The sequence below is a fragment of the Pseudorasbora parva genome, chromosome 15, assembly GCF_024679245.1.
Source record: "Pseudorasbora parva isolate DD20220531a chromosome 15, ASM2467924v1, whole genome shotgun sequence".
In the NCBI taxonomy this organism is placed as follows: domain Eukaryota; kingdom Metazoa; phylum Chordata; class Actinopteri; order Cypriniformes; family Gobionidae; genus Pseudorasbora; species Pseudorasbora parva.
Window position 1 is genome coordinate 23,869,233 of NC_090186.1, and position 113,841 is coordinate 23,983,073.

The window sequence follows — 113,841 nt, forward strand, 5'->3', positions numbered from 1 at the left end:
TAGTTCACCCACAAATAAAAATCTGTTTAGCGCCAATACATTTGTTTCTTCAGTAGAACACAAATTAAGATCTTTTTACTTTTTTGCTCATAGAAAATGAAAACTGTAGAAAACCATTGCTCAAGTCAATGGGGTGTATTTCTATGAGAGTAAAAAACACAGACATATGAATCCATATTAAACCCTGCACATTGGTGTCACGAAACGATTGGTTTCTGTGAGAAAACGCACAGTATTTGTTATTTTTTTTACCTTATATCAGACGAATTTCATCCCACAGCGCCATTACTTCCGTCGAAGAAGACCAAAATACTGGTGCGATCATAGACATATTTACGTAGATGCCTCATTCAATATATACTGTATGTCTATGACCGCAATGTTTTATTTTATTTTATGGAAGTAATGGTGCTAGGGAATACTAGATGAGATTCACCTGATAAGAGGTAAAAAATTAACACTGATCGGTTTCTCACAGAAACAAATCATTTCCTGACATCAATGTGTCGCCACAAGCCACAGGGTTTAATATGGATTCGTATGTCTGTAGAAATACACCCCATTGACGTGCATTATAAGTGCAACGGTTGGAGTTAAAAATCTTCATTTGAAACAAACACAGCTACATAGCCCATCACATTTTAATTTTTGGGTAAACAGGATTGGGGCATCTTCCCCCATTTTAGTTTGAGACTGGCCAGTATAGAAATATTGCGACAACCAGTATCTTCTGTTGACAACAATGTGAATGTGCAGTAAACCATACTACTGTATACAGTGCAACACATCTTTCTGTCTACCAATGTCCCATACATTACATTGCATTATTTAGTAAATTACGCCGAATTGCATTTGCTTTATGCCTGTAATTGTGATCTTCCATTACAGCACCTTTTCTATTTATTTATTTATTTATTTATTTACCATTCAACGTTAAAAAGGCTCTGCAATCCTGATGTTAATCAAGTCAATCTTGGGAAAAAAGGTTTATGCACTAAGAAATGATTGTATACAGTAGATTTGTTTAGAATGTTTTCATCATCAAACAGTTTTGTTTTTAACCTAGGTGTTATGAATGGTTTGTTGTATAAAATGCAAATAAAATAATACTTTTGGTATTATTGCATGTGTGCCATATGTAATCTGGCTTTGCCCTTGATTCTAGTAGAACTTTCAAACTCATAACTAACAGCAACAGCAATTATCTTGTGACAACGCAGGCTCCAAATCAATTTTTAATTTCATACTATTTAAAACAACTTAAATCAAACATCCTGGTATCAGCTCAAATCCAAATCCAGTTTTTTTCCCCCTAACACTTTTTATTAGATTTTTTAAATATATTTTCTTTTATTATAAACAGAGTAGGCCTAATGTAAATTTTAAGTTTTAACAGATGTCACTGATATAATTTTATGAACCTTCCAAAGCTTATTACAATTTTCATCTAATTTGTAATAAACTCATTTAAGCAATTAACACCCATTTTGCTCTTAAAGGGTTAGTTCACCCATAAATGAAAATTCTGTCATTAATTATTTACCCTCATGTCGTTTGACACCCGTAAGACCTTTGTTCATCTTCTGAACACAAATGAAGATATTTTTGTTGAATCCTAAGATTCAAATGTAGGACGGATTCTATGCAACATTTTATAAGGCCCCTGGAGCAGTGTTTTCCAACCACTGCTGTCTGCTGAACACTAGTGAATGGCTGAGAGATTATGCTTCATCCTAGAATACTGCATTTGAAGCATTAACAACATAATATGCAAAGATAGAAACATACATTTATTTTAATTAGTTTCAAACAAATCCTCTTAGATAATATTTAAAGGCTTAACACATGTCTAGGAGGACAGACTGAAAAAAAAAATCTGGTAGATTTTTTGGCATAATTTGTATTAACCCTGCATTTACCAGATATACCCTGCATTCACCATCGAGTGGAGTAGTCATTGACTTTTAAAATTAAACATACTCATTTCTTGTACGGTTATTTAGTGAGAGTTCACTTACAGTTCAAGTCAAACAACTCAACTTGATACATTTTTTTATATTTGTTTCACAACAATATATATGATGTCACACAAGATAAGTGTTACTTTACTTATATGAACATAATATAATGGACATTTCCATAGAAGTCACAAAATTATGGAAGAATAAATTGAACTGGAAAATATTAGTTCAAAAACTTGCTTAGAATAGTGCTACATTTGTAAATCCAAAGCATGTTGTATGATTTTGGCTTGGTGAGGGATTCAAGCTGTAAATATGAAGTGCTGTTACATCTTTTGATATATTTACATACTACAATTCTGCTACAGTGGCTCATGGCCAATGTTGTGATAAGTCATTCAAGAGCTGCATGTAGAACTTAGAAAATGTTTCAAATAATGTATTGATATCAAACCATGAACTGACACTGGGGTTTGTATATTTGACTCTATAAGATTTGCACTTGAGGCCTACAAACCAGAGTCATTAAAAATGACACATAAAAAAAAGATCTGTGCAATTCTTTGCCAAGTTTCATTTTCTTAGATTTTATTATGCAATGAATTTTCCAGACTTCCCACTTTATAAACTGTATTTCTTGGTGCATTTGTATTAAGTCAGACAAATATATAGAATTTTAATAAATAACAGAGAGACAAACACAATGATCAATAAGAGAGCTGTTATGTATTATGTAGAAAATTACAGATTTTGCAAAGACTAGTCTATCAGAATTAATCACAGGCAGCTAAACCAACAGTGTGTACCAAGTCTGATGTTATCGGCAAATACATCATGCACCACAATGACACATGGTAAGCTTAAAATATTAGACAAAATTGTCACATTGTACTTGTCATTAAACATTAGGATCTACTTTCCTAGACAAAATGGGAGCTATCCACTAGTAGCTTATATAGGTACAAAGGTACATGCAGTGAGGAATATATATATATGTATATATATATATATATATATATATATATATATATACATACACATATACATATATATATACATAAATATATATATATATATATATATATATATATATATATATACATACACATATACATATATATATACATAAATATATATATATATATATATATATATATATATATATATATATATATATATATATATATATATATATATATATATATATATATATTTTTTTTTTTTTTTTTTTTTTAAACTATTTTTCTGTATGATACAGCTGCAAATAAGTATTTAAACACCTGTCTATCAGCTAGAATTCTGACCCTGAAAGACCTCCACTCCATTTATTATCCTAAATTAGATGCACCTGTTTGAGGTCATTAGCTGCATAAAGACACCTGTCCACCCCATACAATCAGTAAGAATGGGGAAATTCTCACAGAAATAGGGGAAATTGCCAAGCAGCTTGGTAAAAAAAAGGTCCACTGTTGGAGCAATCATTAGAAAATGGAAGAAGCTAAACATGACTGTCAATCTCCCTCAGACTGGGGCTCCATGCAAGATCTCACCTCGTGGGGTCTCAATGATCCTAAGAAAGGTAAGAAATCAGCCCAGAACTACACGAGAAGAGCTGGTCAATGACCTGAAAAGAGCTGGGACCACCATTTCCAAGATTACTGTTGGTAATACACTAAGACATCATGGTTTGAAATCATGCATGGCACGGAAATTTCCCCTGCTTAAACCAGCACATGTTTAGGCCCATCTTAAGTTTGCCAGTGACAATTTGGATGATCCAGAGGAGTCATGGGAAAAAGTAATGTGGTCAGATGAGACCAAAATATAACTTTTTGGTCAAAATTCCACTAAACGTGTTTGGAGGAAGAAGAATGATGAGTACCATCCCAAGAACACCATCGCTAATGTGAAGCATGGGGTGGTAGCATCATGCTTTGGGGGTGTTTTTCTGCACATGGGACAGGGCGACTGCACTGTATTAAGGAGAGGATGTAAAAGGCCATGCATTGCAAGATTTTGGGGAACAACCTCCTTCCCTCAGTTAGAGCACTGAAGATGGGTCGAGGCTGGGTCTTCCAACATGACAATGGCCCGAAGCTCTAAGCCAGGATAACCAAGGAGTGGCTCTGTAAGAAGCATATCAAGGTATGGGGAGTGGGCCAAAATCCCTCCTGCAGTGTGTGCAAACCTGGTGAAAAACTACAGGAAACGTTTGACCTCTGTAATTGCAAACAAAGGCTGCTGTACTAAATATTAACGTTAATTTTCCCATGTGTTCAAATACTTATTTGCATCTGTATCATACAAATAAATATTAAAAAAAAAAATCATACATTTTGATTACTTGATTTTTGTGTGTGATTATGTCTCTCACAGTGGACATGCACATACAATGACAATCCTCACTGAATATACACTCAGCCCATGCATGCTATCAACTTAAAAAGATTTAACATGTGTTTTAACATGTGTCAATGTAATTAAAAGTTCAGTAAAAGCCCATATTCAAGTGGTCTGTTCACTTTGAGTTTAGACTAGAATTACACAATTCTGCGAGTATAGACTTCACTGTATTACATTAATTGAAATATTTTTGCCAAAATTTAAACAATCATGAAGAAGAATGTCATTACCTTTACATTTATGTAAAATAACTACCAAATACACATACAATCAAAGATGTAAATGGTTCAACAGAATGAATGCATGTACAAGATTGTACAATATTTACACTTTCTGTCTGACATTCAGACCATAAAAAAGAGTAGGCAACATAGATTAAACAGTGTCAAAAATACCAATAAAGTAGCATGCACAATGTAAAGACGCAAATAATTTTGAGGTTTAAATTTGCCAAATTATTTATTTGGCTACAGCATAATATGTGCTTCAGTGGTCAATACATAAAAAAGAAATTAATGAAGCACAGCCAACAACTTTCTAGTATTTCTGAAACATAAAATACATGTACCTTAAAACAAGTGATTTTATCTTATGTTTTGGAATTTTTCTCTGAGGTTCTTGACAACGCTGTGTTGACTAGCATCAGCCTTTTTCCCAGAATCCAATACATTTTTAACTGCATCATCAAAGTGTTCACTAGGGGATGGAGCGTTTTCAAGTTTTTTGCACGGATCAATTTTAGGCACCTGGTCAGTCTTAGATCCTCCCTCTTCCCTCAGACGGTATTCCTCTGACTCCTGATATGCCCGACAACGGTCAATGACAGCCATGATTGAGATCTTCTCACGAGAAGTTGGCGAACGAATTTGGACGTAACTGTCATCTGTTGTTATTTCTTTTTTCTTGCACTCTTTGGTAGGTAGGTCCATCTCTGCTGGTGGTGTAACCTCTGCCGGTGGTACTTTCTCAACCACAATTATATTCTTCTCATTTGGAAGGGTAGCTTGAGCAGAGACATAGTAGCCACTGCTGTCATTTTTACTTTGAAAACTATGCAGATCTCTCATGTACAAACTACCCATTTTTTGGTCGAGAGAACCAGCACGATTTGCCCGAGGCAACAATTCTCCTGTATCCCTTCCCGGATAAAACATTTTAATTGAAGTGTCTGTGGAGCCATTAGAAGTGACTAAGCGGCTAGAAGAGCAGCTTGAACGTCTTCTAGAGCTGCCGTCAAACATCCTCTCTGCCACAGAACAACTTTGGCCTACTAGTGGCTGAGAAGATGAGCTACCATGGTGTGCATATTTTGAGCGAAGCTCACGGACGTCTGGCCAGTTGAAGTTCTCAGGTGGAGGACTAAGAGGACTCCTGGAATTTGACAGATGTGGGGACAATACCTTTGGGCTACTGATAGAATTAGGAGTGTGGACTAGGGTGGGAGTCATAACCTGGCACTTCTGGTCTCTATCATAATCATTTGCAGTCATGGACATCATCAAGTTGGGTTTACCTGTTATTTAAATGCCAAATGTAAGTGGAGCAGAAAAACATAAGATTATTTTATGTTTGGATATACAATACAAATGAAAACAGTGGCAAAAGAAAAGAAAAGCCAAAGCCGGATTAAAGAATGTCTTTGAGCAACACATGGTAGTGGTATTTCGTTCTCTTCAGTGTTTTTAAGTGATTTGACTGAAAGATCTAAAAATAAACATTCATTATAGTCATATAGACAAGTCTGTTCCATCTTACCTTTGGTCTCCTTTTCTGGCTTTTCTTCCACCACCGACAGAAGGTTCCTCATGGCCAACCATGTATCTCCAGACTCCTGACTTTTCTGTCTCTGCATTGGTTGTGTGCACTTAATGCGTTGACTGTACTTCCTTGCAAGATGGAAAACTTTGTTGTGGGATGAATCAGCATTTTCTGCTGACTGAGCTCCTGTCTCTCTCTCATCTTCAGTTTCTGCTTTCAACCTGATAACCCGGGGGACTAGAGATCTAAGGGCTCTCCCTTCATCCTCCCATTGTCTGGGTCTGATAACATCATTCTCACTGGCTGCATGGTTTTCCTTTTCTTTAGGTGAAGGTGTGAATGACTCCTCTCTGATAGTGCTCAGATTTGAATCTTCAGATATAACCGGTCCATCAACACCCTTGGCTTCTGTCTTTTTACCCAGATTCAGATTCTTCCTGGGGACATTGGAATTGGCTTCACTAAAATAAGGACTTTCTAAGGGTTTCAGTGCTTTGAGGTCCCCTTGACATCTAGTGACCTCTCTTTCCATATCTTGCCAGACTTTGATCATCTCAGAGGAGGGAAGGAAAATCTCTTCCGGATGATTCTCAGTTTGGTAATAGACAGATGTAGATGGTTTAATGAAACCATCTACATCAAGGTCATACCTAGTGAAATCTGTAGGAGCACTGATGACAGGTTGTTCCAGAGAGGCTGAATTTGCAGTCAAATTGGTCTCTGATAGAGTCGAGGTAACAAAAAGAGATTCAATAGCTTTATCAGATCCAAATGTACTGGAGGTCTTCTCTAGGGCAAGGCCTTTATCATTAGGAATGCTGTTGAAACGACTAACTGAATTTCTAACAAGCCCACTTGGAATGTAAGTGAGGCTCTCTCTACGCTTTAGGCTAAAAGTAGCATCCTGGTGTTCTGCATTCTCATAGTAGCTCCTTATCTTGTCAATGAGTAGTTGATCTTGCCGGGATAGCACTGAATCCCTTCTTCTGTTGAGGCTTCCATCAGCATCAAAAAGTCTGTTTTCCCCTGATGACCCGATTGTGAAGTCTACTGATGCAAGTGCTTCTTGGGTCAATGGAATGCAATGTGACTCAGGTGAGCAGGTGCTAGCAAGGCGGTGTTGACGCCCATGGGCATCTCCCAGACTTAGAGTGCTTCCAGTCCTGCTGGGGAGAAGTGGAGATGGACAACCGAGGGAGTGTATTTCATCTGTACTTACACTACTACGCCGTGTGGTACAGACAAAGTGTTCAGCAATAGCGCTGGCCTTGTCAAGTACAGATGATGGTAGGATGCTAGTGGATTCTGATTTCTCTTCTACATCCTCCTCTTCTTCTGAAGAATCACCAGGGGTTTCGGTTTGGTGTGACAGAGACGAGGCCTCTTCTGTCTCTTCTTTGAGACCTTTCTGATCAACTTTTTCCGGTGCTGACTCCAGATCGTGAATATTTGGGACCTGTTGGTCTATCTCTATCGAGTCTGAATCACAAATGGTTTCTGGTTTTACTTTCTCAGTGGATCCCCAGTAAGAGGATATTTTCAGGTTTTGGGATGTGTCCTTGAGGGGGTAAGCAGAGAATGTCAAAATACAGTTACAAGCTGAATTTCTTGATCTCTGTGTTTGTTAAAGGGGTGGTAAAACATGATTTCACTTTTCTAACTTAAGCTAATGTGTAATGTTCCTGTTTGAGCATAAACAACATCTGCAGAGTTACAGTCCAGTTACACTCCAACTAAAATATTTCAGGTCTTTTATTGTTTTAAAACTGATGATTTTGGCATACAGCTCATGAAAACCCAAAATCTCAAAAAATTAGCATATCATGAAAAGGTTCTCTAAACAAGCTATTAACCTAATCATCTGAATCAACTAATTAACTCTTAACACCTGCAAAAGATTCCTGAGGCTTTTAAAAACTCCCAGCCTGGTTCATTACTCAAAATCTCAATCATGGGTAAGACTGCCGACCCGACCCTGTCCAGAAGGCCATCATTGACACCCTCAAGCGAGAGGGTAAGACACAGAAAGAAATTTCTGAATGAATAGGCTGTTCCCAGAGTGCTGTATCAAGGCACCTCAGTGGGAAGTCTGTGGGAAGGAAAAAGTGTGGCAAAAAACGCTGCACAACGAGAAGAAGTGACCGGATCCTGAGGAAGATTGTGGAGAAGGACCGATTCCAGGCCTTGGGGGACCTGCGGAAGCAGTGGACTGAGTCTGGAGTAGAAACATCCAGAGCCACGATGCACAGGCATGTGCAGGAAATGGGCTACAGGTGCCGCATTCCCCAGGTCAAGCCACTTTTAGGCTACAGAGAAGCAGCCCTGGACTGTTGCTCAGTGGTCCAAAGTACTTTTTTCGGATGAAAGCAAATTTTGCATATCATACAGAAATCAAGGTGCCAGAGTCTGGAGGAAGACTGGGGAGAAGGAAATGCCAAAATGCCTGAAGTCCAGTGTCAAGTACCCACAGTCAGTGATGGTCTGGGGTGCCATGTCAGCTGCTGGTGTTGGTCCACTGTGTTTTATCAAGGGCAGGGTCAGCTAGCTATCAGCAGATTTTGGAGCACTTCATGCTTCCATCTGCTGAAAAGCTTTATGGAGATGAAGATTTGGTTTTTCAGCACGACCTGGCACCTGCTCACAGTGCCAAAACCACTGGTAAATGGTTTACTGACCATGGTATTACTTTGCTCAATTGGCCTGCCAAGTCTCCTGACCTGAACCCCATAGAGAATCTGTGGGATATTGTGAAGAGAAAGTTGAGAGACGCAAGACCCAACACTCTCGAAGCATCCTGGGCCTCCATAACACCTCAGCAGTGCCACAGGCTGATTGCCTCCATGCCACGCCGCATTGAAGCAGTCATTTCTGCAAAAAGATTCCCGACCAAGTATTGAGTGCATAACTTGTTTTATTGGTCGGATGAAATCGGATGAAATATTCTATTTTTTTGAGATTTTAATGAGCTGTATGCCAAAATCATCAGTATTAAAACAATACAAAACCTGAAATATTTCAGTTGGTGTGCAATGAATCTAAAATATATGAAAGTTTAATTTTTATCATTACATTATGGAAAATAATGAACTTTATCACAATATGCTAATTTTTGGAGAAGGACCTGTACAATCATTGATGAACATCTTTGATTTTACTGAAAAAAAAAAAAAAAAACTATATGAGAACTCAGAACCTTTGAGAAGGTTTACTAAAATTCTACCATACCATTGGGGATTTTTTTTTTGAGATTTGACAACCATTATTAAAATATTATAAAAATATTTTGTAAGCATATTGGGTAATTGTGTGTTTTATTTCTGATGATGCAGTGAAATATGCCAAATAGTTCTATTTTCATGATTTATCAAATTTTTATATTTTGAGTTTCTATTTATTAAACAAATTTCCTTCATTGTATCAACTAAAATTTTTAATTTCAATAAACTCAAAATTAAGGCAACCAGGTTACTTACTTTTTCAAGTTAAACCAACAAAAACCAACAGTGTAGCGGAATTATTAACGACGGGCCGTTGAATTATTAGAAAAAAAAATGCACACCCGATGTGGTGATGCGGTCATGACGTGAAGTGGAGTTCAACAAAGCTGTTGATAGCTTTCTACTGCAGTTATTAATAAAGTTATTAAAAAGAGAGCGAGAGCGACAGAGACACACACAGAGAGAGAGAGCTAGAGAGGTGCTAGTTCTAGTTCAGAGCCAGAGCCTAGTTTCAAAAATCGGTTCTGTCTTTGCACACCCACAACACCAGCTCCGAAACAGAAAAAAAGGTTCTCATCTAGCACCAAAACATTGCTGAGCTAGAAGTAAGAACCGTTTGCGTCAGGGGCTGGGGGCGGGACTGGGTGGTTCCGAGACCAACAAGAAGAACACAAAAATGTGACCGCCATTTTTTAACAGCTGTTCGTTGCACTCAATCAATCAATCAATCAATCAATCAATCAATCAATCAATCAATCAATCAATCAATCAATCAATCAATCAATCAATCAATCAATCAATCAACTTTATTTATATAGCGCTTTTACAATGGCGATTGTTTCAAAGCAGCTTCATAGTGTTAAACAGGACAATTTTGCAACAAAATTTTATTTGGCTGTACAGTCTTTCTGGAGAAAACAGTGATGCAATCAACTTATTTTAATTTATCACAGAGTGACATTGTTGGCAGATCATTATTATAGTTTATAGAATTAAATAAGACCTAACTAATTAATATATGTATATATGGGTTTTATATATTTGGTTATTGTATTATTTGATAAATTGGGTTTTTCTCAACAGCCCAGCCAGCCTGTTGGGTTAAAATGCCACTGGGTTAATTTAACCCAGAATGTGTTCTGTCCAATATGTACTCTAAATAATGCTGGGTTGTTTTTTAACCCAAAATGCTGGGTTGAGACTTTTGGGTAATTTTTGTTGGTTTATTTGATCACATTTGAAACACTATTGGGTAGTTTAAAATTTCCAGTTGTTGGGTTAAACCTGCTGGGTCGCAATGGTTGATTCTACCCAGCTTGGTTGTTTCACATGCTTCTCGCCTTGATGTTTAAATTCACTCCCAAACTGTCATTTTGAAAGGACAAAAAAAGAGGCAAAGCCACTGGTTGCAGATGCTTTAAAATGGGTTTTATATAATGTTTTCATTAATAATCATTTTAATTTCCATAATTAGTTTTTTTCTTCTTTACAGCAACAATTCTTAAGCTTACATGACGTGAACTATAGATGACAAAGATTTACCTCAGAATCCATTGCAATGTAACGTAACTGACTCACATAGTCATGTTAGTCAAGGTATGTGTGACGATAGATTAATACAGTTTGTGATTATTTACACGGAACCATGATCCCTTTAAGAAAATTAACTATGGTTTTATGTAAGGATGTCACAAGTACAGGTACTTCGGTACCAAGTAACTTACATACTGAGATTTAAAAAATGTGACGATAGCCTACCAGCATTTCTGTAGTTGCCTATCGACTCCCAAGTATATTTGGTCCTCACAGCTGCTTTCAGTCACGTCACATCAGTGTTCATCTAAGTGTTTATCGCAGGGCTCCAGACTGTAGCTGAATATATACAAGTCTCTGTGAATATTAAATACTACTTAAATATCACTCTTGCATGTTCTGCATCTCTGCGAAACTCTTTCGTTTTCTTTATTAGCAGTGTCACTATTTGAGGACATGAACGGATAAACCGTCACTTCGTGAGAATTTACAGTTTCATTTGAGAAAACTGTCATATCATGAACACAGGCACTCAAAGATCACAGCATCCCGTCCGATTTAACGTGAAGAAATTGACAGAATATATTAGGTTTATAGTTGTTATTGTTGCCAATTTTAACATATTTGTGTGTTGTACCATTTGACAAGCATTAAAAAAATATTATTTTAACAGTCTAAACATATATTCTTCATTTGTTCTAGTTTTACAGTAGGATAATACACAGGATTAATTATAAGAACAATCCAGAAAGAAAAATTCAGAATAGCAAATCCATTAATGGTAAAAATTGACTACATTTTGGGTTTTCTCTAGCCTGATGTGGTCATACTCAATTCTAGTCAGAATATGAGTCTGAAACTGCTCCATTGGGCTGTGATTATGGGGCGTGTTTCAACTGAACCAGAAAAGACATCAATTGGATAGACCTACGACCAATCAGAGCAACGAAGCGAAGCATTGTCAAATGTCAACTTAGTTCAACTGAACTGTGTTGCCAAGTCCGCGTTTTTTCCCCTGCGGGTTGTTTTCTATGTCCGCGGGTTGGAGCGACTATTATGTGATATATAGACCCATGAGTGCGAATTTTAGCAGGCAACCATGTCAAAATAACACACATTTTACCCCCCAAATGCCATTTTTCCCCCGGAGAACCCCCCGAGAAGCTATTGTTTAGGGCTAGTAGGTTTTGTTGCTAGTAGGGAAGGTTTTGTTGTAAAAACTTGGCAACCCTGTCTGCACGCAAGCTGAAATCAGGCTGGAATACACGATCTTTGCCGGAGTTGTAAAAAAATAAAATAATTTAATGATACACCGAGTACTTACCCAACATGATCATCATTTTTGAGAGAAATTGTGAAGGTGAATGCATACACAAGCAAGCACTCCGTTTAGGATTCGGAAAAATATAATTCAAGCCCCTTTGATGACGTGCATGATTACGTTACTGTTGATCATCTATCCGTCATCGTCTAAAGCCCACCCTGATGATTTCATTGGTCCGAACAGTTTCTGTTCTAGGATAATTACTCCTCTATGGAGCAAGGCCAGACCGAACTGCTCGACCTAAAAAAATTGTGGGCGGGGCTAAGTTCGGCTGGCATCCAGGCTAGCTTTTCTCAACAGCCCAGCCCAGTTGGGTTAAAATGCCACTGGGTTATTTTAACCCAGCATGTGTTCTGTCCAATATTTACCCAGCACTGAGTTGCCAATTGGGTTGTTTTTAACCCAGCCAAAGAGTGTACCCAGTCTAGTTGTTAGTGTGTGTAATTTCTGTCTATACAAATCATGGTGATCTGCATGAATGCGCTTCGATGCCGATGTATGATCATATAGCCATGAGCCATTGTTGATGGAAGGCTTGTTTGAGCTGTATGACATAAAAGTAATGTTACAGTGAGATGCAAATGAGTCTTTATGCTTTTAAATTTGCTAACGTGGTATTTAGATATCATATGCAGATCAGCGCCGATGCATCTCAAACAAGCCTGGAGTGTTTGTATTTCCCGCTACCTCGTTGCTGAGAAAAATGAGATGTATACAGTGATATAAGACCTGGCTCTGTGGTGGCTCTCTAGCCTGTGGAAAGCCAAACAGTTTCTTAAAGGCTCATCAGTCGAACCAACTTAGAACTGACACTAGAACGGGCTCTAAATTAACACCCGGTTCATTCTGGTGGAAAAGGGGTAAGAGAGCTTTGTGTGAGTCAGGCTACCTCTGTGCATCTCTGAACAGCGCTATTACTACCTTGCTAGTAGAAAAATGTCACATGTAGCCTTTAAGTTGCTTTATGTTTTTTTTTTTTTTTAGTCCTGTAATTTTCATTATTACAGTTAACTATGCGAAGTGGGAACTGTAATGCGGTCAAGAGAGCTGCCTGGAACTACGATCATACTTCCTAGAACCAGGAAGTATGATCATATTAGCCCAGTTCTGTCAACACCGCACTGGCTCCCAATTAAAACATCCCATACATTTTAAAATCCTGCTTATTATTTACGAAGCACTAAATGGTTCAGCTCCCCAGTACTCAAGCGAGCTCTTAACACATTATACTCCATCACATCTATTGCGGTCTCAAAACTCTGGCCAGTTGATAATACCTAGAATATCAAAAACAACTGCAGGCGATCAATCCTTTTCCTATTTAGCACCTAAACTCTGGAACAGTATTCCTAGCATTGTTTGAGAAGCAGACACACTTTGTCAGTTTAAATCTAGACTAAAAATGCATCTCTTTACTATGGCATACACATAGCATTTTTAATTATTCATTTTTAATTTTTTTATTATTCAGATCAATTGACTGGCTGCATTAACTAGGTCAGCTGGAACTCTTCTGAATAACATCAATGTTTTCTCCAGAACGACTGTACAGCCAAATAAAATGTTGCTGCAATATTGTCCTGTTTAACACTGTGAAGCTGCTTTGAAACAATTGTCATTGTAAAAGTGCTATATAAATAAAATTGATTGATTGATTAAATTATATTACATATTTAATCACTCATGTGAAAAATTTCAGGAATAATAATATATTTGACGCAAATATATGTTCAGAAGAAACATTCATGTTGAAGAACTGTTAATAATAAAGAATGAGAAGATTGGATCAGTTGTGCTCTTTTTTTGTGGAATACTTACCCCAGCCTGACCCAGAGTCTACCTTCACCAGCACCCGGGTAAATTGAGTTTGAGACCCCTGCTCTACGGTATGCACAAAAGGTCAATATTCACCACTAACCTTAAAGATATTTCACTGTTCTACAGCTGTGTTTGATGTACGAAAGCAACATAATATCATGTCCTTATTTCACTTATTTGCATCCTGACCATGTATTTTAATCTACTCATTTGTCTGTAATGGAACGTGCATCCCGTCACCAGTAAGTAAGCATCGACACGCCAGCCTTGAGATCTCTCACTGTTTTACAGCTGCTTAAACCTAGATAGATGCAGGAGAGCAATAGACAGAACAATCGTGGACTTATTTACCACTTAACTTATATTTTATTCCGTTATGTTTGTTTGTAATTAGAGCACGCGCCGTGTCATCGAAGCGTTGTGCCTGCCACGGTCTTTACAGACTACTGGTAAAGGTAGGGGGGGTTCAGGGAAACATGCATAGGCGGTTAGTGAATCACAACACTGAGTCAGCTAACCAATCCAAGCCCATTGCGTATTTTTGAGGGACCGGCTTCATATGACCGTTTTTACTAGGAGGGACCACTGGGATTCTACCAGTGTAGCATAAAGTATGAAAAATAATGCAATTTTTAAAAAACGAAGCATGAACAAATGTTAGAGTGCACCCCACAAACACAATCAAGTCTTTGAAAGAATGTGTTTTACCACCCCTTTAAATAAATACCATACATATACCATACATATTACAAATTAACTTACAAACAATCAGTACAATTCTAATTATATGTGTCAAATAGTAAGACTAATACAATTATATAATAAATAACTTGAAAACTTAAGTAACAACTCACCTGTTTTGAGATATATTTTTCATCTGTAAGACATGCCTCCACCGGTTCAACTGATGGGTTGTTTTCTTTTTTCAAATTATTCTCAGTGATCTCAAACCCCTCTTCTTCCTAACATAAAAACACGTTTTAGCATTTATGTGTGACATAAAACAAATAACTTTAAATAAATGCATAATAAAATGTGCACTGTTATATAAGCAATGCCATTAAGAACAAACATAAAACAATTACTAGGTAAGATAATTATTCTCAGTCCAGATTAAGTAGAATTTCCCCACATTTATCTGTGCTGATTTTGGGAGGAAAATCTGTCAAATGTTTTTTAACAGGGCAAAATCTAATTAAGTACAATATTTAATAAATAAACACACAAAGGAGGAAAGGAGAACAATGCGAATGGTGGTTGATGCAGTTCTGTGGACTTTTCTGCATGATTTTCTGCATGCAAATCCTTTTTTGGCCTGGGTAGGGTTTCAACAGCTATTCTTAATTTCTTAAAATGGAACCCAAACTCCATACTAGAGACTTAGTAACAACTAGCTAATTTGTAACTATTCAGTTGCACTAATTGTTCTAAAGGCAGAACATAGCTAGTAGGTTGTACGTTCTCTGTAAAGTAATGTGCAGGTGCATAATGACATTTATTCTTAGTGATCCATTAGCAGCCTTGAAAAAGGTGAGCAAAGGTTATGTTGAAAAACGCAAATTTCAGTGTATCCTTCATTCTCACTTTGACAAGCATGAACTTCCTTGAAGGCAGGTAACCTACTGAAGTTTAAAACTATTGGATCTGCCCAGAGCCACTCTGGATCTGCCATAACCATAATCATTAACGTTTGGTCGTGATGTATGCCATCTCAAACCATAGACTGTAGCGCACGACATCACAACGTAATTGTTCTCAGCCACTCCCTCTGTGGAGTTTAAATTTCTAAGAATGTAGGTTCTACAATGATTAAGGTTAGATATAGGTATGTTCAGTGTTAGTTCCTAGTTATTACCCAGTTATACTATGTAATTATCATAATAAGTGCATAGAATGTACATGTGGAACAGGACTGTAAAATAAAGTGCTTCCGAAATCTCATCAGACCTGAAGTACCGCTCCTCATGCATATAAGCCACAGGCATGTGGACTTATTGTGAAAATGTAAAATTACAAATAGATATCATATGAAATATTCTTCAAATTTCATATGTAAAACCATAAAGAAAAACTCAGAGGGACAGTCCTAGGGTAGCACAGTAAAACACTGAAAAAATCTATATAAAAAAAGGATAACCTGAAAATGTATTTGATATTTATCTGCACACCCCCAGGGTATCCAAGATGTAGGTGTGTTTGTTTCTTCAGTAGAACACAAATGAAGATTTTTAACTCTAACCGTTACTCGTATAATGCATGTCAATGGGGCGTATTTTTTTATGTGAGCCACTATGAGAGTAAAAAACACAGATATACGAATCCATATTAAACCCTGTGGCTCGTGGCGACACATTAATGTCTTAAGACACGAAACGATCTGTTTGTGTGAGAAACCGAACAGTATTTATATAATTTTTTACATCAAATACAACAGTTTATTATTATATACAGTATACAATTTTTTACCAACAAATGCCACGAGTGCGCCATCACTTCCGGCAAGTGAGGTCAAATGTACGACATATCTCAATGGGATAAAAGCAGCGGAAGTGATTTCTTGCGCGTATCTCTATGCCATTATTGTGTAATTTGACCTCACTTTGAGGCAGAGATGGGGCGGGGACAGCTGATGTACACAGTGTTGTATTTGAGGTAAAAAATAATATAAATACTGTTCAGTTTCTCACACAAGCAGTCCGTGTTGTGTCTTAAGACATCAATGTGTCGCCACGAGCCACAGGGTTTAATATGGATTCATATGTCTGTGTGTTTTTTACTTTCATACTGGCTCTTATAGAAATACACCCCATTGGCATGCATTATACGAGCAACGGTAGGAGTTAAAAATCTTAATTTGTGTTCTACTAAAGAAACAAAGACACCTACATCTTGGATACCCTGGGGGTAAGTAGAAAAACATCAAATATTCATTTTTTTTGTGAACTATCCCTTTAAAAATCTATTATTGATTGATTATTGACTTTACAAGGTAAATAAAACATGGTTGAATACACTGTAAAATGCTTGTGAGATTCAAAGCGACCCTCTCATTAACATGCAATATGATTAAAGTCGCATATGCAGGTAAAAAGGGGCAGAGCATGAGAAGAAAAGTCAAACAGATGCTTTTTACTGTTGAATCTTTGATTCATGCTAAATGTAAATGGTGAACAAAATTAATCATAAGTACTGTACAGTATATGCATTATTTGATTAATTGTAATAGGGTAACTCCTTGTTACAATTTTGTTTAGTTCCTCTAGCAGTGCTGGTGATCTACAGAGTTAGCTTCAGCTTGTATGTGCTTGTTAGTGGATTGAGGCATTCTGTGAGAGCAGATGCAACATGGTAGGAAGGTCTGGCAGACATGCAGGTCAATTGCAGGTCAGGTTGGGGTATGACAGAAACCCCTTGGTGGCAGAGAACCTCACCGTTGTGAAGTCCATGGAAAGCAAAGCTCTGGCTCTATAGTGCCAGCAGGAAATGGCAGCCAACATGGAACTGGCAAAGTCAGCTACCTGGTTGTCCTCCATTTGAATATCATCAGAGTCACTTTCCTCCCCTTCTGCTTCATCCCGATTGTCTTGCATCAATCTGCCCTTCAGAGGTGGTGAGCTATGGACCAGCTCCTCATTATCACTGGGAATCAGGCCTTGAAGAGAGTATTCTTCTTTTGCAACAGGATTCTCAGCTGAAGACTTGCACAAGCCAAGAGTGCTAACACTTGAAGTGGCTTGTAAAGGCCACTTGTCAGCATCCAATGCCCCCTCACTGTCAGAATGCTGGAGTCACAATGAAGTCACAAAGATTTCTTCTTATGAGGTACAAGGACATGACCCAAGCTAACAGAGAAAGAATGTCCCTTGGGGAATAAATATGCTCTACTTTTCAGTACTTTTTTTTTTTTAGGTTTAATGATGTTATTTTCTCAAATTTGTTATTTTTCCCCACCCCTGTTTAACACTTCAACAAGCACATACAAAACACATCAAAAGGAACAAATTGTACACCTGTCATCTGATGTCTGTCACAAATACAATCTGTCTTTAAACATGTCCTTATGGTTTCCTATTAATATTAACTACATCTGACTGTTGGCAAAAATTCCTTTGGGGGATTTATTAGCTTCTTACCTTCAGTATTGCTGAAGAATTTACCCAGACATCAGATCAGCCAGATAAAAGAACAGAATATAATAGTAAAACAAACAAACAAACAAACAAAAAACGTATTAGTGACATTAGCCATCCTTTGTAGAATGAAGCATGATGCGTTTCATACATTTGCAAATCATGCTGTGTAACATGGATTTTCAGGTTTTGCATTTTGGGAGTTTATTTACACAGTAAGGACATATTGCAAACACTAAGGAAATCAGTTTTTATTTTCTTCAATTAAACATGTACTAGACAAATGCAAAATAAAAGCAAGTGGTGTCAGAAAGCACTGCATTGAAAACATCAAACATTAAACATAAAAAAATTATATCTTTTTATATCCTGGACACATGGAGATTTACCTTTAGTGTTTTTCAAGATCTCTTTAGATGGTTCTGTTGGAAGATAAAGTAGCAGTCCATTGGAAAAACATAATAACAAAAATAAGTTAAAGAATTTTGTTTATAAGTTATATAATTGCAGGACATACTGTATAGCCTGGCACCTACCTGACTGTCTCCGGCCTTGTCTAGAGTTAGAAAACTCCTCTGACTTTTTGAGTCTCTCAGGGCTGTACCTATACTTTTTGTCTTAAAAAAATGTTTTCTGTTAAATCAGGCCCATGATGATTTATAATGATGATGAACGGTATGAAACATATTTATGAGTGGTTTTAAATACTTACAAATTGAATCCATCTCCAAGATCGCTTCCTTTGCCTAAAAGAGAAACATCCAAAATGTCCAAATTAATTTTAAATACATAACTTAATAACTTAAAAACTTAAGGCAGTTTAATCATTACATACCTTTTGTGGTATCACAGCCTGATGATTCTCTAAAATGAGCCGTTTAATATGATGAGCCCATAATTTTTTCTCCTCCACCGTTCTAGCCTAATGAGAATCAACTATTAAATGAGTTCAACAAACAATTTGATTCTTTCATTATTCACTCAACACCATGCCATTCCCTGTTATTTGCCTATAGAGAAATCAAATATGGCGTCAATGTCAAATGTATTCTTATTTTTCGAACTGTTTTTATTTAACTTTTCTTATAAACAGAACACTGTTACATTACATATACATAGAATATTAATCATTCGAAGTAAAAATTTACAAAACTTAAAACTACACTATGTAACTTTTTTAGTTTATTCTTAGCCAAAAACACTTATTTCTTTCAAAAATATATGTGCTCATTAATGTATATTTACTTCTTTCAAGGAATAAAGTATTCTATTAAGTTTATAATATGCCATTGAAAATACATATGGGTGAGGGGTTCGAATGCCGATCGCCATGTTGCCCCTCCATCTTGAAAGTACATTAGCCAAAGAGGGACATACCCATAAATTTAAGCTTCGCTTTTCGCGTTTTAACACTCGATGGACCAGGTCGAACAGGAAACCATGTTAGTCTTGGACTAAATCGGCCACCGTAGGAGTTAAAACGAAATCAGAATTGAGAGGAACAGAAGCTAATATTCACTGGATGGTCATATACCTTTTCACCGCTAGATGGGGGAAAATATCACTATGTAATTTTTAATATTGTAAGTTTTTTTACAATATCAGTGTAGCTTTTAAGAAAATAGCCTGTGACAGTACTTCAGAGAACATATCATATACCAGTACATTATCTGTGTAGTTCAAACATTAATCTATATTAACTCTAAAACTATATTTTTCAATTAGTGCCCACTTCTGTCGAAAAATATCAGATTTTAACTGCAAGTCTGCAGTCATTTTCTCAAATATATACAGGTCCTTCTCAAAAAATTAGCATATTGTGATAAAGTTCATTATTTTCCATAATGTAACGATAAAAATTAAACTTTCATCTATTTTAGATTCATTGCACACCAACTGAAATATTTCAGGTCTTTTATTGTTTTAATACTGATGATTTTGGTATACGGCTCAAGAAAACCCAAAATTCTCAAAAAATTTGCATATCATGAAAAGGTTCTATAAACGAGCTATTAACCTAATCATCTGAATCAACTAATTAACTCTAAACACCTGCAAAAGATTCCTTAGGCTTTTAAAAACTCCCAGCCTGGTTCATTACTCAAAACCGCAATTATGGGTAAGACTGCCGACCTGACTGCTGTCCAGAAGACCATCATTGACACCCTCAAGCGAAAAGGTAAGACACAGAAAGACATTTCTGAATGAATAGGCTGTTCTCAGAGTGCTGTATCAAGGCACCTCAGTGGGAAGTCTGTGGGAAGGAAAAAGTGTGGCAAAAAATGCTGCACAACGAGAAGAGGTGACCGGACCCTGAGGAAGATTGTGGAGAAGGACCGATTCCAGACCTTGGGGGACTTGCGGAAGCAGTGGACTGAGTCTGGAGTAGAAACATCCAGAGCCACCGTGCACAGGCGTGTGCAGGAAATGGGCTACAGGTGCCGCATTCCCCAGGTCAAGCCACTTTTGGGCTACAGAGAAGCAGCACTGGACTGTTGCTCAGTGGTCCAAGCAAATTTGAAAGCAAATTTTGCATGTCATTTGGAAATCAAGGTGCCAGAGTCTGGAGGAAGACTGGGGAGAAGGAAATACCAAAATGCCTGAAGTCCAGTGTCAAGTACCCACAGTCAGTGATGGTCTCGGGTGCCATGTCAGCTGCTGGTGTTGGTCCACTGTGTTTTATCAAGGGCAGAGTCAAGCAGCTAGCTATCAGGAGATTTTGAAGCACTTCATGCATCCATCTGCTGAAAAGCTTTATGGAGATGAAGATTAGGTTTTTCAGCACAACCTGGCACCTGCTCACAGTGCCAAAACCACTGGTAAATGGTTTACTGACCATGGTATTACTGTGCTCAATTGGCCTGCCAACTCTCCTGACCTGAACCCCATAGATAATCTGTGGGATATTGTGAAGAAAAAGTTGAGAGACGCAAGACCCAACACTCTGGATGAGCTTAAGGCCGCTATCGAAGCATCCTGGGCCTCCATAACACCTCAGCAGTGCCACAGGCTGATTGCCTCCATGCCACGCCGCATTGAAACAGTCATTTCTGCAAAAGGATTCCCGACCAAGTATTGAGTGCATAACTGAACATAATTATTTAAAGGTTGACTTTTTTTGTATTATAAAAACTTTTATTTTATTGGTCGGATGAAATTTGCCAATTTTTTGAGATAGGAATTTTGGGTTTTCATGAGCTGTATGCCAAAATCATCAGTATTAAAACAATAAAAGACATGTTATTTCAGTTGGTGTGCAATGAATCTAAAATATATGAAAGTTTAATTTTTATCATTACATTATGGAAAATAATGAACTTCATCACAATATGCTAATTTTTTTAGAAGGACCTGTATATCTGTTTCAGTCTGTGTCCATTCTGTCACAGTGATTATTTTCCTAGCTGGCATTAACAATATATGCTATACAAATAAGTGGGATTTACTAAACAGATCTGATGGGAAACCCTCAAGTAGAAAAAAATTCAGGGTGCATTGGAATATCTCTTTCTAAAACTATTAATTTCCCGCCAAATGTATTTTAACCAAACATTATAATGTTAAACTATATATGAAGCTACCATATAACTTTAGATTACCAAAGCACAGAGAAATGGACTGCAAATGCTGTAAACCATTCAAGTGCGACAAGACGAAAGAGAACACGTAGAGAACAGTATCGTGCCCACAGAGGTCTGATCAGAATAAAGTTCTTTTTCGCACTTTAATGAACAATAACACACATAATGATGCCAAAATGTGTTGAGCATCCTCATAAGAGCAGTCTTACATGAGTTTTGAATATATTTTGAATATTCCAATCTAATATGATTTCTGACCTGTAAGGTCGCAAGAATAATAATCTTACACGGTGTTTTAATAGGCCAGAGGAGAACTGGCACCCCGACTGAGTCTGGTTTCTCCCAAGGTTTATTTTTTCTCCATCATGCCCTGATGGAGTTTTGGTTCCTTGCCACTGTCGCCTTTGGCTTGGCTTGCTCAGTTGGGGACACTAAAATTATGATTAAAGTTATTCAACTAATTATACAAAAAATTTATGAATTAGGTTTTATTTAATTCTATAAACTATAATACTGATATGCCAACATTGTTGCTATATGATAAATTAAAATAAGCTGATAACATCACTGTTTTCTCCAGTACGACTGTACAGCCAAATCTAATTTTGTCGCAATATTATCCTGTTTGACACTGTGAAGCTGCTTTGACACAATCGTGATTGTAAAAGCGCTATATAAATAAAGTTGATTGATTGATTGAGTTAAATAAAGTCTTAAATGAACATAACGTGAGATTCGCTTCACATGCACCAGCAGCCACTAATGTTATCTGTCATTAATGTTAATCAAAGAACAAAGATAACAGAGAAAATTACTCACTGCTCTAGACTAAAGAATGGTGTAGCTTTAATAAGGATTAATCTATATTTAATTGATAAATGATGCAGTACAGACTGTTTGATAGCTTTATTTCTTAGCTTCTATAGCTTATTATTTATACATTTCTTCATATTTCCTATGGGCTTGTTTAGGTGGCGGCTTATCAGGGGAGGCAAGGGAGGCACAGCCAGATATAGTGCTCACAACCAGACTCTGTCTTAATCCCAATCAATATCGAGTGCTTTACAGTCAACGCTTAAGAGGGTTGAGAAAAGATACATCGCAGGGGAGGCTACCTCCTTATATACATCAACCAATCATCGTAGAGATGGAAATTACATGATATTAGTTTGAATTGCTACCGCTGCGTTGATAATGTACCAAGTATCTTAATTATGGAGAGTAACGATATTGAATATTTGATCGACGACAAATTTACCAAGCTAACAGTATCTACAAATTAAAAATTAAGGAAGACTAAGTTGGATATATAGGCTAAAGCAGTCAGCTTCACTAAACAGCCAAAGTGAGTAGAGCTTTTAACACAGAGATATAAAGAGGGATGGATAGCTAGTAATGGGCTAGGTGAGTGAAATTATATTTTTATCCGAGACCACAAATCCTCTATTTTTAAAACCACAAGCCACCACTGAGAAAGGGCACAGGAAAATATGACATTTATTATTTTTATGTGAGGATTGTTTTAGTGATTTGTTTTACTTTGTTCACTTAAATTAAAGTTGTTATATTTTCTCAACATGGCAGTAGCAGAACTATCCCTTTATGAATACAATATTTGTATTAATGTAAAGACTAAAATCATTAAATTACACACCTGGACAGTATGAGGTTGTTTGGGATGCTTGTAATGAGTGACACTGAAGCATAGCGAGTCCTTGGCACTTTCAATTAACATGAGTGTTGAGCACTGCAAGAGAAAAGAGAAACAAGAATACAACATAACTTTACATTAGTGCTGCTGACTGTTCAGACTAGACATGAATGTGGTAAATTAAGTACTTCTCAACGAATGTGGATGCTGTCATACCGAGATGTGGGTCTTATAGACAAAATGTTCTCCTCTTCGTTTGGTGATGAGCAGCATGCGGTCAAAGAGAAAGAGTGTGCGTTCGTTCTTCGCACGATGGACGCGAAAGGTGCCCTCGAGAACCAGTTCTCCATATGTAGTCAGATCAGGTCCCTTCCAGTTTATAAGCAGAGACTGGACTTCCTGAGATAGACAAGGGAGTTACAGAGATTGTAAATTGGTTCATATCTTTATTAAATATGCTGAAAACATAAACGAGAGCTGCAGGGCCAGAACATTCCTATAGACGAACTAGGCAGCAAGAAAGAGAGATTTATTTCCCTTATAAGTCCCCAAATCAAAATGTTTTTCTGTCTTTTGGTATGAATATGCTAGCCTAACTGTTATCTATAAGCCAGTGTGCTTTAAAACAATGACAGAATTCACATTTAAGCATTCAAAACTTACAGTCTCTCAGTTCTGCCAATATGGATCAATGATGGATAGCTCTGCACTTCAGTTTCTCATCAGATTTTGAGTCCAATGAAATGCTCTCTAGAATCTGAAGCTTCCCAGCCCCCTACATAATGTCTTTAGCGTCTATAATAGATGCTAAAATTGAGAGGTGGTTTTTGATCTGCCCTGCCCATCGTCTGCCCTCTTCTTGTTTAATTTTGTCAACATAATAAATTAAGGGTGTGCAATATGAAATCAAAATCAAATGTAATTTTATTTCACAACATCACAATTTAGTTATTTTTGCTTTAAATAAGGTTATGACATCAAAATGTTTGATACCACTGAAATGTCATACTGTAAATTAAGTCAAGTCAACTTTATTTATATAGCGCTTTTTACAATGCCAACTGTTTCAAAGCAGCTTCACAGTGTTAACAGGAAAAATACGGGTTTATTGAGGATGACGTGTCGATTAAACAATTATTAAATAGGAATATTCGAAGGAACAGAATCATCACGCCGGAGACGGGTTTATTGAGGATGCCGTGTTGATGAGACAATTTCTGCAGACACTTCAGGGATGCGTTGGTCATGTCCAGACGCAGGTCCACCAAATTAAATTAAATGAATAATTAATTAATTGAATTGAATATACATTTACTCTTATTAAAGTTACAAAAGTGATTCAGTAAAGAACAGTGAGATTTTCTCTTTTTGTCATACATGTCACTTTGACACATAGGTATGTGAGCCCAAGGTGGCAAAAACCACTCGGTTCAGTTCTCATGCGTTCAATGAGCAGCGGATTAATTACTGCAGCAGACAGCGCTGAGAAACTTTTAGAAAAACTTTTAGAAAGCACATGCATACATACTGAAATTAATTGGATTTTGCTGCTTATTGCACTTCAATGGTTTAAAATGACCTGTTTTTAAAGCACAGTGGTTAAAACACATGCAAAACAATAAGCTTTCGTGACTGCGTAGCATAGCAACGTCACATGAGCGTAACTGCGATAGACGATAGTCCAAAATCTCAACTGGTAAAATTCTACCAGTTAATTCTGTCTACCAGTATGTCACCCATTCTACATTGAGTAATGCTGCACATTTCTTGGGGAGACTTTTTGGGAATTATTGCACTGGAATTATCAACGAGTTATCACCCCATTCTTTATTTTAAATCTAAATTAACTTTCAATCATTCTACCTAGAAGTGCACCCCACCCCAGTATTTGAGCAGTTGATGCTCATAACACAAACTCTTTGATGTGTGTATGTGAGCTCACCTGAAGACGGACTGCATGTTCATGTTTTCTCTTCATGTCGTTTATATACCACGCAACACCAGTCATGGTGTATATGGCCTCTTCCACCACCTCATAACCCTCCTCTTTGGGATCAAAGTGCTTGGCAATCTCCTAAAATATGACATCCAAATAGATTGTGATTAAAGGCAATAACCACTAACAGCTTATTTGCAATAATAAACTTTACTTCAAAGGCCACATTTTTCAAACGGCCAACATTACCAAAATTGGTTATTGCAATCAAGTGAAGGACATAAAAATGTCCTTAAAAATTATCATGTATGACAATGAAAGCATTGCATACAGCAGATGATTTGAAGCCTTTACCATTCTATACAATATTATTCAATACAATATTATTCTGGTAATGGTTAGTTAACCTGAAGTAACAGATGATATTTGAGGATCCTCTGGACAGGTTTGAGAAGATAAGATCCCAGAGGTAGAGATCGCTTTAAGGTAGCTTGCCTCTCCCTGAAGAACTTGGCAAGAGTTTTGTTTCTCATGCAGTCTGTTAGAGCAGACACAGAGCTAAGGAGAGAGTATGAACAGTGAAAAAACAACATAGACTAAACAAATATGTAACTATATAAAATGATAAGAGTAGTTTGAAAACAACATTAAATAATAACGCTCTTACTATTCATAAATGAGTCAAAGTTTACAAAGTTCACAAACTGTAAAGACAACCTAAATTATCACACATTCAAATGATAAAATGCATTTTTAAATATGCATTTTAAATCAGAATGACAGCTTCACATTACTGTACATAGTATTACAAAGACACCAAATTAGTTTTTCTTTGATGCAAAAAACAAAACAAAAAAAACAATCTGCCAATTTACCCAAAGCATCTTTAACATGATGCATTATGCATTACTTAAATGGTTTACATATTAAATAAATTGGTAATTTAGTGCAACTTACTTTGGGTAGTTGGTGCAATATTGTGTGTAGATGTCAAAATATTCACGCTAAATATAGGGAGGAAAAACAAAATCAGTTAAGTCTTTTCTCAACAACACACAATGTAATCACATCACCACATCACACAATGTAAACATTCAGCTGCAATGAGCCCCATCTACATAATTTGTTATAAAATGCTGTAATTAGCTAATTGTTCTTCTGGAGTTTGAGTATGGCAAGTTTGTTTTCAGGTAAAGATATTAAAGAATTTAATGATTAAAGGTAGTATATGTAACTTTTGGTGCTATAGCAGTTAATAAACAAAACTGTATGCATCTTGCCGGAGCTGGAGCTACTGTGAAGCTCTGTTTATGTACATGAGGAGTCACAGAGGTACTGGGCTACTCCACAGCGGCTGCCGTCACACCAAGTTTAAAATTGAATGAATACAAACACTTATTATAGGTGTACTGTAGTGATTAAGAATAAGATAAAAACGTGGTTTTGAAGATGTATTCATAATGAAATATTAAATTTTTAAATTATGAACAAAAACTTACACATTGTACCACATATATTTCCTGTTTAGTTACATAAACATATAATTGAAACATGATTAGATTTTAGACTTCACCTTGATCACAAAGCATCTGGCAATGGCCACAGGGTCATTGTCACACATGTCCAGTGATTGAAGCAGCTCACTTAAAAAAAAACAACGAGAAAACGTGTTTACAAATCCTAAAACATAAAACTACAGTAATGTTCATTAAAACACCACATGCCCTTCATACTGTAAATAGACACATAAGGGCATTCTAGTGTTAAGCTGGCAAAAGGCCTTGTGATACAGAAAAGAAGCGAACTCATAAGTTTGTTCAACAGCACATGCAATCTGCAAGTCAGTCATCCTCTTATGAGAAAAGAACATACCATATATCTTACCAATATCTGTGTTGGATTGGAATTGGAACATATCAATTGGAACATACCAACCAGAATTGGAACATACCAATATCTTACCAATATGAGTGCATGACATTCTTCTTTCAGATGAATGAATCAGGGTTATATTAAAATATGTCCTGGCTCTTCCAAGCATTATAATGGCAGTAAATGGCAGCCCAGAATTTAAATCGCCTACTCAACTTGTGGAAAAAGTGTAACTGCCGCAACGATGACTTCAGATGTAGCATAAAAAAGTGTAACTGGCACAGAGATGACATCAGATGTGTGTAAAAAAGTGTAGCTTGCATACATAGATGGCATAGGACATAGTGTAAGCATTTTGAACTGCAAGAAGCATTTCATATCAAGTTGAATACAAAAGCTAAATATTTTACTTTATTAGATACTAGAAGCTAGATATTTTTTACTTTAACTTTTTTTGACATAGTTAATGCAGCCTAAAACAATAATTTAACTGATTTGAACAATACAAATGTATAATGTTCTTTGGCATTCACATAGAACGTTAGCATTTTTTATGATTCAAATCAGTTAAAGGTCCCATGGCATGAAATTTTCATTTTATGAGGTTTTTCAAAATAAAGACGAGTTCCCCAAGCCTGAATATTGTCCCCAAGTGGCTAAAAATGTTGATCGGTGTAAACCGAGTTCTGGCTGTCTTTCTCTGCCTTTGAGAAAATCACAGCCCAGACAGGCTGATCTTGAATTATCCTTTTATGATGCCATAACAGGAAATATTACCTCCACTTCCTCTGCTTTGCCAGCCCAGAGAATTAATAGAGAATGGATTCAGTTTATCAGTCGCGATGTCAGCAGCACAGGGTTTACCATATGGATTCAACAGCACCATCACAAACAGTGAGTAACAGTGTTTATTAATGCCTGATCTGGGATCAGGGATTTCTGATGTGTAGCCAATCATTCAAGTTCACACAGACTTTATTTCTAAATCTGTTTGTCCCGCGGATGGACGTCTTGATGGATCAGTGAAACAAGCCAGTGACTAAAACGATCAGATTCAAACAAAATAAACTTGCGCTCTCAACAACATTGTACAATAACAATTTCTTAGCAATCTTTCCCCAGCTTTCCAACTTTCTCTGGACTGGCAGTGCTGCAGCTGCTGCTGCTTGCACCTGAAGAATAAACCATGCCCTCTCAGCAACATAATCTAATACTCATTTCAAATGCAAAGATGTCAGCCAATCACAATAATGGGTGTTTTCACTGAAGTCTTACAGCAGACACACCCCTTGAAACTGAGCATTCAAGTCAGAGGCCTAATATCAGTATATAAAAATGCATTTTATTTCTAAACTATAAAAAAAATTGAGGTAAAAAAACATACTAACAATATGGTGTAAATAAGGTGTAAAATTACACCTCAGGAAACATTATAAAAAAAAAATAAAAATCCATGCCAAGGGACCTTAAAATTCTTGTTTTAGGCTCCAATAACTAGGTCAGCCAGAACTAGGAACACTTCCCATAACTCCAGATTTACTCATTACATCATAAGAAAAATGGCAGAATCTCTCTGTTTATCCCAAGGTTTATTGCAGCCAGCCGGATCCGGGCCATATCGAGATCAGATGGTGTACCTGTGTCTGAACATGACCAACGCATCCCTGAAATGTCCCTGAATCAGCATCCCTGAAATGAAAGTCAATTAAACTCCCCCCTGAATGCCGCATCAACATATTATATATATATATATATATATATATATATATATATATATATATATATATATATATATATATATATAAAAATAACAGGTAGCATACCAACGTTCAACCACCCAATGTTCAAACCAAATCTACGCCCTTGACGTGACTAACACAAAGGTAGCAGGACTCAGGTCAGGAAGGACCGAGCTAGCCCTTAACTATGTGTGGAAATATCTGCTACCTCATCTGTTATTCAGTTTGCATATTAGAGCCACAAAGAGTTTATGTAGTAAAGCTCTGCGATGTGTAAACTTTCTGCGATGTGTAAATTCTGCGGTACATCAATTACTGAAGCAAAGGAGTTTTGGACAGACATTTTTGAACTCGGTCTCGACTCTGACTCTACCCTCTCTGAACTTGGACTCGACTCGGACTCTACCCTCTCTGAACTCAGACTCAACTCGGACTCGAATGAGTTGGTCTCGACTACAACACGGAGACGAGAATGGTATGTATGGACTTATCTAACTCTGAGGGATAATAAGCTAAATTCCCAAATCGGCATCTCCCTTTAAATATGGATATTTTTCTTACAACCCATCGATTCACTTGAAAAAGCCTTTATATATTAACCCTCTGGAGCTGTGTGAATTACATTTATAATGGATGGATGCACTTTTTTGCCATTCAACCGTCAGCCAGGACATTTTTTTAATTACTCTAATTTTATTTGTCTGAAAGAAGAATGTCATATACACCTACGATGGCTTGAGGGTGAGTAAATTATGGGATTATTTTAATTTTTGGGTGAAAATCCCTTTATTAGTAAAATAACTGGTATGATCACCGTCAAGTGTCTTATTTCTTTTAAACAATTAACAGAAAAAAGACACTATTTTTTCTTTTTCTTTGCCACTCTGAAGAAATCGTAATCTCCTGTCTATGTCAGGCTTAATCCATGTTTAAAATTCAGGGGTTAGCTAACAAACACCACAGCAAACAAAGGAAATTATACCCACCACACTCTCTGTCATGCATTTGTGACAAAGCACAAATCTAAACATGTCAACCATTCACTCACTTACTGTAGTATTGTGAAGAAAAGTACACCTGGGAGTAGACCAACACCTGACAACAGGTGAGGAGACAATTACGTTCAAAAACAAAGGACTGATGACTGGTTAAATGAAGAAAGGTGTGTGTTTAAGTCTCTATCAAGCTTTTGTACTATAGAGAGAAATTATATACACGTCATTCTCAAAAAATTAGCATATTGTGATAAAGTTCATTATTTTCCATAATGTAATGATACAAATTAAACTTTCATATATTTTAGATTCATTGCACACCAACTGAAATATTTCAGGTCTTTTATTGTTTTAATACTGATTATTTTGGCATACAGCTCATGAAAACCCAAAATTCCTATCTCAAAAAATTAGCATATTTCATCCGACCAATAAAAGAAAAGTGTTTTTAATACAAAAAAGTCAACCTCCAAATAATTATGTTCAGTTATGCACTCAATAGCTGGTCTGGAATCCTTTTGCAGAAATGACTGTTTCAATGCGGCGTGGCATGGAGGCAATCAGCCTGTGGCACTGCTGAGGTGTTATGGAGGCCCAGGATGCTTGGATAGTGGCTTTAAGCTCATCCAGAGTGTTGGGTCTTGCATCTCTCAACTTTCTCTTCACAATATCCCACAGATTCTCTATGGGGTTCAGGTCAGGAGAGTTGGCAGGCCAATTGAGCACAGTAATACCATGGTCAGTAAACCATTTACCAGTGGTTTTGCTACTGTGAGCAGGTGCCAGGTCGTGCTGAAAAACCAAATTTTCATCTCCATAAAGCTTTTCAGCAGATGGATGCATGAAGTGGTCCAAAATCTCCTGATAGCTAGCTGCATTGACCCTGCTCTTGATAAAACACAGTGGACCAACACCAGCAGCTGACATGGCACCCGAGACCATCACTGACTGTGGGTACTAGACACTGGACTTCAGGCATTTTGGCATTTCCTTCTCCCCAGTCTTCCTCCAGACTCTGGCACCTTGATTTCCGAATGACATGCAAAATTTGCTTTCATCCGAAAAAAGTACTTTGGACAACTGAGCAACAGTCTAGTGCTGCTTCTCTGTAGCCCAAAAGTGGCTTGACCTGGGGAATGCGGCACCTGTAGCCCATTTCCTGCACACGCCTGTGCACGTTGGCTCTGGATGTTTCTACTCCAGACTCAGTCCACTGCTTCCGCAGGTCCACCAAGGTCTGGAATCGGTCCTTCTCCACAATCTTCCTCAGGGTCCGCTCACCTCTTCTCGTTGTGTAGCGTTTTTTGCCACACTTTTTCCTTCCCACAGACTTCCAACTGAGGTGCCTTGATACAGCACTCTGAGAACAGCCTTTTCGTTCAGAAATTTCTTTCTGTGTCTTAAACTCTCGCTTGAGGGTGTCAATGATGGCCTTCTGGACAGCAGTCAGGTCGGCAGTCTTACCCATGATTGCGGTTTTAAGTAATGAACCAGGCTGGGAGTTTTTAAAAGCCTAACGAATCTTTTGCAGGTGTTTAGAGTTAATTCGTTGATTCAGATGATTAGGTTAATAGCTTGTTTAGAGAACCTTTTCATGATATGCAAATTTTTTGAGAATTTTGGGTTTTCTTGAGCCGTATACCAAAATCATCAGTATTAAAACAATAAAAGACCTGAAATGGTTCAGTTGATGTGCAATGAATCTAAAATATATGAAAGTTTAATTTTTATCATTACATTATGGAAAATAATGAACTTTATCACAATATGCTAATTTTTTGAGAAGGACCTGTATATCTCAGTGAAATCTCTAATCTTGGGTCACAGCACCTTCCCGGAAAATAAACCAAAAATACTGATGATCATATTGAAAGATTTTTGTCCAAACAACTCCTAATCCTATTGGCTACTTGAAAAGTCCTTCAATGTCCAAAATTCTTTTTTGTGCCACATACAAAATAGAAAATGTAAACAGAAAAAAAAGTGCACTGGTAAAGTGATTTCTTGGGGTCTTTAAGGAAAAGCAACATGCCATCAACAGAAATGTAACAGGTTTTGATTCGCAGTAAACACACATACTGGCTAAATTCACTTCAAGTCACTTAAGTTTTAAATAAACCATCTAACAAATGCATAGAAATGCATATTAAATTAATGTTATCACAGCCAGCCCCCCTTCGAGGATCACTATGACTGGCATCTGCATATACTTTTGAAATTGCTGGAGGTCATGACTTGAGCCATTGCTAGACTTAATGTAAACTGTTTTTTGGAGAGATGGGAATCTGCTCCAGGCAGACTGGACAAGCATTTCTTGGTGAGAAGTGGGCAGGCATTTGTTCAGTACACAGTGATGACGTCTTCGCTAGGGACCTTTTTTATACTCGGCTGGCACACCTATGATGTCACTTGACTGGTCAAGATTGGCGTGCATTCACACGTGCTTCAGACACAGGCTCATATGACCCATTGGGCAGATTTGGATGCAGGGAACCGACTCAGGGAACCGGGTTAAACATTTTAGGGTGCTTTCACACTAGCACTTTTGGTGTGCACCCAGGTTTGATTGACGTCACTGCTACCCGTAAACCGTACCCTAGTCCGCTTAAAAAGGTGGTCTGGGGTTTGGTTCATGTGAACTCTGGTACAGTTCGTTGCTGATGTGAATGTAATCTTACTAAATCGTGGCTGCAGTGAAGGGAGGAGTGAAAAAGGACAAACAGTTCTCTCTTCTTGTAGTGGATCAGACACCTCTGAGATCTGTTGCTGATATCGCAGGATTCACACTTTGTGCACTGTGTTGCTGATAAACTAGATGTGATTTAAGTTCTATTGCTTTTATAAGAAAATAAATATTATGAACAAGACACCCAAAGATATTTGTTTTTTATTTCCATTGGAAAGACGTGTTTATCAATCATTTTTACTTTAATTACATAAATGTTTTTTAGTATACATTACAACAACAGCGATAATAAAAGAAAAACGTGGGCAAACGGTCTCTCTTAGTAAACTTTGTTCAATGCATGTGAGTGCTGCCGTATCTTCGAATATAAATAGGGGTGTAGAGCCAGAAGACGAGATTGAGAACTCCCGTGCGATCGCGATGTGAGAAGATTTGTCTCTGTGCGGTCATCCGAAAGCACGCACATGCACGTCTCAGCGCGCAACTATTGAGTTCTCTTTCAAGTCTTGCGCTTGAACGGACAAACTCACACAAGTAGCCGATGTCAACATGTCCATCTTGATGAGTATCCAAGCAGACATAGTCTGAATATGCCTTAAGTTAACATACAGTCGAGAAAGCGATACCTCTGGGTCTTAAAGGGGCAGTAGCCTTTACTGCTGTCTGTTTAATGTCAAAGAAGATAAGGAATCACTCACTGCTCTTGATTGAATAGCTTTTGTAAGTTTAATAAGGATTAATATTTAATTTAAACAGTTAAATATGCAGTAATTTTTCATTTGATTACTTTATTCAATTTATTTACCTAAAACTAATGTTAGACCTACCTGAAAAGAAAAGAAAAAAGCATTATTTCATTATCTTTGCTCAATAGTAATTATTTGTGCTGCTGCTTGTATTTAAGTTATTTGTTATTTTCTTTATTTTTATTTGACAGTAGTCCTTTTTTATATGAACATAGCAAATACCAAACCATACAGAAACCGTGAAACTGAAACTGTGAACCTAAAACCTAAAACCGAATCGTAAGTAATCTGTACCGTTACACCCCTACCGTAACATATGCGAGGGGGTGCCACAAAATTTGTACAACAACATTTTCAAAGTGCGCCATGACTGAAAAAAGTTTGGGAAACACTGGATTAATGAATTAAGTTATCTAGGGTATTTGACATGGCAGCACTTAAACGCGAGCAGGAACAGAAAATAGATGATTGCTTAAACAGCTTTTCCAATATTAATCTCGGTGGAATTACCCCGAATAATTATATAACCTTTTTTTTTTTTTTTTTTACTTCAGTATTGTACTTAATGTTACATAGCAGCCCAGCAAAAAAATTAAGTTAGAGATTTTCTACTGAAATGTAATATATTAATTAATTTATATATTAATGACTTTTTCCATGGATATTTAATTTTATTAATAAAGTTATACGAATAATTTCAATTAATTGACTTGGTAATTGTTGCTACAATCAAGCTCTTGTACCCCAATTTGTTTGAATGTTTTTGTGCTTTTTGGACATACTCATCATAATAAATAAGCCTGTTTTACAAACCTTTAAGAATTTTCCCATAAATGTGTCATATATCACTGAAAATGGGAGAATCTCAGCTTTAATGTGTTATATGGCTCATATGCAGGATAATTATGCATCAAATGTGTTGCAGTTTTAAAAATAAGTTTGTGTTTACATTGGAATTTCTCAAAAACATGATTTTCTGAGCCTGAAATTCAGCAAATCTTTAACATAGCAATACCCAGTTAATATTAGAGATATCAAGGTAAAATTTAACAGAATGTTATTTACATTATGTAGAATGATTTTATGTAGAAAACAGTGAATCACAAAAAAATTACTTTAGGAGGGTTTTCTCAGACAGGGTCACATATGATGTCTATGGTCTCAGTAATGCCTGCAATATGTTGTGCAGCTGCAACAACAACCAAATCTTAACCCCGATCTGGTATTTTATTATTTTATGAAGAACAAACTGTTAAATAATAAATTTTATTATTTATTACTTCCTGTACTATCATAAAGGAAGAGACAATGTAGATCAGTGGTTCAGACCCAAATAATATAATATTAACACAGTAGGGGTGACCCCGATTAGTCGAAAATTTGATGCATCGATATGCGAAGCCGGATTCGACTACAGATCGCACCGTCGAATCTTCGTGGGTGTTATGAAACAAAGACTATACCATTTTGGCAATATGGGGGTGCTCAATATTTTAAAGACGTGGCATGGCGCTGAGCTTTGTTTCTGAAGCTGAGCATCTCGCCACGCCTTTAAACTTTGTGTCCGGTGTGAGACCACATTTAGGCATTATCAACCATTATAACCATAACAACATAACCTAAATAATAAAGCCATTGTCAATTCAAGACAAGCGGCAAGAAAGTAGGTCAAGTGCATGATAATAAACACCTGTGTTTAATTGCACTTATTGGTGTGGAGAGACTGGATAAAGCCTCTCTCTAAACAGGACTCGAGGAGAGAGATGGACTGAGGACCAGCTGGGAGAGTGAACCCAGAGAGATACGCTGACTGCAGAGACAAGTTGACAGCTCTGAGTGATGATACTGAATGAGAGCATGTGGTGTCAGTTTGTATGATTCTTAAATTAAATAAAAGACCCACGAGTCCCAGTCCACAGCTGACCCTGCCTTCTTCCTTTCACCCACAAACAAACTCTGTTACAGTCGCCATGAAATTAAAATGGACAAATCTAATGTTTTTAGGGATTACTGCACAGTGACTATTAAAGATTTATCCAAGCATATCCTATTTTTTTTTTTAAATTCATGTGCCCTCATAATATTTAATCAAAATAACTTCCCTCTTCCTTTTCTTCTGTGATGACGTTTTTACTGGTGTAAGGACGCAACCTGTCACTCACATGAGGTCACAGCAATGAGCATGAGCTTCAGCTTGGCAAATGACACAACTGTCACAGCTCAGCACATTTACAATACAAATATTCTGATGGTGAAGACGAAATAAACTTAATCTCTATAGTTGTCATTCTTGGTATGAACAGGTCTTTAGTCACCAGTTATCAAACAACAAATTGGAATAATGCCATAAACTTAATTTATGTGAAATGAAAAATGTATGTAATTAAGAATTCACCCTAATGTTGTTCCACACCCATAAGTTCATCTTCGGAACACAGTTTAAGATATTTTATATTTAGTCTGAGAGCATATCCAAGTGTAGGCACACTATACTGTCCATGTCCAGAAAGGGAATAAAAACATAATCAAAGTAGTCCATATGTGACATCAGATAGTTAATTAGAATCTCTTGAAGCATCGAAAATACATTTTGGTCCAATATTCACAAAAACTACGATTTTATTCAGCAGTGTCTTCTCTTCCGCATTTGTTTTCTAACCTCAAATAAAGATTAAAACGGTCACGAATCAACTTATTGATTCATGATTTGGATCGCTTGTCAAACTGCCAAACTGGTGAAATCACGTGACACTGCCGATCCGAATCATGAATCTATGCGCTGATTCATGACCATTTGAATTTTTTTTAAGGTTTGAAAACAAACGCGGAAGAGAAGACAATGTTGAATAAAGTTGTAGTTTTTTTTATTTTTGGACCAAAATGTATTTTCGATGCTTCAAGAGATTCTAACTAACTAACCGATGTCACATGGATACTTTGATTATGTTTTTATTCCCTTTCTGGACATGGACAGTTAAGTGTGCTTACACTTGGATACGCTCTCGGACTAAATATAAAATATCTTAAAATGTGTTCCGAAGATGAATGGAGGTCTTACGGGTGTTGAACGACCTTAGGATGAGTTATTAATGACATCAATTTCATTTTTCGGTGAACTAAACCGTTAAGATTCTTCTTTGTAAACAAAATCTATGCAAAGGTGTGGCATTAATATCTAAATGACTGTTTGGTGCTGGTGTTGGTTTGGTTATTTGGGTTGCAAAAAACAAGCCAAAAATTAATTAGTTCTTACCTGTTAAACTCATAGATGTCCTCTATGTTTCCAAATAGAGCACACACCTGTTCTGGCTTTATGTGAAGATCTCCTGTGTCTATGATGTGAGCAAGGTAGTCCTGCAAGAGAACATCAGTCTTGAATATTTAAGAATACTTATGACTCGCATGAAAGCACAATGACCAGTGGTGCATCACTAGGGCAGGGCTTGCCATGGCTATAGAACCAGCACTGGCACACCCCATCATTATGGAGTGCTATTAAATATCAAACAAAAAATTGCAGATTTCAGATACATCCCGGAATAACTCAGAAGATTACACATTATTGTCCTCCTGTAATCTGCCATTGGTGAATAGCTAGCCTGTAATGTTTTTAAAGATTCATATAATGTCAAATAATATAAATTGTACTATACATTTTTGCACATTGTTTGCTGTCTTAGATTGTTGCGTCTTTTTCGCTTTTTCAGATTCTTGCGCCCAGGGCTGGATTAACGCATAGGCTAGGCCAGGCTTCCATAATTTTGCCCAGGTTGCAGCCTAGGGGCTAACATGATCAGGGGGCCTCTGTTCAGTGTTTTTTGTACATATTTACTCCAATAAATTGCAAATGTTACTGGATGGTAGGAGTGTCTAAATGAATAATTTCTTCAATGCATCGCGATGCAGACGTAGACGATTCGGTATCAGTTCAGTCATAGACCTTTTTCAGCATTTTAGACATAGTGTCTAGTGCAAGTTATAATGTACTGATTATTTTCTGACGTCATTTGCATGCATATGTATCGTCGTGGTAGCATACAATGGCAGAGGGAAGGTGAGATGCGAGTGAGAGTAATTAAAAATGCTCCAACTACTCTAAAAGTCAACATCTGAGTACATTTCAGCTTGTATGAACAACCTACATGACCTGGAGAACACATATTGTAACACCTGATTTATCAAACGATTTCATTTACACTTGGGCACATAAATGTATCTCCGCAAAAGGGATATAAATATGTTAAATTCCCCCACTATATGCAGATTTAATGGAGTTCACATCACCGAAAAAAACAGATATGAGCTGCATTTTATTGATTATCAGATAATTTCAAAATCAGAGACCGTAATATGAGTGAGTGGCCACAGCACTGGTAAGATCATTCAGTTTCTTTAATTTTAATGAAGATGACTGCATGTTGAGCACCTACGCCTTTACTTTTGGTTTAATTTGCAGTAGTTGGTATTGGCTTAATGAAGAGATACTCATCTCTGGCAATGCTTGCTGAATAGCGTTGTCATATCTGACTATAACGTCATATAGCCTATAACACGTGTATGCGCTTAAACTCCGGGACCATTTTTGGGGATTTCTGCCTAAATTTGGCCTACCCAAATTGAAAAGCCTCCCAAAAAGACATACAGTGGTTCAAATTCAAAATTGTGTTGTCATTTTACAGGAAACCCTTTGAAGTTACATAAAACACTGCTAACAGTGATACAGAATATGTTGTGTAAAGTGTAAATATATGTTGTCTAAGCTGTAATAACCCCCCCCCCCCCCCCCAAAAAAAAAGTAGGCGCTTTTTGATTAAAAAAAAATATATAAAATCATTTTTGAAACGGTGTAACTCAGGCCCTGTGTGCTCTAGGACCCGGCAGACAGTTTGGGCTGTTTCCACTGAATTCCAGAAAATACTGGAAAAAAGAAGTCTGTCTGTGTCATGTTGTATGCAAGATTTACCCAAATGGGTCTGAAGGGATGACCCCCCTTTTTTCCCCTTTTCCCCCCTCCCCTTACTCTGCTACCCTGTACAGGGTCCATGAAGTTTAAGTGGTTATTTATTTAATTATTTATTTTTACATATATGTTGTTTTAATAACCAGATGCATTTAGACTTTAGTTTTGACTGTAATATCGGCCCGAACCACCTCTTAAAGTGGCTTTTAGTATTTTTTTTAATTGTAATTGTTACAATTAGTTTGCCCCGTTATTATTTCATAGCACCACCAATGTGCTGTGAAGATAACAAAAGATTAGCTTACTGAAAATGTTTAAAAACATTCATGTCTTTACAATAAATTTCAGGCAGTTAATTAAAATTATTAATACACTATACAGGTCCTTCTCAAAAAATGTACATATTGTGATAAAGTTCATTATTTTCCATAATGTAATGATAAAAATTTAACTTTTATATATTTTAGATATATTGCACACTAACTGAAATATTTCAGGTCTTTTATTGTTTTAATACTAATGATTTTGGCATACAGCTCATGAAAACCCCAAATTCCTATTTCAAAAAATTTGCATATTTCATCCGACCAATAAAAGAAAAGTGTTTTTAATACAAAAAAAGTCAACCTTTAAATAATTGTGTTCAGTTATGCACTCAATAGCTGGTCGGGAATCCTTTTGCAGAAATGACTGTTTCAATGCGGCGTGGCATGGAGGCAATCAGCATGTGGCACTGCTGAGGTGTTATGGAGGCCCAGAATGCTTCGATAGCGGCCTTAAGCTCATCCAGAGTGTTGGTTCTTGGAGCTCTCAACTTTCTCTTCACAATATCCCACAGATTCTCTATGGGGTTCAGGTCAGGAGAGTTGGCAGGCTGATTTGGCACAGTAATACCATGGTCAGTAAACCATTTACCAGTGGTTTTGGCACTGTGAGCAGGTGCCAGGTCGTGCTGAAAAACTAAATCTTCATCTCCATAAAGCTTTACAGCAGATGGAAGCATGAAGTGCTCCAAAATCTCCTGATAGCTAGCTGCATTGACCCTGCCCTTGATAAAACACAGTGGACCAACACCAGCAGCTGACATGGCACCCCAGACCATCACTGACTGTGGGTACTTGACACTGGACTTCAGGCATTTTGGCATTTCCTTCTCCCCAGTCTTCCTCCAGACTCTGGCAACTTGATTTCCGAATGACATGCAAAATTTGCTTTCATCCGAAAAAAGTACTTTGGACCACTGAGCAACAGTCCAGTGCTGCTTCTCTGTAGCCCAAAAGTGGCTTGACCTGGGGAATGCGGCACCTGTAGCCCATTTCCTGCACACGCCTGTGCACGGTGGCTCTGGATGTTTCTACACCAGACTCAGTCTACTGCTTCCGCAGGTCCCCCAAGGTCTGGAATCGGTCCTTCTTCACAATCTTCCTCAGGGTCCGGTCACCTCTTCTCGTTGTGCAGCGTTTTTTTGCCACACTTTTTCCTTCCCACAGACTTCCCACTGAGGTGCCTTGATACTCTGGGAACAGCCTATTCGTTCAGAAATTTCTCTCTGTGTCTTACCCTCTCGCTTGAGGGTGTCAATGATGGCCTTCTGGACAGCAGTCAGGTCGGCAGTCTTACCCATGATTGCGGTTTTGAGTAATGAACCAGGCTGGGAGTTTTTAAAAGCCTCAGGAATCTTTTGCGGGTGTTTAGAGTTAATTCGTTGATTCAGATGATTAGGTTAATAACTCGTTTAGAGAACCTTTTCATGATATGCAAATGTTTGAGATTTTTAATTTTTTGGGAATTTTGGGTTTTCATGAGATGTATGCCAAAATCATCAGTATTAAAACAATAAAAGACCTGAAATATGTCAGTTGGTGTGCAATGAATCTAAAATATATGAAAGTTTAAGTTTTATCAATACATTATGGAAAATAATGAACTTTATCACAATATGCTAATTTTTTGAGAAGGACCTGTAATATATCCGAAGACTGAAATAGACTAATCAGTCATCAATTAAAATTAATAACAGCTTTTTTTTTTACTTGTTTAACAAAAAATACTTCTCTTCTCATTTCACTAATTAATTAAATTAAATTAATTTAGTTACCCCAATTGCTTGCAAAATGAGGGACGATTCACATTTTGTGCTTCATTTGAGCCAAGTGCTGTGAGTGTTATCCCACCCCCCATGTGCAGGTTGAAAGCATGCGGAAATAGCACCTTCTACTGGCTGTAGTCTTTAGCCTCTGGCCAAAAAAAATCCTCAGATGATGCAAAATTATTATATTTGCTAAGGATTTTTTTCCAGAAATAAAATGCATAAATGTATAAGTAGATTCAGTTACAAGTCATTTACTATTAATTAGTTAATGATGAACTAAAAACTTACAAAACATCACTATGCATTTCATAAATGTTAATAAATTGTTACTTTTTTGTATATTTTGTAGATTCAATGATAAATTATTTACAAGTTATTAAATAATGATAAACTAATAATTTACAAATCATGACTATACATTCATAAATAATATGTTTATGTAAATAAGTTATTTAAAAAAATTGCATATCATAAAATACTCAAACAGATCCTTTGTAAATGGGTATTAAGTTACTAGTTAATATATTATTAATCACTGAAACGTCAGTGTACCATTATCTCAATAAACAATTGTTAAACATGAACAAATGATGATCAAACCATTATTAAAAAATTAATATATAAGTTATTGCTGCATCATTCAATTTGTAAACTGGTCTGTTAAAACCCACAAAAATGCATTTATGCTAAAGCTATTTTTTAAAAGAATGATAAATTACTAGTTGTCAAATAAATAAACATTTTAAAATGATTAAAGTAAGGGGGTTGCCGTGCGTTAAGTTAAATAATTTCACTCAATGGTGCAGACTTGTGTTCTTTGTGGAATCTAGTGATAATGTGAATTGGTTTTACCCTCCAGTGAAGCTTAAATCAGATGCATGGTAAAAACTGCTAGTCAGCATTTACATTAAAGTATACACTACAAAATGCTCAACAGCTGTTTTAGATAATGTTGTAAAATCATGAATAAATAATTTACAAAGATTTATCACCCATTACAAATGATCTGTACAAGGCATTTACAATGCTTTCTGCGTCCCCTAATCTAAAGTACAATTAAAGTAATTTATTCAAAAAGTACAAATATTCCAACTGTTGAGGCCAAACGATTGGTTTGTGTGAAGTAAATCCCCAAAAGCGATCAGCAGCATCGAGTCCATCCACCGGCCGATGATCAACACATTTCAAAATTTGCCGCCGAAAGAAACGTCATGTCAGCTTTGACAGCATTGGCTGTCGTGTGTGTCGTGACCAATGGCGTCATTACGTCAGCTTTGATTGTAAAATGCCATTGGCTCTCGTGTGTCATGTAACGGATTGCATCATGCTAAAGAGTCGGGTGTATCATTTGAATGAGAAAAATGCGTTCATAAAGGGATCATCATTTCAACAATTAAAATATTAAGATCAACTCTGTTCTTTACATAAAGATATTGTATGACTTAGTGTTGTCACGATACCAAAATTATGACTTCGATACGGTACCAGACTAAAATATCGATATATCGATACTAAATCGATACCACAGTAAAAAAAAAAAAAAAAAAGATAAGATACGATACGATGCTTAATATGACAACAGAACTTATTATTATTCATGTTATTTTTTACTAAAAATTAATGTGGCCAGCAAGTTCCTTAGGGTTGGGCATCATTTTGATTTGAACAATTATTGATCAATTGATCAATTACTATTAAAATTATCTCACAAGTTTTTGCTATCTCAATGTATTTTTTACAGTGGGGTAATATAATTGTGTTGCAATAGCTTACACACAGCACAAGAAAGCTTGATTTCGAATGGTAAATTGAATTTAAAAAGACGAGTAAACAGTAAAAAAATAAGAACAAAAACAGATAACAAACAATAGCACAAATAAATACAATAGATTAGAAGATACAAATTAAATAGACTGCTTTATTTTTTCAGGTAGGTCTAACATTCAGATAAGAAACTGAATAAAAAAATGCATAGTAATTACATTTAAAACAACATTGGATAATGTTCTTTGTAAAAAATTCAATAGCGTACAGATGAAACTATTAAAGTTACACAAGTTGATCAGTCAAGAGCAGTTGATCGTATGTCTGTTTGTAGTTTGAATAATAAATGACTGCGGTCCCTTTAAGACTAACGGACGCATGGATCCTAAACACTGTTCTTACTCATTCTTCATTTCTTCCTGAACTGTTTGCGACTGTGTTTACGTTAATACTCTTCCATTTGTGCACTAATAGTTCTTTGAGTGTATTTGACCAATAATAAGCTGGAAAAAGAAGCAAATGTTTGCACTTGTGTCATGTCAGAGGCGGCTTTATTACGGTAGGCTATGTGTGTGTGCTCTAGATGTGAGCACGAAATCTGCGGGGATTAGTAGAATTAATTTATGTGCAATTCCGCGCGAAATTCAGACCGATCACACACTAACACTAACACACTGTCATGAGGAAAAAGTCCAGCAGAATAAGCGTTCGCCGTGCTCAGAGGTTAACCGGGCGAATATGCCGGGTGAGAATATGCCGGTGTGTGTCAGCTCGCTTTCGGTTGGAGAGGAGAGCGCATCTGGTATCGATACTGTAAAAACTGAGAATCGTATCGTTTCAGATATTCCAGTATCGATATATATCGAAATATCGATATTTTTGACAACACTAGTATGACTTCAGAAAACTTGGAATGCAACATGAGCTAATACTTGTATACTGTTTTTGTTCAGTTTTTGCAATAAAGCAAAAAGTAGCCTATTTATATTTGTAAAATCATGTCTACTTTTACAAATGCAAAGAATTAAATGTGTCTTTATCTGATGCATTGGGACATCCATCAGTACATTATATACTCATAATTTACTAATGGTTTGATCATCATTTGTTCATGTTCAACAATTTATTGAGATAATGGTATATTGACATTTCAGTGTCATTTTCATTAAGTTTGCACAGGCATGAACTGAAACGTGCCAGACTGAACTCACGTCGTGAATGTATGCCGCGAGTGTAGTCGCTATTACCTCAGCTCTCATCACGAGAGCTCATTCAGCTCATTATCTGACTCCTGCAGTTAGTGTTGTGATACTTTCACATTTCTACTACATTGATGACCCAGTTTAAATACAGATTCATCTTCCCAGCACTGAAGTACCCCTTTAACTAACCACTTATAAATGACTTACAACTGAACGTTATTATAAAGTGTTACCAAAAAAACGTATCCATATACATACCCAAATGCAAAACAAAACCAAATGCACGTAACTAATTATGTCTGAATCCAATGTTCCCAGCAACTAGGGAATACACAACTGTTTATATATTTATATATAGAGCTATATTTAGTGAAGTAGAAATCCCTGCGCTTAGGGGCCTGTGTAGACCTTAATCCACCCCTAATCGCACCACATTTTTATAATACTGTATCAAGTTAAAAGGAGTTCACTTTTAAAAACACTTCAAGACCTTGCACTTTTTTCCATTTTGATAAAATTTTAAAAGCACAATATAATTCTGTGTAAACGGCATTAAACTTGTTGCCGTTTAAAAACCTTCATTACCAGTTCATTCCTGTCACCAGGTTTCAATAAACATCATTATAAATAAAGCTGACTTGACAAATGTTGACAGATTATTCAGGACTGCATGATCTCAGGGCTGTATCATGTATCTATCCACTCATTTTCTCAAATAAATTACAGCAATCTGTTAAATTATCTCAAAGTGTAAACTTTAAATTAATAATAAGATTGTGATGCATGTTTGTGCATTTTAAACTCAACTTTATAAATGTGATAAAGCTTTTTATGTTTACACTTAACATGACTATTTGGAATCTCAATTCATGCTGTGTGACATTGTGTTGTGTACTTGGAAGACTCAATTGGCACAATCCAATTGTCAAACCTGTTGTTATATAACATGATAATCCCAGTGCACTGGGTGACTAACCGCTAACGAGTCATAAGCAATTCCTAAACTTCAAATAATGCATTGGCAACATCTAAAGAAAAAAAAATGCATTCATGCGTAAATACAGTAGGATGGGAATTAAACATTATGTATAAAACGTGATATGAACTGATGGGCTTAACCACACATGTCTTGACTGCAGTGCACTGAACTGACCTCTGAATGGAATAATCAGCTTAAAGCTGCAATGTAACAGATGTATCAGCAGATATTTTCTTCTGTGTTGTGTAGAGTGGACACATGGTTCTATCCATCCGTTGTTGAAGGGATGGATGAATATGAATATAAGCTTGTAGTGTATTGTAAGAAAGGGATGGGGATTATGATAAAGATTGGAGAAGTCCCTAATAGACCTTTATCGCACTTCCTTTTTCCAGTAAGTGAAGCAGTGTACGTTTCTTCGGGTCCGATTGCAAAGCAATCAAAACTAATGGCTGAATCCTCTCGCTGGTGTTACTACAGCGATCCGGCTGATCTAATTCTAAACAACGACACCCTTACCTCAGATATAATGATTTAGTGACATTAAAAGAATAGAAGAAAGCATGGGTGAGACCAGTATGGTGGGATAAAGGTCCTTCTTTTAAAATAATATGTTGGATTATGTTCGTGTGTATTACACATTTCGAAACAGAGGATGTTTACATCCCATATCTCATAGCCTGCTGAAATGTTCCCTTCCAAATGTGCATTCTGAATAATTAATAAATGCATTTCCCAACTAACCTGCTGTAGTCCAGTGCGCGTCTTCTCATTAACTGTGTTTTTCTCTTACTGATCATATTTCATACCTATTGAATTTATATTTTTAAATGAATTTTTGACTGATTAACATCCTTTCCAAAATTTACTATGTTTTTATTATAGTAAAAATGGTTTTATTATAGTAAAAATGTAGTATTAAAAATATGTAGTATTAAAATAGATGAATGAGTGGTAAGAATTGTAATGACGTTAAACATTTGATTAATCTTAAACAGTAATGCTTTGACAGCGCGACTGGTTTAAATATTAAGAATTGTGGCCTAAATGTGTCAGGGTTCTCCTCTGACAGCTCTGTCTATTTTGTCTCTGTTTAGTGTGTCTTTGTTTGTGTTGTGCTTGAACACATGTCTCTGTCTTAGTTTGTGTTTGCCCTGTGCTCCTTGTGTCCCACCTCCTTGTTTCCTGTTACCACACCCCCTTGTTTAGGTCCTTGTTTCACTAATTGTGTGCTCACCTGTTCCTTATCTGAGTGTGCTCACCCTTCCCTGCTCCTTGGTTGTCTGAGTGTGTTCACCTGTTCCTCATGTCCTCTGCTCCCTTTATAATGAGTGCTTTTTCCCTCATGTGTTGCTGGTTCGTTATTTGTTGTGCCTACGTGTGCTGTTAGGCTATATGTGAGTACTGCTGTTTGGTCCTGCCTTGTTTCCTGTGTCTCTAATTTCTGTCCTGCAAGCAGAGCTTCCCTGGCAGCCTGTTCTATTGGTCTAGCAGCAGTTTGGTGTGTTTCCTGAGATACCTGATTGCATTGCCCTAGGATTCCTGCCTAGCCATCGCTGGTTTCCTCTGGTCTTGCTGTGCTCTGACAGTTCTGCTCTCCAGTCTACAATCTACTGGAGCTGGTTATAGTGGTTGCTCTTTCTGCCTGCTATTGTGTTCCTTATCTGCCACTGTTTGGACTGTGTGCTCCTCCTCACTATTCCCTGTCTTCATCATCTGTTATGTCAATAAACCCCTGATCACTCATTCCTGCATTTGAGTCCTCTTTCAGAGAATCGTGACAGAACGAACCAGCCAGCATTGGACTCAGCAGAATGAGTATCAGAATCCTGCCACCTGCTAACCTCCGGGAGAGAGTGGCCCGCCATCGATACCTGTCTGCTCTTCGCCAGGAGGGCTTGGGTATAGGGGGTTTTGCCCAGTTTTTCTGGACCATGGCTGTGGGGCTAGATTATAATGATGCTGCGCTCAAGGACATATTTAACACCTGCTTGGATGACCCCCTGCCTGCATGGGAGATGGATTCTCTCAGGAGTCTAGATTTCTGGGGTTTCTCCCGGTACCTTTGTCTTCGCTGTCATGGAGGTATGCCAATTCCATCTGAATCTACTTGCAGGAAACTCTCCACTCTTCCCCGGCTGTCACGTCATGTTCATGATCCTCTCCTGGCCTCTACCAAGAGACTAAGGTCCAGAGAGAGAAAGGTGGTCCAGTCCATCACCCCTACCACGGAGTCATCTGAGACTGCTCTGGCTACCCCAGAGCCAATCAAGCCAACTGCTATCTTCTCCCAGGCAACCAGGTTAGTTGCAGTCACTAAGTCCAAGTCACGTTCTGCCATTCTTGAACCAGACCTGTCTACCTCTGTTATTCAAGAACCAATCAAGTCAACCGCACTTGCGCCTCAGACAATTATGGCCGTTCCAGCCACTTCAGAGTCTCCCAAATCAACCTCTGGTTTTCCGGTGTCTGCCAAGATTATTCCTGAGTCAGGCAAGTCAAGTGTTGTCCCTGAGTCAATTAGATCTGTTCCTTTTACTTCAGAGTCTGCCAGGCCTGTTTCAGTTACTGAGTCGATGAAGGTCACCGCTATCCTGCCTGGGTTGGCCGAGTTGGCTGCAGATACTACAGAGACAGTCAAGCACACAGGGTCAACCCGACGAAAGCGTAAGAAGAAAAAGGCCTGTGCAAAGCAGCCTACTATTCTCCATTCTCTAGCTCCAGCGGTATCAAGTCCTGTGAAAGCTTTTAAGCCAGTTACCAGTCAGGTCATGCCCTCAGAGACCATTTCTGCCATTCCTGTAATATTCACAGAGGCCGTCCCCAAGCTGCCCATTGACAGTGCTGCTGAGGCTTTCTCTAAATGTCTTGCAGGTCTTATCAAGGCCACACAAGTTTTGGTCAAGCCTGTCCTGGCTACAGAGTTAAATTTTCCCGAGAGCGCAGCCCCCGAGCCCGCTGCCGAGAGCGCAGCCCCCGAGCCCGCTGCCGAGAGCGCAGCCCCCGAGCCCGCTGCCGAGAGCGCAGCCCCCGAGCCCGCTGCCGAGAGCGCAGCCCCCGAGCCCGCTGCCGAGAGCGCAGCCCCCGAGCCCGCTGCCGAGAGCGCAGCCCCCGAGCCCGCTGCCGAGAGCGCAGCCCCCGAGCCCGCTGCCGAGAGCGAAGTCGAGTACAGATTGTCATGCCCTCGCAGGTGGAGGAAGAGGAGGGCCTATATTGGCAGGTCAGATGCCCTTCTAGGGGTCCCTAGCCCATTTTTCCAGGAGGGCCTGAATCAAGAGGCTCCAGCCCCTAAGCGTAGTCCAGTGTCGGCTCCATCTCCTGTTCCAAATCCAGTGAGGGCTTCGCCTTCTGTGCCAGAGCCCTGCTTCAGAGGTGGCCGTCCCAGAGCCCGCTTCAGAGGTGGCCGTCCCAGAGCCCGCTTCAGAGGTGGCCGTCCCAGAGCCCGCTTCAGAGGTGGCCGTCCCAGAGCCCGCTTCAGAGGTGGCCGTCCCAGAGCCCGCTTCAGAGGTGGCCGTCCCAGAGCCCGCTTCAGAGGTGGCCGTCCCAGAGCCCGCTTCAGAGGTGGCCGTCCCAGAGTCCGCTTCAGAGGTGGCCGTCCCAAAGCCCGCTTCAGAGGAGGCCTTCTAGAGCCCGCGTCAGAGGAGGCCGCCCCAGTGCCTGCCAGTCAAGCCCAGGAGACCGCTACAGAGTCAGTCCCCGAGCCGGCCAGTGCGGCCCAGGAGGGCGCTCCCAAGTCTGTCCCAGAGAACGCCAGTGCAGCCCAGACTGACCTTTCCGAGTCAAGCCCAAGATCTGTTCCTGAGGCCATTGAGGGCATCTCTGCAGTCCCCAAGGGCACCCCAGAGTTAAGTCCAGTAGCTATCCCTGCAGCCACAGGGCACGGTTCTGTGTCAGTGCCTGAGGCCGTCTATGTCTCTCCTGAACTCATTCCCCCGACACACACCCTTCCTGCCAGTCTGGCCATGGCCCCTGAGTTCACTCCCAAGTCCTTCCCCAATCAAGGTTTAATCCCTAAGACTGTGTCGGTCCCTGAAGTCCTAGAGTCTGTTTCAGGAGCCTTTACATATTCTGTCATTTCCCCTGAATCTACCAAGCCCAGTTGGAAACCCAGACCCGTTAGGCCATTCCCTGTATCGAAGGGTCTCCCCAGTCAAGTTCCCACCCCTCCCTTCCCACCCTCTGTGTTTTCTGGTTATGGTTTCCCTAAGCCAGCACCTCCCAATCCAGCCAGTAAAATTTTGCCCGGTTCTATTCCCACCCGCCCCTCCTTTCCTTCTGTGTTCCCTGGCCAGTTTGGGACTTCAATGTTTATGCCCCACCTGCCCCCCCAGTTGGTGTCATCGGGGATTTCGATGCCTGGTTTGGACGCCTGGAGGCGTCCATTGGATGGGGGGTACTGTCAGGGTTCTCCTCTGACAGCTCTGTCTATTTTGTCTCTGTTTAGTGTGTCTTTGTTTGTGTTGTGCTTGAACACATGTCTCTGTCTTAGTTTGTGTTTGCCCTGTGCTCCTTGTGTCCCACCTCCTTGTTTCCTGTTACCACACCCCCTTGTTTAGGTCCTTGTTTCACTAATTGTGTGCTCACCTGTTCCTTATCTGAGTGTGCTCACCCTTCCCTGCTCCTTGGTTGTCTGAGTGTGTTCACCTGTTCCTCATGTCCTCTGCTCCCTTTATAATGAGTGCTTTTTCCCTCATGTGTTGCTGGTTCGTTATTTGTTGTGCCTACGTGTGCTGTTAGGCTATATGTGAGTACTGCTGTTTGGTCCTGCCTTGTTTCCTGTGTCTCTAATTTCTGTCCTGCAAGCAGAGCTTCCCTGGCAGCCTGTTCTATTGGTCTAGCAGCAGTTTGGTGTGTTTCCTGAGATACCTGATTGCATTGCCCTAGGATTCCTGCCTAGCCATCGCTGGTTTCCTCTGGTCTTGCTGTGCTCTGACAGTTCTGCTCTCCAGTCTAAAATCTACTGGAGCTGGTTATAGTGGTTGCTCTTTCTGCCTGCTATTGTGTTCCTTATCTGCCACTGTTTGGACTGTGTGCTCCTCCTCACTATTCCCTGTCTTCATCATCTGTTATGTCAATAAACCCCTGATCACTCATTCCTGCATTTGAGTCCTCTTTCAGAGAATCGTGACAAAATGTGTGAATTACATACAGATTGTCAATGAAAAATTACACAGATTAATGACTAAATATTTTATACAAATAAATATGTTCATTCAAATGAAAACATGGTGGATCTCCGGGACTTGTATGTGTGGAAGAAGTGAATTAAATAAGCTATTTGAGAGTATTTTGGTTGGTAAATGATTCAGCTGTTTGAAGTGGGTATCCTTTATGCATAGGGCTGGGTGATAAAACGATAATGATAATTATCACGATATAATTTTCCTCGATAAAACGATAAGAACAGTTCGATAAATTCTCGATATAATGCTTACGCACTATGCGTACTGCTGCGCATGTGTATTGCAGACCGGGCTTCTGGGTGCTGCACGCGCTGCTGTTTACAGTCAGTGACTGACAGGCTTGGAGGATCAGAGTAAAGTGGAGTGAGAAAAATGAGTGATAGAGAAGAGCTCACGACCAGCTTGGAGGACACAGATATCGTTGACAAGTTAGTTCGCTCAACTTCAGTGGTTTGGAGATTTTTTGGTGATCCCATCCGACATAAAACAGCGACGAAGGCTATGTGGACTGCTTATCATAGGTTCACATTCACCACACAGAATTTATTTATTAAATGATCTTTTCTAAGTACTTTCACATAAAATTGAGCCCAACACAGCGGTAAATCTACATTAACTACATTCACACACAGGCTTATTACCTTGTTAGTTGCGGTGGGTGACTTACAACAAGCTAACGCTACCAAACTATAATCACTAAAACATCGGACTTGTACATGATCACTATCATAATTGTTTGTCTTTGGTGATGTATTAATGACTCAGCATTGCCTGTATCAAAAGAGAAAGAATGTCATCTGATGTTTAAAATGAATAAAATAGACTAGACAGCCCTGTAGATCCACAATCCTACTGGAGATCCACAAATACTGAACTTTGCTCCCCCCCTCCTCTCGCGACCAGCCAGCCCACTGTCGGTGAGGTGTGTGTCGCGCGCACGTGTGTGTGTGAGAGAGAGATGCCTTTTTTTCCCTCTTTTTTTTTTGGCCCGTTTGCGTTTTTAGTGTTGTACTACTTACACGATTAAGTAATTATATTATTGATATACAATGTAGAGTAAAAAAATGCTGATCACAATTAATATTTTTATAAATAAATCTACCTCAGTTTTAATAAATTGTTCACCTTTTTGGGAAGTGTTTGTCATGTTTTGACAATAAAGGATAGTTTAAAACCACAGTTAACTGTCTGTTTTCTACATCTTTCACTTAGCAGCAAAAATATGTCTTTAAACTGTAAAGAAATTAAGATTTTACATTTATCGTTATATTAATCAATATCGACTGATATGGAAAATTATATTGTGATAATTTTTTTGGGCCATATCGCCCAGCCCTACATTAAACCAGTGTTTCCCAACCTTTATTCAGTCATGGCACCCTTTGAAAATTTTCTAAATTTTGTGGCACCCCCTCGCATATGTCATATACCGTTACTCCTCATAGAGGTGTAACGGTACAGATTGCTCAGGGTTTGGTTTGTATCACGGTTAAGATTACAGTACAGTTCAGTATTTGCTATGTTCAGGGAAAAAAGTACTACTGTCAAATAAAAATAAAGAAAATCAAGAACAAATAACTTAAAAACAAGCAGCACCACAAATGAATACTATTGAGCAAAGATACTCATAACATGCTTTTCAGGATTTTCAGGTAGGTCTAACATTAGTTTTAAAGTATAGAGAAATTGAATAAAGTAATCAAACGTAAAATAACTTCATAGTTAACTTTTTAAATAATAAATGAATCCTTATTAAACTTACAAAAGCTATTCAATCAAGAGCTGTGAGTGATGTCCTTATCTTTTGTTTGACATTAAACAGACAACAGTAGGCTACTGCCCCTTTAAGACCTAATGCAATGGTAGTCGTCCGTCGTCATCTTTCTCGACTGTATAAAGTTCACTTAAGCCATATACAGACTACGTCTGCATGGATAATCATACCGAGTCGATCTCCATACCGAGAAAAGAGATCCTCTGCACTGGGCAGAGTTTGCTCTTCTCCCAGTTGACCCGAAGGCCCAAACGAGCTAAGTGGTGGAGAACCAGGTCTCTGTGTTCGCACACCCGGTCCCGAGAGTGGCCCAATATGAGCCAGTCGTCGAGATAGTTCAGGATGCGAAGCCCTTGTTGCCTGAGTGGCGCAAGGGCTGCCTCGACAATCTTCGTGAAGACGTGAGGGGACAGAGCTAGCCCAAATGGTAGTACGGCATACTGATGTGCCCGCCCTTCGAACGCAAACCGTAGGAACGGTCTGTGTCGCGGAAGGATGGACACATGGAAGTACGCGTCCTTCAGGTCGATCGCTGCAAACCAATCGCATGGACGAACGCATTCGAAAAGGTGTTTCGCAGTCAACATCCTGAACGGAAGCCTGTACAGGGATCGGTTCAGGACGCGAAGGTCCAGGATCGGTCGTAACCCACCGGATTTCTTCGGTACAATGAAGTAAGGGCTGTAAAAGCCGGACTTCATCTCGGCTGGAGGGACGAGCTCGACCGCGCCCTTCACCAGTAGGGTCGCGATCTCCGCACGCATGACTGGGGCATTGGACCCCACCATGGTGTACCGGACACCCCGGAAGCGTGGAGGAGCTCGCGCAAACTGAATCGCGTAGCCGAGCCAGATGGTCCGTGTGACCCAGCGGGACAGTCCCGGCAGCTGTAGCCATGCTCCCAGGGAGTGTACCAACGGGGTCATGTGGAGCACCGGCGTACCCTCGGTGGGGCAGCGAGGCAGCGTTACCGGCCCGGACTCGGGTGGCAGAGGAGACCAGGGAAGGACTCGTGTTCCACTGGGGTCTGCTCTGAGAGGGGGCTGGCGACAGAGAGGGACGAGAGCAGCGTGGCCCGGGGGCGGCGCACACTGCCGTCACCGGTCTCTGGGTGCTCAGAGATGGGTTTGTCAGTTCTTTCTTTAACCACATTAACCACATTAGGGTGCAGCGGAACGAAAGATTCTCCCCCGGACCTCCACCGGGGGAAGGAGCGGCCCTGCTGCCGTCTCCTGGAAAGAACTGCCCATCTCTGAGCTGTCCGCGTCAGGAGCGCCGCTTAGCCTGGCGTTTAGCGGGCTGCGGGGCTGGCGCGGACTGGGGCGGCTTTTTGCGGCGCGCTCCGCGGCGCGGCCCGGGTGAAGGCTGCTGCTGTGGTCGCGCGGGAGCGGGGGGGACCGCAGGAGGCCGCCCTTGGCGGCGAGGCAGCTGAGGCGACTGTGCCGGCGGCACTTTGGGTGCAGCAGCGGGCCGCCGGGGCAGTATATGTTTGATAGCCTCAGTCTGCTTCTGGGCGGCCGAGAACTGTTGGGCGAAGCTCTCGACCGCACCGTCGAATAGCCCAGCCTGGGATATGGGGGCGTCGAGGAAACGAGTCCGCTCGGTGTCCCGCATATCGGCCAGGTTGAGCCATAGGTGTCTCTCCTGGACCACACATGTGGACATCACCCGGCCCAGGGAGCGTGCGGTAACCTTCGTCGCTCGGAGAGCGAGGTCGGTCGCGGCACGCAGCTCATCTCTGAGCCCTGGGTCGGCTCCACCCTCGTGCATGTCGCATAGCAACTTGGCCTGGTAGGCCTGAAGAGTTGCCATGGCATGCAAAGAAGCGGCGGCCTGCCCCGCAGCTCTGTAGGTCTTCGACACCATGGAAGATGTGAATCTACAGGCCTTGGAGGGGTGCTTAGGATCGCCTCGCCAGGAGGAGGCGCTCTGGGGACACAGTTGCATCGCCACAGAACGCTCCACCGGGGGGACCCCAGTGTACCCTCTAGCCGGCTCCGAAGCATTAAAACATAATGCGATGATGCCAGCTACTTCCTTATATACCCACGTGGGTAGGCGGAGTTACGCATGCAAATCTCGCATGCCCATGGCATTGGCACTGCCATTGGGCACTTTCTAGTCTCGGAGATGATAGGCTTCTAAGCGAAACCCCCATTCGCCAGTCACTGACGTTACGTCGGAGTGACTGAACGAAAGGGAACTCTTTTACCATGTTCACCGGGAACTTTACCTGCATGTTTATTTCCGCCTTTGGTTTGTTTTTACATTTACATTTACATTTACATTTATGCATTTAGCAGACGCTTTTATCCAAAGCGACTTACAACTCAGGAGAACAGGAAGCGATCCGTCAAGAAGAGGCAACGAAACACAAAAAGTGCCCTAAATACTAAGATTTGTACACTGCTTAGCGTAGCAAAGACCAGAAAAGGAAAGAAGAAAGGAGAAATAGAGGGGGATTTTTTTTTTTTTTTTTTAATGTAAGATTAAGTGCTCATGGAAGAGATGAGTTTTTACCTGTCTTTTGAACGAAGTGAGTGATTCTGTTGTGCGTATGGAGGACGGAAGATCGTTCCACCAACCCGGAACAATGAAAGAAAAAGTTCGAGTGAGGGATTTCATGCCTCTCTGTGATGGTACCACAAGCCTTCGCTCATTAGCTGAGCGAAGGCTTCTGGTGGGTGTGTAGACGCGTAGGAGTGAGTCGAAGTATGCGGGTGCTGCGCTTGTGGAAGATCCATAAGCAAGAGTCAGGGCTTTGAATTTGATCCGGGCAGCGAGTGGTAGCCAATGCAGAGAGATGAATAGAGGTGTGACATGAGCCCTTTTGGGCTCATTGAATACAAGACGTGCTGCAGCGTTCTGGATCATTTGCAACGGTTTGATTGCACAAGATGGAAGTCCAGCCAGAAGCGCGTTGCAATAGTCAAGTCTAGAAATGACCAGGGCTTGGACAAGAAGCTGTGTTGCATGCTCCGTAAGGAACGGTCTGATTTTCCTGATATTGTGCAATGCAAACCTGCATGACCGAGCCGTCTTCGAGATGTGGTCTTTGAAGGACAGCTGGTCATCAAAGATTACTCCAAGATTTCTGACCGACCCCGAAGGAGTAATCAGAGATGAACCTAGCTGGATGGTAAAATCGTGTTGTATGGTGGGGTTAGCAGGGAAAACAAGCAGCTCAGTCTTTGCTAGATTGAGCTGCAGGTGATGTTTTTTCATCCATGCCGAGATGTCCGCCAGACAGTTTGAGATTCGTGCAGCTACTGTGGGATATTTATTTTTATATTTATCATGGAAACTCTTACATGCAAAACACTGTATGTGCTATGAATCTTACATCTTCATCAAAGTTTAACTGATGTCATTGGATAAACATGCATCAATGCAACCCGTGTTTAGCTTTGCCTTATAAAAATAACTAGCTCGTTACCGAATCAAACTAAAATTTTAAACTTTACCAGTATCGGTATTCTAGCTTGATAGTGAGATCTTATTTGTTTATATTCACACTAATAAAGTTAGATTTTCTATTACATGTAATTCCGCCCATATTTGTCCATACCCATGTTGATTAGAGTATTAAAAACTTGAAACATATTCATTTTAGATAAATTTAAAACTGATAAAAATGTCTGATTAATTTGTGATTAATCGCAAAATTAACTCATGACAATCATGTGATTAATCGCGATTGACAGCCCTAATAATAACTAATCTATTTACTTGATCGCAATGTGTTGCTTTGAATTATTTTAATTTGGTTTTTTTTTCAGTAACTCTTGATATGACATTACAGCTTGATATAGCTGTATATATAATTGAATAAAAGCCCCAGCTGACCTTCAATGACCACATTAAACACATCAAAACACAGCAAAACCTCCCTCCATCACCTTCGAAACATTTAACTTTTAACGTTTCCAGATGCAGAGAAACTTGTACATGCCTTTGTCTCCACCAGGCTAGACTACTGCAATGGCCTCTTCATTGGGATTTCTTGCAGAAACATCCAGATGCTTCAATACATCCAGAACAGTGCTGCCAGAGTCCGTAAATATGATCACATTACTCCCAACCTACACTCACTGCACTGGCTTTCTGTTCCTTCCCGAATCGACTACAAAATCCTCCTGCTCACACATAAATGCATTACCGGGCATGCACCACCATATCTACAAGAACTCATCACTCTGAAATCCTCCACCTGCACCCTCAGATCATCAGGCCACCTGCTTCTTTAAGTCCCCACCACCAGGCTTCATACAATGGGAGACCGATTTTTCTGCTCGGCTGCACCGCGAGAGCAGTACAGAGCCTGGACCAGGTTAAAGCAGAAATGAAGACTTTTCTGTTCAGAAAGGCTTTTATGCGTTGATTGTTTTTATTATTATATATTTTTACTTTTTATTCGTTTTTATTATTTTCCCTTTTAATATTATTATTCATAATTGACACTTGATTATAAGCAATTTGTAAATGTTTGAAAATGTTTAAATGGGCCCTAGATTATGATTTCCCTTGATTTTCCAATGTTTGAGCATAAACAACAGCTGTAAAGTTATGACGCTCAACATTCAATACAAAGGGAGATATTTACTTTTGCAGAAATCACTTTTTAAGGACTATAACAAACAGCCAGTAGGGACTACAACAAGCTTCTTCCTGCCCTAAAATGAACATAAACCCTGCCTCGGTAACACACCATGGGGGTGAGGCCATGTTGGGCTACTTTAAAAAAAGAGTTGTTAAAATAGAGCACATTCTGATCAAGCTGTCGCATCCCATTATTTTCACATTTATTGCAATACAGTACGTAACATAAATGCAATAGCATGTCATAAAAGCAAGATGACAGCACAAGCTATAACTATAATAAAACTTAACTAAATAAAAGGTAGAACCATTTCTTATATTTTTGGTGCATGTCTGTGTGAGGTTATTAGAGTGGATAACACAAGGGGTGAGTCTCAATCAGCTCCCTAGTTCAGTAGTCAGGACACTGATCAGGAAGTCAGACCATTGACTTGTGTCCTGATCAGTGCCCTGACTACAGAACTAGGGAGCTGATTGAGACACCCTAAAGCTCTTGAAGCTCCTTCCTCTTCTAGAAAGGGGGCCGGCAGCAGCAGTTCATTAGGATTTAAAAGGACACCAACAAAAATGGTGTGTTTTTGCTCACCCTTTTATGCTTAACTAATTAATTAGGTCTTCTTTAATTGTATAAACTATAATACTGATCTGCCAACATTGTCACTATATGATAAATTAAAATAAGATGATACAATCAGTTTTCTCCAGAACGACTGTACAGCCAAATCAAATTTTGTTGCAATATTGTCCTGTTTAACTCCGTGAAGCTTCTTTGAAACAATCGTCATTGTAAAAGCGCTATATAAATAAAGTTGACTGATTGATTGATTTTAACATGCTATAAAAAAATTATCTGTAGGGTAAAACTTCACATACACACTCTGGGGACATCACAGACTTATTTTACATATTGTAAAAAGGGGCATAACTTATACTGACCTCTACGATACTTCGCAGATCTCTCACATACATCCGCTCCGTCTCAATGATCTCCATGACAACACGGTCCAAGTAGGTGAGCTTGGGGTTGGGTGCCATGGTGTTGGCAGCAAATGGAGAGAAACTGTTGGAAACAGAGGAGCTGTTGTTGTTGTTAACAGTGTTGCTGCAGTTTTGCTGGAAAAAGTGACTGGATGCTTGGGCAAGATTAGTGCCCTGAGTCTCATTTGAATCAGCAGCAGGTGTTAACTCCAGATCCACATTGTCTTCGATGGCCACACCAGTGGATGGGATACCTAACAAGAGAACGCCGTCCCGAGAGGAACCAGACCCGGATGAAATGGTGGAGACCCCGCTTACAGGTCTCTGGGCGTCTGTGAAGTCAGAACAATCAGACAGTGTAGCAGTGGAGGCCCGATCATTACTGCCGACAGAGGCGGTGGACAACCGAGGTGATTCTAAAGAAGAAAAGGCAAAAAATAGACAACGTGATTTATCTGCACATCATAAACAATCACAATGCATTGCTCACAAATGTACATTTAATAAGCAGATGCATTTAACCAAATCCCCTCACAAATAAGGAGAACAATAGAAGCAATCAAACCAACAATAATGCAACAATATGTGAACTGAAATAACTAATTCCTATCCTTCCTATCCATCACACTCACACAAGTAGCCAAGTCATCATGCTGCTATCTTAAACATCATCTCATTTACATTTAATCATTTAGCAGACGCCTTTATCCAAAGCGACTTACAAAAAAGTGGAGAGCAATAGAAGCAACGAAACAAACAAGGCCAACAACCTGTAAGAGCTGTAAGAAGTCTCAGTTAATTACATTTGATTTTAAAACTATTTTTCCCATCAAAACAAGTCTTAAATTACAAATGGCAATTAAGTAACAAATTGAGCTGACTAATTCCAGTCCCTCGACTAGGATCTAGGATGGTCACGGGAGGAATTTTTCCAGAAATAAAATGCATAAATCTCTCGTTGATAGAAGCACAATCATTTTATTATACTCCAGGGTTTCTACTGATACAAAGCCATATGCTAATCGCTGAAGTAACCCTTTAATTGAGCTGTTCTCCTTGCCAGACATTAGACAAAATACTGCAAACGTGTCTTCAGGCCAACAAACAAAAAAATGTTTCATAAAATTCCTAGTTTTGGACATAAAAGTCTCAGATTTTAAATAAAGCATGACCACACTTGTGCCTTCAATTTAGTTGTAGTTATAAGTCGTTATACTACATTCATATAATATTTTTATACATGAAGAAAAATATTTAAAATATTTACATTTTTTTTTATGTTTTAGCCTATATATTTCTATATTAATAACTGTCTGAGTAATTCTGAGTATTCAGCTGTAAACTCTATCAAGTGTTGGCTTTCTAAATATATATTGGTTATGTGTATATTCAGAATAACATATGAGCAGCTGTCTTTTTACTATGAGTATGTCTAAATTCTCTATTTGCCAAAAATTGGGGGTAACATGCTTCCTCAGAGTCAGTGTCTCCCAGCCAATAAAGTGAACTGCAGGTCAACAGCAGGATAGAGGGAAGAAACAAATTTCCCTTCATTTCCATACGAGCATTTTGAAAGTAAACACTTCCCAACAGCACTGGCATCTCCTGTCAGCCCATCCCATTTACGCCTTGCACTGGACTTTCACCTCTTTATCTCTGAACTGTTGGAGGGTGGTCAATAATATTGTGTGTGTAAAAAAACATTATCCTATGGAAATGGGGGAGCATTTATAAATAAACTGCTTTAATAAAACTTTCAAATATTATAGCTTAATTTTTAAACAACATTTATTGAGCCAAATGCTTTGTGTGAATAGTTTTGTACAAAGTCTTAACTAGATGTTCATTTGTTCTTTTATCAAGCATGATCATTTGTCTAGAGGCCAAACCTGCAGAGCCTGCTTGCCTAGCCACTATTTTAAGGCTAACAAAAACAATTCCATGATGGTGGTCACTTTGAGATAAATCTATAAAATAATTAAAAATAAATTCATATATGACAGAAAAATATTGATAAGAAATAATTAAATTAAGTATTGATAATAAACAATTTCATCTTATTTTACTTTTTTATATTATAATAATTTACACTAGACATGTTATGCTTAGAGTGTTTGCCAGTGAACACCAATAGAATTAATTGCTAGTCAAATCTTCTGTTAAGGGGCACGTGTGGCACAGAGAGTTGCTGCCTATGCCTGAAAGCAGCTCACTGGGATTTGGAACAGACTTTATCTCTGCCAGAAATACTTAAAGAGCTTGAATCAACTCATTGCTACACCTAAAACATTTGGAGTAAGACCATAAAATTGTGAAATCACTTGGTTCACACACAGGCTTCTCATATTAACCAGTTGCTTGCCACCATATTGGTTTGGTTTTCAGAATGACTGGTCTCAGGTTACGACATCCCTGGCTGATGATGCAGGTCAAAGGACTCTACGTTTGAAGCTAGAAGTTTTGAGTTAGGCAAGAAAAAAATGATAAGATGACTGACAACATCATGACTGATCTGTCCTTAAATCAGTGGTCTCAAACTCAATTCCTGGAGGGCCACAGCTCGGCACAGTTTAGCTCCAACCAGCTTCAGCTCACACCTGCTTGTATGTTTCTAGTTATCCTGAAGACCTTGATTAGCTGGATCAGGTGTGTTTGATTAGGGTTGAGCAAAAGTGTGCAGAGCAGTAGCCCTCCAGGAATTGAGTTTGAGACCACTGCCTTAAATGAAGGAGTGCCATTTCCAGCTCAACGTTGCAAATGCAAGTTAAGTCAAGTCAACTTTATAAACTTGAAAGTAAAGGGGCCGAATAATTTTGCACGCCCAATTTTTCAGTTTTTGATTTGTTAAAAAAGTATGAAATATCCAATAAATTTCGTTCCACTCTACTTATAGGAATACAATGTCTATCAGTGTACACATAATACATTATCATACATAATCTCCTTCAGTACTATCAGCAGTTATCATGTTTCTCCAGAGATAATTATCCTCCTCCATCCCCTGCTCCTCATCCCATCCAGTCAGGATTCGACATTCTGATTCCCTCTCGAATCAGACTAAGTTTTGTAATTATGTTGTACATTAAATGTGCACTATGCAATTTTTCTGTCCGCTAGAGGACGCCTATTTAAAACAAAGGCATACTTTGATGACGGCACGTTTGAGCGCAGCATCTTGGGACAGCAATTGACAGATGACTGCCTCAGATGCTATGCTCAGACGTCCCGGGTCCTTGGTTAAAATAGCAATTTTCTCACAATTTACAAATATTAAATTGTTGTGATAAACATTTGTGATATTGTAAGTACTCAACTGAACAAAATATATAACACTGGCCTAGTTGTTTTTGGATATTTTACTCCAACAATACTACATAGCTCACCTTTAAATATTGAGATTAATTATATCTTCAATACATTATGTTGATTCTGTTCTGATTGATTCGCAGAGTTGTAGACAGTCACCAAGTACAACAAAGGAACGGCAGCAGTCTTTTACAGTTCCTACCAAAACAACCAAAACATAATGCATTCATGCCAGGTCATAACCATAATTACAATGGCAATGACAACTTGTGACATTCTACTCTGAGCAGTTTACATCCTCAGACACAGATTTATGCGTTACTCTGGCAACACCTTCAATGCTGAAATTAATCTGTAGCAGTCCGGTAGTACAAGTCAGAGCACTCTAAGTTGTTTAAGTTCATTATTATTGTAATGTTATGTGCTTTGAGACAGGTAATTTAATGCCATCACTCGTGACAATTTGTAGACTTTTGGATGAGACATGGCTTTGGAGACTCTGAAGAGAGGGTGGGATCTTTTGGTTTTATGATCTTATGAGATTTTTTTGTCTCTCTGAAATTGCCTACCTTACTTTTAACCTACTGTGTAGTTATTCATTAATAATGGAAGAAAGAATGATGAAGAAAATAAAATAATTATTTGGTTGATGACTCAAGGTTGCATTAACCTTTTTTTCATTTTTTTTCCAGTGACAGATTACGCTTTGGGTGATCTGATTGTAACTTTTACCCTTGTCCATTCAATGGTGAGTGCCCTCTTGCTGACTATCAAGTTAATGCTCAATAGTGGTTGCATGACTACCAATTTCTGCTAGTCAACTTCTTATCACACCAATACTCGAGTTACTCGACTATTCGTGGTCCATGCTACTATAAATTAAAAGACGTGAAATAGGTCTTATCAATAAATGTTTATTAATTAATAGCTTAAATGCAACAATTCCATAAGTAAAATCTCCAAACATTATATTAATATCATTATATTTACATTTTTATGTAACATAGTGAAGCCAAATAAATAGCTGCACCGTCGAATGCAAACTATAGGCTACGTGCATGGCTTTCTAGAGTGTAGCATTCGATGGAACATTGTAACTGGGTTCAAAGAAAGTTGACCTGAATTCCTCTCCTGAAACAGCAGAGAGTGGTATTACATCCTTCACTATAAAATAGAGTCCTGCATTTTCACAACCGGGCTTCAGGACAATTTTCAGGTCATACCTATGCAGACTGGGCTTTGGACCGTAGGCTTCTCTTTAACATTTTAAACATCCATTAATGAAAATAAACTATGAGATGTGGCGTGCTGGTGAAAACAACACGAGACCATGCTCCCGCGACTCTCAAGACTGGCTTGCACTGTGTTTAGAGTCCGCGCCAGCTGCAGCATTATGAGCTTTCTTCAGCAGTATCAGTCTCTTTAGTGCAGCTCCAAGAGTTATGGCTTTTTTTTTTTTACAACTGGTCACTTAATTAGTTGTCTCTAATCAAATATCTTTCCAATTGTGAAAAAAAAGAAGTAGGCCTAAATGCAGATTTAAATCCAATCAACAATTAAGAAATTGGTCTGGGACGCATTTCAGATGAAGATCTAGTGTATAAATGACATATGTAAATTTTACTCCTGGCAAATTGTAAAAAATGAACAACAAAAAACATGTGAGCCTGTTATATGTTGTAGTCAGATATGACACAATGAGCCAACACACAAACGGCCTGAAGTGAAACTGAAAATAGTCTAGTGAAAAAATCTTGGTAACACTTCAGTATGGGGAACACATTCACTATTAACTACTACTTTTGCCTCAATAAACTCCTAATTTACTGCTTATTAATAGTTAGTAAGGTAGTTTTTGTAGCATTTAAGTTTAGGTACTGGGTAGGATTAAAGGGGGGGTGAAATGCTGTTTCATGCATACTGATCTTTTTACACTGTTAAAGACTTGGAATCCCATACTAAACATAGACAAAGTTTCAAAAGTTAAGGTGGACGTTTGATGGGAGTATTTCTTTGTCAAAAATACTACTTCCGGTTAGTCATAAGTTTCGGCAAGTTTTTTGAGATCATGCGTCCCCTTTGACGTTAATGGGGGTGGAATTTCCTTGTATGGGCCTTACGGACAATTCTACCGGAAGCGCGTGAGAGAGAGAGAGAGGGAGAGAGCGAAAGTAACAGGCTACGCCCATCAAAGCGCTGGCTCGTAGGCTGCGCTGCACAGGTAATGTGCACATAACAATGTCACCAAAAAAGTGCGTTTTTGGTTGCCAGACCAAGACAGTCCTGCACAGATTCCCCCAAAACCCCGCGTTAAGGCAACAGTGGATGTAATTTGCTTTTCTGGATCAGCAACTGAGTTGCGCGAATGTTTATATCTGTTCGCTGCATTTCGGTGCCGACTGTTTCATAAACAAGGCCCAGCTCGACGCCGGATTTTCCCAATCGCCTAATGCTGAAGGATGGAGCAGTCCCAACGTTAGAAGGGTGAGTGAGACTGCTTCAAATGTCTGTGTTTTTTTTAGTCCGCTTACTGTCTACACAAACCACGCGTAAACACACAAACACACGTGCACAACTGCACTTCCCACATGTACACCTTCAAAGACAAAAATACGACGATATAATTCAAGTATAAATATGTAAATAACACAAGTCGCTAAGCATATTATATAGTTAGTGTATAACTTGTACCACATAGAGACGTCCTGCTCTAGTCGTTTTTGCTGCTGCTCCTGTTCAACTGCAGCCTCTGGGTCTGATTCCGGATCATAGATGTATGGCTGTATCTGATTAAAAGCCATATTTTTATTTTGAATAAAGTTTTTTTCCCGCTGTTGACACAGCTTTACGACGCACTCGACTCAACATAGCAGCAGCGAGCACACGTCATTATTTAGCTCCGCTCACACGACACGCCCCCACCCGCTCGGCTTTTTTCGGAAAGACTCGGAACAGCGCATCTTTCTTATATAATTATTAAAAAAATAAAGACTTTTCGGAGATATGCAGGATGCAATGCTACTCTATAGGTACTCAAGATTGACATGACACTGACTGAAACTGAGTGTTTCACCCCCCCTTTAAGGGATGTAGAATAAGGTCATGCAGAATAATATGAGCTTTATAAGTACTAATAAACAGCCAATATCCTAGTTATATGCATGCTAATAAGCAAGTAGTTAATAGTTAATAAATTAACCTAAAACAAAGTGTTACCATAATCTTCACTAATACTAATGAGACTAAAAATTACCTTACTAGTGCTTAGGTCGCACTCTCATATTGCGATCTTTGATCTTGAAATGAACCGATTAATAAAATGCAGCTCATATCTTTTGCTTTCATTGACGTGAACTCTGTTAAATGTGCATATAGCACAGAAATTGAAGATCTGATTTATATTCATTTTGCAGAGAGGTGTAAGGTAAGACAACCTTTTTTTATTAGTTTAGATTGTGTAGCCCATTTTGTTTGCGAGCTGCATCAGCCGACCTCAGCTTGACAAAAACGCCTTACTGTGGTGGTGATAGTAAACGTTTAAACTAGCATTGTTATGCTTAAAGTGTTTTATATCTATGGATTTTATTATATGCAAGATAAGTCAAGTGTTGATTTGAGAGGCTAAATTGATCGAACATTAGGGCTGTAACGATACACCAAACCCACGATTCGGTTCGTATCACGATTTTTGACCCACAGTACGATACAAACCTCGATATGGGGGGGACAAAACAGTTTTATTCTGTACAGTATTCTGTAGCCTATTTTGCCATCAGTACCATATATCTGTATGGTCAATAGGCTACTGCCGACGTTTTCTTTGCGGTACCAATAGGCAATATATATTTAACATGAAGTATAGGGCCTCCTGTACATCAATACCAACAGAAGCGCCGCGTCAGACACGCTTCTGGTGTGCAAAGGAAGAGAAAACGCCACGCAGCCGCCCCGCGGATGACACGCAACAGAAGCCCCACGCTCACACCACGTTGCCAGCCGGTTGGGGAAGCTTCTTGAAACACTTACGGCAAATTGTGTGGGTCTTGTCAACTAAACGATTGCCATCCTTGTTCTCCACCGGGTAGCTGAAATGTTGCCATACTGCTAACTTAAAAGTTGGACCTGGACAGGAAGGATAATTCTGGGATTTGGAAGGGGTGTGTCGCGATTCTGCCTCCTCACATCGCGATACAGGTTCGTGGACCTGCGTATTGCGATTTCGATTTCATATCGCATATCGTTACAGCCCTATCGAACATGGTTCACTCAGTCAGCCGCTGGACGCTTGCACATCACTTTAATAAACCTGTTAATAAACCGGTCTCCGGCGCAATAACGCCGATCTTTCAAGTATTCATATTGTTGTGTAATCGATGCGCCATCCTAAATAAACTCGTCTCTTGCGTGATACCCAGAAATTTTGAATATTCCTATCTAAAATGAATTATGACCTGTAAGGTTGCCAGAACAATAATTATACACTGTTTGATAATAGGCCAGAGGAGAACTGGTACCCCGACTGAGACTTGTTTCTCCCAAGGTTTATTTTTCTCCATTATGCCCTGATGGAGTTTTGGTTCCTTGCCACTGTTGCCTTTGACTTGGCTTGCTCATTTGGGGACACTAAAATTATGATCCAAGTTATTCAACTAAATATACAAATAAAATTAATTAATTAGGTCATATTTAATTCTATAAACTATAATACTGATCTGCCAACATTGTCGCTATATGATAAATTAAAATAAGCTGAAAACATCACTGTTTTCTCCAGAACGACTGTACAGCCAAATCAAATTTTGTTGCAATATTTTCCTGTTTAACACTGTGAAGCTGCTTTGAAACAATCGTCATTGTAAAAACGCTATATAAATAAAGTTGATTGATTTAAAAAACAAAAACTTTAACAAAAAAAATTGCTCCGAACATTTTTCTAATAAAGAACTTAATAAAGAAACAAAATATAACTACTTTGACATTAAAAACAAAGCTGCACTATTTTTATGGCTGCAGCAGACAGTGTGTATAGTGAGTATAAAACTGGGACTCCGGTCAGACTTGGGCCGAGAATTTTGATAAGCTGTCAGACACTGGCCAGGCTAGGGCCTGAGTATCTCGGGTCCAAGCAGGGTTTACCATAAAATCCACAAGTAAATCTGTTATTACCGGTCTTCTCTTCTCTGTAATCCAGCATTTACAGAATTCACCAATGCTCATTTGCTTCGTGGTGGAGGTCTCACTAACATTTGCCTTTGTTGTTGGATGTTTTAGTCGTAGGTGGTTGTGCGGAGCTGTTGTACTGCTGTTGTATTTTAAAGTATTACAGAGTAGGCAAATTAAGATATTTTTGTCATTTGTATTAATTACTTTGTGTCCATTGGTGAAGTTTGTTATTTTGAATTAATTTATGGTTAAGACATGCTTGAGTAGTTAATTGTTTCCGACAGCACCGACTAGTTGGTTGAAGCAGTCGATCTCTCAACTACTCGACTAGTCTATGCATGCCCTAATGCTCAATAAATGGCTTTTTTGTTTACAAGCTTTTTTTGATGTCTTTCTTTGGTTAAAACACTGATTGAAAAATAACATGAGAGACATGAAACTGTACAGAAGTTGGACTGTATCTTTCAACATATTTTCACAGATATGATATTGACATGAGACACAATGACATGGTCCGTTATACTGGTTAAAATAGCTGATTTCTCTGGATTTAAACTAGAGATGTACCGATGTATTGGCAGCCGATATTTAAGAAGGAATGAAAAAGGCGGCTATAACAAACGGATGGTTTATTAATTAACTGTCTGAATTTAATGAACTACGAAATTTGTCAAAGTTTTGCAATATATACTAGTCTTTAATGTACACAGTGAAGTATATGCAGTTACTTAACTTTTTTTTTTTATTACTGTACCAGGAAACTGTTAAACCTATTTAAAAAGCACTGTTTAATTTCGTATCTTTGTTCTGTTTGCTCAATATTTATGTATTCATATTTGCCTGCCGAATGTTAAATGGATCCAGTTCTTTAGAAATGAATTGATAATGCAGCAATAAACTAGCTAGTAGACTATTGTCACAGGGTGTTTTGGTGTTGGTTCATGTTTAATGTTTTTGATTTATCATGTTCACAGTCATGTTTTGTCATGTGATCCTGCGATGTGCTCCCTTGTCTTGTGTTCTGTTGTGTCATTGGTTTATTGGTTGATCATTGTTCACATTTGTGTCTTGTCTAGTACTTAGTCTTTGTGTATTTTAGCCCTCATGTTTGCCATGTGTCTTTGTCTGTTATTGTGATTGTGTAATCTGCTATCGGTGGGTTTATGTTAAGACAAGTATTTTGTTTGTTTTGCCAAGCCAAGTCTGTTTTATGTTTTGATTTAAGTGAATAAAACTGCATTTTGGTTCACTACAACTTGCCTTCAGTGGAGACTGTTACAGCTATAAGTTAATTATGTATTTTTATTTATTTTTTACTTTGCTGATTTAAAAGATGATCAAAACACTATCTATTTTAAAGAAAAAAAAATCAAATAAGAGGACGTGACAAATATTGTTATCGGCCGGTGCATCCCGAATTTAAACATTATTATGGAAACATTTGGAATAATGTAGGAACACAAGTCAACAAAATATTTAACATTGTTCTAGTGTTTTTGGGGTATTTTAATTAAAACAATCTTACATATTATGCCTTCAAAATAAATATCCTCTTTAATACAAAAATAACATTTAATAAAGTTTAAAAATGTCTCATTTGGATTTGTGACATCACACATGCTATGCAGTAACTAACCTAAAAGTAAAGTTTGAAACAATTTGATTTTGCAGCCAGCTTGACTGGTTAGTTGCTGCAAAGAAAAAAAAAATATATTCAGAAATTGGACATCACTAGTGTCAAGCTGGTTAGGATGCTCAAACAAACAGACCAATGTTTTGATAGCACCAATGTGTTTACTCTTTATGGAGAATTCAACCTGTGAATGGTTTACAGTAAATTACCTCTGCATAATAGGCTGTATATTAATATAAAAGAAAAAACATTTTGTCAAACTTTAATTCACCTTTTATCAAGTCAAGTCAACTTTACTTACATAGTGCTTTTTACATTGCTGATTGTTTTAAAGCGGTTTCACAGTGTTAACAGGAAAATAATGCAACAGAATTTTATTTGGCTGTACAGCCGCTCTAAAGAAAACGGTTATGTCATCCAGCTAATTTCAATTGTCATTTGGCGACAATGTAGATCAGTAATTTAGTTGATAAAGTTAATTTAGTTTAGTAATTCATTTTGAATTTTCAATTCAATTTGACCTTTTATGCATTGCATAGTCAAATTTGAACTACTAAAATGTAACCATATGCCCTGGAATTCACATTAAGAACACAAGTTCACCTGTTCTGAGTTAAAAGCCAGCTTTCCATTTACTAACCTTTCTCTGAAGCCAATGGGGTAAAAGATAAATGTCACTGGTGACCTATTGCTAGCTTTGAACTGGCTAGCAGTTCCTAGAGGGATAAAAGACATGAGGATATTGTGTGTGCAGGGTACATACAGCAATCCTTAAAAAAAAATTACTACTTTTTAATACCTTTTTTACTACCTTCAGAATATTTTTTTAAAACCATCAAGACACTGAATTGCAAGTGTTAATCATCAACTAAACCTTTCTATTATTTACAGATTTTGACATATATAACATACAAAAAAGAATAGATTTAGAATCGACACCAGGAGGAAATCTGTTATAAGTTGTCATTCAGACACAGTAAAATAGATCTCAACATTCACAAAGGTTGGTTAAGGAGAAGCATTACTGCATACACATTTGATTTCAATTAATAATTGGTAATTCAGCAATAAAATTATTTAGTGTTTTTTTTCCCAACAACAAAGCCTGAGCCAAATATTACATTTCTATAACTGTGATAAGTTGTTGAATTTAACAAAATACAAAAAACTATTGCTGTCAATCGATTAAAAACTTTAACTAGATTAATCACACATTTTTCTGTGACGAATCGCAATTAATCGCAATAAAAAAGAAATGTTTGTGTACGTTTTTAATATTTTTTTTAATATAATAATTTCACAGTTAATCAAATTAATGTAGAAAAAACATAAAGACAGTATATTTTAAATACTTGTGTAAATGGCATCTTTTTATGAATGAAGGCCAGTAGCCTATTACTGATATTTATACAGCTACTGATTTATTATTTTTTTTTTTTTTTTACATTTATTATTAGGCTCCAAAAATATAACAGTTTTTAATTTAAGTAAACTTAAAACAATGCTAACATAAACCCATAATAAATGTCATGTTTACTCCTGCCCTTCCTGTCTGAACAGTTTGAATATACAGAAATGTAATAAAGTTATCAGTTATATGCAGTCTGCACTGCATAAACTGTAAATTAAATAGTTAATCCTTATTAAAGCTACAAAAGTTATGTAGTCAAGAGCAGCGAGTCATTTTCTCTGTTCCCTGACAGGAAGCTTTATTGGCTGCTGTCCCTTTAAGAGCAGACAGACACGCGGATCTCACTGTTTATATGGATCGCGCCTCATTCTCTCACAACTCTTTTTGTTCATTTTAGACTTTATATAAATCATTCTAGATTGCTCTTATGAGGATAGTGGTTGAAGATATGCCTTGAAGCAAGTCTAAAATAAAAACGTAAGCCAGCCACTTCTGTTGAGCGCGCAGTGTTCTGAGTTGATGCCGAACGACCACTGAATATGACGTCAGCATCAAACATACATTGAGATGAAAGTTCTTTGATTATGTGCCCAGATATGCTAAAGCCCATATTTAAACGAACTAACGCAAACGCAGATAGAATTTCAATCAGAATAGGACACCCGATAGTCTGAAAAAATAATACCTAATTTGGAAAAAAATAATACCTCTGAGACCACATTTAACACTTTTAATGGCCTTAAATTTGACAATTTGGATTTATCAGTTTTTAATACTTTTTAAAACCCCGCAGACACCCTGGTGTGAGGGGATAGATGGTCAATGTAAAGCCACAGAGACGCAGATCTTGGACAGTTCTGTTCATTAATATCTATAATAAGGGTTTCAAGAGGTATAAATAAATAAATAAATAAATAAATAAATAAATAAATAAATAAATACTAGTCTTTCTAAAAGACTGCTATTACATTATACTCATCAAAATCAATACCCACAATTTTGTAAAGAAGAAATATTTTAGGGGTTATGATTATCTTGGAAACCAAACAATTTTACAAGCTACAAACAAACCAGCCAGTTAGTTATGTATGAGAAATGGAAGTCTATAGTGGAAGTTTGTCATCAGAAGTAAATACAGAATATGATCAAGTAATATGATTATTGCATCTGTAGCAAATCTTTTGCCTATTATATCAGTGATCCCAATAGCAACAGGGAAATAGTGTTTAAAACTGGTAATGCTCATCAGATAGCAAAATTTAGTAAAATTAAGTAGAAATTTTAATTCTGTTTAAAGAAATATTAAGTAATAAATATATTTAAATATCTTAACATTTCTTCAACTATATGCACAATAACTACTGATTTACTTTTCATGTTATTTTGAACTTCTTATTTTGAAATTACTGTCACTGTGTCAGTCACAAACTAATGTTTTATCATGAACAGTGGTCAAACATCAATGCTGCAGTCTTAACATTTTCTAATGTAATCTTTTTATGGTAAGAATTACTGTTAAGGTAGGATAACTGTTAAGACTGACAATGCTGCATAAAGAAACAATTTGAATCAAGCCAAAACTCACAAAAGCTTTCCAAACGCTCCAACTAGAGACCACAAATGCACAATAACATGTGCAACAATTTTCCTGTTATTGTAATGGATATTGGTAAAAGAATTCTAAAACTACGAATAGGATAACAGGAGAAAATCTGTTGTCTGCAAAAACATACAAGGTTCACATAAACACATTCACTGTGTATTGGGTCTTAAAGTAACAGCAGCCTCAATATGCAGTAGCTGATATTGTGTGTGATTTAAATTTGCAAAGATTTCAAACATTTCTATCACATTGACATTATTGGGTATTGTTTGTAGAATTGAGGGGAAACAATTATGAATTTAAATAAATTTTGGAATAAGCCTGAAAAAAAAATAGAAAAGAATATGAGTGATGACCTTTCTCAATACTCAACTTCCGTGGTATGTTTGTGGCTGCCAAGTTTCAGCTATAGAAGCATGCAACATCCGGTAGGTTACGCTTCCTCACTCTTATTGTTTATCGTGGGTATCACATCAAAGGCAGCACGATCATAAATATTAAACATGATTTGGAATCGTGAAGGCTCTGATCAGGTGCCTCAAAATAATTGTAATGACATCACATGATATAGTATTTTATGGACAAAAAGTAATTTGCGACAAGCCTCGAATTGGGCTACAGCCCCCAAACACAAAACGGGCTTAACATCTTGTAGTGTGATTGCTAAGGCTGGCCATACATTTCATGCACATACCCAAGCTCAATCAAATCACACCTGAGCCCACTTCTTCAAGTGAGCCATGTCAGTGCACTTCACACTAATCAAACAACCTTTGGGGGTCAAGGGTGCTTGGACACGGTTCAGATCCTCTAGTCCAAGTACACCCTTAGAAAAACGGTCAATGAAACTGGCGAGTGGTATTTGCATGCCTAGTCCCTCCCTCATACAAATAGGTGTATAAGATGGCGGCATGCATCCACTCATTAGGTTTGTGCTGAGGAGCCAAGATGGTGTCATGTCCATTCAGCAGTAGGCTTGCTGAGATAGTTGGTGTTAGCCGCAACACCGGTTACATCACTTGCCCGACTCATTTAGAACTCTCCCATGTATTTGTTTTGATCTTGTTATTGTTCTTTCTGTTTTGTTGACAAAATCATGATCTTGAATTAGTTTGCGAATAATCTTCCATGTGCATATATACAAAAGATTATAACAAGACTAATGAGTCAAAACATTACAACATCTTTTTTGGCAGTAATCAGAACATAGAGAGTTCTAATACACAGGGCACATTCACTCTAGCAGCACACACAGAGACACTAGACACATTCACTCTCTATTGAGAGACCACAATAAGTGCAAAGTTCTATCCATATTGAAAAAAACAAAAAATAAATAAAAAATACATTTAAACCATAAAAAAATTAAATAAAAAAACCTGTTACACTTAGTGCTGAACTGTCTTGAGCAGGAATGGTCATACAATCAGATTACACCTTCTTAAGAAAATATTTGAGAATTGTAAACACATTTCTTAACTTCTTTCTTAAAAAGAATTGTGTGAATCCAGCCTCAGTACTTCAGATATGCAGTCAGTCTCTAAGACAACTTATATAAGGTGAATTTCTTTTTTTCCAATCTATAGTCATCAACTTGCCCTGCTAATAGAACAGTAATACAGAGCAAAAATAAATAGATACAGTACACATCTTTAAAAAACAAAAAACAAACAAACAAAAAACTTCCTAACAGCTTCAAATGAGAAACTGCTTTGTTACTGAGCCCAGAATGGTGACATATAATTTTTCCCCCTGCATCAGTGGTGCACATGGCATCATTGTTGCTTAATAAAGACAGAGGCAAGCATTGTGTCTAAAGCAGAACATTAATAGCTGCTCAGTGGGCTTGGAATGACCTAAATGACAGAATGCCACCCAAACTCAAGCAGAGAAACAAAAACATGCACATAAAATTAAAACATGAATGAAAAACAATATAGTTACAATAAAACATTGTTTAACAATGTTTAGAGGTGCCAATTTAGACCAACTAATTGTTTAAAAATAAATAAAAAAATCCAATAACACAAATTCTGCTCATTTGAGTCAATTTCTTACCGATGGAATGAACCATTCATTCAACCAGATCGTCAAAAAATGGAGTCATTCAGGAGCAATACAACAATAGCTGTGTCAGAAATCTGCCCCATTCCCTCATATAGTACACTATTTTGTAATGGTGTCCAAAAAAAATCATTTTAGAGAATCTCTTCGTTACTAACCCTCTTTACCTTGTGGAGGAAACGGAGACTGACATATGGGGTATCACTTGGGAGCCCTAATCACCTTTTTTCTTTTTTTCTTTTTTATAGAGTTTTAAGGCATATTCATACTAGGCACTGTTGTCTTGTTCGGCAGCGGGTGGTTCAAAGATGCAAGATTTGTCAAAGATGTTTGATTGGTTCCATGCTTGCCTTCTTGGATCCTGAGTTGGACTGAAGGCTATCTCCTTCACCCCACTCAAAGTGTATGCTGCCTCAATATATGTATATCACAAAGTCGGTTGAGAAGCATGACTCTACCAGGAGTGTTGCATCTTCCTGGGTGCCAGAAACGTGTCAAACAGTTAAATCAAAATAGACCTCCCTCTATACCCTCTTGAGACCTTGCCCCATTTGACCCTTTGGCATCAGCAGAGCTAAATATTTTGTCAATGAAGAACCGCACTGGCATTTTGGATATATATATATGTGTGTGTGTGTGTGTGTGTGTGTGTGTGTGTGTGTGTGTGTGTGTGTGTGTATATGTGTGTATGTGTGTATGTATGTATGTATGTATGTATGTATGTATGTATGTATGTATATATATATATATATATATATATATATATATATATATATATATATATATATATATATATACACACACACACACACACACACACACACTAGGGCCGGGACTCGATTAAAAAAATTAATCTAATTAATTAGAGGCTTTGTAATTAATTAATTGAAATTAATCGCATTTTATTTGCATATAAATATTTGACCTGGAACAATGAGAAGTAATTTTTCACATGGATTTTTAGTATACCATTGAATAATGACTGAATACATAAGCTTAATCAACAAAATGTTGTTTATTTATTTCAGTCCAGCAGACCAGTGCAATGTTTGCCATTAAGTGTAGCAAAAGCGTATTTGTGATATTTGAGGCTCGATGTGCTGCGGTGATACACAAATTCCTTGTTGTATAGCTTGCACACAACCATACTCTTGTCGACGGTTCCATCCTTTCGTTTTTTAAAACAATATTTCCCATCCACGGGGCCAAGCAAAGCGGTCTCATCAGCTTCTTCGTTCATGTTCACTATTGGTTTGTTGTTGTCGTGACTCGTGAGGTGAGCGCTAGTTGGTGTTCCAGTATAATCGGTCCGTCGAAACTCATTTATTGAAAAACGTTCCGCGGTGCAAAAATAAGTGTGGTTAAAATTATGTTAGTTATTTTTTTGCGTAATTAATTAATGCGTTAAAGTCCCGTAGTTAATTAATCTTAATTAACGCGTTAAAGTCCCGGCCCTAATACACACACAAAAACACACACACACACACACACACACACACACACACACAATCACACACACACAGTATATTTGGCATTTTGCATAGAGTCCAGATCTGGTGGCACCCACGTGGTACTGAGACACTTTGAGGCTTTGTGCCCAAGGTTCCTACCACTCCCTTTAGGGACCAGGTGGAGAACCTGCAAGCGCTGCCCCTAGAGGAGGCAGACCTAGGCCTGGCCTTGATCTATTCCGGCTGCGCTCTGTGACTGTACGTGGGCATAACTGAAAGCTTCAGGACCTCAGAGCAGCTCTTTGTCTGTTACAGAGGCCAGCAGAAGGGAAAAGCTGTCTCTAAGCAGAGGATTGCCCACTGGAAAGTGGATACCAACGCATTGCCTTACCAAGCACAAGGTGTGCCCTGTCTGCTATGGGTGCAAGCTCACTCTACCAGGAGTGTTGCATCTTCCTGGGTGCCAGAAGAGCATCTATTATATTGCCGTTGTATCCCTGAGAACCAGTTCTAGGCTGGGTACTATATGTGCGACCATGACGGGATCCCATATGTGCATTTTCCACAGTTGCTCTGAAACGGTAGTCTGTGTCTCTACCTGAGGAGCACCCTCTTTTCTGATAAGGCTCCTAAAATCTCCTTACGGTCCTATGGAGTTAGCCAGATATACTCCACGCAACTGCAGCATTCCTTTTTCAGTAGAAAAGGCATGCTTTCCCAGTGTTTCCCGTAGTCCTTGATTGGGTAATGCGGAACAGCAATGATGGACATTCTCTGTGTTAGCTCGGTCTCATCAGCTAAGAGAGATCAGGAGGCTTACACAGGGCACCGGAAGGGGGCAGCAGTCATGACATGTTGGTAGGAATTCCTATTCATCCGTTTCCAACGTGGTGACGGAAGTGGCTGACTGAAGGTGAGCATCTCGGTTACGTATGTAACCCTCATTCCCTGAAGGAGGAAATGGAGACGTCATGTCCCGTCACCACAACTGCTGGACCCCGCCTGGCAGCCGTTCACCGGCTCAGGCTCCTCAGCAAAAACTTAGTATTCCATTGTAACTGCTACTCATTATGTACCATTATGTGTATGTGTGTGTATTATGTGCAAGGTGCAGTCATCGCATACCAATGTGCATTGGCTCGATTAGTTACACTCGAAGTAGATCAACTTCTCCAGCGAGATTCCTATTCGGTCTCCGACGTGGCATCTCTGTTCCCTAAATGAGGGTTTAATACGTAACTAGACTTATCTATAAAAAAAACCCTTGCATTTTTGAGTAACTATCTGAAAAGTGTCATAGAACTGGCTTTTTAAAAAGTTTTATACTGTTGTCTGAGGTCAACTAATGATGTTTGTGTGTTTTTACATTCAAAAACATCTAACCAATAAGTAAAAGGCAATTTTCAACACTGGTTTTGAGGCTCTCTCCTGAACGCTGGGTTTTGATGGGCGTGCTGCACTGGAGACTTGGAAGTAAAAGCCCATGGCTAGGATTGGAGAAGATTTGCATATTTAATGAGCTTAAGCTCCCCTGTCAGTTCACATGAGGGAGAGGAGAGATTGTTGTGAGAGTGGCAACCAGAATGATTTTCTCGATCACAGGGCTCATAAACATCTTTATCAAATAAACACAATGATTTATTTCTCATCCACTCGCAATTGATTGGACTATTATTTTCATATTACACATAGCCCGCACGATATACGCGCAAACCGTGTGCGCGTTTTTACTCACATAAGTGTGTTGCACCATTCCTGTCAGATTCAAATCCAGCATCGACCAGAGATTTGTTTACAAATGATTCCGCAGTGAAATTAAGTGAACATGTCTTCCCCACGTGAGTTGGAACTTCAATAAAAATAAAGTTCAACTACACATTCCTAATAGGGATCTGAAGGAAGCTCATGCAGCGACTGTGTTCTTCCACAACCAGGAATAGCGCAATATCTTGCCATCTTCCTTGGCATGTTTATTGTTGTTGGCTATCTAGCACGAGCCGATCACCTCCATGAGTTGGTGGGTGGGGCTACTGGATTAGATGTGCTGTAGAGGTGTGTTTCGTAGCACTATAACATAAGAATGAAGCACAAGATCGTTTGCTGGGCCTGGTGTCTATAAAAGCTTTTCTTTGTCTAACAAAGTAGCTTTCAGCTCTGAAACTTAGAGGATATTCTTATATTACCCTGACCTTTTATATATCAAAAGCTCAAGGGAAAGTTGATTTCTCAATTCATCACCCGTTTAAAAACAAAAATTTTAAATATTTTGACATCTTCATTTTTTTTTTTTTTTAAATCTTTTGATTGATCCCATATGGAAATGTAATATATGTATATATTTTCCTATATCTGAGTAGTGATGACATATATGTTTCATATAAAGCAATACATTATTAGCACATATATTTCTCATGATATATGAAGATATAGGTTTATACCATCTATGAAATACCCATAGAAGAATTATTATATATATAAAAATTATTTATATTATGACTTTGTATATGGTACTGTATATTAATGCAATATATGTAAACAATATATGTCTAATTTATTTACGTAAGTTTATTTAAACAACATACTGTACATTGTAAACATTCAGTATGGTTATAGGATTTTACATGGATTTATATAGCGGTGTTTCAATCCTGGCATTTCATTCTAGTTTGGTTTTGGTTCAGGCTTCAGACATTAATGCTCCATGTGTTTTTTTTCTCTCCGTTGTGAGCGTACAGTATGAGCATTTGCTTGGTCTCGTGTGAGCAAGTGGTTTTGCTTGGGCAGTATACAATCTTTTGTCCATATGTTGGGTTTGTTTTATCAAGTGGCTTGAGCTCATCAGCTGTGTACTTTCATGTTTTGTTCTGTGTAGCATGTAACTGTTACCCTAGTACAGAGATGGTTTAAGGTTGCAAGTAGCATAGGAGAGGCATGGCGATGGAGTATGGGTGAAAATGCCTAGAATCTCATTAGCTGGGTCTCGAAGTGAAGGGTGCGCATTTCGAAGGCTGCGCATTTTGAAGGCCGCAGACACCTCCAATTGCTAATCAAAAGTATAGCAGGAATCATGGCCAAAATATGCCAAAACGCGGGGGGCAGGCTGTAGAAATATTGCTAAAGTAAAGACAACTTAAACCTGTGGACTATATTCTACAAACAACCCACAGCTACAGTGTTAAAGTAGCACAATTCAAGACTTGGCAACACTGAACCGGGCATAGTTAAATGGCCAATAGCAGCTGTGTGACAACTAACAGCAAACATTTGTGCAGGGATTTTAAAAAGAGTTGTTTTTATTTTATTTTTTATGAAGCTCACAGGGGACTCTGTTATGGGGCTTAAAGGGGGGATGAAACACTCAGCTTCAGTCAATCTCATGTCAATCTTGAGTACCTATAGAGTAGTATTGCATCCTTCATATCGCCGAAAAGTCTTTAGTTTTATTATATTCATAAAAGAAATATAGGCTGTACCGAGTCTTTCTGGAAAAAAACGAGCGCCTGGAGGCGTATCGTGTGGGCGGAGCTAAAGAATGACGATCGCGAACAAAGCGGTGACGTCCTCAAGCGTGGAGAAACCCATGGCTATCTCAGCTAATAGATATATGATCCAGAATCAAATCTGAGGCTGAAATCAATTGAACAGGAGAAACAGCAACAGCAGGACGTCCGTCTCTGTGGTATGTACTGTATTTAGTGGCCGGTCAACATTTGTGTGTGTTTACTCGCAGTTTATGAGAACATGATTCGGTTTATGGACTATTGTATGCGACTAGACCTTAGCAGTAGCAAGCAAAACGGCACGTCAGACTAGTGTAACGTTATACATAGAACAGCAATGGAGTAACGTTAGCGCATTTGAATGACGAAGAACGCGATCGTGTCGTTTACTGATGTTTACTCATACGACGGTAGCCAACAGCACAGACATTTGAAGCAGTTTTACTCACCGACTGCTTCCGAACCTTTATCGCTGGGACGCTCCGTCAAAAACACACTTCTTTGGTATGATTTTGTGAAGTCCTGTGACAGCAGTGGTGTGGAAATCCACTTTGAGACGCGACTGAAGCGATGTTGTGAAGCTTACCGTCATTTCTGCGTTCAAATCGGTTCAAATGCAGCGCTGCCTTCCCGGAATGCTGTGCTGAAGCGTTGAAGTCGCTTGATGTCACTCATAGGAATAAAGTGGAGTGTGGCGCGCAACATAAGTGTTCACGGACGACTGGATCTGCAGCTGAGCGATTTCCTCTCTCGCTCTAGTCACGCGCACCCTACCGGGAGAAGAGCCCCAACGGCCCATACAAGGACCTTCCGCTCTAATTAACGTCAAGCCGAGCCATACTCGAAAACAACTCTCCGAAACTTGTGAGAAACCGGAAGGAGTATTTTTGACACAGAAATACTCCATCAAACGTCCAACATTAGTTTTTGAAACTTTGTCTGTTTAGGATGGGAATCCAAGTCAGTGTAAACAGTGAACAGTGTAAAAAGCTCAGTATGCATGAAACAGCATTTCACCCCCTTTAAGTGTGCTGATACCTACTGCTTATCTGTGTTGGATTGTGCCACTGCCTTAGCTAGGATTTAGGATTGTATATCTTCATTGCCTGCTGAGACTGGGGCTTCTACAACACACAGATAAGAGACTTGCCTTGCAGACTGTATATATTTTTCCCTCTATGGCATTTTGATTTGTTTGGTACACCTTCTATATATTTTTTGCAGTTTTTTGTTTATTTGTGTATAACTTTAGTTTTTTGGGTTTGAGTTTGATTTACTGTTTCTTTACCTTCCGTGCTGAGCTTTGATATTCACAATGCTGGATTTCGTCCATGTGCAAATTGTTACTTTTATATCATTCAGTGGATCAATAGATACAATTTATTTTCACTCCCTCATTGAGACTCTTACAGTTATTTTTAACACAAACTATTGGCAAAAGTGAATTCCCCTTTTTAAGGCTCTTATTCTAAAGTGAGCCAGTTACAAGCATGAAGGCGTTTGTTTATGCTTTGATTGTTTATTTTTTAATCCTCCATCCCTTGCCTCACCTGACAATAAGTAACATTACGAATATTTAATATTTTAAATGTCATTTGTTTTATACATACAATCTATGCTAAGTCTCTACAACTTTTGACAGTGATAGTGATTTGTCACATATATAAATTAAACATATAAAATGTGGAATAAAGATATATGTCAATATATGGAATTTCTGACAGCTGTACATATATGTGCATTTATGTTTTTGTTCTAAGCATATTAGAATATTACATATATGAGAACTATATGTCATAATATGTATTATACATGCATAAACACATATGGGATAAATGTATGTCAATATATGGAATTGTTCCAATTTCTAATAGGTTTCATATGTTTTTCCTTTATATCTCACACACACACACACACACACACACACACACACACACACACACACACACACACACACACACACACACACACACACACACACAACTATCTTTCCGGGGACTCTCCATAGACATAATGGTTTTTATACTGTACAAACCATATTTTCTATCCCCCTAAACGGCCCCTGCCCCTAAACCTACCCATCACAGGAAACATTATGCATTTTTACTTTATCAAAAAACTCGTCCTGTATGACTTATAAGCCATGAAGATGATCTCAGATTTTACATTTGGTCCCCACATTGTAATATAAACAAGGGCACACACAAACACAATTTCATACACATATATTTCCGTATGGGATTTGAATAAGGACAGATACAATATACATAGATAAAACTGAAACAGCAGCCATTTCAGACAAGTATCATAGTGCTTGTAGCAAAGACTAATTTGCAACACTAGAAATTGGGTTAAACCCATCCCCAATAATATTCACCCTTCTTCTAAAGCTGTCTATTGTTATAGCTGTCAATGTCTAATATTTCATCATAATGTAACATCTTTGAATTAATTTGAGAATAAAGATAACTTAAACCAAGATAATTCAATTAAATAAATGGCATATAATGTAATGAATTTAATTAAATTTAAGATTCTAAACTGAAGATTTGTTTTAGCGATATACAGTATTCATACAATCAGTTTTGAATCTAAAAATGTAAAGAGGTTACAACTCAAACACGGTCTAATCTAACTAACTAAACTCAACCAAAAACAATGTTCATAGAGAATATCAAACCATAGAGAATGTCTGTCTTTCAAACTGATGATTTCCAAGACACCCAAACAGGTTCACACAACTGCTGGAAAATCCTGCTCAAAGTATTTAAGGTAGTCTACAGACAAATACCATCTCCTTCCATACAGTTGAAAAATCACATCATGCTCAAATTGAAATCAAACTTACGATATTCACTGCCAGGTCTCCTCCACAATGAAGGTGTAGAATAGACGTAGAATTTCAATTACTTTAGGTTTAGAGGCAGCAGTGGTGTCCCACCCCTTTCAGAACAGACAACACATCACTTACGGCTCAGCTAGGCAGAAATGACAGCTACAGTACACACACACACACACTCAAAGCCTGAGTCCCACGAAACACCACAATGCATAACAGAGAGAGAGAGAGAGAGAGAGAGAGAGAGAGAGAGAGAGAGAGAGAGAGAGAGAGAGAGAGAGAGAGAGAGAGAGAGAGAGAGAGAGAGAGAGAGAGAGAGAGAGAGAGAGAGAGAGAGAGAGAGATGATTTCCAGTTCACCTGAGAACTCATTAAGACAAATCAACTGCGTTGTAGAGAATAACACTAATGATAATGAACTGTACTGTTGCACAACACACCCTGTGTGCTTTTGTGTTTTAAAAACCTCTAATGAGTTAAACAGGTGGTTGTTTTGGAAGAGCACACAAACAAACACTAAGAAGTGACAAACAGGAGTATATACAGCTCACAATATGCTAACAAGCTCTCAGCAAAATCTTTGCTGTTTGTAATGTTTGTTGTTTGGAGGATGTATCATTGAATGCATATGATATCCCACAATTCTGTGTATGAAGTTCAATGACTGGTGGAAAACTAAAAATGTGCGACTATCTTTACGTCTTTCTTAAAAAAAATTTTTAAATATACTACAAGTAATGTTACCTGTAAACAGCTTTCTGAAGTGATACTGCTCTTTAGATTTACCTAAGGTAAGGAAATATCCAAATTTGGTAGACAGATATCAAAAAATGGCTGATTTCGATACAGTGAGAAGCAAGCATAACCAAAATTAAACACTTATTGGACACTATATGCTACTTGCTGGCCCTCACATGTGAAAGCTTGGCTTTACACTAACCAGAGGAGACAGCGCGTAAGGTCTCTCAATTTACCTCCAGATAATCCAGTCTGTTAATCCATTTAGCTGTTTTAAAAACAACCCAAGGTGTGTGTGTACTCTCAGCTACTTATGGCTCAAAACATGCATTTTTTCTCACCTCCCAATATGGGATTTTTTGTGTGCATTGATTAACCCTATTGTCTTGTAGTGTGTATGCTCTCAAATGCTCTCAAGTGCTGTTGCTGCAGACTTAAAAATAAGGAATCATAGTGTACAGCACACTCTGATCCCATGGGTATTTGTATGTATTTTACGTACAATGTGGTTCTACTAAATATTTAATTATTTTTAAATCAATACAATTTCTGTCATTGTTTAACCATTACTTATGTAATATTTATTCTGTTTTCTGAAAATGCTATGAATAAAAAAAATGACCATAAACATACCATGAAATTATCATAAAATTAATCCATTTTATTTGTGCACTGTAATCCAATTTTAATCAAATATTCTAGAGGTTTTTTTTTCCTTGAAATCCCCCTTGAAATGGTTCTCATCTGTGCTTGAATATGTTTATAAAATCTGGCAAAATATTGCGAAAAAATATTGCATAAAATCTATAGCGCACAAATACATGAGCTTATATGGAAGAAGCGCATTTGACATTGTGGAAAAAACTGAATCAAAATGTATTAGCCTTTTTTCCGTTGTGTGTTCCGAGAGAAATTTGTCTCTCACCATCACATTACAGTGCTTGTACTGTAGCACTGTGCGGTCACAAACGAGTGACAGTGCGGCCTTATGCATTTTACTTTCAGTTTAGAAGTAGCAGCATTTTTTTTATTTATTTTTTTTATAAGAAGTTAAACAAGTTAATACATTTTTTACTTAAGAAGAAAATAAATGGTGTTATTTTGTGTTATTTTATTAAAAAGGTATTACTGAAGACCCGCTGAAATAAAAACTCAGATTACCGTAGATATCATATTAAGTGTGCAGCCTATTTTCATCTTGACTGGCTTGATGGGAGTAAATCACAAAATGTTGTGTTTTTAATGTGCCATGGTCAGTAAAATCTGTATTTTATAAGAGCCAAGCCGTTTATCAAGAACGCTTCTCGGGTACCAAGGATCGGTCGTTAGATCTACACAAGACTTATCATATCTCAGAGACATCCAAGCCCGTGGCAGACGTCAGAAAAACTGGCAGAGGAAAGGCTGCTCTCAAGTTAAAGAGTGCTAAACACCCGCTGACCACCTGGCTCCAAAAACGCCAGATAAAATTGTCAAATAGGTGCTCTCTTTATAAATAAACCACAGATTTAATCTTTAAACAAGTTCATTCACATCTAAAAAAGTCTCAAATCTACTGTTTGTGACACAATAACCGTAGTATTACAATTTTTAAATTTCGTGGAGTTTCTCGTCCACTATGGCCTGCCGGTTGGTGCAAGCTTTGCTGGTTTTAATGTATACTGTTATAAATATTATATTTAGCTAGCTACTGTTATGTTGTAATGCTTAATATTTGAAACAACCCAATAAATTGGTTAAACATCTTACAATCATTTGTGTATTTAAGATAGGTTGGTTAAAGTTATTTACGATGATTTTTAAAAACATTCTTTTCGTGAATATGAATACTTCTTAAATTTTATCTTAAGAACAATCATAAGAAAAAAAGATAAGAATGTGTGACCAACTGACCAATTTCAGCAGCAACTTCAGCAGTGTAGGGGGTGAGCTTTAAGATTCTAGAGAGCATTCTGATTGGACAGAAGATTTGATGAGAAGGTGAAGTCTGCGATGATGTCATCAAAATCTGTCATTCGTTTTAACGGAAGTGAGAAACTGTAAGTTTTGAATGCTTATACCTCCTAAATGCAAAAGTTGTCATTGTTTTGGAACATACCAGTTTATTCATAACTTTAAAGGGTTACTTGGCTTTCTATCAGTAGAAACCCTGGAGTAGAGTCGAATGATCATGCTCAGTCATTTACCTCAGCTCATTCATCACGATGAATGTAATCTGACTCCTGCTGTTTGTGCTGTGACTCCCTCAGCGGTTAAATCACATTATATTGAACAGACACGTTCCGTTTTTAATTGTAGTGTCTGTTCTCTAACTGAACTGATTTTGTGAAAGTGAACATGGTGAAAAAGTTATCCAGTCACAGTGATTCAGTAGTGGTGGCTTTGGGAGTGGCCTCGTAGGGCAGCAAAGCATTCTGGGAATTGTTGTCTTTCATCCCAATGAGACAAAAATACATTTTCTCTTTTCTCAGTATAGAAAGCACGAAATTCAAAAATAATTTCACATTTCGAATATATTAATGACCCAGTTTAAATACAGATACATCTTCCCAGTGCGGAAGTACCGCTTTAAGACTAATTTAAGGCTTATTTGTTCAGTGTTCATGCAAATAAAACACACACGCAAACACACACGTTTTACACAAATAAGCAAATAACCAATGTGTTTTGCTCTTTTGCAACTAGATAACACAAACTAAGCAAAACACAAACTAAGAGGGATGAAAATTTCCATATTTTGTCCTCATCGGTTCATTACATTTAAATTTGACTTTCAATTTAGAACAATTTTCAAACATGCAGAACACTTCCAAATTTTCCACAGACTTCATGTTACTGTTCAGAATCCTGGATGGACATTCAAGACACTTTAATCTTACAGTTAAATCAATTCATTGACATATCTACTTAATTACTGATATAATGTTACCAGAGGGCAGTGTGAAATGTGAATCAAGATAATCCATGATTCTGTTTACCCAGGGTTTACATTTACCCACAGTTAACAATTTCAAGTGTGAAAGCCTTATTATCTACTTTGTATTATGGCATAACTTTCAATTAACTTTTGATTGGGGTGAAGAGATATGACCAAAATCTTAAACCCCATACCATGGCAATGATTCGTGTCACCAAATGTTAATTAGATTTTCACTACACTAAATAGTTATAAAAAATTAAAAAACAAAAACAAAACATATGACAACTTAAATTAATAACTCATACAAGTATATCCAATTTCCCCCACCTACAGCAACACAATAAATAGCAAATATCAAGTGATTGATTGTTTGTATCTTTGCAAAATGTAATAATAATATCACCCAGCTCCAAACGGCTAAATGTGGACAGTTAATAATATAACAGTTATTATATTATAATTTATTTATTATAAAGAGATTGTGTTCTTCATATAAAAAACATGTTTAAATGAAAAAATTAAGATAGGGTTTGTAGGTAGCTGTCAGCACAATGTGATGCTATTTTAGTCTGAAGGGGTTAAGGGCAGTGATGCCAGTAACGCGTTACATAGTAACGCATTACTCTAATCTGACTACTTTTTTCCAGTAACGAGTAATCTAACGCGTTACTATTTCCAAACCAGTAATCAGATTAAAGTTACTTATCCAAGTCACTGTGAGTTACTATTTTAGTCATTTTCCTTTGTAAAAACCAACAGCTTATCAAAATTCTCAGCCCGAGTCCGGCTGGAGCCCTTGTTTTTTATTTATTTATTTTACTTTTTACATTGTTGCAGCCATTAAAATAGTTCAGTTTTGTTTTTAATGTCAAAGTAGTTATTTTTCGTTTCGTTTCTTTTTTATCCTAATTTAGAACAACGTTCAGAGCAATTTTTTGTTTGTTAAATTAAAGTTTATATAGGCAAGACAATTCAAGAGTTGGTTTGAGAGACTCATGCGGTTAACTCACTGGGTCGTCACATAAAAAAATTAAAACTTTAATTTAACAAACAAAAATTGCTCTAAACATTTTTCTAAATGAACTCAATAAAGAAATGAAACGAAATATAACCACTTTGACATTAAAAACAAAGTAGGCTAGTTATTATACCACCACAAAGGCATTTCTGACGAGCTGAGGCAGGCTGATAGATTAGCCTATTGCTCGCAACGGCGCTCAAAACAACGAAACGGGCTACACAATCTAAAAAAAAAAAAAAAGGACATGCAGGTTGTCTTATAGCCTACCTTAGACTTCAGCTAAATTAATATAAATCCGATGTTCAATTCCCGCGGTATAGCCTATGCTCATTTAACGGAGTTTACATCAAAGCAAAAGATTCTAGCATTTTATTCAGCAGCCCATTTCAAATTCAAAGATCGCAATATGAGAGAGAGAGACCTAAGCACTGGTAAGATCATTAGTCTCATTAATTTATATTGAAGATGATTGTGTTTTGTGTGACTTATTTTAAAGTTTTGTTTACGGCCATATGCGTTGGCTTGCTTTACTCATTTGCAGCGATGTAGCAGTAGCACCGTCATATCTATCTGACTACACCATAACACGCTCTCACACATTTATTTCTTAATTATTTGCCAGGAGTAAAATTTACACATGTGGTTTAAACAACCAGATATATTTACATTTGTCCGGTTTAGTTTGAAATGCTTTCATGCACCTTCTGAATCGGTTTGTTTGAGTGATCAGAATTAAATACGTCTCGAAAGACTCTCGGAAGGCATTTAGGCCTAACGTTACTCCTGGTCATTTAGCAATCCGATAGATACCTGCTCAGAGAAAACGAATGAAGGAACCGGTTGTAAAAAGGCCATAACTCTAGCAGCTGCACTGAAGAAACGGACTCTTTAACCCTGCGCGAGCCATTTCTCGACAGTGGCGCAAGCTATCATGGTCTCATGTTGTTTCCACCAGCACATCTCATTGTTCATTTTAATTATTAAAATAAATATAAAACGAAGGAGAAGCCTAAAAAAGGGGCGTAAAAAAGTCGGGGCCGTCAGGCTCTGGCATAAATGCAATAAAGTGTGTTGCCAAAAACAGTTGTCATTTCTATTTTGAGGCGGCAGGGGTGTTGTCGGCAACTCCTGAATGTAACTAATAAAGTAACTTGTAATCTAACTTAGTTACTTTTAAAATCAAGTAATCTGTAAAGTAACTAAGTTACTTTTTAAAGGAGTAATCAGTAATCAGTAATCAGATTACTTTTTCAAAGTAACTGTGGCAACACTGGTTAAGGGACAGTTGATGGATTATAACTTACACTCATCAAACCTATTGTGGCAGCACATAATTGTATTCATATCTGACCAACTCTTTTGACATTGTATAGTTCACTTTGACTCCAGAGAAAACAGGAAACAAACTCAGATGCTAAATAAATTAGAAAAATCTGACATACAATGCTAGAGGTGAAGCTGACATATCTACATACTTGTGACAAAAATGTAAATTTCAAGTTTATGAAGATGCCGTGTTTATGTTCACTGAAACAATGATCAAACCAACAAAAAATGATTAATCGGAAAGACGTTTATGGTCAACTATATATGATAATTGCTTTCTGTTCTGCCATAATATGGAATTATAATGATGATGATGGTCTTATCCAAAAGAGTAATCAGTTAAATGTTTGCTTTGGCTGTGAGAAGTTTCTCTCAACAATTTATATACAAAGCAGAGGTAGCTTCTTACCTTCACCCATTGGGACGTCATGGGCCGTGCTATGGGATTTCTCTGGCATGGCACTGAGGCCTCACTCCTGTAAATCAGAGTAAAATAAGATGTGAACATCTCATGCAAACTCACTCTCTGACAGTAGATGGTGCTTATGGAACACCAGCAATATAGCATTTCCTTGGAAACACTACTTTAATAGAAATCATATTGAAAGAAAATGTAATTGAAGCATTTCTGAAGACATTCAGTTCCTTCCAACATCAGGACTCCAGACTGTGAATAAAATGGTTGCATTTGCGACCAAAGATATTCATTTGCGAGTGATAGTTTTGCTTAGATAGCCATTGGTGACTGTTCTGTGATTAGCAGCCTATCACATCTTTTGTTGTGTGTTGACGAAATAAAATGAGACTGAGAAAGTTACTGTGGAAAAAAACTTCATTGTCTGAGTGCCAAAATATGCGTCAGAAACAGATGTCATGACAATATCAGGCTTTTTCAAAGCACTCATCTCTATCGAGAAACAGCGCTGATGGCTGTACCAGCATGAGAGAGATCAAAAGCAACGGAGACGCGTCAAAGAATGAGCATCCAAGTACTGTAAAAGTGTAGATGCCAACTAATCGGTAACAATTCTCGTTTTTAATTGATACTAATATGGATTCTAATTCTGTATTTTACTCTTGGCTGTTTTCTTTAACTGCCTGAACTCAGCTAGCTAGGGCTCGCAAAATCGCTAGCCCAATGTGCCAGGGCTATATGGTATCTTCCAGCCACCCAACCAAAATGTTTAGCGGCTCTGCCCTACCCGACTATTTAAAATAGTGAATAAAATTCCTTTCCTGTTTTGCATTGTTGACTCTCTTGACTTGTTATCTGAAGGAAAATATTGCGGATGTTTTTGATCATGCATGCCGATTTGTCCCCAGTGAAGTTTATAGCATAGCCTCTGTGTGTGTGTGTGTGTGTGTGTGTGTGTGTGTGTGAGCAGATCACGCTATATCTGCAGGTCAGGCGGACCAAATTATAAAACATAACACTGTAATTAACTGCGGATGGATGAGCGATTGATTTTATTAAAGGCACAGAACTCTCATTTCAACACTGCAAATGCAACGAACGTGCTTCACTTAGGGTCTAGTCCACATGCACATGGATATTTTATTACCAAGGTAGTTTTCCAAACAATCATGTCCACACAAGCATGGTTAAAAAAAAAAAAATCTCTTTCCGAATGAAAACGCGAAACCACACCATGATTGGCTGCCTGACTTCATGGCATCCTTCAGTGCATGCACCTCAGATGCACTGAGGGATGCCATGGACTCACCTTCTACAAGTTCCTTTACTTTGGTCTCAGTGGCAGGTAGCTGTATACACAGGTAACTGTATACACTGTATACAAATATGGCTGTAAAAAATCTGCATTGTTTATGCTTTTGATCTTTTATTTTTTTTAAGGGGGGGGGGGGGGGGGGTAAATCACATTATGAAATAAATGATTTTCTCCAAAACACATTGGCCACAATTGTTGGAACCTCTAGAATTTACAATAATATTTTTTTTTTAAATTTAGCACACCAGGGTGACAAGGAACATGAAATTGTCCAGCTATGATGTCTTGTTTCACAGGAGTATAAATATAAGGAAGCACAAAGGCCAAATTCCCTTAATCATTCATCCCAAATAATATAGTTTCCAATAGATTGTTGAGCTTCACAAAATAGAAAGTGGCTGTAGGAAAATAGCTAAACCATTGAAAAATCCCAATTTCAACCATCAGGGCAATAATTAAGAAGTTCCAATCAACTAAATATGTTACGAATCTGCCTATAAGAGGGTATGTGTCTATATCGTCCTAATGCACGGTAAGTAGGAATGGATATCGTTAAGGTTTTAACAGTATTACTTCTTTTACCGATACTGCTTATCAATCCGGTACTTTAATGGTATTCTTAGCAGTTATTTTTGTTATTCTTTTTTAATATAAACAGAAAAATTAAGAACATAATTAACATTGCTTTATAATCTAAAAATGTAAAATATCTATAGCAAAATAAACAGCAATGTTTAAACAAAACAAATATAAAACATATGTTTTTTGTGTGTGTTTTACTGTATATATGTCAGTACCGGTATATAAATAATTACCAAAGGGGCGTCACCAACGGACGTCGGTCAAATGCCTCTGGGCGACCTAAAACCAATCAGAGCGATAAAGGAGATGTATGCAGTGGGCTCTCGCTAAAGGGGCCTGCACACTGGACGCGAAGTTTAGCACCCGCCGCGTCTTTAAAGGGGTAGGTTTTTTCTAGGCTTGGTTGTGTTTTTTTTAAACGCTGTATTTTTCGTATATTTTACCTTTATTCCACACCGCTGTCTCCACTGTCCTTTGAACGGCTCGTTTGCTTCCTGCTTCTATGAAGCCCATCCCTCCAAAAAAAACGCAGTGGTCTTAGATTGGTTTAATGTATGTCTGCAACACTCTAGCCTACTGCAACAGCTCTCTCTCTTTCGTAATGACTGCGACGTGGCCTCGCCCTCTTTGTTGCGTGTCTGCGGGGGCAGTGTTTATTTTAAAGGGTTAGTTCACCCAAAAATGCAATTGATGTCATTAATGACTCACCCTAATGTCGTTCCACACCCGTAAGACCTTCGTTCATCATCGGAACACAGTTTAAGATATTTTATATTTTAGTCCCAGAGCATAATGCAGTCAATGCCCACTTCACTGTCCATGTCCAGAAAGCTAATAAAAACATCATCAAAGTAGTCCATATGTGAAATTAGTTGGTTGATTAGTCTCTTGAAGCATTGAAAATACATTTTGGTCCAAAAATATCAAAAACTTGATTCTTTTTGGAGGCACATGGAGGAGAAGGCAATGCTGAATAAAATCTAAGTTTTGATATTTTTGGACCAAAAAGAATCAAACGGTTAATGAATCAGTGAATCGATAAAAGATTTGGGTCGCCAATGTCACGTGATTTCAGCAGCGAACTTCTGAAACTGCTGAAATCACGTGACATTGGCGACCCAGATCTTTGATCGATTCACTTATTCATTAACCGCTTGATTCTTTTTGGAGGCACATGGAGAAGACAATGCTGAATAAAATCGTAGTTTTTGATATTTTTGGACCAAAATGCATTTGCGTTGCTTCAAGAGACTCTAATCAACCAACTGATGTCACATATGGACTACTTTGTTGATGTTTTTATTACCTTTCTGGACATGGGCAGTAAAGTGGGCATTGACTGCATTATGCTCTGGGACTAAATTATAAAATATCTTAAACTGTGTTCCGAAGATGAACAAGGTCTTACGGGTGTGGAACGACATTAGGGTGAGTCATTAATGACATCAATTTCATTTTTGGGTGAACTAACCCTTTAATAGCAAGGGTTTATGATGTCTCCAACCCAGGAAGTAGCTCGTTGTAGTCCAAACCGGCAATGAGCATACGCACACCGGCTGCGGCATTCAGCAAATGTCTATAATATTTCTCTCAAAACGTCAATATACATACTGATTTCACCCTGTGCTACAAGATAAACCCATCGTACAGTTCTTCTGTCAGAAGTTGATTCAAAATTGAGCTTGTGCATATATAATGTATGTACGCGTCCGGTGTGAGATACCTGAGACGAGGGGCTGAGCTTCGCGTCCGGTGTGCGACCCATTCGTTTAGCCACCAAAGGGGCAAGCTAGTATTTCAGACTTTTGCCGAATCCAGCCGGTAAGACAGCGATAACATATTTTATAGATATAAAGGTTTCAAGTTTTGTTCTTTGCTTAGGTTCAAATGAAAAGGAAACTTTAAATCGTTTAAAACAGACGCGATAGCTGATTCGAACGAGTGGCATTCTACGGCGGTATCCATCTAATGTACAAAAGCTGCTTCACCGTCGCTGCACTGTCGTCATCATGTAAAGCCCACTCCAAAGTTTCTGATTGGTGCCGCGATTTTGATGGATTAGAAATGAGTTTGAATGGGCTCTATGCCCGACTACTTGCAGAGCAAATCTTAACAAATCTGTTATTTATATTATAAATACAAAAAAATATAAGTTTTTTGTGTTTTTTTCAGTGTTAATATCTGCAGAGAAAGTATATCTACTGTATGTAGAATTTAAGTCACAATTTAGGCCCCTCCACCCTACAGAGACTTTCCTTGTTCGAGTAACAAATTACCTACTCGTATCATCTGATTGCAGCAATATCTTCCTTCTATTTTTAGGTCTTAACGCTGCCTTTGACACCATACAAAAACAACATTATTTTAGATAGGCTTGAGAATCACATTAGCATTTGAGGGCAGGCATTAGATGGTTTAGATCATTTTGTTTGTGTAAATGAGATGTCAGATCAAACACAAGTGGGTTATGGAGTGCCACAAGGATCAGTATCAGGCCTTTTCCATTGTTCTTCCCCTGGGGAACATTATCAAGAAACAATGGAATTAGATTTCATTGCTATTCTAACAACACCCAGCTTTTTATTTCAACATGACCCAATGAGGCTCTTCAATTCGCCAAGTTAGCAGAGTGGATTAGTGGATGCAGGGGTGCCGCCAGAAATTCTGGGCCCTATGGAAAACAAAATTTCTGGGCCCCCTACAATTTTTACAGATAAAATTTAACCCAATAAACATGCCCTGTATACTTTAAAAAAGATATTTAGCACATTGCATAGTTAAAATGTCTAAAGATGAGTACAAAGCCTACAAAAACAAGAAACAAATATAGAAAGATGTACTTGTTTACATAAAAGGGAGAACATTTATTATCTCAATTGCAATTGCAAGCACAACAGAACATATTGTACACATATTGACATATATTTTACATGAACAAGCTTTAGCTGGGTCCACCTGCTCAATCAGGAAACATCAGCTAGAACTAACTCATAATTAAATCAGTCAAGGAATAAAAATAGCTAGGCCAAAAGGGCTCAAAATCAAGACACACCAGGAGTAATGCCAGGTGTGTCTTGGCATTACTCATTCAACCTATTGTAAGTCGATGTATCCTCACAAGAGTCTTGAAAATATATTATGAAGGTTGAAAAGTTACCTAGTGCTGCTTTAAGAACATTAAAGGGGGGGTGAAACACTCAGTTTCAGTCAGTGTCATGTCAATCTTGAGTACCTATAGAGTAGCATTGCATCCTGCATATCTCCGAAAAGTCTTTATTTTTTTTATAATTATATAAGAAAGATGCGCTGTTCCGAGTCTTTCCGAAAAAAGCAGAGCGGGTGGGGGCGTGTCGTGTGAGCGGAGCTAAATAATGACGTGTGCAGCAGCGCGCTGCTATTGTGTTGAGTGCGTCGAGTGCGTCGTAAAGCTGTGTCATCCCTAACAGCGGGAAAAAACTTTATTCAAAATAAAAATATGGCTTTTAATCAGATACAGCCATACATCTATGATCCGGAATCAGACCCAGAGGCTGCAGTTGAACAGGAGCAGCAGCAAAAACGACTAGAGCAGGACGTCTCTATGTGGTACGATATACACTAACTATATAATATGCTTAGCGGCTTGTGTTATTTACATATTTATACTTGAATTATATCGTCGTATTTTTGTCTTTGAAGGTGTACATTTGGGAAGTGCAGTTGTGCACGTGTGTTTGTGTGTTTACGCGTGGTTTGTGTAGACAGGTTAAGTTAGTGTTTACATAGAAAGACACGGAATAGTAGCGCATTTGAATGAAGAAGCGTGCTTATTTAGTTCAACATATTTCCCCCCTCTTTGTGTATTGTTGAGTGCTTTTACAATACACAAACATAAAGTTACACATATAGTGGCCAGCTAAACAAATGTACACGCACTACACATCGCATGCTCCATTGATCAATTTCTATATATAGTAATATAGTAACTATACGTGATCATGTTTGGGCTACTTGATGAGCATAGACACAGACATTTGAAGCAGTCTAACTCAGCGCCCGCGGTTCTAACGTTGGGACCTTTATCGTTGGGACTGCTCCATCCTTCAGCATTAGGCTATTGGAAAATCCGGCGTCATGCTGGGCCTTGTTTATGAAACAGTCGGCACCGAAATGCAGCGAACAGATATAAACATTCGCGCAACTCAGTTGCTGATCCGGAAAAGCAAATTACATCCACTGTTGCCTTACCGCGGGGTTTTGGGGGAATCTGTGCAGGACTGTCTTGGTCTGGCAACCAAAAACGCACTTTTTGATGTCATTGTTAATTGTGCACATTACCTGTGCAGCGCAGCCTACGAGCGCTTTGATGGGCGTAGCCTGTTACTTTCGCTCTCTCCCTCTCTCTCTCTCTCTCTCACGCGCTTCCGGTAGAATTGTCCGTAAGGCCCATACAAGGAAATTCCGCCCCCACTAACGTCAATGGGGACGCATGATCGCAAAAAACTTGCCGAAACTTATGACTAACCGGAAGTAGTATTTTTGACAAAGAAATACTCCCATCAAACGTCCACCTTAACTTTTGAAACTTTGTCCATGTTTAGTATGGGATTCCAAGTCTTTAACAGTGTAAAAAGATCAGTATGCATGAAACAGCATTTCACCCCCCCTTTAAGTAAGACAGCATCGATCGTAGCAGCAGCACTGTCACGTGACAGAACATGGCAAACTGATTTTGTAATTTTTGAAGCGTGTAGATTACTTTTTGTTTATCATCATGTGGCGAACACAGTAGATAAGACGTGTTTAGAGGCTTCAATCTTCGTGAAGTTTCGCGCTCAGGCTCACCTTGTTCATTTGAGACGGGGACGGGGGGCGTGGGAGAAGGGTGTGCAGCAGCCACTGAATCTGTGTCTACGAGACATGATAACCCGGAGACAGCACATCAGAGATGTATTGTTGGATGTAAATCATAATTCAGTAATTATTTTAGCTAGATAAAAGCAGGTCATGTAGCAACAAAAATAAGTAGGCTAACTCTGAAAGTTTTGGAATAACGTTAGAGGAATAGGGCAAGCTGCCTTTCTTTTTGAAAAACTGTGTGACATACTGTAGACTTCGGCGTTCTCTGTCTTCTCTTTCCTTCTTTCCGTTTTTGATGCCCCGACTTTTGATGTGACATACCTGCGTGTGTCACTGTCTGCGCTTCATCATAGCAAGTGCAATAACCAAGAGCTCACGCTAGCGCGGACCGCGCAGGTGGAATGAACCATTGTGAGGGAGGGGGGAGAAGGTTGTGACTGACATTTTGAAATTCGTTTTTAAAATATAAAATCTATGGTCAAAACGGACAAAATACACATTTACTGCATGAGGGGCCCAAGCACATTTAATGTATGTATAAAAAAGAGAAAAGAAATAAGAAAAGAAAAAGGGGGTCTGCTCTTCTGGGCCCTAAATCAGTCTGGGCCCTTAGAATCGTCCTAACCTTCCACCCCTTTACGGCGCCCTTGAGTGGATGGATCAACCACAGAACTTAATGCCACTAAACAAAAGAGGTTAGAATATAATATGTTGCTCAATGGTTGTACCATTGTGTGATTCTTTGCAGTTAAGCACCTGGGTGTTATGCTTGATCAGTCTTTTAATCATGAATCAATACGCTGATTGACAACTATTTGAATCTTTATTTGAAGAACACGGAAGAGAAGATAATGCTGAATAAAGTCATAGTTTTTGATATTTTTGGACCAAAATTCAAAATTCATTTTTGGGTGAACTAACCCTTTAAGGATTAAATTGTTTAAAGAAAATATAGAGAAAGTTCTTTCATAGCAACATGTAACTGCACCAGCAAGCTTTGGACTATGATGAACCTATGAAAATAAATCCATTTCCTTTTGTTCAGGACAGGCCATAAAACAAAAGGAAGATTAGGATCCCACACCCAGTTACCACTTCCAACAAATGATCCTGCCAGCCAGTATACCCTTTGTTTATCCTTTCATGTTGTAGTTTGTTCGACCTATGCAGAACTGGTCAACAGTCAGTATGTATTTTTTCACCAAAGCAAAATGGAAGTTAAGAAACACTAGCATTTAGTAGCTTGACTAGTTTGAAGTATATATATATATATATATATATATATATATATATATATATATATATATATATATATATATATATATATATATATATATATATATATATATATATATATATATATAGTATACAGTCAGTCATTATCAGGAATAAAGCTGACAGATCACCATTAGTTTAGTTAATTGTTTGTGGTTACCAGCTAGCACTGCAACTAAAATTCAAATTATGTTTATTCACAGGTGTGTGTATTGTGTGATTTGGGGAAAAGAAACAGTCATGCTGTGGTTGTCTGTGATTATTAATAAATTCAGACTGGGCACCCTGACTGGTAGTAGCTATGCAGCCCCATACACAACAAACTGCAATCCAATGTGTATTCTGACACATTTTTATCAGAACCAGCATTAACTTTTTACACAAATTGAGTCAAGTCAAGTCAACTTTACTTATATAGCACTTTTTGCAATGCTGATTGTTTAAAAAGCAGTTTCACAGTGTTAAAATGAAAATAATGCAACAGATTTTGATTAAATACCACAACTATAAGCTCAATCACATTCAACAATGATACGTCTGTAGGTACAGTAGCAAAATCAGCCTGTTTTAGTGTAAGGGTCAGAAAGAGAGAGCGAAATGATCAACAAAAAATTGTAGGACTAGCTTTGCGAGAGTAGGTAATATTAGTATTTCAGACATATTTTTTCTCATCCAATTTAAATCATATGTTGTGTTATGAACACATACAGAATACAAAAATATATGCTGCATTTAACATGTACATGGTTGGTTGACTTTCACGGGAACAAAAAGGAACATCCTATTCTACTGTTTTTCAAAGGATGGATGTATACCCATTTGATTTTATGCACCTCTAAGTAATGGGTGTATCTGAAACAGTCAAATCCGTTAATTAGGAGGTGTCTACATACCTTTGGCCAAGTAGTTTGCCTATTATGTAACTGTTTTGGAAGCCTACACCCAGTCAATGGTTTGTTAACACCCTTGCTTTTAAGGGATGGTTCACCCAAAAAGTCATAAATCACTCATCCGCATGTTGTTTATCCATAAGACTTTCGATCATCTTCAAAGCAAAAATAAATATATTTTTAAAGAAACCTCAGAGATTTCTGTTGCTACATTAAAGGGTTACTTCGGGATACTTCACCACTTTTTCATATTAAACTATGTTATTCTGTTAACTAAGACGAGTTGATACATATACCTCTCTCGTCTCAGTGTGTGAACTTAATCGCTCTGACGCGCGGTGACATTCTGATAGCATTTAGATTAGCCCACTAAGCCAAGTTCATTCACTATGGTACCAAACAGAGATCAAGTTAGAAGCGACCAAACACCTCCACGTTTTCCCTATTTAAATACAGGTACACGAAAATTTGAACGATCAAGTATGGTGACATAATAATATAATAAATGGCATAATAAAATGTGGTGCTTTTCTAAGCTAATTAAAAAGGAGATAGCACTTCTTAGAGTACTTCGACTCTACGCAGTAACAAGTCACACCTGAAAAATCCTCCCTCACATCTCCGCCTCCCTCTCTCATTTCTGTCAATAGAGGGAATGCACATGACTTCACCGTCAGCTGGAGTGACTGCAATTGCTCCCTGCTGAGTGGCAAAAAAACTGAGAGGCAGCACTGGTTTGCAGCGAGAATGCAGCAAAAACACACAAAACCAGGCCCGGCGCCAGAGGTGGGGTAGGGGGAGGCTTGACTACGGACCCCATGGACATCACTGTTCCGAGATTGAGACGGACTTGATAATAGCGTGTCATTTCCTCACTCAAACCACTGCCGCCTGATGCTGCTTCTGCTTTCTGAGGGAAAAGCTCCCCATAACTGCTTGTCTATGATCTGTAATCCTCGTAATCCTCTGTAAGAATTCATAATAATAGCATATTATTAGCAAAAAGGAGCTAGCAAAAGATCCAGTGTGTATCTGTATTTGCACTCGTCAAATGATTACATTTCCATTGTGTTTTCGCTTCGGTGAGTAATGTAGCCAATCACAGACATGTTTGTAGATTTCTACAACAAAGTTGGCCAATCACAGGTGTTGAATTTGGAATCCACTCACCGCTCGAGCCTCGAGGTTCTGAGTTCAGTTAACACTCATCTCTGTAAGTGCAGACATTGGAAAAATAAGAGATTCATTGTATACCAGCTTCACTGATTAATATAGCGTAACTTTGTGAGATTGTGTTTATTGAATGAGTGACAGCTTTTAGTGGTTATACAGGGAGCGCTGTTTGCGTGTTGTCCAGGAAATATAAATATGATTTATTTTTTATGTTTAGGTCTATATGTTCAGAATTTGAATAAAACTTTTGTTTTCCTTTCTTGACAAGCAGCCACACACATGCTTCAATACACTGACCCATCCGCATACATGCAGAATTTACTCTTACATAAAACAAATTTATGTAATGTTATCGAAATCAGACTCATAAATCTCAGGAAAAGACGACTCCTGCATGTCATTATCCATGGATCATAGTATCAGCCCTATTTGGCTGCATGATTAATCATATTTTAATCGTGATAACAAAATCTGCTTCTGTCGATTGATTTCAAATAATCGTCACAATATTGGCCCTCTCGTTATTTATCCTTTAAACTTGTTTTTCTTTGGGGTTTGCGTCGATAACGAGCCTCCACTAGCAGTCATGCTTGTGGTTACCAGATTTGAAGAGGTTAAATCCCCCAAACAGAGCTTTTCTCCTTAAAAGGATATACTTTCTTCCCGGTGTCTTACTTAATCAGTGCAAACTGACAACCCTTTGTACGCGCGCCCTCTAAATCCGGAAGGAGCGCTGATAATGTTGAAAACAAACATGCACTGGAGTTTAGCGAACTCCACAGCGAAATCTTGCTTCACTGAAAGTGTCATACAACCAGTCTTTATTTGTGTGGCTAACTCTGCCATGATCAAACCTTTAGCGCTAAATTTCAACAAATGCACGAACGGATCTCCACCATACTGTATGTAGAATAAACGCACCCTTGCAACCAATGTGACAATTAAATCGGGAAAAGAAACCTAATTTAGAATTATTGGAAATAATATTACGAGTTTTGCCATTTTATCTTTTGAAGATCCTAAAGGTTTTAGCAGTTTCATGATGTGAATCGGTTGAAAATTATATCGTCACTAATAAAACGCAACATGAAAATGTGAGAAAAACTTAACGTGGCTTAATTAACGAAGTGTTATTGACAAACCACACATAGTGAAAACCACACTAATATAGCATACTATGTACAGAAAAGCAGATGAGCCCTGAATAGGAACGCAACGCATTTAGTTGCCACTTTCCTCCCATAAAGATAAAGCCGCTTAACGTAGCCTAATGTAGGCTAAAGTGACATTAAAAGACCAAACTTAGTAAACATTAAATACTAATAAAGCATTCTATACAGAAAAATTGGTTTGTGCAGAATTTGATCTTTTAATATCACTAGTAGGCTACATTAAGTGATGTTAAGCGTTTTCTTTGTAACGGTTTTCTATAGAAGGAAAACACTTAACGCATAATTAAGCCACATTACGCACTTTTCATGTTAAGCATTTTAGTCCCTAGCCACAGACATTTGTTTATATCGTTGTTCTTTGCTTTAAGAATTTGCTGGGCAATCTGAATCTGTGGTTTGTCTCATTTGTAAACAAATTGTGGTGCTAATGTGACGAAATCTAATGTGAATACGGATAACAAAGCCTTCACCAAAACCATGTGTTTTGTATTGATTTACCATCTAACGTAGTTATCATGGTTAAATGAAGTCAGTGTGTCACCTACAGGCCTTTTGGGTGAAGTGTAGGTAGGTAAACAATATTACCCTTTTTGACAGAATAATCGTGATCAATAACCGTGATTATCGATGTATATTGTGATTATCATGTTTACCATTATCATGCAGCCCTACAATGAATAATAAGGTTTGTCATATTATTTAATTACTTTTACTGTATTTTTTTTTTTTTTTTTGCCATGGTATCGATTCAGTATAGGTATGGAGGTAGTATTTGCTGATACCTTTTAATTTTACATTTTGTCAAGGGCTTGATTACGTTTATACTTTTTTTATAGTACATTTACTATAGAATTGCAAGTTAAATTATGTTTTAAGTACAATTGTTGAAAATTATTGTGATTAATTAGTTGATAGAATAATCTATATAAAAATAGTAGTTAGTGGCAGCCCTCTTCTTAACCACCTTAAAGGTTAAGTGTATAATTATTTTGAATTGAAATATTAATCCGAGCTTAATCAAGAAGGGTACACAGAAAGTGTAAACACTGTGACTCTGTCATGCTATTAAAACATTGCTCTGTTTGTCTGAACATCCAGACCAGCCTGACAGAGCCATTCTGAGGCAGGACTATCCGTCTGTCGAGCCAATGGCAGACTGGGGGAGTGTTCAATAAGAAATTCCAGTTTCATGCCACTAGCACCACAGAAATTACACCCCTCTGCTTTTAAGACAAATGACTGCAACAATGACACACTCAAGTTGTCTCTGTGTATTAGGCTGGGATAGGAGAAAGAATTTTAACATGTATGCTTTAATCATTCATTATGGCAACACAAAAGCTTTGCTTCAAAGTTCAATTAATAATTCAGACTTTACAGTAATATGTAAATTAATAAGGCTCTATATACAGTTAAAATCATGACTTGTCTTGGTGTCATGACTAAGTCATAAATGTATGTTTTAACCAATAACATAACCCATAGCAAACTTCTGCATGGTCATTCTGCAGCTACTCGGAGTCACTAATGCTTGCCTACAGAGTTGGTTATTAAAACAGACCATGATCAAAATAAAATCCAAAACGAATCATTTCACCTATCATGCTGTGGGGGATTTCCACCACTCATCTTTTAAATCTGCCACAACGTTAATGAGCCATAAGTCAATTTACTAATTTTAGCTCACAAGGCTGAGGGAGGATATACTCTTTCCTCTCTGAAATCTGATTTGCTTAGTGGTTTGTTGAGGCTGACTTTTTGTGATGCGAGATGGCTTTCATCCATTCAAAATAAAGTTCTTACTGTTCGTCAAAAGTTAATGTACATTTACCTATCCCATAACATTTAGAGACAACTACAAGTTCAGGTTGACTTTCCCAAAACATACTCATGAAATGCTTATGACACTTACCATGTTGAAGCGACTCCTAAAGCACCCAAACGCAGGCATGAAATGACATGGAGACATAAGAAACTAAATCTTGTTCTCAGACTGGGCTAAAAAGAGGGATAGGGGTTAAATGACACAGCTGGAGAACTACAATGAACAAACAGCCCCTAACAGCCCAGTGCCAGATCACATGACGAGGCAAAGCACAGATACAAGAGGACCTATTCTGGGAGACTATGAAGCACCACATTAGCCAATGCGGATAGAAGACACAAAAATAACAAATACAAAAAGTGGCATGCTACAAGGCAATATTTTGAAAAGTAACATTTCATCTATTTACAATAATTTCGATACTGGATGCACATTTTTGTGTAGCGTGTGACTTCAGAATAAATCTGTATAGTCCCATTAAACACTTATCAATGCATACATAAAACAAGCTTTTGTGTGCCACATTAAGTTCACATTTAGATTTTGTTTAGTTTTTTTTTTGCTTTCAATGGGTTTTCTAGTTTCAATGTCTGAGTTTTCTTGTCAATCTTCTAGTGTGTTAACAAATACACAGGTATTTTTATAAACTGAATTTCTCAACAAAAAAACAAAAACCACAAAAAATAAAAAAAAAATAAAAAAAAAATCACAAAAACACGCTATGAAGCACTGTCAAAAACATGCCAAACCAACAGGTGTAAATATAACCCTAACCGTAAAGCCATGTTGGCCAATCAGAAGCCTGAAAGAAAGAAAAAAAAGTTATTGTCGATTCTGGTTCTGGCAGAATCAGGCAGAATCAGTCCACACGACAACACTGCAACTGGAGTTTCTAAAAGTCTTCACCTTGGCAAGAGTTTAAAAAAAAAAGTTGTTTCAGTGACCAGATAATGCGTTTGGACAGGGCTTTTTCAGTTCTCTCAGTTTCACCATTTGTCTCCTCAGTTTCTGATTAATTAAGCTGTCTCTCACTTTAGAAGGCTGCGTCCTCCGGAGGTCGCATTCAAAGGCTGCACGATGAAATGAAATGAGACACAGCTTTAGGGTGCGTCTCAATCAGCTCCCTAGTTGTCAGGGCACTGATCAGGGAGTCAGCCCATTGACTTATGTCCTGAACAGTGCCCTGACTAGTGAACTAGGGAGCTGATTGAGACGCAGGGTAGATTCCTATTTTCAGGTGTCTCATTAATTAGCTCCTCAGTTTCCAGAGTATATATTCCCTCTGATTTTAGTTCCTCCTTAGCTCCTCCAATCAATGTGATTGTGTTTTCCCTTGATATATGTTTATATTGTGCTTATTAGTCGTGATTTATCTACAGCCACACATCGTAACGATTATGTCAAGCAAGCACATTTGAGCTTACGTTTATCATATTTTAGTGTGCACTAAGAATGGGTGTTGATCAAAGCTTATGTGAAAAAAAGATCTGTTCATCATATAAAGTGATTGTCTCTCTTTTTGCATTAGCCTACTTGATTCATATGAATTACTTTACAATGACTATAAATTATTTGAACTTTTCAGAAACACAAAAAGCACACCATTTAAGAAATTAAGAATTTAATCATCTTTTAAAATGGTAAAACAATGAGAAACTGAATTATGGCTTAATCTTTGAGACAAAAAAAGCTTTTTTAATATAAAAAATGGTCACAGACCAAAAAGATCACTTATTGAAGTAGAGCTGCAAAAATAGCTTACTCTGGATCCGAAACCCAAAACATCAACATGCCTGCCTACATTTACATATCAACATCCACAGGGTTTTTTTTAATATATTTTTTTTAGAAACCTGGCCTACAGAAAAAAAGTAGGACAAACACTAAACACTCCATAAAGGAGTCCTGGATTAAGAAATCAACTTTCTCTTGACCTTTTGATATATAAAAGATAGATAGTAAGAATATCCTGTAGGTTTCAGAGCTGAAAACATACTTGTTAGTCAAAGAAAATCTTATATTGACACCAGACCCAGCAAACAAGAGATCTCAGAATGTGCCAGGCTGTGACGTCTGTGTATGGGAGCGTATGGAGCGACGTCTGTGTATGGATTGTATGGAGCTAGAAATATGACAAAATGGTCTGAATTTGAATTGTATAAATCTGAATTATTGACAAGTGTAATCTAACAAAATTTAATATGTTGCATTTTACATACTTCTGGATTTGAATTTTTAAATGTTGAATATAGAACATTTGAAACTGAACACATCTGAAATGTTTTTTGTCGGAAAATTGTATAGACATGTATTTTCAAACAGCAGATATTTTGTTCTGAATTAATAGACTGTAAATATTCCGTTTTTGAAAATACAGATTCAAGATTTCAGATGAAGAAGAAATTCAGATCATCAAATTCAATATTTTAAAATTCAAACCGCAAAAATTCAGATCTTACAGAAAGTAGGCCAGAGGTCATCATCAGAGAAGAGTAAAGGATGTCAGAAAAGTTGAACGGAGCACAATCCTATTTCATTTCCTATTTAATGGAATAAAGAGAGAAGATTAAACGGCCCTTCTATAGTTTAGTTTAGTTTAGAATAATGCACGGAAAATAAGATTTTGGCTAGATTTCAAATTTTTCGTGTGTGATTTACAAATCGCTCATTAGTGAAGAAAATCTCAACATTTGACGTCATCTGTCGTTCTCCACGGCTGAATCCAAAACACTAATTCACTATTCCCTTCTTTAGTCTACTAATGCAGTTAACTTGAAGAAGTGAATGAAAACGTGTGGGTGAAGTCGGACAGCCTGTGTACATCGGCTGTAGCTACACTCGTTATTGCGGTGTGGGGTTGAATGAGTGCACTCGAACATGTCCATGGTTTCGGACAATGGCTGTTCCCTCAAATAATGCCCTATTTGAGGGTATAGGGGGCGATCTCGGTGGACACGGCGGTCTGTTCAACAAAATAACCGCTTCTTAAACTGTTCAGGGCAGGTCGGCTTTCTTCTGTACAACTTAATGCTGTACACAGAAAAAAATGTGTATCCGACATATGAAATATTAATCAGCACCCGGCCTGTTTTATTTAATTGTGCGGAGTAAAATCTGTGTGGTGAGGCTGCGCTAGACAGCAAAGAGCAGGCTAAAGCACAGATCAATGTTCAGTTCCACTTCAGAATAATAGGACTACTAAATTGGGAAATATTAATCAGAAGATCACAAACTGCCTTAATGACGAAGCTCATGGGTGTGGACACAGAGCAGCTCAATTGTTCTGTATGCAACATTTTACTGTCCATAAAAAAAGATTGGAACAGGAAAATGTTTAGTCAGCAACAATTTTAGCGTAAGCATTGAACATGCTGCCAGTTGCAGTTTGACGTGGCCAAGAACGCATGTCAAGTTATTCATCCTGGCTTCAGAGTTCAATAACATCAAATCTCTGATAAATAAATAAAAAATTTCATTCTTAAAATATGAGGTAGGTTATGTGATTTTTATTTAAATCGTGATTTTATTTATTCAGTATACTGACGTAATATGTTGTGTATTTTACCTTTCTTTTTGTCAGTATTAGAAACTCCAACAGCCTTCCTTCATTTGACATACGCCACATTTTTATTATTGACGAGCTACAGAGATTTTCAAGGTGCTATATTTTCCTCATCCATTTTTGAAACAAAACTTTATTAGGCTATTTAGCTATATTGCTCAATTGTAGGCCCTATACAAAGGTCTAATGTATTAGCAAATGTATTTTTTTTTTTTTTACTTCATTTTTAACATTGTTCAGATCGATACTTATCAAGCAATATTCCAAAACGGGTGAGGCTATTATTTTGTATAATTGTAAAAATAAAAAAATATATAATAATAATTATAATTATAATTTTAAAACAATTATGCTGATTGAGAGATAATAGTAGGCTATGTCTTAATAAAACAGTGTAATATACAATTTCATAATATGAATATAATAGATTGAGTGCATCTGAACCCCTCTTGCGAAACAAGAGGAAAGGTGAAGAGAAAAACTTGTGAAAGGTGAGGACACTGAGCTAATTCTGTCATGACACCACATTTGTCTGCGTTAATGGCCCTTCTCTTGACTAAAAGTGTTTCCAAACTAGTTTTCACAACATTTGAAGCATTGGCATACATAAAGTTCATGGCGTTTTTTTTGCATTTATTTAATTAAAAATGCAGTAAAAAACGTAATACAGTGAAATATTATTCTGATGTACATCATCTGTTCGCTATGTGAATATATAGTAAAGTGTCATTTATTTCTGTGATCAAAGCTAAATTTATCATCATTACTCCAGTCTTCAGTGTCACTAATCATGCTCATATTAGGATTGTTGATGCTCAACAAACATTTATGATTATTACAGAGTTGAAAACAGTTTTACTGCTCATGGTGCTGCTTCATTTTTGCGGAAACCACAATATCATTCAAACATTTGTGGTAAAATTTAAAAAAGAGAGAAATTAATACTTTTGTGATATTTTTAATATTACAAAAGATAATAATTTATTTAATAAATGCTGTTCATTGAACTTTCTCATCAAAGAATCCTGAAAAATAAAATGTATCATGGTTTCCACAACATTTTTAAGCAGCACAACTGTTTTCAACACAGATAATAATCAAACATGTTTCTTGATTATGAAATCCTCATATGAGAATGATTAGTGAAGGATCATGTGACACTGAAGACTGGAGTAAAGATGATAAATTCAGCTTTGATCACAGGAATAAATTACACTTTACTATATTCACATAGAAAAAGTCTGTTTTCATTTGTTTCACAATATTACTGTTTTAACTGTATTTTTGATTAAATAAATGCAAGTTTGTAGAGCAGAAGATAAATATTTAAAAAGCTGTCAGTTAGCAGCACTGCATTATTCATATGATATAGGCCTACTTTATTGTCAGTAAATAGCCTACATTGAGATGGATTGAAAAACACACATAAAGCATATATTGTCGCAATCATCTGATTGTCGTCGTCATGTTTCCGCTCATAACGATTGTTTTCCTTCAGTGGCAGCTCCAGCGTGACAAAGTTTCTAAGAATCCGCTTTAGGACTTTCTGGTAGAGCTCCCTCCTCATATTTAGATACGAATAAAATGACAGGTCATGCATAGATTATTTTTTGTCTCTGAATTTAAATCTTGTATTCACATTGGTTTCTATGTATAAATACACTTGCCCATGACCTCAAGAAGCACACAATCAACCGAGGTAGAGAAAGCTGTCTTGAGCGTCCCTGTTAACTTGCCCACCCTCGTGCAGGTAACGCCGGTTCGAATCCCGCTCGGAGCGGGTCGACTAGGATCAGGGAGACCCAATAAAAGTGCAGGGGATGAAAATACACTTTATTAAAAGTGCATAGGACACTTCCCCCCTGTAATCTAAGGCCATGCTTGAATTGAACACTAAGCTTGCTTTCTTCCATCCGTCAGACTCACGTGGTAGCCAGGCGTCTAATTCAATGGCGAGCTCAGTCAGTTGACGCTGTGTGCTTCAAGATTCTGACGCAAGTGAGCTAAGATTCTGATTGGCCCAGAGAAATGTCAGTTATAAGAATTATCCAATAATGTTTCCGCTGTCTAGTCTAGTAGAGTATAAAAGACACCTGTCCACAACTTCAAACATTCAGACCCCAAACTCCACAATGGCCAAGACCAAAAAGCTGCAAAAGGACACCAGAAATAAAATTGTAGACCTGCACCAGACAGCAATAAGTAAGCAGCTTGGTGTAAAGAAATCAACTTTGGGAGCAATTATTTGAAAAAGGAAGACATAAAGGATAATCTTCCTAGATCTGGGGCTACATGCAAGATCCCCCTGCTTAAGCAAGTACATGTCTGGGCCCGTCTGAAGTTTGCTAGAGAGCATTTGGATGATCCAGAAAAAGATTGGGAGAATGTCATATGGTTAGATGAAACCAAAATAGAACTTTTTGGTAAAAACTCAACTTGTCGTGTTTGGAGGAAAAAGAATGCAGAGTTGCACCATACCTACTGTGAAGCATGGGAGTGGAAACATCATGCTTTGGGGTTGTTTTTCTGCAAACGGACCAGGATGACTGATCCATTTAAAGGAAAGAATTAATGGGGCCATGTATCGTGAGATTTTGAGCAAAAACCTCCTTCCATCAGCAAGGCCAGTGGCTGGGTCTTTCAGCATGACAATGATCCCAAACACACTGCCCGGGCAATGAAGAAGTGGCAACCCCATAGAAAGTCTTTGGAGGGAGTTGAAAATCCCTGTTTTGCCCAGCGAAATGTTTTATGCTTGTTTTAAGTTTCACACTGTTCATACTTTAATTTTAAAAATTGGGTATTAAGCTTCAAGTCAATACACTGTACATCTGTAAACCCAAATTTCTTTGGGAGGTAATGTTCTTCTTATGTGCATTTATGAGGTCAATAACATTGACTGGACGAATACAGCTTGCTACAGGCAGACCTCCTTCTGTGAAGAGGTTGCCACATAAGCCTGCTCTGTAGTAGTAGGGGTGTGTGAACCTACACTAGTCCCACGGTTTGTTTCGATTATGATTATCATGTCATCGATTCAATTCAATTCAGTATCACGATGCATTGACGATTCACTGCATTCTCATACAATTTTTTCAGTCAATTATATGAACTGAACCATTAAAGGTGTCAGGAATGGGCTTTAAAAAAATTATACTGTTGTTTGAGGTCAACTAAGTAGCCCATCTGGAAAACACATAGCCTGGGACTACTATTACATATAAAAAAAGACGTTACTCACATAAGTGTGTTGCACCATTCCGTTCGGATCCAATACAGAAGGCACAGCATTGCGTTTTAATCTCAATATGTTTGCAAATCCAGCATTGACCTGAGACTTGTTTACAAACAATTTTGCAGTGAAATGAAGCGAACATGTGTACATGTCTTCCCCACGTGAGCTGGAGCTAGTATTACATATTCCTAATATTAGTGTTGTCAAAAATATCGATATTTCGATATATATCGATACTGGAATATCTGAAACGATACGATTCTCAGTTTTTACAGTATCGATATCAGCTGCGCTCTCCTCTCTGACCGTCAGCGAGTTGACACATACCGGCATATTCTCACTCAGCCCGGTTAACCTCTGAGCACGGCGAACGCGCGTTCTGCTGGACTTTTTCCTCATGACAGTGTGTTAGTGTTAGTGAGTGATCGGTCTGAATTTCGCGCGGGATTGCACATAAATTAATTCTACTAATCCCCGCAGATTTCGTGCTCCACATCTGAAGCGCACACACACATAGCCTACCGTAATAAAGCCGCCTCTGACATGATACAAGTACAAACATTTGCTTCCTTTTCCAGCTTATTATTGGTCAAATACACTCAAAGAATTATCAGTGCACATCTGGAAGAGTATTAACGTAAACACAGTCGCAAACAGTTCAGGAAGAACGAGTAACAGGAACAGTGCAGGATCCATGCGTCTGTTAGTCTTAAAGGGACCGCAGTCATTTGCTATTCAAACTACAAAAAGACAAACGATCAACTGCTCTTGACTGATCAATTTGTGTAACTTTAATAGTTTCATCTGTACGCTATTGAATTTTTTTTCCAAAGAACATTATCCAATGTTGTTTTAAATGTAATTACTATGCATTTTTTTAATTCAGTTTCTTATCTGAATGTTAGACTTACCTGAAAAAATAAAGCAGTCTGTTTAATTTGTATCTTCTATTCTATTGCATTTATTTGTGCTATTGTTTGTAATCTGTTTATTTGTTCTTATTTTATTACTGTTTACTCGTCTTTTTAAATTCAATTTACCATTCGAAATCAAGCATCTTGTGCTGTGTGTAAGCTATTGCAACACAATTACCCCATTGTAAAAGATACATTGAGATAGCAAAAAATTGTGAGATAATTTTAATAGTAATTGATCAATAATTGTTCAAATCAAAACGATGCCCAACCCTAAGGAACATGCTGGCCACATGAATTTTTAGTAAAAAATAACAATGAATAATAACAAGTTCTGTTGTCATATTAAGCATCTTATCTTATTTATTTATTTATTTATTTTTTTACTGTGGTATCGTTTTAGTATCAATATATCGATATTTTAGTCTGATATCGTATCAAAGTCATAATTTTGGTATCGTGACAACACTACCTAATATTATGATCAGAAGGAAGCTTATGCAGTGACTGTGTTCTTCCACAACCAGGACAAATCGCATCATAGGCCGTAAAAAATATGGACTTCATCCGATTCTGCTAACCCCCCCTGACAGCACTGACATCTTGGGACCAAGTCTGCGCAGTAGAGAGCAGGAAATAGAGCAGGAAGTACAGCCAAAAGTCCCCCACACTCTCACCGTTGCAAAACAATTCATTATGTTGGTGGGAAATGAACAGTTGTGGAAATGTAGAAATTAAAGCTAAACCTCCAATCTGCTCCCAAAAATTCGAGGTCACACCCCCCGTTTTTATAGCATCAAATAACTAACTTAAACTAAACTTGAAATGAAATCATCATGATAAAAACCGCATACAATGACAAACTAACTTTGTGGAAAAAAATATATGAAGTGTAATTTGATTGTTTAGTTTGTCTCACATCCATTGGAAAACACGGAAGAGCGGCTATACTGGCCACCTGGGAGCGATCGAGGCGCAGAGGCTTCAGTTATAGTAATGGGAATTTGGGTTTTTTTCCGCAAACCAGTTCTTTCGGACAGTTCGTTTAAATGAACCGATTAAAAAAAAACGGATCACCCGTCACCGGTTACATTCATATAAAGTATTTGTAATCAAAACTTAGTATAGTAATAATTATTATTGTCATCATCATCTTGGATATGTTTTTCATTTATGTTTTGCAAAAGCACTCAATACAGAAAGTTAGTAACTATAGTGACTTGTGGGATCAGCGGTGATTTTAGACGCAAACCGTTTAGAACGATTCAGTCTGATTTGGTGAACTGGTTCGACCAGTTCACTAAAAAGATCCGGTTAAAAAGAACAATTCGTTCGCGAACCAGACATCACCTTCCAGTTATTTACAGGAGTGCTGCAGGCTTGGTCAAGATGCGCACACAATTGTTTTCTGGGCCTGGTGTCTATAAAAGCTTTTCAGCTCTGAAACTTTATCACCCTTTTAATTTTACCTGCTCAAAGAAAATACAGTACTTGAATGTCTCAAACAAAACTTGCATCTGGGCACAGCAAACAACAGGAGCATTTAAAAAAAAATACACAACAGGAAATACTAAAAGCCACTTCAGGAGGTGGTCTGGGTCGCTTTACAGTCAAAACTAAAGTCTAAATACATATGGTTGTTTAAACCGCATATGTAAATTGCCCCAACAATGCTAAAAAAAATAAATGTTATAGGGTTATAATGTTATAGAGTGTTATGGTTGTCATGTTATAGCCAGATATAACAGCACTAGCGCAGCATGCATTGTTGCAGAGTATCTTTTTATCAAGCCAACGTATAAACTACCACAAATTAAACCAAAAGTAAAGTTGTAGGTGCTCAACACACAATCATATTAATTAAAAGTAAAGAAACTGAATGATCTTACCAGTGCTGTGTCCACACTCTAATTGAAGATTGGATTTATATCCATTTTGCGGAGATACATTTATATGCCCAAGTGTAAATGATTGTTTTGATAGCTTTGATTTACACAGTACGTGTTCACTATGTTGTGCTTACTGGGTTGTTCATGAAAGCTGAAATGTGCCCAGATGTCAGCTTTTAAAGTAGTTGGAGCATTTTTAATTACTCTCAAATGCATCTCGCCTCTCTCTGCCATTGTATGCTTCCGCTACAAAGTACGTATGCAACAAAGGACGTCAGGAAATAATCAGTCCATTATAACCGGTTCTGGTCTTACTGAAACAATACCGAATCGTCCTCGTCTGCATTGCGATGCATCGAAGAAACAAATAATTTCAACACCCCTATGTAATAGGTCTAAAAAAAGAGCAAATATAAATGACAAACTCTTCTCTACTTAGGCTTCTTCCTAAAGTCAAATATTATTATCATCTTAAAGTTAATTTAAAGTAACATTTCTTTAGTTTGAAAGTGTGCAAGGGATGCTGAAGTACTGTGAAATTCCTTTATTAGCTGAGGAATATCTGTTCCAAGCTGTCCAAACAGCCCTCTGTGGTTCAGGTACAGCATTATAAAGTCATTCTTAACAATGAAGGGTTAAGGAAACCCAAACCAAACACCATCCTATTGTCTGTACTTCCGCTGATTGTTTTTCAGTGGTCTCATAGCTTAGAAAACCTGTCACAGCCAATACAAACATAAATACACCACTAGTCAAAGATTTGGCCATCCTTGGTATAATGTATATTTCTCATTATCTTAAAGAGCTTTTGATATGGTGTACACTTACTGTAAATGCTTGAAATTAGTTAGTATTTTAAAAAAGGGATAAAAAAATCTAATCTCTGCAACACCAAGCAGATCCATCAAACTTTCACAGAAACTGGAGTAAACTGGGTTTATATATGTCCTTGTTTGAAATAGTTTTGTTGCCTAAAATGTGCCCAACACACATGGCAACTACTTTGGAAAAAAAAAAGCCCACTACAAAATTACCATACATCCATTATTTTACAGACTTGATTATTTTAGTCGTTAATAGGAGAAAAATAGTGATAATAATGAATGATAGGTATGTCTAAACCTTTTACTGATAGTGTATTTCAAAGAGCAGCAGATTTAACAGTCAAATAACAAGGCTAAGGCAAATATTAGTCAATGAACTGAGTTTGTTTAGCGACATCAAGTTGCCCTGGTGATACCAAAGACGGACTGGTAATCTGCATTTTTTAAACCATTTCTAACCACTCATTACCTTCTACACTGGAAGTCTTGAGTCTCTTCAACAACATTAAAGACCTATGATTCTTTAAGCACAGATTTGCCTACAAATCGAAGACAAGTGCATTTTTTAAACAAAGTGTTCTTTCCTTATCGGTCTAGGATCAGGAAATGAAAGAAGCCATCTGGCACTCAGTCAGCCACGGGCAGGTCTGGAAAAGGAACTGGGTGAGTCCAAAGGAACTGGGTGAGTCCAGAATTCTATCACAGGTTTAACACACTCTCACATGGGACCCATTAACAAAGACTTCCCCAACCTGTTAGTGCCAAGAATCAGTGGCTGTATTTCAAACCTAATCAGCTGGACAAGATTTGGGAGCATCATAAGTTGCATTCAGACTGGACGTTTATTCATGAATAAATTAAGGCATGTGTAGTATTGATCAAAGAGCAGGGCTCCTGAATTTTTTTTTAAATATCTGCATGTTAGAGGTTTTAGACATACTCTGTATTACCCCATCTTGAACATTTGGTGCACACAGAAATAGCCAGCGCTGGCAACAATCTGATCACTGGATAAACTCCACAACCAAAACAAACTGTGGTTGGTCACTTTACATGTCAGTGAGATGCTTCCCTTCCTGTCAAGTGGGCAGAATAAGCTGCAATGAAGACCAGACTTTCTGCCACAAGTTAACTGTCAGGCTACTCATGACTACAGACACCAAACATGCTGCCTAGACACACAGCTCGTGGCATTTTAGGCTTTGTCCACACCAATATATTATTGTTTAGTTTGAAATGGCAGAATGGTATTTTAAGACTTTTTTATTTTGTTTGCATCTACCACACATAATCATGATGAAACATACAAAACCTGAAATTACATGATAAACAAAATTAAAGAAGCTTTATATTTGTAAAGATGTCCTAATAACTGAGAACATTCCTGAGATTGAGTCATAAATCCTGCCTCTTTCACAATCTTTTACATGTTATACAACTGAAAGTCTTCCTGCAGAGCACTACCTAACAATGTTTTTCGTCCTGTAGCAAATTGTGAAACAATTGTTATCTTGTTTGATAGACTGATAGGATGTAGCCAGTCTTCAGATCAGAAGTCTTCCCACATCCGAGGTTTTTCTGCTAAATGTGTTTATTTTGAACCTGAACAGTGCATAATGCTATACTTGATTTTAACTAATAACTTTTCTTTGTTTAAAATGTTCAATATGGTATCAGAATTTTGAACCACACTCTTGTGTATAGGCTATACTCTGATCTTGTTGACGAAGCTGCATGTATGTCCATGTATGATAATTCAACCCTTTTTTCAAAGCTTCAAATAACCCCATCAAAGGTTTAAATTAAGAGGTGAGGTAAAATAATAAATATATAGCGTAATAACGCATGCAAATATGTATTCTCAGAGCTGTCATCCACACTGCGTGACGAACATATGGCATTTAACGCACACTTTCAACTTTTGTAGTTTGCTAATGAATACAATGCCCAAATTCTTTAGATTCCTTCGGCAAAACATCAGTGGAGGTAGATAACTTAAGTTTTACACTTGTACAAGATGAAAACACGATGAAGACTAAACTATTGAACATAAATCAAGTTTAGTAAGGTATGGTAAACTCGTGCAATCACTTACCGATAAAAGAGAAATAAAGTTTAAAAGCTTCGAAAGATGTCAACCGAGCAGTCCGTGATAAAGTTGCATTTATGATGTCAAAGACTCCGTGACACGAAAAAATAACTTGTCGATGTACAAAAGGACAATAAAAAGGCTGTCCTGCTCAAACTCCTCCGTTTGTTGCCTGTTAGTTAGCAGGAAAGATGACAGCCTGATCATGTACTCGCCTCCTGTAACCCTCCGCTTTTTTCGAAAGTGAACGACTGCGCATGCGCATGCGTACTCGTGTGCTCATGGAATACTTTTACCAGTGCATAAGAACAAAACTACCATAATATAACTGTAAACATATGTTTTACATACATATAGACCTTAAGTTTTATTGTTAAAACTCTTTTTCATTTCTTTTTTAAATGTTTTTTATGTCTGTTTCCATGTTATTCATCAACATTACATTTGAATAGTTTAATTATATAATACTTACATAAATCAAAATAGAGCTGGATGTAGCTTTTAAATGAAAACATTATGCTTTTTTTCACTTCAACTAAGTTGTATTGATTGATTGATTATTTAGTTCAATCATGTCTGTGACTTTCCATTTGATCTTTGTGTTTAGAAAGTAGCTGCTGAAATGATTAGGCACAAATGGCAGCATGTCCTGTGAATGTCTTAACTTAACAAACACAGACACTTAAGACTCTTGGGATTTAAAATGCATGATGCAAAAAAAATCCTTTAATGAAAGATTAAACTCAGTATGTTTGTCTTATGATTAATTTTAACAATCATTACAGCCTATTTAAGCAAGTTATTTTTTACTCATGTTTAAAATATACAGTATTTTCATATAACATTACTACAAGTCTAAAATGTCATTATTAAGATGAACATCGGGGGGGGGAAAAAAACACATCAAGACATGCCACTAACGTGTTTGTAAACCAACTCAACCAGCAGGACAGGTGTATGAATTCTGTTCCCACGTCACCATGTCCTTAACCAGAAAAACAAAAAAATACTGTCATGAAAAGTTAAAGTTATTTCTCCCATGGCGCACAACACAAACATCACACACTGAGCAAGGAAATAAGTTTAAATAGGCTAAAGATTTAAATTAACCTTGACCTTTAAGTTGAAAGCCAAACATTTTCCTTTAATTAAGATTGCTCTTTTATTCAGTATGTTCACTGAGAGATCAGTAATGATAATATAATGAAAGGTTTCTTCGTTAAGGCATCTCAGACAAGACCAAACAAGTATTGCTTGGAAGTGACAGATTCCATGGAAACACTGGGTGGATGTTAGGCTTTTGTGTAAAACCATAATTCAAGGTAAAGAATTAAGTCAGAACTATTATATATATATATATATATATATATATATATATATATATATATATATATATATATATATATATATATATATATATATATATATATATATATATATATATATATATTCATTTTGATATCCTAGTGGGGAAAAATATTAGGGCCTATAATATTTTCAAATAATTCAAAATATTACAAACACGAGCGAAACCAGGTCAGTAGCCTAGTCACGGAAATGATATGCAGGAAGGCTTTTCTCAAGGTCGCTTGACGTCTCTGATCCCTAACGTATTTTCATTAGCGTATATTTTTGTAGGAAAATAAACAGAATTACTGTGAGACACGTTTTAATATCTGATATACAAATACATTTTGAAAGAAAAAACATCTCTCAACATTATGAATAAAATCTTGCTCATCTATAAGTAGCCTAACTACAAACGAATGTGATTGGACGATTATGACCAGCGCTAAGAAAAGTAACAGGTTTCATGTGATGTTATCCTCAACATGCTTCAGTTAACTGTATGAACGTGGATTATAACAGAACTGTTAATGCCATTGTATTAAAAATACGATGAAGAATCCAGAGAATTAGGTTCCCATCGTAGCCGACCGATTGCAAACAACTTTCAAGCAGAACTGGAGACTTGTCTATTCAGAA

The 113,841-nt window shown here is 37.8% G+C and overlaps 1 protein-coding gene across 1 annotated transcript; it reads right to left on the reverse strand.

The window, feature by feature from the left end:
- Nucleotides 1–3,197: 3,197 nt before the first annotated feature.
- On the reverse strand, nt 3,198–112,070 carry plekhg3 (pleckstrin homology and RhoGEF domain containing G3). The gene is made up of 19 exons (XM_067417400.1): nt 111,862–112,070; nt 86,266–86,332; nt 56,841–57,298; nt 36,605–36,705; nt 26,887–26,956; nt 26,271–26,317; nt 25,721–25,871; nt 25,320–25,451; nt 23,594–23,776; nt 23,381–23,473; nt 18,981–19,067; nt 18,858–18,891; nt 18,682–18,762; nt 18,535–18,567; nt 18,149–18,159; nt 17,447–17,797; nt 14,870–14,977; nt 6,120–7,680; nt 3,198–5,877 (listed from the first exon to the last, which is right to left on the reverse strand). The coding sequence occupies exons 2-19, from the start codon at nt 86,312–86,314 to the stop codon at nt 4,949–4,951; spliced, it is 4,479 nt and encodes a 1,492-aa protein (XP_067273501.1). The 5' UTR covers nt 86,315–86,332; nt 111,862–112,070; the 3' UTR covers nt 3,198–4,948.
- Nucleotides 112,071–113,841: the final 1,771 nt, after the last annotated feature.

What these genes read in the sequence shown, in the direction of transcription:
- plekhg3 (XM_067417400.1), bottom strand. Translation starts at nt 86,314, where the DNA reads ATGCCAGAGAAATCCCATAGCACGGCCCATGACGTCCCAATGGGTGAA. An exon ending in AATATCATCTGTTACTTCAG is followed by an intron (nt 25,452 to 25,720) that starts GTTAACTAACCA and finishes GTCATATTTTAG; the next exon opens with GAGATTGCCAAGCACTTTGA. An exon ending in AAAAATATATCTCAAAACAG is followed by an intron (nt 7,681 to 14,869) that starts GTGAGTTGTTAC and finishes TACCCCCTCAAG; the next exon opens with GACACATCCCAAAACCTGAA.